This window comes from Spea bombifrons, chromosome 2, assembly GCF_027358695.1.
Source record: "Spea bombifrons isolate aSpeBom1 chromosome 2, aSpeBom1.2.pri, whole genome shotgun sequence".
Taxonomy (NCBI): Eukaryota; Metazoa; Chordata; class Amphibia; order Anura; family Pelobatidae; genus Spea; species Spea bombifrons.
Window position 1 is genome coordinate 122,156,879 of NC_071088.1, and position 113,418 is coordinate 122,270,296.

Sequence of the window (113,418 nt, forward strand, 5' to 3'; positions counted from 1 at the left end):
GTGTACTTGGAAGGCTATGTAACAAACTAATCATTTTATAGTACATTTCGTGCATATGAATTCATTAACTTCTCTGGGAAATTACATACACACTTTACAGATACCACAGCTGTGGAAACAACTAGGTTTGTCCTTAAAAAGTAAGTGTAGGAACCTCTGTGGGTAAACACTGGGGACTAAAAGACTTTCTAAAAGATGACTCCTCAAAAAATGACTTGTGGCTTGGGAGGTAAAAGCGGTTACGTGATATTATTTGTTTGGTGTATGGTGATTTTCATTATGTGCTTGTAAATACATTTGAATCCCTTTCGAATATACTATTTGAAGTGGTCCAAATGAAGAACATTTACTACTTTCTTTATCAAGCTAAATAAATCACAAAAGTCTTGTCATTTTAGTCTTTCCTCTGAATGATTAATCATTTAAAAAACATAACTCAAAGGCTCAAAAAGGTCTCTATGGCAACACCGTATGAGTGCTCGCTTTTCAGTCACATGACAATTATATTTATTCTGGCAAAAAGTATGAATAAGACACATTTTTACATGATTAAATAATTCGTTCTGGAATTGACTTGGATGTTCAATAGTACCTGGAAAGCATAATCCAAGGTTGGTTTTGACAACAGAATTTACCTTAGATTTAGAATGGGTTTGGAGAGGCCCCCTGAACATGGGCTTATCTGCTCACCAGGGCTGGACTAGGGGTAAAAAGGACAAGGCACTTGAAGGCCAGTGGCTGCCAAATGACATAAGCTCGATTTAATTTAGGATCAGTTATGGTTAATGGGGTCTTTAGGGTTAATTTAAGGGCAGTTATGGTTAATGGGGTCTGTAGGGTTAATTTAGGGGCAGTTATGGTTGATGGGGTGAGCCAATTTTTGATTCGGGAGGTGCCAGAGTTTAGTCTTGCCTAGGGCAGCACAAAACCAAAATACACCACTGGGTATCAGTAATGACAATGTTCCGTAATACAATTACTTGCACAATTTACATTGACCCTATTCAAGGGTGTACCTTTTTGGCACCTAGGGCAAATCCTGTATTTATTATTATTATTATTATTATTATTATTATTATCTTTTATTTATATCGCACCAACAATCTAAGCAGCGCTTAATACAATACGTATATTCAAGGGGTATGACAAGATGAGAATTGACAGACTAAGTCAAACCGATACATTAGGTGGGGAGAGCCCTGTTCGCAAGCTTACAATCTTACTGAACAAATATGGTACAGCATAACTCCTATCACTATATACTGAGCCAGACTACTATGATGGTGGTACTACGTAACTCACATGACTATACACTAAGCCAGACATTGACGCTGTCCCTAAAACAGCCTGTCTGTGTCAACGCTGCTCCTTTAGCAGCCTACCTGTGCCACCGCGGCCCCCGAAACAGCCTGCCTGTACCACCTCTGACCCTAAAACAGCCTGCCTGTGCCAACTCTGCCCCTAAGACACCCTGCCTGTGCCACTTCTGCACCCTTAACAGCCCGTCTGTGCCAACTCTTCCCCTGAGGCAGCCTGCCGGTGCCAACTCTTCCCCGAGGCAGCCTGCCGGTGCCAACTCTGCCCCTGAGGCAGCCTGCCTGTGCCAACTCTGCCCCTAAACCAGCCTGCCTGTGCCAACTTTGCCACTTAAGCAACCTGCCTGTGCCACTTCTGCCCCTAAACCAGCCTGCCTGTGCCACCTCTGCCCCCCTAAATACTCTGGCTGTGCCACCTCTGCCCTCCTTAACAGCATCTGGGCAGGAATAAAGAGTTTCCTGGCACAGTGTGTGAGCTCCACAGAGGTAAGCTTCGGGCCCCCCTGATGAGTGGCACCTGGAGTGGAGCGCCCCCCCTTAGGTATGCTACCGACCCTAATATCAATATTGCTATATTGTACTACAGTTATATACCACTATCATTCTAAATAATAACAAATATATCAAGCTTTGTCTTATTGTGTGAAATTACTTTATATTTTAAGTGTGCATAAATGTAGTCTATAAAATAAATGTTACCAATGGAATAAAATATTTACATGCATAGATAATTCTTATTTTATTATTAGATTTTATACACTGCCATTGTATAAAATAGCAGGTTCTGCATATATGATTATATATTTTGAGAATTTTTCATTATTTATGTTGTCATGAAAAAAATATTTGTACTTTGCTGTATGCTACCATTTCACAAAAAAACCACAAATATTAAAAAAACTGCAGTACAAAGTACAAAGCTGAGCAATGATAATTTCGTTTTTTATGTAATAAAGAGACAAAGTGCATGGTGTCAGTTATAAAAGCATTTGGTAATAAACACAACTAAGGTGATTATGAGGCTAAAAGCATCTCTTAACAGCATCCTTCCCAAATATACTAGAGCTCATCTAATGCAGTAAGATGGGTCTACTGGGACTAAACAAGGAATAACAACGATAATTACACACACTTTCTATAATTGTTCTTGTCCCTGCCACAATAATGTTAATAGTAATTTTTTATGAATTACAGTATTTTTTGTTGTTATTTTTTCAGTTCCCGTTAGTTTAGGATGTATAAATCACAAATGTTTTTGTAACGATTCTAGTATGAGAGGATCCCGGAGAGCAAAGTAGACTATTGCACCAGGAGGGCCAAAGGCTAGGGATGTAGTCAGCAATCCGGGTCAGTAACGGGGAGCCAGAACAACAGCCAAATCAGGAACCAGGAACAAGTCAAACAAGCTGTGTCGGAAACAGTAAAACAAAAACAGTCACATTAGGATCAAGGAGTGAGGTCAAGTAAGCTGGGTCAAGAACAATAAAACATGATCAAAATAGAGCAGGAGTAAATACACGATGCAACACCAACCAAGGGTAGCTAGACAATGAGGAAATGCAGGTCAGCTGGGGTCATACAAGGTCATAAACACCCATCACAGGGAAGTAGAGTGTGGACATCATTAACTGGTACCCAGGATCTCTCCTCAGGACCATAGTCCTTCCAATGCATTAGGTATTGTGAAACTCCTCATTTTTACTCATGCATGGATTCAACGGCCATGAGGCTGGTTTGGGCAGAAACAGGGGAGAACTAATTAAACACTACAGGCTTTAAGAGCGAAACATGGAAAGAGCAGGGAATGTGTAGATTTTGTTGCCAATTCATAGGTAACAGGATTGATGCATCTGCGAACTGTATAGGGCCTAATTAAACGAGGTGCCGGTTTCATTGAAGGGGCATGTAGACGAATGTGACAGGTAGATAACCAAACTTTATCTCCAGGCAAAAAAGTGGGAGCCAGTAATCTCCTATTTATCATAATAACTGTTTTGGGTCAGGGAGGCTTTATTTAGGGCAGGGCGAATGAAGGACCAAACAGAAGTTTAGTGTTGAATATGTTGTCCAGGACAGGCCTCCCAGATTCGGGCGTTTCAGCAGGACTAGAGACAGGGTGATACCCGCATACACAGTAGAGTAGTTATCCAGTACAAATTCTGCCAATGGAAGGAGGTTTTACCAGTCATTCTGGTTACCATTAACAAAGGCCTGCAAATATTGTTCCTTTGATTGGCACGTTCAGCATCTCTGTTAGTCTGTGGATGGTATGCAGTAGAAAATGACAGGATGACTATCTCTTTACAGAATGACCTCCAAAAATGAGAGATGAACTGAACATCTCCACAGACACTATTTCTTGGGGGAATCCATGAATCCGCACAACCTCTTTTATAAAGTTCTTTGGGAGTGGGTATTTTGTTTAGTGGCATAATATGAACCATCTTGGAGAAGTGATTGATGACAGTTAAGATGGTGGTAAAGTGGTGTGACAGTGGAAGATCTACAACGAAATCCATAGCTATATGATACCCAAAGTCATAGTTCTTCTACGCTGGAGCAGATTTTTTTAGAGAAGAAGATGCATGGATGTACCGGCTCATCATATGTTTTCCGCTAGGATATTACAGCCCCAACCTCAGATGCATCTATTTTCAGTACAAACGGTTGAGATAGATCAGGGTGGATCAGGACCAGTGCTGATGCAAATAATTTCTTTAGTTTACGCAATGACTGTATCTGGGGGCCAGTGGAGACAGTCGGCACCTTTTTTAATGAGGGCAGTTATATGTGCCACAACCTTGTAGGATTACCTGATGAATTGCTGATAATAGTTGGCAAAACCTAGGAATCTTTGCAGGGGTTTGAGATCGTATAGGTTGGGGCCATTGAAGAACGACTTGATGTTTGACTGGATCCATTTCAAAACCAGTCCCGCTAATGACATATCCCAAGAAGGTCACACTGGTTACAAATTCACATTTTTTTCTATTTGGTGTAGAGTCTATTTTCATGTAACCGATGTAGAAAGTTCCTAACATGTCCTCGATGGGTAAGTAAGTCAGGAAAGTGGATCAAAATGTCATTGAGGTATACGATACCATATTGATGGAGATAGTCCCAAAAGCAGTCATTCCTAAACTCTTGGAAGACAGATGGAGCATTGTATAGTCCAAACGGTATGATCAAATATACATAATGGCCACAAAAGGTAATAACAATTGGTCTTCTAGTCATTTTAGTCCAATTTAGTGAAAATCCTGGACCTTTTAAGTCCATCAATTAACTCAGAAATCAGAGGGAGAGGATACGTGTTCTTAATGGTAATAAGGTTGAGCCCCATGTAGTCTATTCAAGGTCTGAGACCACCATTCTTCTTGGCAATAAAAATGAATCTGGCATCAGCATTAGATGTGGAGTGATGAATTAATCCTTTTTTCAAATTCTCTTGAATGGTCAGAGGTGACCATCTGAGTGCGTGGGTTATATGATATACAAGATGAGCTTTACCAGGCTGTAATGTCACAGGAGGACCAGTCAATTATAGGATTATGAAGTTGAAGCCAGGAATATACAAGCCCCATAGGAGCAGATGGGGAGGAGATGAAAATAAACATCATTGTCTATTCAAGGAGGATACCCACATGGCAGCACAGAGGAACTGACTCCAGAGTCACGGTGGCTGGTTGGAGAGTACGTCCATCGATGGCCTCCACGTAGACTGGGCTAAGTAGTCATGGTCTGAAATTCAATGGCATAATCAGACAGGCTGTAGGAGCACTGATGTAATGTGAATATGTTAAAGGAGGTAGTATGACTGCAGCCTGGCATGTCAAACCCCTGTCTGAAGGTAGTAATGAAGTCATTATAATTATTCACTATGGGTATATTCCGTTCCCATAGAGGAGAAGCCCAGGCCAGCATTCTGTTGTTGAGAAGAAAGATGGAATATCCCACTCAAGCTCTATCAGATGGGAACAGATGAGGGGACATCTCAAAATGAATAGAGCCCTGGTTTAAGAAACCTGTGCAGCCAGAAGGGTTGCCTCCATACTGAGGGGAGGAGGTGAACGCATACTCTGGTTTGAAGTCTGTAGTGAGTGATGCTACAGAGGACAGTAAATCTTACCATGGTGTTTTACTTTAAACTGTCTTCAGCAACCTCACCTTAGTGAGTTTGGCTATTCCTCTTTATTCCTCCTCAACAGCTGTTTCTGTTTCAATGATTGTGTTTCAACTCACATATTACATTGATGATCATTAGCATATGTATGATATAATTGTTTAATAAAACACCTCACTGCATGCCTACAAAATCCTAGACTGTGTGGAAGTGTACCTAAAAGAATTGATGCCGCTTCGAAGGCAAAGGTTGTCATATGAAATATTGATTTGATTTAGATTTTCACTTAGCATTTTGTTAGAAAGACCTATTAAAAAGTTTATTTTTTGCAAACTTTTGCAAATCTTACTCTATAACACTTTTTCACACCTGCCTACAACTGTAGTATTGTGTGCTTGTGATATTTTATGATATTTTTTCACAGATGGTTTTGTGTCAGCAGCTAATGTGATAAGCTTTTATAGCTTTGTGTACAAATTGCATTTTGAGTTACATATTACATATTACACAATAATTATCTCATGACATTCTGCAACATTGCTGTCTCAAATATTTTCCAAAACCATCATTCGCATTTCAAGTTGCATCTACTTATTATTGAACTGTGTAAAACTGTCAGTTCTTTGTGTCAGATCTGTCACAGCTAAAAAATAGGGAGGAAGAGTGACATTTTTATAATCTCAACCATACATGGAGAAGTAGCCATACCCCAATCAAAATATATAGCAAGGTTAAAAGCATGTTATGTTATAGATGTGCAGAATAAAAAAAGGCTCTGAAATCAATCTATATCTCCTGGGTTGTAGCTAGATTTCACATTCTGTTTATCTATTATTCTTACAGCCATTCTTAGATTGACATGCACAGGAGTGATGTTCCTATCCTGCTCAGCTTTCCCGTATCCTGGTGACATGCCTTGTCTTTGGGATGGTTAATTTTCAGAGGTATATCAGGAAATGTCATAGAGATCCTTCCATGGACAGCAATAGAGAAAATATAAAAATAGCGATATTGATGATTATGGGCAATACAGTGGGGCAAAAAAGTATTTAGTCAGCCACCAATTGTGCAAGTTCTCCCACTTACAAAGATGAGAGAGGCCTGTAATTTTCACCATAGGTGCACTTCAACTATGAGAGACAGAATGGGGGGAAATAATACAGGAAATCACATTGTAGGATTTCTAATGAATTCATTGGTAAATTCTTCGGTAAAAAAAGTATTTGGTCACCTACAAACAAGCAAGATATCTGGCTCTCACAGGCCTGTAACATCCTCTTTAAGAGTCTCCTCTGTCCTCCACTTGTTACCTGTATTAATGGCACCTGTTTGAACTTATCAGTATAAAAGACACAACCTCAAACAGTCACACTCCAAACCCCACAATGGCCAAGACCAAAGAGCTGTTGAAGGACACCAAAATTGTAGACCTGCACCAGGCTGGGAAGACTGAATCTGCAATAGGCGAGCAGCTTGGTATGAAGAAATCAACTGTGGGAGCAATTATTCGAAAATGGAAGACATACAGGACCACTGATAATCTCCCTCGATCTGGGGCTCCACGCAAGATCTCACCCCGTGGTGTCAAAATGATCACAAGAACGGTGAGCAAAAATCCCAGAACCACACGGGGGACCTAGTGAATGACCTGAAGAGAGCTGGGACCAAAGTAACAAAGGCTACCATCAGTAAAACACTACGCCGCCAGGGACTCAAATCATGCAGTGCCAGACGTGTCCCCCTGCTTAAGCCAGTACATGTCTGGGCCCGTCTGAAGTTTGCTAAAGAGCATTTGGATGATCCAGAAGAGGATTGGGCGAATGTCATATGGTCAGATGAAACCAAGGTAGAACTTTTTGGTAGAAACTCAACTTGTCGTGTTTGGAGGAGAAAGAATGCTGAGTTGCATCCAAAGAACACCATACCTACGGTGAACCATGGGGGTGGAAACATCATGCTTTGGGGCTGTTTTTCTGCAAAGGGACCAGGACGACTGATCCGTGTAAAGGAAAGAATGAATGGGGCCATGTATCGTGAGATTTTGAGTGAAAACCTCCTTCCATCAGCAAGGGCATTGAAGATCAAACGTGGCTGGGTCTTTCAGCATGACAATGATCCCAAACACACCGCCCGGGCAACGAAGGAGTGGCTTCGTAAGAAGCATTTCAAGGTCCTGGAGTGGCTTAGCCAGTCTCCAGATCTCAACCCCATAGAAAACCTTTGGAGGGAATTGAAAGTCCATGTTGCCCAGCGACAGCCCCAAAACATCACTGCTCTAGAGGAGATCTGCATGGAGGAATGGTCCAAAATACCAGCAACAGTGTGTGAAAACCTTGTGAAGACTTACAGAAAACATTTGACCTATGTCTTGCCAACAAAGGGTATATAACAAAGTATTGATATGAACTTTTGTTATTGACCAAATACTTATTTTCCACCATAATTTGCAAATAAATTTTTTTAAAATCAGACAATGTGATTTATGGACTTTGTTGTCTCACTCTGTCTCTCATAGTTGAAGGAAGTGTCCCTATGGTCAAAATTACAGGCCTCTCTCATCTTTTTAAGTGGGAGAACTTGCACAATTGGTGGCTGACTAAATACTTTTTTTGCCCCACTGTATATCTGTTTTTTGTACCTTGCACTCTACGCAATTACTAACTTAGATTTATCTTCGTGATTAAATACAGCCTACTGTGCCTCCTGGGATTTGATATATATATATTGTACTTTATGAATGAAAGCTTTTGATTTTTTTTTTTTTTTTTTACTGTTTGTTGCCATTCTTGCCTGAAAAATGCTTAATTATCTTTTACTCTGATAAAAGGTAGCTTTGTTTCTTTGTTTCTGATTTTGATGCTATAAAACAATACTTTGATTACAACTATACAATAGTGTGATTGTGGATTGGGTATTTTTGTAATATTATTTTATTAATGTAGAAACTTTTCAGTGTTTGCTTTCAAGAAGACCAGAAGTACAAAATATCTAATATAGCTAATGCAAAAACCTATAACATATAATACAATAAGAAGAAACATAACATTATTGAAAACAGCCTAACATAAATGAGTAAAAACATATTCAAGAAACCTTGGCCTGGTCTTGTCCCACTGTGTGCAGATCATGTTTGTACCTTTACCCTTAATTTTCTTTATCTTTTTAATGCATGAGGTGTAAATGTGAGCAGGGATTAAAGATCACCAGGCACTCTTGTTTCTATCTTACTAGAATGTTCACATCCATACTAAAATGTTTCATTCTTTGTAACTGAATTTCTACCTAGAAACTTCTGTGAGGCGACAAGGTGATATTTTGTAGGTGTTGTATAACCCTATATGCAGGTGTTGTTGAGGTTTTATATAAACTAAGCCTAGAGCCTGGGAGAGTCATTTGTGAGTAAAGCAGGGGGAAGACGCTGCCAGACTGCCTTTAAGATATTTGCATTTGCTTGAGTTGCTTAGCACACAAGCTGCACAAGGGTAGTTAAAAAAACTACGGTGTCTAGTACGTCCTGTGAAGAGCAAGGATTTGTTTTTGTTCATTTTGTTCATCTTACCCTGTCAAGGACCATTCAAAAAAGAACAGGGATCTACTTATTAACCCAGGCATGGCTCTGAGTCCTTCTTATTCTACATAACATATTAGATGCTTGAGTGTTTTATATCCTTCTAAGCATTCCTGGGAACTCAGGCTTGACCGAAAAGGATGAAGCCCTGCTTTCCCAGATCTCAGGGCTATTTTCTTTTTTCTGTAGGCAGGGCTGTTTGGCCATGCCATCTCCCAGCCTTCATGTTTCCCATTCCCCAAGCACTAAAGGCTATCTGGGGCTATTAATGTACAGCTAGCTCCACCCCTTCACAAAGACATTGCCCCAGGAGAGGATGATCTACACATAGCCTCCCAAGTTCCCTCCCAAGTTCCCAGGTATCTTTCAAAGTGAGTTTAAGTCCTAATATCTGATGTTGTTCTATTTTCTTCTCTTCTCTAAAATGTTTTAAGTAGAAGATTCAATGAATTCTGCCATGTACATTTGCCAAAATGTTGTTTTAAATCTATTGCTGGCTATTTCTTCTTTTTGAAGTGCTTCCAAATATCTTTTATGCTTATCTGAGAAAACTAGGAATACATTATCTAGGACTGCATTCTCCCAAGAGAAATAATGGAGTAACGAGGGTTTACAGAATAGTCGAGTTATCAACATGTGATACATCATTTTATACTTTATCTAATTGCCTTTGAAATGTGTTTGTCTGAAATTGCCCATATTAAGTTACTAACGTCTAGAAAAATGTATGTGACTAACAACATGTTTTTAGGACATTACCAATTAGACAAATCATGGTAAAAGCAGAAAACAGTACATGAATATACAGTATATATACCCCAGAGCTCTGATTTTAATGTGTATAGATCACTAATGATCATGCGTTTTTGCATCACACAGAAAGAGGAATAAAAAGACAAACACAATGGTAAATTATATCCTGGCTGTCCTGATGCCGTTTTTCATAGGAAGCAATATGATTGAGCTGGGAGGGTTTGGGCAGTGATTCAGTGGAGGTGCCTTATACCCCCCTATATAACACTCTGCCTCCAGAAATGCCTTTTAACCACCTATATGCCACTCTGCCTTCAGAAATGCCTTATACCCCTATATGCCACTCTGGAAATATACTTTAACACAATAATTATGTAAATTCAAATTACCAATAAAATGGTCTAATCGGGTAATGTGAGTCTTTACCAGACAAAGGCAGAACTTAAGAAAGGGACATTTATTATGAACAAAAATTGTTCATAATAACAAATAACAAAAACATAAATACATTAAGAAATAAAAATCTTTTTGACTCCAAATCTCAGTGACTTGTAAAATATTCGCTTGTTGAGCGAGAGCTTGTATACATACTCTGGTGCACCAAAAGCCCCAAGTAGCTGGAAGATACATTGGAAAAATAATGAAATGTTAAAGATGCAGCTCATACAGAGCTTTTTCAGTGTATATACTACACAAAGGAAGGGAAACTCCACACAGCAAGAAGCTCTCTGAACAACTATGATTAGTAGAAGTCACAATGCTAAAAAGTCACACAAAAAAACTTAAACAAAAAGCAAATTTAGTACTCCCCATATTATAGAACTGCTACATAGTAGTGTAAGATTATCCTACAGAAATAAAAATGTTACTTACTCAATAACTGTTTGGGCAAGATTTTAGCATGAGTGAGCCAAGGGTAGTCTGGAGAATACCTGGGGTTTAACCCTTTCAAAGTCTATAGCAAATAAAACATCTTTAAAAAAAATATTAAAAACAAGTGTCCTGTTATGTCCGTATCAATTAACCCCCTAATGACCAACGATGGCATGTCACGGAAAAACAGTAAGTTAACAGCAAGTTTGCAAGAGGGTCTCTCTCAGCTTTCTAATTACAATTTGATTAGTTAAAAATAAAAATAAATGAAAAAATAAAAATGATTAAAAAATAAATAAAACTATTTAAAAATAATTATACAGTGATGCCACATCAGGGAAACCATCCAGTTCCAACAAAATGTAAAAAAAAGTCCAAAAATATATAAAAAAAAGTTAATTTGTATGAGCTAAAATTAGCGCTGTATCTTCCTAAAAATCCTGGCATGGACTTAGCTAAAATACTACCATTTCAAATACCCATGGGGTGTCTAGCTTAAAAAATGTACAGTTTGATGGGGTAAATTGAATTGACCAGGTTCAAAGATCTCCCAATTAAGACATGGGCGCAGACTGACCAGATGTCAAAATGAAAAGAAAAAAAAATGTGCCCCTCCCAAATGTGGGATTTTAGCTCCCAACCAACCCGACAAACTGTGGTATCACTGTACTCAGGAGATGTTGCTGAACATATATTGGGGTGTTGTTTGACCCTGACATACTGTATACCAAGGACTTACAATGTGTGTGAAAAAAGAAACACACAAATAATACCTATCACAAACTTTGACAGAAGCTGGTGGTAGAATTAGTGTATTGAAACAGTTAAAATACCACCATTCCCTGGGGTGTCTGGTTTTCAAAAATACATGGTTTGATGGGGTAAATTGGATTGACTTGGTCCAAAGATGCCGCCGATAGCATATAGAGGGGGAGGATGACCAGATTGTAAAACTTTAAAATTGAAAAATGTGAACTTCCAAAATGGTGTCTTTTGAACCCAAACAACACAACAAACCCATGGGTGGTATCACTATACTCAGATGTTGCTGAACAAATATCAGGGGGTTGTTTTGAAGTGACATATACCAGGAGCTGTAAATGTATACACAAAGTACAATATGAGCATTTGAAATACCTCTGGGTCTCTTGAGTTTAAAATATATAGTTTGATGGGGGGTAAGTTGAGCTGACCAGCTTCAAAGATGGCCCAAACAGGACATGGGGACAGGATTACCAGATTTAGAAGAAAATAAATTGCAAAAAAAGCAGAAAAAACATAAAAATATTGGGGCTCTAGTAAATGTGAGTGTGATATCATGCAGTCTACCATATATATATATATATATATATATATATATATATATATGATATACACTGTACAAATTCACACATTTGTCTATCTTTTTGTTTTTTTTACATGTTACCTTTGCTGCCTTGAGTATTATTGGAACCACCAAGTATAGTCCTCATTTTATTTATTGATTCGCTGCACAAAACTTTGTTACACTGCAGTAGCACTAACGTGGTCAGTGGCCCCATAACTAACACATGTAGTAACATGCAAACACCATACACTAACACTTACCTACTTAATCACATGAGATCACAGATGTCACATATTGTGAAGGACTTGTCCTCTGCATGACATCTATTTTACATACTTGTGATGCTTATAACACAGGTGCGTATAAAATGTGTGAATAAGTATAAGAAGATGAGGCGTTGTATGTTATGTGGAATCTTATGTCGTTTTAGATTTGCAATAAATAATGATTAGCAACGAGATTTGGATGATCTTTGGATATTAGGTGAGTGCCGCTACATACATTGTATTTTGTATGTATATTGCGATGCATGACAGACATTTACATGAAATATTCCTTAATTACATTAACCGTAATTCCGATACCACTACCATTACAATTATATTACCTTAATAATGAAAACAAAAAATATCCAAAATTAATAAGGGAGGGTGAAAAGTAAATAGACCCAGATATTAATATTTAAATGTGCATGGTCAGTCTAAGCACAATGTATTTTGGAAGTTGATTGGGTGTCTGAATAATTTGGAGTGACAGGCAGTAGCATAATATTTCTTTCCTAGATCCTAGGCAGTTCTTGGGTAGTCTTACTAGGGCAAATCGGGCTGCTGTGCTGTGGCTCTGAATGTGGACAGAACTGAGGTAAAATTGTAATCAGGCCTTTCCGATGGTCATGTGCTTCAAGCAGCCTATCAGAGTCTTCTATAGTAAACCACACTTGGTTTACACATGTTTGGAAACTCTCAATGTCTGTCAGTCTGTAGGGTTTTATACCAATCTCTTTCATATTGTACACTAATTTAATGATATCCGAGAATCCCAAATGGAAATCTCACTGGCATATGTCATTGGCATGTCTCAGCTGAATGCCCTGCATAAACACAGGTGACTTAAGGATATCCCTACCACCTGACAATTAATGCTTTACATAAGGACTGTTAATAGATATGTTTTGTTCACTATCATAGAATCTCTCTTATAGGTTAATTTAAAGATTTTGCATGTCAACAAATGTGCAAAATATAAGGTAAAAAAATAAATCACAATGCTTAGCATTGGACTTGGCAGTCACTTAAGCACTTTCATAATTTGCTGTTCATGCAGTCACTATTATAACTCATATTTGTACAAACAATGTCAAAACCAAGGCTTTAAACTCACCACTGTGGTATAGTACAGACTTCTCTGACAAGTTGTTCTGCTCAATACAATATTTTGGTCAAAATATTACTTATTATTAGAAACATATTAATCACAGAAAACACAAAAAGTTAGTTTAATTGTCAAAGTACAGATTACCTTGAAATAAATAGTAATATATAGATTTTGCCCGTATAATAAATAAATAAAATTTAAAAAAATAATAAAAAATTATATATATATATATATATATATATATATATATATATATTTATATATATATATATATATATATATACGTAAGAAGTAACCCAACGCACAGTCTCAAAAAAGTTATATATCTGGGTGCATCTTCCAGGCAAAAAATATTAAAGAGAGAACACCTAGGACACTGTCACCATAGTTACTACATTACAGTTTTTTGCAGACCTTAATTCTCCCTCATTTTCTCTTGATTCATGGTCACATGAGCTAGCAGATACAAGTTAAAAAGTGGCATAGGATGCTTCGTTTGAGATATGACATATTATAATGTTATATTCCAGCGCCTAGAACAGCACCTAGAACAGGTGTCCTATGGAGCATGTTAATATTATATATACACACTTGCATATGTGTACATTATAATTACATTATATATATATATATATATATATATATATATATATATATATATATATATATATATAAATATATATGAAGCTCATCACAACGTTGTACAGACAGGTACATTTTGGTGATGTTGTTTTCCATTAACCCCTGCAATAGATGTGTCTTCCTGTCAATGCCTGTGTAGGGAGGTTGGGTGACGGCAGTCGAGAAACGTCTTGTGAGAACTCAACAAAGTTGAACGTGACATGAAATGTATGTGTAAAAATGCTAATATTCTATGCAACCCACTGAATGGCTCGCTAGAGTCATTAATATCAATGTAACTTATTTTAGTGATGTAACAGCATATTTGAATTTAAACAGGGAGTTGAATAGAAAACCATGTATTTTCATTCAGAGTTCATACCACTTAAAGGTCATAAAATCATGCAGCCTAGTACTTTTTCCTAGATGCATCGTATGCACATTCTTAAGCATATTTCTATGTGTTGTGATAACTTCTCCGCTTTGCAGGATTTTTTCCCCCCCATGAAAAACAGAAGCCAATAAGTAATATTCAAGAGCATTTACTAGTGGCTTAGACCACAAGGAAATGTTGAAGGCAAATCATTAACATGAAGACCCATTAACAAGGGACATTTAAAATGCATTTAAAATGTATTTTCCCCTGTTAAAATTTCCATAGGAAAACATGTATTCTTGACAAAGGAATAATAATCTTGCACGGATGTTTTTGAAACTGGCATAATGTCCTTCTCTACACCCATATGCTCGTGGACGGATTTTTCTCTGCAATAATTGGTTGCTCCCTCAGTCAATTAGCATGAGTTGAGCTTTCAATTCTAAAAGACTAACCACTTTAAGGAAGCTTCTTGCAGCTCTCTAACCACAAAGCCATCTTCAGAATAATTATTCTTCAAATTATGTAAATGCAAGCCATTTACTCACACCATTTTTTGTTATTCAGAATCAATGCCTTTTCTGTCAATTATAATCATGATTTATTAATTAGATGTAATGACTGATGACTGAACCACTTTGGTTGACTGTCCTGCCTGACCATTGAAACCATTCCATATGGAGCCATTTTGGGACATTTGAAATTTGTTAATGTCATGGATCCCTGTATTTCAGACCACAGCTACCCTACTTGCACTTGATAATGTTCAGCCACCTTTGGATACATGATATGAGACCAAACACCCCAGAGAGCGCCACGTGATCAGAGTTTGCCACACATTACAGGATCTATTTGGAAAGAGATGCACACCCCTACACAAGATTGTGTCCTTTGAGTGTGACTGTCTTTTTAGACTGGGGAACATAATAAATGGAGAATGGGGGAGGTATAAATATGTATCCCATACCTGATTTCTAAAACTGCTTTAAAGATACTTAACCCCAAAGACAGCTGGAGTGGATATATCTTACCTAGGACAACCTTCTTTGGAAACAGTTACTGGGAACAGAAAACACAACGCCTATTTTTCAGCTGGAATTTTAGAGTTGTCAAGTGCTGGAAATTTTCAACAATTCCTTGTCTAGATTAAAAACCTTGATGGAAGAAAATGAACCATAGAGATAAATACCACATTTAGCTTGAAGTTCTGTTGAATCATATTTTTGTTTCACAGTTTAAAGCCCCTGGGACCTCTATGTTAGCCTTCCATTAAATGGGAGAATAGCAGAGCATGGGCACAATTGTAATTACATGATCCTTATGATGCAATGTTTTGTTTTTTCGTTACTTTCTTTGAAGTGCATCACTGCGAGAGCTACACATACTTTAACAACGTTTTATAAGAACTGTTATTACTAGGCCATACCAAGTAAAATGTTTTTTTAAGACACAGAGCAATGCTTTACAGTTAATGTCATGTTAGGTATGTATATCATTGCAGACAGGATCTTTATTTGTAAAAGTGTGTGAGTATTAAGATGAGCATAAAGGTCAGCAGACAATCTGAAGGAGACAGATATTCGGATTCCACAGATCAAGGAATGTCCTGCAGCAGTCACTTGTGCGACTCCAAGGCATAATCTGTCTGCTTGCTCCTGGCTCCATGAGTCTATTTGCATCTGCTCAACAACAAACAAAAAATCCTTTTGGCTCTCATATCCAACCATCAGAATGGATTTGTCTGTCCATGAACATAACAGGGAATCTGGCATGGTTTACCCAAAATAGGATTTAGAAATTATGAAGTTGCCAGCACTCAAACTATTTGTAGCATGATAACAAACTCCCTAATGGCCTGTTCTTTTACGTCTTTCATGTCTGTATTGTCTTATCAGTGTTTCATATCCTTATGTCTTTATTAATTAATAGCACCATTTTTGCATACTCAATGCACAAAAGACCTAGAAACTATAACTGTACTTGTTTCAGTTTGCACTTAAAAGTTTCACTTAATTGGTCATTTTGAAACTAAACATAAAATAAAACTAAGGTCTTATGAATTAAATGTTTTATTTTTGGAACATAAATACTTACTGTTTCTTGTGCTTAGACTATGGTACATTTACCAGTATGCACCATCCCTCAAATTTCTGGCTGCTGATGTACACCAATCAGCCATAACATTATGACCACATGCCTAATATTGTGTAGGACCCCCTTTTGCCACCAAAACAGCCCATCAAGGCATAGACTCTACTAGACCTCTGAATGTGTGCTGTGGTATCAGGGCCGGCCCAAGGCAAAATGCCGCTTGGGGCAAATTTTAAAATGCCGCCCCCCCTTATCTACCCTTCCTCTCCCTCCGTCCCTGCCGCCCCCCATTTTCTACCCTTCCTCTCCCTCCCTATTATCTACCCTTACCCCCCCTTGTACTTACCTTTCAGCAGGGGCATGAATGCTCTTCTCCCTCGAGATCTTCTCCTTGTCACGCGGTGACGGACAACTGCTCTGCGTGAGCCCGCCCCCTTGAGCGTCACGGCGCATCTTCAAGGGGGTGGAACGAAGAGCCGAACCAATTGGCACGGAGGCAAGCTTTTCCATAATTAAACGGCGGTGGAAGCCGCATCGGATGACAAAAAAGCGGCACTTGGGGCGGCAAAATGCCGCCCCTTCAAAAGTGCCGCCTGGGGCAATTGCCCCAGTCTGCTCCATTATAGGGCCGGCCCTGTGTGGTATCTGGCACCAGATCCTTTAAGTCCTATAAGTTGTGAGATGGAGCTTCCATGGATGCGTCCTGGTACACGGAGCAATTGTATACACAATATAATTCAAACTATTTGCCCATACATGTTCCCACAAACCTCTCTGTTCTATCATAAAATGCAACTATGACCAATAAGCAGCCATATCCTCTCTCTATTATAGCTTGTTTGAGAACCTTACCATTTGTTTCTGTAAGTCAAAATTGTTAAAAGTATCACTGTGGGATATGATGGCATTATATTAATCAATAATTAATAATAATAAGTAAATCTTCACCTATACATTTGTTAACAGAATTGCTAGCATTAATGTAAGTGCACTGGTGCATTTCATTTTTATACAAATACATATTTTAAGATAAGGTGCTGTTCAGTTTCTGTAAAGCATCTGCCATTGTGTTTATGTCAAGGCGAGCTGCGTGTTGAAACATCTCACAACATCCATTAAGCTCCAGAGACAGCACCATTCTTGGTTGAGTAAATGGTAAAATGCAATTTCCTCCCAATTTTCACTGAAAGGTTAAAAAAAATGGTTTGAAAAGGGTTGATATGAAAATATTTCCATATAAATATTCAACACCTAGTTTGGCTGTTTTGTTCCATTTCTCAGGGCAGCTGCACATAGCATCTCCCTAAAGAGTTATACTGAAAGCCTGCTGTTTAGAGGACCTATCAGCTGGAGAATACTGTAGGCAGAGAACAGAGATAACAGAATTTCTATATAATAATGATAACGTCTGCAATCATTTATGCAACAATAATAAAACACAAGATCATTAATGCTCACATTAGGTATAGATATACACTGCCATTCGAAAGTTTGGGGTTACTTAGAAATGTTCTTGTTTTTGAAAGAAAACCAAATTTTGTCCAGTAAGCTAACACAAAATGAATCAGACATATGGTGCAGACGTTGTTACTGATGTAAATTACTATTGTAGCCCTTTATCACTACCATCACTCCTGTGTTCCGATGGCTCCTTGTGTTCGTTAATCAAAGTTTAAGTTTAAAAGGCTAATTGATCATAAGAAAAACCTTTTGCAATTATGTAAGCTACAGATGTCCTTGTTTAATAGATTGAGCGAATGGCCACTGGCCCTCCAGGTCTGTCTGTATATCTATGTATTTATTGAACAACCATCATCCTTACCTTCTGTTTACAAATTGTCCAGCGCAGTAGAATATGATGGTGCTATAAAAATTATAATTTATATATATATATATATATATATATATATAAATACTCCAACAGTAATATTCATGGTTAAAAGACACTTTTATGTCTCTGACACCGTCATGTGAGTCCTTTTTTAAGAAATGAAGTATGTATATGTATAGATAGATATACACATATTGTTTATATTATGTCTACCTATGTATCTTTTTTTAACAAAATCATTTTAATTACAAGAATGAACCTCCGTTTAATCAAGTTTAACTAACATAGCCATGACCTGATAAAATGCAGACTATTTTCATCAGGTTCATTCTGTCTTCTTGTAACTCAGCAAATTGCTCCTTGAGTGACAGAAAGGGAAAACAGATCGGGCAGAGAAATAAGAGCTGGCAAATCAGAAGCCACTGATCGGTGGCCAATGGAGAGAAACAGGGGAGAGGGAGCTTCTAAACTCTGATGGTGGGAGGAAGAGAAGTACTCAGAGAGGAAAGGAGACAGGCGAGTGGGAGAGCAGAATAGATCAAAACAGCATTAAGGGGATACCCTGAGGGACTTCTACTAAGGAAGGCGTATACATCTCAGCTGGGAGACAAGCAGTCTTCATATAAGTCAATGCAAGGCAGCTGCAGGTAGAGCTTTCCATTACATGCATCTGCAACATAACTACAGAATCAAGAGATCTAGGGATTTCCTAATAAGGATTTCCTAATAACATTCTAGCTTTTTCATTGAAGCTGAACTCTGATTTCCTAAATGAAATAATATCATCAAAAGCTGTATGTTGCACCCTGATCCAGTTGGCATCCAGGAAGTTTTAGGCGCACAGATGGGATAATAAATACATCTGGACAGGATATTTGCTCTTCAGACTTAAAGAAAATTCTTCTTTTTGGATATCAACACATTTATTCATACACCACGTAAGTTTCAACTTGTTTTTTTTTTCTTCTCCTTACCTAAGATCCATTTCTTCTTCACTCTTGTTTAAGAATGCCACCAATTCCTACTGTGATGTATTCAAGTGTTTTGTATGTTTCATAAGGGAAATGTATGTCCATGAGTTCCACTGGCAGTCCACGGGTTAACCATGCGAGTGCAAAATGAATGCATAAGGCATTGAAACACAGTGATCAAAGCTGTGCATTTGGGAACCTTTCTGGTGCATTAGGGGTTAATTTCTTTTCCACATGACATGCGCTGGGCTTTATCGCATCAGTAGAGATAACAAGCCTTTAGTGTATGATAATTTTGCTAGCAAAGTCTGACACCTGCAGGATGTATCAAAGATTAAATGACAACATTATATATATATATATATATATATATATATATATATATATATATATATATATATATAATGGAGTTATAGTCATTAAACACTTATGTAAGCAATCAAATATTGATTAATTTATAGTGAATGAATAATCGAACAATCCAAACAATGGTGTACTTCAAACATTCTAAAATGGTTAATGCACCCCATTCTCAAACCCATCCCCATTTGATCTCTAAACACTTTGTTATGACACATAGCTTAAACAGACTAGTAGATTTGGGCATATGATCATGTTTTCACTGATATAGTTAAACATATAGAACAATTATGTAACTATATTTGTAAGTCATTCAAGCACAGTTTGGTTATTAAAGCTAGATGGGATAAGTAAAGTGCTCAAATTACTGATGCTAAAAGAAACAGTGTAAAAAAAATGAAAAGAAAGCGAGAACTATGTGCATTCACAAAGCCAAGATGCCAGGATGCTGTTTTGACATTTCTGTAATGTCAAATACAAATTATCAGCATCACTGATGCATCATGATGCAGCTATAGGTTGACAATGAGAGGTTCTGCAGCTGTAATCATTACTTTTGATAATGGAATGGAAGGAACCTTAACCCATGCAGTGCCAGATGATTACACTGAAGGATATGTAATATGATGTTGATGTCCATTTTAAATATGTAAACTTTCAGAAAAATCCAATTAAAAATTAAAAATAAAATGTATACTAATACATCCTATATATCTATATATATATAGATATATATAGATATATATATATATATCTATATATATATAGATATATATATATATATATATATATATATATATATATATATATATATATATATATATAAAGTAATTGAGGGATGATATAAAAAAACATGGTCCAAAAAATTTTGTTGTCAACTATTCTATACAATATTTAATTTAAAAAAAAGTTGGTACAATTTGATACAAATGCAATAGCTGGAATGAGATCCTTTGATCTTCTATTGACATTTGCTGGTTGCTTCATATTCAAGAACTAGGCGGTGTCTATTAAAACTGAATTTTTCATTGTTAGTTAGAGGAAGTGTCATGTTATTTGTATCATGTACATGGTTGGTAATCTGTATTGATTGAGTATCCACTATATATTCACTGTTTCACTGTAGCAGTTAATTATATATTATTAGGAAACAGTTGGAAACAATGACTATACAACTTTTTATTAATGTTTACTTAAAACATTTTGGCTGTTCATGAAACACTGTGGAATTATTATTTTTTTGTGAAAATTGTAAAATAAATTGCGCAAAAGGAAAATAATCCTTATAAATTAGTATATCATTGAACAGTGTGATTAGTGCTACAATGCCCATTAATAAATGTAAAATAATAAATAATTTGTGCTTTTTTATGTCTTCTGTATCGTAGTGTTGTTGTGTGTCTACAGTACATGCTTACTTTGTTATTATTTTTAATCCCTGCCACTTCTGCTAGAATGCTTACCCACTAATCCACATACTTCTTGATGAAGAAAGATATTTCCTTATATAGGCTATATACTGTATATATCATCTAATAGACTATAGCATCTTATCTTATGTTCTATTCATCTGAAACATACTGTGCTCTAGTTTATTTAACCTTTTGCTATGTTTAAAAGTTTCAACAATGCTTAAGATTGATTTGTATCAGTCTGCTGGTAAACTATAAACATATCAAAGTTTCTATATACTGTAAGAAGTGCTGCGTCATTTTAATATAAATAAAAGACAATAATAATATTGCTATATAATGCATATGTCACCTGAAGAATGATTTTAATGACAATTATCCCATCATTACAGAAGATGAATTGAAAACAATGCATATTCAAAGTAATTGTTATCATTAACAAATTTTATGTGTTGATTGGTTCCCGGGAAGGCTTACATGAAGGCTAACCACCATATGTCATGCTGGTGTTGAAATCAAAATTCTAAGGTTTGTAGCAATCTAGAATGCTTATGGTTAGTTAGTTAGGCCAGGACTAAAAACGTAAGCCTTTAGTTTGGTAATAGACAATAACTCTCAAGTTGCCAAAGATAGCCTGACAATATTGGAAGATACAGTACATTAACCACAAGGGACCTCTATAGATCATTCTGTTGTTGTTATGTCATCACGGATAACCTACATATTTCTCATCTCTCTTTTTTAAATATAACTCTCATAAGTCTCAGCCAGCCCTTCATAGAACTATTACCTTCCGTGTGCCCACTCTGGGCAGGGGTTTAATGTTGAGAGATATGGCTGGGCTTATGGTTGCTCTTAATTACGAGCTTGGCATGCTTTAGTCTTTCACTATAAAAATAATGTGCAGGAGAAAATTGTTCTGTACAGGCTTAAAGGTAACAAAAAATATCAATTGACCATTCCATGTACTATCAGGTAGTATCCCACTGAGCCCACATTTTATAGGGTTAGATTAATGTATTGAAAATTTCACTCCAGCAAATAGGTAAGCTTCAAATTCATGGCCAGAATTCAGTATGGAAGTATCTTCGAAAGGAATATGGTATACTGTTATTTTGAAATGTCACAAAACGAGCAATGTACAATACCACAATAGTACATATGTAATATGATTCAGTGTATGATCAGATCAACAATGTGTTGTAAAATGTCTACATTCTGTTTGCTAAATCTTGAAACCACATTAATAACTACAGTGATATTATGTATTGATACATTGGTGGTAAAAGACCGCAGATAACTCTGCGGTCTATCTGTATGTAAGATTTACCCAGTCATACTAGATCAGTGAGAAGTTCTTACTTACATAAGCAATGCATTAATGCAGGTCCAACTCTGCTTCTCCCTCAGGAGAGATTTACTGGGGCTTGGCCAATTCATAGTGTATTGTTAATGCAAAGTGATGAAATAAATCATAATGAAGTGAAGAATCTAATTTTTTTGCATGAATGATCTTTTTGTTGGTTGTGATTCATTCACCACTGTATGTTAAATAAAAGTATCTTTTTAGTGCAATGCTAGTGTTCTGAGTAGCACAGATGATATACATAATACACTATTTTGGGTTGATCTAACATCCCAATTAAAAATAAATAGATTTTGTGTTTTTAATATGACTAAAGGCCAGTTTCCTCTCTGTTCAGGTTTTGATTCAGTGAATTCAACAATTCACTTTAATTATAGTGGATACTAGACTTGTGCAGTCGGATTTGTACAAATTTTAATTATAATGAAAATTGTCAATTTCATTAATTCGTACAAATCTCCTAAAATATGGAGAGACCCCAACAAAACAAAAGAAAACAAAGAGCTCAGAATTTGAATTTGTATTTTGTTCTTTAATGCTTCTACTCACTATGTCACGCTCTCTCACACTCATTCTCTGGAAATCTATCTTCATCATTCTGGCCTCTCATAAGTACTTCTGCAAACGGACAGAGGTATGGAGACAACCTCTCCCCCATTCTTCCAGTTGGGGAAGAGGGAGTGCCTGAATGCTCCGCTCTTTTGCAGAAATGACCCATGATGACTGGTTAGCGAAGCAGATAGTGAGGAGAAACAGATAAAGAAAAAAGAAAGGAGACAGGGACACGGAAGCAGTCGGCATTGAAGGTATGGAGATATTGAGAGAAAGCATGAGATTCTGAACCAAAAGGTCAGGAAACAAAGTCAGTTGTCCGTTAACGAATAGACCTAAAAGGAAACAAAAAATCGGGGATACAAGACAATTTTCATCATTTTAAGGAAGACATGTATGGAGTCAATTGACATTGACTCACTGTCTCGCTTAAGTTGAATATGTTGATAAATTCAAGGAGACTCTAGGGAAACTACAACTTCTTAAGTCATCCAACTTGTACAGTGTATTACAAATGTTACTTTACTTTTGTTTTCCTACTACTCAGTATGTGATTATAAAGCTTATAAATATTACAGTAAAATCTAGTTTTCAAAAATATTCTGATTGTTTTAAAGTTTGATCAGTTTCTTAGATAATGCAGAATTGTCTGTATATTTGTGATGTGTATGTGCTCTATCTCCTTTATCACTGCCAAATCTACTATACAAACACACTGACTCCTTACCTTAATGTCCTTTGGTATACAATAGAATGCCTCAGAGTTAATCAGACAAATTAAAGTCTATAGAGGAAAGGGTTAAGCAGGACTTCATTGACATAAAGAATTATTGTTTGAGCAGAGGACGTCATCCAAAATATCATGTCTGGTAACAATGGAAGCCTCCAGGTCTACGCATGAAAAATGTTAATTGGAACTAAATGAAATAATACTATTATTAAATGCTAAACTACATTACTATATATGTCACTTTATTTAAGAGTCAAAGGAAAACTTTTTATGCTTTTTAAAATGTAAAGACGTAATGGGAACTCAATTTTTTTCTTGGTCTTTGTTTTTTTAGTAGATAATATTTTGTTACAAAATTTTCACACATTTAGGTAAAATCTGGCATGTGCAAACACTCTTTTTGTCCATTTTAATTGTTACTTACTATAAATGGTATAACATTTATACCAAAAATAAGATATTTTCATTTAGAAAAATTTCTTTGGCATACACACACACAAATACAGTCAGGGTCACGTACTTACTGTTATGCATTTCTGTTCTTTTATAATTAGGTGTTTGTAACCTGCTATTACTCTTTATTTCTCCACCTTGCTGAATCCATAGTTCATACTTATACTCCATTCAAGAGAAAAACTAGGCAAATGCTCTAGTTCTTCATAATCGTTGAAAATATTTTGTTATAGATCCGTTTTTTGTCTTTTCATATGTAAACCTTTCAGCGGATTTTGTGCAGCCCGTTATTTGTTACTGATGGACAAATTAGCACTCTTTATCAGCACTTGTTGTTAGATAATATGCAATTATCTTCTTGTACGTTAAACAATGCCTAATTATTGTGTTCTTATTTAACCATGGCATTTTACGGAGCACTTTGTTTTGAAAATGTTTCTTCTTCCAGATAAATGCAATTCTACATCTGTTTTAAAATATATCCTTTACAAAAGAAAAAAGAATACAGTGGACCTTGACCTAGACTAGATAATACATAAAATGTAATGTAGTAAGTAAAAAATCATATATGTTTACTGTATGTGTAAAATATGTTAAAAAAAGGTTTTATATTGAAAATCATACCAAATCACAGAGTATTATTTAAACATTTTCAGATTGGGATGTACCTTTGTGATGTCTTTTTGAGCAGTTGTATGTCGTCACACATGGTTGTGCATTCACAAGCCTTAGAGGAGTGTGTTCATCCATCCATTTCATCCTACCTTCGTAGCTGGGCTCAATTCTGAAGAATAATCTATGGAACACAGGCACTTGTAGGTCCCAGTGGCCATATATCTTTATGGGATTTTCTTACAGATTTTTTTTACAATTGCCTTTTCACTGTGGGCAATTTTAAAATGACGTATATTCAAATACGTTTGATTTTAACTTCTATTGCAGACAAAACCAATAGCGCAGTAGTTGTAGTTATTTCACTATATTTATCTTTATGTGTCAAAAAGGAATCCATATGTTTAAGCATGTCAAGATCTCTGTTTTTCTTTTTTTTTGCCAGTGGGAGAAAAGAATGAGACCCTTGGTATATATAATTGTAATGAAACTTTATTTCCCAAATACATTATGTAAAACATACAAGCACATGGAATAATGTATAATGCACTTTAAGATACCCTTTCCATTGACATACACTGTTCTATTTGGATAATTTTTTGATCTTGCGCAATAGTGTTTAACATCAAAACCTAGTACATATAAGACTACTACATTAAGATATGTACGAATTCCAATTTTAACAAAATTTGCTAACTTTATTGATTTGTACCAATTTCCGACAAGGAAGAGGGACCCTCAACAAAACAAAGAAAATGAAGTAGAAAGCTAAAAATTTTCGTTCGCATTTCATTTTTTTTTTAAAATTAATTCACATTCACAAGCTCATTCAGAAGGTGCGCAGAGGCTTTGCTCTTTTATGAAAGTGCACCAGGAAGCCTGGTTCATGAAGAAGCAAATGAAGAAAGAAGACACGAGGAGAAGTGGACGAAGAAAGAAGACAAAAGAACAAGAAGAGGCAAAAGAAGAACTGGAGCTGCTGGGCAACGAAACAGGAACACAGAAGTCCTCGGCAGAGAATGTAGGGAGATATTGAGAAAGAAAGTAAGAGAGAATGAATGAGTGTATGAGAGCATGAAAGAGTGAATCAGGGAGATTGACAAAAAATTAAGCTTTCCCAACAGAAAACCCCCACTGAAAACATCTGAAAAGGAATCGACCAAAAATTCAACAAAACATTTTTCCAAATTGTGCGCAAGTGTAGTACATATACATAAGTAATTTCTGTAGGACTCGCATAATGAACCTCCTAAGTCTTGACATTTGCCTTAATCAACAGCAATGTGACATGACCATGCAGCATTGTGCTAAATTTTGCTAGCAAAACATATAACATTTTTTCTATGCATTACAGTCTCAATGTGAACAATGTTTAGGCATGAAAGTCCCTTTAAAGTATCTTCTAAGAATTCTTACTTATGCTAAGATATGTTCTATTTTAAGTTTCCTTATACATTCCGGTATTTTGCTGAGATGAAATATTTTTTTTTCCCTAAGATTCGTATCCGTTAAAGTTGTAATTCATATTCACCGTTCTAGTTCATGGACGTTCAGCACAAATGATGAACATTTTTCTTTGAGAACGTTATTTTGACAGCTCAAATTACTGAAAACACATTTTATCTTTGCTTGCACAATACGAATAAGTAACATCCATCGCTATCGCTCTATATTACACATAATGCTGTCATTTTTGTGGCTTGATGATTTTAGTAAATATCCAGGTGCAGTCTAAATTGATGGATATGATTTGTATTCATTGCCAAAGGAAGCACATTGCCATAAAATAACAGTTACACAACCTAACTATATCAATAGTTTATGGCAAAGCATACCATTTTCTTTTTTTCAGTATCCTGCTAGTTTATCTTATTTAACCTCCAGGGTGCCAAATTGGTGTTCAACACACTGGAAAGCAATGTGTTACGTATCCCTTGGGAACTGAAAAAGTCTAAGATGCTTAGTGTAATTGACCTACAATAGAAATTAATTACAGCCATGTACAGACTGTATTTTTGTCAATATGTACCAAACACTCATGCCTATACTAAATAACATTAATGATCTTAAGAAATATACAAATCCAAGTCATATTGATAAAGAAAAAAAATGGACACCCTTACAGTGTCTGACTGTCCTGATTTATGTAATTCAGCATTATCATCCTTGAAGTACCAATAGCTCTTTGTCAGTTGGCAGTGCACATTTATAAAAGGGCAGGGTGGCTCTAAGGTGTACGTTTGCCAAAAAAGAAAAGACCAGGATATAAATAACTCCTTTAATCCACTTGTAGAAACCAAGGTAAGATAATATCAGCTCATCAGCTGAGGAAAAACAGATGACCAGGATGCACTAAGACTAAACAAACGAATTTTATCTGAATTGTTTTAAAAGGAAGCCTTTGTCCAACCAAACAGCGGATAGATCCAGTGGAACTCAATGTGCTGTATGACTATATGAGAGTTTTTGGTTTTATTCATTTTTGCATCAGCTATATTAAATTTAAATCGATCCATTCAGTAGGGAATTGGTTATCGGATCATATGTTCTAATCAGTTGTGATGGTTACACAAAGTGCCGATGTGTTAATAATGCCTTAAAATCTGTTGGAAGTTCATTTCTATGACTGCCTTTCTCAATTCTGCAGATTTAAGTTCTCCTTACTCCAGCCAGGCCCAACTATACACATACCCAGCACAGTTTTCAATGATTTCAATGGTGGGCCTAGCAGAACATGTTTATTGACAATGCTTCTCAATTTATTTAAACAGAAGGGAGACCTCTTGGCACTGAATCTGCAGTTACATTGCCTTCCTAATTGACTCCCACTAGATAACAACAATTTTCAGGCGATGATCATTACAAATGCATAGCACCCCATAACAGAACAGTTGTCTGATCCTGGAAGATAGCTTTTGGACATTCATATATATTTTATTAAATCACTCAGATGATATTTAGTTTTCTGAAATAACTTTGTTTAAGTATATTGGTTAAAAGTTTTTTGTTTTATTATATTGTGTTAATCTGTTTTATAGTTGCGGGATGATATATTAAGTTCCTAAAATAAGTAATAGCAAAAAGATTTACGTTCGTTTTTGGGGAATTGCATTGAAGACATTCTACTTCTTCCAGGCAACAGTTCCTACCAAATTTTCATATTTTCTAGTCATCCTTTTACAGCAAAATATTGCTGTTTTAACTTTTTTTGTCCTTGATTCTTCGGAAATGTGTGACCAACTTGCATTATAAGACCTGATTTTGGTTTTGTCAGTGTGACAGGGGATTTTTTACCTTATTTATGCGGCATAAAATCACAGATCTCTGCTGTCCAATTATCACCTGACACTAACGTGTAGAGCTAGACCAGCCAGTGTGGGCTTGTGCTATATATCTGGTTCATTAGGACAGGAAGAACATGAGCTCAAACAGATTAAATTGTTTCCTTTTCCACACTGAATGGACTACTCAACTTGCTGGGCTTTAAATGATTCTTGTCTTGCATCTGTATTGCCCATGTTCATACTTGGGAAGTTCTTAAGTTAGCTGACCCTGAGACTCTTAAAAATATTAACCCTTTAATGGTCCATTGTGAAGATTCTTTGCACTGACTCACTTAATAATATGTTAACCTAATGTTTCTAATACCAGTCCTCATGGAAATCTTGATTTGCCATTACTTAAAGATACACTTAATTGAAACACATATATTCAAGAAGGAATAACAACCATAGCATACTGGTAGCAAAAGCACCAACTGGTAGTCTTATATACAGGCAGGGCAGGCTGCTTGGGTCCTAGGATGAAATGCTGCCCTCCACAAACCCGTACTCGAGACAATCACAGCATTGTATAATAGGAAGGTGTCGGTCCCAGACTCTGTGACCCTGAGAATCTGACCCTTCAGCCTGAGCCTTGTGGTCAGATCCTGAGAGTTCCCAGGCATGCTCATTTTACACTACTGTTGGCTCACTATTTTTACTTTTTTTTTAAAAAAAAAGTATATCATAACTAGAAGTAGCTTTGGATCTTGCATAATAACTTTATGCCTTATTTGTTTTGTCCCTCCTACCCACTTGATTTGTATTACTGGCTTAACTTTATAGCTTTATTACTTTGCTAAATAAAATATTGGAACCAAGAGGAGGCGGTCTGCATGTTTGAAAAATATGAAGGCATGTACTTGTTGCCCTCACTCTACCCATATTCCCCATGGATATACTGTTAGCCACGTTTTATAGGGGTGTAATTCAGTGTAGGGAGAGGATGAGTAATTTGTGCATCTGAAAGTACAGATACCAATTTACATTGGAGACACTGGTTTAAGTGAAAAAATTATTCCTGTTTACTCCCCTTTTGTCATTGTGCATCAGAATTCCTTTTCATACAGAATCACTACTGCTCTACTTCTTCCTTCCTGCTAAGTTACTGGGATATACAGTGAAGGAAAAAAAATATTTGATCCCCTGCTGATTTTATACGTTTGCCCACTGACAAAGACATGGTCAGCCTATAATTTTAATGGTAGGTTTATTTGAAAAGTGAGAGACATAATAACAACAAAAAAATCCAGCATAACGCATTTCAAATAAGTTATAAATTGGTTTGCATTTTACTCAAGTATTTGATCCCCTATGAATCAGCAAGATGTCTGGCTCACATGTGTCTTTTATACAGGTAACGAGCTAAGATAGGGAGCTACCTGTATAAAAGACACCTGTCCACAGAAGTCAATCTATTTTTGGTATTGTATATTTCAGCTACTGTGTGTCAAGTGCCCATTTTCAGTATTATTCTAGTAATGCTGTAATGCTAAATGAGATAAGTATAGTTCAGTAAGAGATTTTTTTCGCTGAATAATAAAATCTATATTTTTGCTGAAAATATTCATTTATTTCCTGTCTTGGAATAAAACAGTTATCAAAACTCCACTTTTTACGTTGAAACAAACGTTAAAAATATGTCATATTGTAGCCAGGAAAATATAAAAGAGAATGCATGATTAGACCGCAGTGCTCTTCTCCTTCATCATGAGATGTGACAGCTATTGAAAAAAGGAAAAGTGTTTTTTTCCTTAGCTTCCTCCTTTCTATTCCGAAAGGACCTTTATATTTTTTGTGAACAAAGGCTATACATGACAGGAATGGGAAATCTCCTTTTTACATACTTACAATCTTATATATACTTTATAAATGCATTCTATGGAAACAGTCTAGTCAACAGTCTAGTCTAGAAATGATGTATAAGTTAATTAGGTGAAGTGCTGCCTATTTACTGTTGTCTCCTTTCACAGTTCCTTTACGCTAGAGATCCACATGAACTGGGTCGTGTGAATGAACCCAGTCAGTTATGAGAACTGCTTCTATGCACCACAGTATATTTTACTTTTGTGACTTGGTTTGCCGCTGAATTCTGTTCATTATGCAACCAAAATAGTTCCTAAAACTATTGGGTTTCACACATAGGTGAATCCCATTGGTACTACATAAAATGATATGATTCACAGCTATGTTTAGTTATTTGAAATATAATTACGTAAAAAGAAATGTTCAGCCTGACTGGCACAAGACAAGACACACACAAGAGCACAACACTGGCACACACATAATTACAAGAACACAATTCCCTAATGCTCCTTGCTACACTACATTTTCAAAGTTGAAAAAAAAAATAAAAAAAGAACCCATAACCAGGACCCATAATTAACCAAAGAGGACCAATATTTGTCTATCCTTTCCCAACCCTGTACTCAGTAGGTCATAGTTGAATAACCCTGGGGGATATATGCCTTTTTATACCCCATCTCCTCCACCTCCTGCTAATGGGGATGGAGAGTGCTAAAAAATGTGGCAAAAAAACAACCATACCCCCCCTTTACCCACCATCCCTTTCAGTGGGGTAAGGATTAAAGTACCAAAAATGCCAATGGACCTTCACTAATCAGCAATGTTCTGCTCTTTCTTTCTAGACCTTCCTAATATCCTTCCTAATTATTTACATAATCTAGCCTATTTTGTGAATCCTAATTTCAGCATCAGATATGTACACAGGGCTACTTAACATTTTATTGGTTACTAATAAAATAACTGCAATTTTATGCGCTGGTAGATTTTAATATGGATACATTACTGCCTTAATCAGCAGTTACATTATTAAAATGCCAGAATATATTTCCATGCAGTATTTACAGTGAACCATACCTTTTTAAATATGTATGAGAGTGCATACTTCAAGCAGAGTTAATATACAGTATCTCACAAAAGTGAGTACACCCCTCACATATTTGTAAATATTTTATCATGTCTTTTCCTGTGACAACACTGAAGAAATGACACTCTGGTATAATGTAAAGTAGTGAGTGTACAGCCTGTATAACAGTGTAAATTTGCTGTCCCCTCAAAATAACTCAACACACAGCCATTAACGTCTAAATCTTGGCAGCAAAAGTGAGTATACCCCTAAGTGGAAATGTCCAAATTGAGAAAGTGTCAATATTTTGTGTGGTCACCATTATTTTCCAGCACTGCCTTAACCCTCTTGGGCACGGAGTTCACCAGAGCTTCACAGGTTGCCACTGGGGTCCTCTTCCACTCCTCCATGACGGAGCTGGTGGATGTTAGAGACCTTGCGCTCCCCCACCTTCCATTTGAGGATGCCCCACAGATGCTCAATAGGGTTTAGGTCTGGAGACACGCTTGGTCAATCCACCACCTTTACCCTCAGCTTCTTTAGCAAGGCATCTGGGTTTTCACACAAATGGTGGTACTAAAAACATGGCAGTGGCACAATACATCACTTACGCTTCCACTGTTAGAGCTGAGTAGTTGGCTGAGAACTGCCTCACCGTGTGGCGAACCTGACAGTGGGAGGATGTGCAGCATGTGAACGGGTACCAGGTTAGAATATAACAGTACTACAGGTGATAAAAGAGCTCACGGCAATTACACAGACTTCTACCTTGCACTCAGTTATTTCTAAATATGCTCAATGGCCTGTGGGCTATTAAGGCAAGCCTAGGTCCAGGGCAGGGCCCTTTTTGGCCTAGTGTTAAAGATTATATATACATCTTCACACAATTAATATACCTTGCACACAATTCCAAACAAATATTGTAGATACCTAGATGCTGCCTTCCAACAAAACAACTGAAAAAACATCTATTTTTCATAGTTTAAAGAACTAACATAGGTATGAGAACAAACACTACCCACCAGAAGAAGCAAGGAGTATTTTTTAATATAAAATTTTCAAATTTAGTTTGTGTATATATATATATATATATATATATATATATTGCTGTTTATTTCCTTCAATATGTAATTTCCTTAAGTTTATGTTTTTTAAGGTATTCTTCTATAACTTCTATAACTAAGAACTTTTAGAGGAATAGCTCTTCATAAACTGCCTTATACCCCCTATATGCCACTCTGCCTCCAGAAATGCCTTATACCCCTATATGCCCCTATATGGCATTTAGGGGGTTAAAAGGCATATCATGGGACAGAGTGGCATATAGGGGGTATACGGCATTTCTGGAGGGAGAGTAGCATATAGGGGGTTAAAAGGCATTTCTAGAGGCAGAGTGGCATATAGGGTGTATAAGGCAGTTTATGAAGAGCTTTTCCTCTAAAAGTTCTTAGTTATAGAAGTTATGGAAGCATAATACCTTAGAAAACAAACTTAGTTTATGGCATAAAGGGGGTTAAAAGCCATATCATGGGGCACCCTGCCTCCAGAAAAGCCTTATGCCCCCATGTAACCCTTGTTTTTTTAATGGTAAAATTGATTTGCAATAAGCACTCGATAGAAGCATTTAAATATAGTTTGCAGTTGACCTGATTGATAAGACTTGATAGTATTGATTACAAACCTAGTGGCTGCACATCATCTTTTTACTAAATTTACTTCACCACAATAAATCTGACATATGTGGGTTTTCAGTAATGTAGGCGTCTAAGCCTTAATTGGCATAAATATTTTGTGATTCAACCCCCAGACTATGTCCCAAATTGCTTTAGTGAATTGCAGATTGAAACTACTGCATGACAGCAGGGATCAGTAGATCAGCTGGCAACCTGTTGGCACTCTTTTTTTAAACTTTTTTTTCTTGTTGTTTTAATTATTATTCTATTTTTTTTTTAATTTGTGAGCCTGCTGATCAGCCTTTGCTTTTACTTTACTGTGGCTCCTGATTGGCTTCACTTTACATGAAGGGAGCATCACGTTCATTCAGAACGCAATGCATCCATTTATAATGGAAGTCTCACATGATTGCGTGAGACTTCCGGATTAGGGATAATGATTGGTGTTACTGGCTACTGCACCGGGAACTGCCGGGTATTGGTGTGCACAGGAGCTTACACCGCTACTTGCTTCCTGATGGTTCATGCCATCATGATAGTTTTTGGGCCACATTTTTCATGAAGTTTTAAGGAGTAATTATTATTGACTATAATGTTTATATGTGGAATGATACTTCAGCACAAACCCTCTTGCATGCTGCTGCATTTCCCCTGCAGATTGTTTTTTGACAATATTTGTCCTTAACTGACAAAGCTTTCAGATGCTAAAAGTTGTATGATTTAACCATGGAGGTTTTTTAAAAAGGAAGCTCATCTGATTGAACATGTTGTAACAAAATGTTTTTTAGTGACAAACCCTAAAATGTAATAATCAGTGATTCTGAACGAACTGCTGTGCAACACTGATTTTGAGCCACAAGCAGAAGAGCGTGGTTCTCTAGTGGTAGAATTAGTGCATGGAAACAGTTAATATACCAACATTTGAAATACCCTGGGGTGTCAAAAATTCAAAAATATTTGGTTTCATGGGGGTAGCCAGCTTCAAAGATGTCTCAAAGAGAACATGGGGACAGGACTATCAGATTTTTTTTTAAATGGTTTTGAAATGACACTTGCGTTTCTTGCCCTATATCTTATATTTCTAAACTCAGGACAAATATTAGAATCTATGTAGCAGGTTTTTTTTCCGTTTTCATTTTCACCATACTTCATTATCTGATAGGAAATTAGATGATGTGATTAAAAAAATGGTATCTAAAGAAAACCCTTCTTGTTCTGAAATTAAACAATACATAACCTGTGTGTGTACACTAAACGAGAGAGAAGAAAATTACAGCTAAACATGAGGACACCAAAAATGCTAAAGCAGCCTCAGTCACGGAGGGTACAAAAAGAAAAAACAGCTGGGTATTAAGGGGTTAATGATTTATTGTTTTGTGTAGATGTTTTGTCTAAATAGTTTTTATATTGAACAAATAACCCTAAAAAATAAATTCTTACATAAAAATGAAACAAAACTGCTGCAGTCCCTGTCAATAATATCAATAATTACTAATACTATATACATAATCCAATCTCCAATCCACCCAAACCCAGTATGTTATCTGCACTACTTATACTACTACAACTACTACTACTACTACTACTACAATATGGTAGATGAACCTCAATCTCAGCCTCAACACTGTAACTGTTACTACCTCTAACTCCAACTCTCATCAGTCTGTCAATGCTACTGACAGGTTAAAATGGTGTCAACACACTCATACAGTACATCCAATGCTTTCCCCTTGTAAATACTGGAAAAAACAAGCTTTAGTCATTTGTTTTCATTGGTTTGGCTGGGGATCTACCTAGTTTTCGAAGATTCGTAATTCTTATTTTTTAAGGATATCTGTATACATACTTTTTTTGCATGCATTCTGGTTATTAGAATGTGGTTTGATTACAATGTATTGTTTATGTTTTGTTTTTTTAAAGATTTTTTGTTTTTACTTGAATTGGACTGTTGATACATGTTTAAACATTTCAGCCGCACGAGTATCTAAAGTGTGACTGATTTACTAAGACTGAGAGACAAAACATTTCAAATTTTGTAATTGAGTTTCTATGGTTCTTGTATCATACAAAACAAATCCAAAAACTCTCCCTTAAGGTCTAAAAATAACCTCCTCTTCACTTTAATGTGCGTGGAAACATCCATATTGGGTTAAGGAAGGGATGTTAATGTAAAAATCTCACCAGCTATAACTAGATTATAGAGTTCAAAATGCTTTGTAACATATGCAGTCTCATCAATCCAACACTATAAAAGGAAATAATATAAATATCCGTTTTTTCATAATAAAATCAAGAACAACTCAGAAGCGCTTGCCAAGAACATTATTATAAGTAATATCATAATCAACCACACGAGCACCAAGCAGTGGGAAGCACCAACACTAGTCTAAATGGTTACCCATCGTTTAGGGAGGCATTGGGCAGGGCCAGTTTGGCTTTACCTGGCCCAGATACCTGCGCCCATATCTATGGCACAAAGTCAGCACCATAAAGCAATGTGTAATGTGGTCAGTCCCAAGTGCTGCCATGCATAATATTACTATAGAGATGATGTGTTAAAGCAATAGAGGAATGTATAATGTGGTCAGCATATACATTAGACATAATTTATATGTGCATATCAATTCACACGGGAAGTCAGGCATGACGGATACATTGTTCATCTTGAGAACCCTAGGAACATTCCTGAATACGATGATAATACTGATCTCACCAGACATCACTGCACTTTCAATAATTAAAACTTCAGAGGCCTGAAAAAGTTCTATATAAAATCAATGATAAAGCTGGTTATAATGGCTCTATGTATTTAATTTACAAGAAATACGTCGAAATTTAGAGAGTAAATACATTAATAAAAGCAATTAGCTAATTAGACTGCGCCTTTAAACGTCCATTGGCTGTTCCAGATATTCTGAAAACAATAGGATAACGAGGCAGAGATGTAGGCGCTGATGTATACCGTTGTTCCAGTTTAATTATGCATTGTACTCATTTGGAAGAGACAGGCGGTAAACAGTGATATAAATAAAATACACAAATAGTTACAATAAAGGAAGTAGGAAAATGAGTTTCTGCGTGTGGCATTCAAACAGGCCATTTTAGGACACCAGGATCCTTGTAACTGGGAAACATTTCATTTGATATGTTTATCTTGTGACTTAAAATTGGCACTGCTTGCAATTTGAAATATTTGGCTCGCTGTAAAAAAACGTGGGCACATACAGGTAGCTGCATAATGCCAGCTAAACATAGTTGAAATTTGAAAAATAATTTCGTCCTATGTTATAAAACACAGACACGTTTAAAGCCTAAATATTTACTAAACAAACTTTAGAGAAATAAGAAAAGAATCTTTCTGTTTGCATAAGGCACATACCGTCGGGTGCTCGCTTTCTTCTTCTTCAAAAAAAAAGGATGCTAGGAAGAGATTTTACAAACAGTTTGATTCAGTTAACTATACTAGATATTTTAGTTGTGCATTCTGAGTATAAGCCTTGCATATTTTCGGCATTTTACTTGTCACCCTCTGTAAAAGGAATTTTAGCTGTCCATGTAGAGACTTATGTCTCTGATACAGACCAGCACATCTTTTTATTACCACATTTTGTTAAAATAAAAATTATTATATATATCATTTTTATTAGAATTATTATAATTTTTAGCCACATCATGGAGATACAAAATGCATGTAGCGAATTAACTCAGAATTCAGTTTTGCAAATAATTCATATAATAAAGCCATACAAACTGAGTTAAACAGGATGGGCATATCCACTGCCAAGAAATATGCTGATGTATCGATAAATTATGTTTATATCTTCTTGGCTCCAGGAAGGAAAGTTTTCATTGTGAGTGGGTTTTTTGGGTCTGTGTAATACATGTGGTTTGCTGTTTTCCACTTTAAGTTAATGCCTCCTCTTTGGGGGCTTATGATTTGTGAGCTCTATGTACGTTTGAGATTGTAAACAGGCCTGTACAGGACTGGTATATTAATGAATGATGATTCAGGGTGCTGTATGTATTGGACGATTTGTTGTTTCGCAAATATGTTACGCATTATTTTGCTCCTTTGGTAAGCACAGGGATGTTCTATGCATACTCTCGGGTAAAAGCAGGTCCCTGTTGCAATTTTCTGTTCTACTGGATGTATAAAAAGCCTTTAGTCATTAAATGTGTATCTGGGAGCATTTGCATAACTGAGAACTGACCCAAAGTCAGAGGAACAGTGTTTAGCCATGCCCACTTCCCACCCAATTATCGTTCTGTTCCCACTTTTGAGCTGATTTTTTGTAACAAGAACCCATGTTTTACCACCAAGCCTTTCTGTACAGACAGATTTTTGCCATCCAGTATGGTTGGATACAATGTAATTAATAGCCTGTTATCACAGTACATTTAACCACAACTTCAGCTTGTCTGTCCCCAAGGACTCTTCTTTGTTATTTTAGTCATATTGGATAATAGACCAAGCTTGGTTATAACTGGTCAAAAATGGGAATAGTATTAACCCCTTAAGGACAATGGGCGGTCCCTAAACCCATTGAAAACAATGCATTTTGAGCCCGTACATGTACGGGCTTTGTCATTAAGGGGTTAATGATCTGCCAGAATATGCCTGGATACTCTACACTAGAGTTTATTATTGGAGTTGGTGTTTGAGAGGCTCCACTGGATATCAAAAAAGAAATTCAAATTTTATTGCTGTCTGCCTGTGTCAAAGAAAAACAAAAACATTTAGCAAATGAAAACTCTTCTAACCCTACCCTTCCTAAGCATACCATATCAAATATTATGCTGCCGCCCTCTGCCATCACCAATACCACTGCAAGCTAAGTCTGCCTATATGCGGTGATTAAACAAATGTGTTGCAGCAGACACATTGTGTGAAAAAGGTGCTTGTAGATGACCTGGTAAGCAGGTTAAGAGTTTCAGAACAGCAGCTTGACAATAACCAGTGCCTGGCCACAAAGATTGTTACCCCCACCAGTAGTGCAGTAAAACAGTTGGTCACACAGCACATTGGAGAAACACTCTGAAAATGAGAAACACAGATACTGGCTGGTATCTTAAGACAGCCCACCTGTGCCTGCCTGTGCCATTTCTCCTCCTAAATAGCCCGCCTGTGCCATTTCTTCCTACAAACTGCCGTCTGTGCCAGTTTTGCCCACAAAGAGCCTGTGTGTACTATCTTTGGCCCCAAACGGCCTGCCTGTGCCATTTTTGCCAACAAACAGCCTGCTAGGGCCATTCTGTCCCCCAAAGAGCCTAACCTTGCCATATTTGCACCTCCACTTATATATCCATGTTAACAAAAACTGATAAAAATGTTTACCTTTTCAGAGCCAATCCAACAATTCACAAAACCTTGAAACTTTTTTTAGCCCAAGCACCCCCCCCTCAGGTTTATAGTGAGCCCTGGGACCACTTTCCTTTTTTACTCTTTATTTATTGTTATAATTATTTTTAATTATTATTGTATAACAGGGGTTATAAAGATTTAAATTAGGGGGGAAAGTGTGATCTATAATTGGGATAATAAAGTACATCTATTAAAAAAGGGATCCTCTATTAATCATGGGAGGGGGTCAAGGATTACCCTCTCCTCTACCGTCACACTATAGGCAATGGGGGTATTCAATAAACCTGACAGGGTATATTGCATAGGGGCAAGGATGGGTAAAATAATAGGAAAGTTGCGTGTATGACCCAAGCTATGCATCCTCCTAACCACTCCCATCATGTTCCCAGTGGGATAGGAAGGGGTAAAATTAAATATCTACCCTTTTATTTAATTATTTTTCTACTATTATTGCATAGCAGGGAGAAATGGGCTCAATCTTTCCTGTTGTTCTATTATTTAATAAGTTTAAGGTTGAATATATTAATGTCAGTACCTCATTGTACACGCCTACATTATGTAGTATTTTTATTTACGCAATATTATAGTGTATACAAAAGACTACATTAGTGTAGTCAATTTAAATTTAAATTAGGCACACTACAAATGACCTGTAAGTAGATACACTGCTCTTGTAACATTATTTCCAGTACCAAACCACCAGGGATGGTAGAAAAAAGGCAAAGCTTGTTGGAAGACCAGTCAGAAATCACATAATGGATGTTTTAATTCAGAATTCTGGAGCTTAGTGACAACTTTAACTTCTTTGTTTGGTATATAAGAAGCCTGTTTTTTTTATATTTGAATATCTAAAATGTGTCCAAATGTAATATCTCTCCAATATGTTTGTTTTTTTGCATAAAAAGCTTTTTTCTGCTTTAATTTATACAGTGCTTTATAAAATGTGATCACAGTTAGTGTTCTGAAGTCTGATTAAATGCTTCTGGACTCATCTAAATGTTCTCCGCAGACACCATCTGCTTGATTAAAAAAAAGCTGGTTTCTAATTTATTAAAGAAAGATTGAGAAAATAAAAAGCTATTACACAGATAATCTTGGATGCTGGCACGTTTACTTTGAATTTGTAGTTTCATACCATTAATAAAGGCAGACAAACCTGATTTTTTTCCTTCTGAAAAAAATGAAACGTCAGTAGTTTTTGGTTTGCTAAATAAATGCCAGAAAAATCTTTACTTTTTCCTGACATTTTTAGATGTTACTAAAGAGCTATGATTTTTTTTCAAGACATAGATATCACATGTCACTTGACCAGCACATGTGAAGTCACACATCTGCATACCATAGGGTACCACTTTACATGTGCTGGTTTACATGTGTAAAATGTATGTGTATTATAGAAAAATAGCCAATTTGGTCACCCTAACTTAACGTAGATATATCTTTTAGTTTCGCGATTCCTTATCATGCAACCGTTCTGTTTTCTGTGGCACTGGCCTGCTTTTCAGAGCTCCCCCACTCTCCCGTCTTTGCAGGCAGTAGGTATCTTGTGCCTTTTTATTTAATGTTATCTTACAAGCTATAAAGAAATTATTCAGTGTTACACTAGGTTCAACAGATTTACAAATATGTCTTTGTTGCTTGACTGCATATAGCCTCTTAGACGATCTCTTATAAAGTACTGCATTGTTCTAGATTTACTTACATAATACCAAATTAACCCCTTAATGACAAAACCCGTACATGTACGGGCTCAAAAAGCATTGTTTTCAATGGGTTTAGGGACCACCCATTGTCCTTAAGGGGTTAAATACCTGGAAAATCTTTCCTCTAGTCATTATACTACTCATGTTTTGTCAAATGAGGAGCAAAGCAGTTTTATGATCAAGGTGGTGATTAAGAAAATAATTAGTAAGATTCCGAAGTCTTTTGAAATGTTTGCACAGCATTAAGCAATTACGTGGTATACTTGCTTATGATGGTAAAACAATCTAAGCTCAACATATACTGGGAATGAAAATATAAATGCATTGTATTTGATGATATAATTTGACAGCTCTCACCTAGTCATGAAACACGTGCCAGCCCTCTTCATAGTTAGCCTGTGAACACCATTCGAGGGAGAGGACACAGGAAGCGACATAATTTTGCCCTTAGGTGAACTTCTGCCAAAATCACACCGCTTTGGGTGTTGTCCTGTCCCTGATGGTGGCACTGGTTATGTCTGTGGAGATGTGGTAGATATAGAAGAGAGAAGATAGAAAAGAGAAGATAAAACAAAGAAGATGAAAGATAGAAAACAAAGAACAAGAAAATGTGGAAGTGGAAGCAGAAGTGGTGGGCAGAGGAGGTAGGGAAACATCTAGGTGTGTGGGAGAGGGAGAATGGGAACAAGAGTGTGAGCGAGTAGGTGAGAATGCGAGAGTAAATGTAGACACCGGATCAAAAATGCCTCCACGATTTTCGTCTGAACCAAATGGACAAGAAACGTAATTTGTTGCCTGAAAATGAATGGACCAAAAAGTAACCAAAAAATTGAGGCGAATCGTTTTTGGCCCATTTGCACATGTCTAATATAACTTCTAATTACACATTGTATTGCACAGTATAATATATACACAGTAATTCTTGAGCCCCAAAGTGTGGAAAGTGTGGATAATGTACACAAGAGTGAGCTGCACATCATTAAGGGTGACTATTAGAAACCTGTAGTACCTGACCGTTTGATGCAAAAAATAAACAGTTACATAGTTCATAAGGTTGAAAAAAGTCCATCAAGTTCAACCCTTCTACCTAACCTTTCTATTCTTGATCCAAAAGAAGGCAAAAAAAACCCTAATTAAGCTACTTCGAATTCTGCCGTCAGGGGAAAAAATTCCTTCTTGACTCCAAGAGGCAATCGGATTTCTCCTTGGATCAAGAAGCTCTAAAATATTAATATTATTCTATTTATATCCCTGTATATCGTGCCTTTCTAAGAAAATATCGAGGCCCCTTTTGAAGGTATCTAATGTATTGGATAACACTACCTCCCTTGGAAGTGAATTCCATACCTTAATTGTCCTCACTGTGAAGAATCCCTTCCTTTGTCGTCTATGAAACCTGCGCTCTTCCAGTCTCAGAGGGCGACCTCTTGTTCTTTGTATATTTCTGTTAATGAACAGGTCACTGAAGAGCTCTTTATATTGGCCCTGCATATATTTGTATAATGTTATCATATCCCCTCTGAGTTGTTTTAGGTTTATGCGAAGAATCCATTGTGGATTCCATCTGTCCACTCCCAACTAACACACACAGACTTTAACACACAAACAGTAACAAACACACTTATGGAGCAAGGTGCCTCACGTATTTGATTCATGTCTAGGGCCAAGTGGAACTTAGCGGACCATGTCTAACTGCTTAAATGTCTTCTCCACCTGTTTCTGGGTGGCAGATGTAAGAAAAATGAAAACAAAATCTGTGTATGTAAATGCTGCATAATAGCTATTTTATTGTACAGCACATTGATAGTTTCTCTATTCTGTCATCTAAGTGGATTTACGTTCAGAAGAAATAAACCATTCTATAAATTTGGGCCTTTGATGGATTCCACCACCTACTGTTTGTTACAAGTTCCCGCTGTTATTGCACTCCTTGCATTATTTATACATTTATGCTGCTCATTTAATTAAAATATTTATGCTTATATGTCATGTTTTTTCATAGTAAAAATGAATTATAATATTTTTATTTCATAATAAAGTAATAATATAATATATATAATAAAGAAATAATAAAAACTAAAATACTTTGTAGTTTTCTTAGGAAGCAACAAATGTAGACACAGCTACATTTTATACCATTGTATTCAATAGGTTAGGCTTTAAATTACTTTTACTTTTAAATTTACTTTGTTATAAATTGGATTTCTGTATTTTTTAGGGATTCTGTTGACTATTCTCTATAGATGCAATCTCTCCAATCACTTTCTCCATTCTTCTTTCAATTAAGTACCAGTCAATATTTGTTTAACAATTTTCATTTTTATATTGTCAGTCTTTTATGTAGTGGTTGACATAAAATAGAAGATCGACCATATAAAAATGAAAATTGTTAAACAAATATTGACTGGTACTTATTTGAAGTTATGCACCAGCCGATATGAAAATAAATGGATTCACAAAAAAAGTCACATAACAATCGCTGTGTAGAGATGATATTTTAGTCTAATTGTTGTGAATCATGCAAGTCCTAGTCCAGATCTGTATTGTATTTTTTTGTATTGCAGGAGTTTGAGATAATAATATCATCAAGGCGCGTCTAAACACAACGCTTTTGTATCTGTCATCTGAAATAACACACAGATGTTCAATTACACAGTATGAGATTAATCATACGTTTTTTTGAATTATAGCTCTGTTAAAAATAGCTGTAATTTTTCCTATTTTGTTTCACTTGCTCAGTTTTTTGAGCTTGTGTTAAAATAGTATAGTATGTTCTTCACTATCCATTGGATATTCCTGTGTGTTATCTTACTTTATATTTTTCATTATTCAGAGAGTCTTGGATAAGTGGAATTAAAGCAGAAGTCTCAGAGGTTAGTACAGTAAGAGGATATCAAATTTTGGGGTATACAAATAAAAACTGTCTCAAAAATAAGGCCAATGGCTTAGTGAGGTTTGATGTCTTATATTTGACACCAGGTAGGAGCCAATTAGCCCATCTAGTCTGCCCACCACTTGAATTAGTGAACACAACGTGCCATTGGAACACATGATTGATGGTTTTAGGGAACGTTATATATAATCCATGCCTGGTTTGTTGTGCCTGGCTCCTGGGAATGAGGTAGTTATGCACACCTGTGGCTTTTCACTGCTGGGGTATGTGTGTGAATGCTGAAGGCAAAGCTTAAAAACAGTTTAAAAATGGTGTTTTGAAGAATCTTTGTGGTCTGTTATATGCAGCTAATGCAGCTGGAAAAACCATCCACGTTTCTGGTGATTACTTTGTGTTACCCCGAATGACTGTGCATAAAACTCTGTTAATAAAACCCTTAAAAGAATGTTAAGGTTTGAAATTGAAAAAGATTGTAACAATTGGGACTTTCTGTCACCTTACCTTATGTTTGCCGTAAGAAAAGTACCTCAACAGAATTTTTGTCTTTTGAGTTGTTGTGACATCCTCCGGTTCCTCTTGGGAACAAGAACCAGAGCGCATATGCATAAAGCCCAATAGGCACAGACGATCTGCTACAATAAAATGCGAGGGCCAGACTTTTTGACCCAGGAGAAATGACTTGTTTTGTTTTTTATTTTCAAAAGTTCCCAAAGATGTTCAATCGTCTGTTGATCAGGTCATGCAAATTATGATTGGATGGAAGTGAGAATACATTGAGTGGTCTCTAACCAATCAGGAGCCTCAATAAAGTTTAACAAAATAGAAACAAAAAAATAATAATTTAAAAAGTGGGAATGACCATTAATCCTCCAGTGACTGAAGTCACAGATACATGTAATCTGAGCAAACAATGATCAAAAAGCAATGACAATTAACTGTATGGCTCCTTTTGCCAGGGATTGGTGACCAACTGGGTGCACAAGTGTCCAAATGCTCCTAGTGAAATACTCTACAGTGGCCTTCTCTCCAAAAATGTATACTTTTGTGGGAGTATTTTGAGCTGGTGGTCTGCCATTCAGTCCCAAATGAGACGTAGGTTTCATGAAAAAGGGTATGTGTCATTTTGTGCCCTGTAACTTTCAAACCCCATGAAAACCAATGCATTTGGGGTATTTCTGTAATCTAGAGATGAAACATAAATACATCTTGGTGACGTTTACTGCAGTTAAATGTAATTTGTGCAAACACTCCTAAGAAAGATGGAAAGTTTAGTGAAAAAAAGCAATGAAAATTAGTGTTATGGCGCCCTTTGCCAGAGATTGGTGATCAACTGGTTGCATGATAAACGTCCCCATGCTCGTGGTGAAATAACCTTGGTTGTTTTCTCTCCTAAAATATATATTTTTGTTTGGTATTTTGAGCTGGTGGACTGCTAAATCGTCCCAAATGAGACATAGGCATCACAAAATAAAATCTAAAAATATCTAGTTTGGAAAAGGGAACTGGCATGTTCTATTTTGTGCTCCGTAACTTAAAAAAAAAACCATAAAAAAATGTATGTTGTTTTTTGTTTTTTTCAAATTCAGGACACTTACATTAATATACTGGTATTCTGGTCAATTAAACTGATCTGGAGACCATTTTCATAGTAGAATATCTGGAGACATTTAAAAAATATATATTTTAATATATTAGTTACACTGCATGTTGGACTGCATCTGAAAATCTGAAGGAATGCTCTATCTGTAATATTTGTGTGGTTGCGCAAAAGTTTTTTTAAAAAAATGAATCATGGTAAAAAAACAGTGTGAAATGTTGAAAATGTCTCAGGTTTTGGGCTCAAAACACACTCAGTAAGCAAGGGTTAATAATTAAAAGACAAATACACTGTACATGTATGGTAAGATGTTTTGGGAACAATATATATATAGTGTCTCAACAGTATTAAAAATGTATAAGAAAATGGTGTGTGAAGCGGACATTCATCTAAATAGCAATTTCACATACATATTTAACAAATAGATTAAAAAATGGATTTGTCTCAGTGTTAAGTAATCCTGAATAATAAGTATCAACTTACTACATTATATTACTACATTAATTAATCATTAATAAATGATCAAATAAAACAATTTGGTAAATAGTGTTCGTGTTTTGACTCTTAATGAGAATTTTCAGTGAAGGCATTAGATAGGCTTCAAGGAGTTTGTCTCACAATAATCATTAAGCTAGCTGAAATGGACCTTCGCTGACCTTTCTAGATATAATTGGAAAACCTGTAACTTATTGCATTTGTAGTATTAACTATCACTATAAATGCAGGATTTGATAAATGTATTTTGCATTTTATTATATATTTAACTCATTTGTTTCTTCATTGCAGAGACAAAAATACTATGGCATAAAACATGGCTCAGTTTTATTTTAAAAGAAGTGTATATTCTCCTTATCAAGATCGGATCCCTCTCCGTATTGTACGTGCAGAATCTGAACTCTCGCCGGCAGAGAAAGCATACTTGAGTGCAGTGGAAAAGGGCGATTACGCCAGTGTCAAGCAGGCTCTTGAAGAAGCTGAAATATATTTTAAAATCAATATTAATTGCATTGATCCATTGGGAAGAACTGCATTACTTATTGCCATTGAAAATGAGAACCTTGAGCTTATTGAACTACTGCTAAGTTTTAACGTCTACGTTGGTGATGCTTTACTGCATGCCATAAGGAAAGAGGTTGTCGGGGCAGTTGAACTGCTATTAAATCACAAGAAACCAAGTGGAGAAAAGCAGGTGAGGAGATGACTATTTATTATATTATTATATTATATTACTATTTAGTATATAATGCTTATGGGAGCATTTTTTGAGTAAAAAAAAATAAGATGAAATATGCATCATTATGAATACTTTACTTAATGTTATGTGCTTGAATTAGAATACTATTGTTTTTACTCTGATTGTTAAAATACTTCACTGCATGATAAAACATCTACTATATCTAAAATTCTCAGAATGGTCAGCCAGCTTCCAAGAAGACTGGTTCTATGCCTAGGATTATGAGCAGTGGCGTCTCCAGCTTTCATATTTAGCTGGAGGGCACATGGGGGGACAGGGACCAAAGTAGGGGGCAATTATTAAACGCTATATATATATATATATATATATATATATATATATATATATATATATATATATATATGCATGCGCTAGACATCAATTTTTAACTACATAATATGCACTTATCTCTTTGAAGGAAAGGCCTTGATTGAAATATGATTTCAAAATAACAGCTGAACTGGCAGTTATTTTTCATTCTTTAATATTAGACCCTACTGCCAATATATATATATATATATAAACATATGATAGCTAGTGGACCCTACCCAAGCATTTCCTTGGGCCCCGTTCCATGCTCCCTAGCATGTAATCACTCCCTCCGCTACGACACCAAGAAAAAACATTAATGTATGGAAACATAGCATAGCAGGTAAAGATTAACAGAATAACACAAAAAACAGCTTTGCAGGTATAGATCAATTGGAATTCACATAAAAACTCAGCATTAAAGGTATAGATAAAACCCCCTAAATTACAGGATTAGATCACAGGTTGCACACCCCAAAGCTGGCCCTGGTGTCCACACTGCCCACATAGAACCTAACCAGCACCCAAATTACACACACATAGGACGTGCCATCTTTGACCCAAAATGAGTCAACATTGTCCCCAAACAGCCGAGCATATGCCATCTTTGTCCCATAAACACACTACCTGTGCCATCTTTGTCCCATAAACACACTACCTGTGCCATCTTTTTCCCCAATGCTTAAACACCCTGCTTATACCATCTTTGCCTTTTTGACAAATCAATAATACACCTATGATTCACACAAACACTTAGTCACTCACTTTCATTCACACAATCATTTATTCTTTCACACAAATTATTTACACATATTCATTAATGCATTCTCACAAATGTATTACTTCTCTCACTCATTCACACAATGCATCCACACATTAATCCACATTAATCCTCATTTATTCACTCTCTCTCTCATAAATTCTCATTTATTTCAATATTCTTGCTAACCTCCTTTCTCACTATCTACCCCCTCTCCCTTCTCACAATATATCCCTTTTCCCTACCCCTACCAGCATGTGAAAAACCCTGGGGCGTCTAGTTTTCAAAAAATATATGGTTTGATGGGGTGAGTTTAATTGGCCGACTTCAAAGCTGTCTCAAATCAGACATGGGGCAGGATTACAACATTTAAAAAAAAAAGGTTTTGAAATAGCAAAATTCTACTAGTACATATTGCCCTGTAACTTGCAAAAAACATAAAAACATTGGGTATTTCTAAACTCAGGACAAATATTCAAATCTATTTAGCAGGCTTTTATATGAGGTTTTGTAGATGAGAAATAGATTTTTCAAATAAAAGTCATAATTTTTTGTTAATGTTTCACCATATTTTTTATAGTAAATTAGATGATATGATCAAGATAATGGTATCTATAGAAATCCCTTCATGTTGTGAAAAAAATATATATATAATATAATAATATATAAGTGGTGTAGGTATACTAAATTAGAGAGATGAAAATTTCAGCTAAACACCAGCACTGCAAAAATGTTAAAACAGTCTCGGTTACGAAGGGTACAAAAAGAAAAAAAACAGCCCAGTCCTTAAGTATTCAAATATGTAAGAACAAGGAGGTAATGTAATTATCATAACATGAAAATGAATAAAACAATTAAGGATTTAATTGGAAAAATCTACAAACTTGTATGTATGTATTTTTTGCACCTTGTTCCAGTTGTACTTTTGACAAATATTAGAAATTAAAAAAAAACAACCATTGTTCATTCATAATGAAATTATGAAACCTCAATACTTTTATCACCCCACAATTCTAGTAGTCTTGCTCTATGTCCTATTAGGCAGAGCAGGTTGTTATATTAGTTACTGCCGGACCGTTGGCGATATAAAAGACAAGAACTGAAATAAAATACAATAAAAGGATGCTTAATTACAAATGCCACACTAGACCAAAATATAACAAGATGGAAGCTGGAATGAGGCAGTTTAATACTACGCAATGCACAACATAGGAGTTAACTATTTTCAATGGCCTATATATTTTTTATTTAATATAAGCTCAGCTTTATAAAAGATTAGTCCAAAAAAAAAATACTAGAATATACAAAATAAGTATTTTGGAAAAATTACATAAAATATAAAAAATACTAATCCAATGGATAAATAATATAATTCATGTTCTTTTCATTATTTTTCATGCAGAAAACTGCAATCAGTAGCAGCATTTGCTATAATATTCCTGGAATATAGATAAAATGAAGGATACAATGTAAATTAATGTTGCATATTATATTGCTGATTCGTTGAGAAATGAAGCATTTAAGACAAATATTGACTTGCAATTTCCTCTATATCTGAGTCTTAGTCAGACCTTATAATATTAAGTATCTAACAATTAATCTTTATAGATTTCCTGTCATTGACGATAATGTACTGTTTGAATATACGGCAAACAATTATTCTTTTTACTGCAGCTTGTTATTTACAGGAACTAACAAATTTATATAATATAATTATGAAGGGAAAATGCAAGTGCTCATTACCAAGGCTAGAAGCAGATACACTAAATACGTATATGTATTTTTGTGTTTACTGTTACTGAGCAAAATAACAAAACTGAATTTCTATTCCTAATGGATATTCCTAAAGGAAAGACATCCGATCGAATATGGTTTCCATTATTGAACCCTTTTCCAAAGTGTTTCAATCAATGTTCTTATGCATCAAATTATGGCAGTTCCTTAGTAGATAAAAATAAGTAGCATTTTAAATGTGAGTCTGATTTATTCAATTGCAAACAGTAAGCAGGTGCTTGTAATAAAGGAGCAGTAATTCCCTATAAGAAGTACTTTACATACTAAAAATAGAGGTACTTTGTACCAAAAATAGAGGTTATATATTTATGCTTTCAATTGTCCCCCAAATAGCAGTTGTCTACTCCTGCCTTGGGAGAACACTTCTGTGCAGAGGTGGATAAACAAACGACCCCTTGTGGCAAGAGGCCTCACAAGCGGCTTACTTGTCGCAGTTCAATTTATGTACTTGTCTGCACAATAGACAAGAAGAATACAGTCTTGTGCTGGATGATGGAGGAAGCCGGATTGGGCCCACAAGGTGCACGAGGCCCTTCTCCTGCAGTAATTTGAAGAGGAACAAACTCTGTTATGGGCATCGCTGATGGCAGAGTAGGCTTCTTACTTCCTGTAATGTGACAGGACCAGCCAGTAAAAAGCTGTGACGGTTGCAGTCCATGAGTAGAAGCTGCATTGTTCTTTAATGAATGGGCAGGGGCTAGTATAACTGTGATAAGATGGTAATCTGCAGGAAGGAGCTGGGTTCTGGGTTTATTGTCTATTAATTTATGTGCGGATATCGTTGTATGAATGCTTGGCGTACCTCTGTATATGTGTGTACGCATGTATGTCCATATATCTTTGAGTTTCTATGTATATCAATGTAGCAACACATGGACAGAAGCAACTTCCATGACAAATGTAAACATTTATTTTCTTTATTGTCCGATCGGATTGGTGACTGGTTATGTGTGGACATTCAGTTAGCTGCAGTTTTATGGGAATAAAAACATGCTTTGCATTCCTTCAACTTTGTCTGTGGTTTCCTTCCTGACCCCTTGAAAATTATTCTGCAGAGGGCCCCTTGTTTTAGTGTGCCCCAGGGCCCCACCTGACATTTATTTATCTCTGCTTCTGTGCAAACCCGACACACATCCTTCCTTTAAAGCCTGGACTATCATAACAGATATGATGCTGGGAGGGCTATATCTGGGGGTTTGTCAAAATACCAGGGTTAGTTAGTTTGTTAGTAAGTGAGTTAGCTGCCTCTCTAATCTTTGGGGGGGGGTTAACATTATAGGGGAATAAACAAATATCACATTAAAATAACATACATCATAAAACAATATAAAAGCTATCTATAAAAATGATTCAGTTGGAAATGTTGTTTTATCACCATAGCAACCAATTGCGTGAACCAATCAGCAGGAACATTTCCTATCCATTTCCATTTACACTTTTCACCTGAGTAAAATATAACTCTTCTGTATCTTAGAGACACTTAGCTAATAAATACAATTGTACTATCCAGTCCCCATGGGTCTCAAACAGTATCCTTAGAAAGATAATTAGTGAATCTTGTTAATACGTGCTGTATGCAAAACATAAACAAAAGTGTCAGAACTGCTTTAGTGTAGTAGGTAAGATTAACATACAATTTTACATAGTTTCTGAACTGCTGACATACCTAATGCTTAGCTTTGCATTAATTAACTACTGTTTATAACATAATCTTGCTATGATGTGACAACACTAGAACGAACATTTACATAAGCAGTTTCATTAACATTCTTGTGCTAGAGAATGTGTGTCCAGAAGTAACATTTAACAGTAGGCTTTACTGATACAATGCAGTCAAGAAGTCAAACAAGGCCAGAAGAACCCAAATTAATGGCTGCCTGGATTTTGCCCATGCCAGTGCTAATCAGGCATCCAAAAGCTAACGGTGAACCCTATTCTCTGGGCTGCGACTTAAGTTTGAAAGCTTGATGGACCCATTCTTTAGCATGTAGTGAATTTTTTTGCAAATTAGTGGGGCCAAAGGTGCTGAGTGAGGAGTGTGTAACCAGAGTAGTAAGGTACAGTTACAAATAAACAAAAGCACCTTCACTTGAGAAATGTGATAAATGAAAATATATATATTTATGTATATATATACCCTACACGTTCTGCTGCTCCCGTACAACACTCCTCATAAGTGCTAAGAGAATCAGTATGTCAGAAAAAGGGGCGCATGAACATGTGGAAAAAAAATCACTATTATTTGTGTTTTGATTTTTTTCCACATGTTCATGCACCCCTTTTTCTGACATACTAGTAACGTACAGTTGAAAGGGATGAAAAATAAGAGAAAAAATACTTACTGTATGTATATTGTATATTATATACTGTAAAGAGATTTTAAATTATAGAAAGCAGGTTTAATGAAAGGAACCATGAGTCATAAAAGTAGCTGAAGAAATACTCAAATATCTTTGCCTTTTAAAGATACACATTATCAGTAGATTTCAATCACTATCTAAGAAAAATAACAGGATATTGGAATAAGGACAATTGTGGAATAATTTAGTAACTGAATGAAATCAGTCCTTTTTTAAAGCTTCATGGAAAAAGGTTAAACCATTGATTTATTACTCAAATGTAACAGAAATAGACTTTAATGCCATTTATTCTGGATTCATTTCATGCCTTCTGTCAGGACTCGGGTGATCAGGTCGGGTAGGAGCCCATGCGCTGGGGATACTTGGGGTTCAGTATGTAACCCACGGTGCATGATTATGCAAACAAAACACCACAAACAGAAATCCAGGTAATGCAGTGTATTTTATGTATATAACAGGACCAGCAAATAAGGGTAATAGTCTAAGCAAGTAACCGGACATATGGCAAAATAAAATACAGGTAATAAGTCTTTTGGCAGGGAGCCCGCTTGGAAGGGCGCGACAGAGAGAGCCCGCTTGGAAGGGCACAAAAGCAGGGAGTCCGCTTGGAAGGACACAAAAGCAGGGAGTCCGCTTGGAAGGACACAAAAGCAGGGAGTCCGCTTGGAAGGACACAAAAGCAGGGAGTCCGCTTGGAAGGACACAAAAGCAGGGAGTCCGCTTGGAAGGACACAAAAGCAGGGAGTCCGCTTGGAAGGACACAAAAGCAGGGAGTCCGCTTGGAAGGACACAAAAGCAGGGAGTCCGCTTGGAAGGACACAAAAGCAGGGAGTCCGCTTGGAAGGACACAAAAGCAGGGAGTCCGCTTGGAAGGACACAAAAGCAGGGAGTCCGCTTGGAAGGACACAAAAGCAGGGAGTCCACTTGAAAGGACACAATAGCAGGGAGTCCACTTGGAAGGACACAAAAGCAGGGAACCAGGGAACCAGGAACAGTACAGGTGCAGCGCCACAGCAGGAAGGTCCATAGACTTCAATACAAAGGCCCTCACTGAAGGGCAGGGCAGGTTCATAAAGGGAGGGTAATCCAGGTAACAAGGCCCAGCTGGATGTATTCACTAGGGCTCAACCCAGGTAACAAGGCACACCTGAGTTCTGAGTGCTCCAGAGGGCGGAGGGTGGCCACTAGTGGTAGCAGATGTAAATGGCACAGGTATGAAAAAGCCATGGTTCAGGCAGCAAAAAAGTGGTTCCTGACACCTTCTGAATAAATAAAACCAATAAACTATTGTAAAGTGCTCTTCACTTTTTATATACATTCACTTTGTTAAGAAATGTGAAACCTTCAATCAGAGAAAAAACAAACAATACAACTGCAGACTACAGCGTTAGTGTCATTTGTTGTAAGAAATTGGTATTTTAAGAATACGGAATCTTCATCAAGAATAAAAGATGGAAAAGGTAAAGATGCCTTGTCCATCCTTATGTTTTTTTGGTGAGAGAGCTCCAGACCCAGCAGATTTTGTTGCCAGCAGTATAGTCACTAATACTAGTATTCCTTAATACTAGCACAAAAAAAGATACATTTGACTTATTCCATTAAGGATGTCAAAACAATTCTGTCATTCGTGAACAGACATATGTTACCCTTTGAGACCTTTTGTATTAAAAGCAATAAAAATATTAAAAAATATCCCAGTACTGGTCCCTGGGGTAAGAGACGGGCTGGATGCTCCAAAATGTGAACCGTGTGAAAGCAGCTGTAAAAGAAAGGCTCTGGATGAGGTAAGATTGGGTAAAAGAGAGTGGAGGCATGAGATGTTCACCATTAGGAGGACAAGTATAAATCTATCGATGTGCTCTAAAACCATAAATATTTCAATAATTTGTATAGAAAAAGACAAAAAAAAGATGATGTTTTAAATTGTGTTACCCAATGAAATATCCAGTACTTTTTATAAATGCATTACTCAGGGTATCTCAGGGATGAGGGATTGGGACAAGTCAAATCTACTTTATTTACTGACCAGTTGTTAATCTTAAATATATTTTAGCTGTGATATTAATGCTATTTATTCAACAAATAATTTTAATCTGAATTCCTGTTTGGCAAAGATCAAGTTATATTTGCTGTGTCAATTACCGAATCATGATATCAACCAATTCAAAAGTTCAGAGTGGCATATAAGGAGGTATAAGGCATTTCAGGAGGCAGAGTGGCATATAGAGGGTTAAAAGGGATTTCTGGAGGCAGAGTGGCATAAAGGGGGTTAAAACGCTTATCTGGAGGCAGAGTGGCATTAAGGGGGTTAAAAGGCTTATCATAGAGCACTCTGCCTACAGAAATGCCTTATGCCCCCCACTTAACACCCCCCCAAACTTACCGGTGCTTCTGACTCCTCAAAGTTTCCATCGAGCATACACCCTCAGACTGTCAAAGAGAATTCCCCACAGTGGTGCGGGGAACTCTCCTCTCTGACAGTCGGGGAAGGTCTGTGCAATAGACGCAGACAACCCCCCTGCTAACCGCACCTCCTTCCGGCTGCAGCGGAAGTTGCCTACGCGGATCGCGTAGACGTCTACCCGCTGCCCGGACAACACACTGGGGAGTCAGAAGCACCGGTAAGTTTGGGGGGGGTTACCAGACAGGAGGATTCAGGTCCCCAGCAGCGCTGTGGGGGATCTGGATCTTAGTCTCATAGTCAGACCTATTTGAGGTCTGATTATAAGACGACCCCGATTATAAGACGAGGGGTATTTTTCAGAGCATTTGCTCTGAAAAAAACCTTGTCTTATAATCAAGCAAATACAGTTTTTTTCTTGAGAATCAAAGCAGTCTTTGAGTTACATGCTGTTAAACTAACTTTGTACCTTTTTGGTACCATTTGTTTTGCCCCAACTTTACTATTCTCATGTTCTAAACGTATATGGGATTTCGTTTTATTAGTTTAAGCCATTTTCCTTCAAATATATATAACAAAACTAAAAGAGAAATAGTGTGACGTGTAAAACAGCACGTGTCTTTACAGTGGAAAAGGTTCTACTTGAACTCAGACAAATCTTTGGGACCAGATGGAATACGCCCAAAAATTAATGGAAACCATGCTAATTATAGGATTGTTAAATAAATGGTTTGCATGCTCAGAAACAGCATGAGTTTACTACAGGAAGATCCCGTCAATCTGACTTAATTCATTCTTTTGACTTGGTAACTAAGATAATAGACCAGGGAGGAGATGTTGATATAGCCTATCTAGATTTCAGTAAGGAATTTCACACTGTCCTCCGTAGAAAACATAACAAAATTGCAGTCTTTGGGTTTGGGAAAAAAATTGTTCAATGGATAATGCAAATTTTGAGTGATAGGACGCAGAAGGTTGTAGTTAATGGAGTATGTTCAGAGGAAGGACTTGCTACTGGTGGGGTACCTCATGGGGTACCTCATGGGAGAGACATAAAGCTATCCTCACTATAGGACCTGACCAAGGACTGATAGGGGTTTAAGATCCTCACATCAGGACAAGTGGGTAGACTAGATGGCCTGAATGGTTCTTATCTGCCGCCACATTCTGTGTTTCTATTACTAAGATAATTTTGTACGGAGTCACAAAACAAGTTCCATGCTTCATCTTCAAGATGTTTTCTATTTTACTATTTTCAATTAGTTTTGTATTGATTTCCTTATGTTCTAGTAAAAATAGATTGCATTACACATATACAAGTATGATCACAGTATTTAGTACTATATATATCAATCAATGTATAACACTACAAAATGACAGGTTGAAAAAAGCATTAGATTAATGACTGTGTCAGTTTCTAGTAAGAATATAACATCCAGCCTTGTTCACTTTTTAGTAGGCTACAGTTTATTTCTGTTTGCATAGATCCAGGCCCTTGGCTAACTTTCGCTAGTTTGAAAAACATGATATATGACTTATATGGGTGCACTAAATATTAGGTAGAATAGAAATATTAAGGGAAATTGTGATGTGTGGTAAAAATGGAAAAAGCTGTGGCCAGTGGGATGTGAAAAACCCTTATGACAGAGGATTAATCCTGACTCATATGACTTATTGTCTCACTGTGTTGTATCTCCATCATATGTTTGCTGGGTTTGCACCCATAGGTAGAAAGCACCTTGGTGTTACTCATATTCAGCATGTACGAGAGCATGGCAAATAAGTCATATAATAAATGTAATAAACATTAACTGAACAAACACAGCTGCAAAATAGTTGGTTTCACACAGCATTAAACTGGATATTTTGTTTAAGTACGCTTATATAACTCCAAAGCATGATGGAAATTAATAGATTGTTTATTGTGGTTCAAGCATCTTCAAAATGTGACAGGCGCTGGTTTATATGAATAACCTGTTGTTATTTCATGAGTAAATAATTACTAAAGTGTCAACACTTCATGTGCATTCATCTGATGTTTAGTCGTGGATTTTGAAGCTCTTGCATGGGTGTAAAACCATATATGCTATTTAGTTCTAACTGTTAGCTTTACATAGCATAGCTACTTTAAAAAAAAAATAATAATAATGGTGTATTTGCAAAAAAACACTTACATTTATATACGTTTATCCCGACCTTTAGTTTCATACAAGGAGCTATTTTCATGACCACTTAGGCCTAAATCTTCAAGCAGCCGGCACACTGCCATTCCCTTTCCCTGAAATGACAACATAAAACCAGTAAACCAGTAAATGTTAATTCATGTAAACTATGTAAACTATCTTTGTTTTAATAAAAGCTATGATTGAGAAAAATATTTTGTTTTTATTTCCTTTTATTTTCCAACCTGCCCCCCCCCACTTATGCACATCTGCCCCAGAAATGCTGCCCCAGAAATGCCTTATACCCCCTAAATGCCACTGTGCCCCATGATATGCCTTTTAACCCTCTAAATGCCACTGTGCCCTGTGATATGTCTTTTAATCCTCTATATGCCACTGTGCCCCATGATATGCCTTTTAACCCTCTATATGCCACTGTGCCCCATGATATGCCTTTTGACCCCCTATATGCCACTCTGGCATTTGGGGAGTTAAAGGCATATTATGGGGCAGAGTGGCATATAGGGAGGTATAAGGCATTTCAGGAGGCAGAGGATTAACGCGATGTGGGCGTCTACGCGATTCGCATAGACAACTTACGCTGCAGCCGGAAGGAGGTGCGGTTAGCAGCGGGTGTTGTCTGCGTCCATCGCGCAGACCTACCCCGACTGTCAGAGACCGGTGCATGGAACTCTGGTCTCTGACAGCCGGGGAAGGTCTGCACGATGGATGCAGACAACCCCTGCTGCTAACCGCACCTCCTTCCGGCTGCAGCGGAAGTTTTAGACGTCTACACGCTGCCCCGGCTACATGACCGGGGAGTCAGAAGCACCGGTAAGTTTTTTTGGGGGGGGGTTAAATGGGGGGCATAAGACAGGAGCATCCAGGTCCCCTGCAGCGCTGCGGGGGATCTGGATCTTAGTCTCATAGTCAGACCTATTTGAGGTCTGATTATAAGACGACCCCGTCTTATAATCGAGCAAATACGGTAATTATAATACTTGTAAATTATATATATTTCTTGGTAGAATTAGTTTGATGATGGTGGATTGTTACATTAATAATGAATATCTTTTTTCTTTCAGGTCCCACCGATACTTCTAGATAAACAATTCTCCGAATTTACTCCAGATATCACACCAATAATTTTGGCTGCTCATACGAACAATTATGAAATTATAAAACATCTTGTGCAAAAGGGTGTCTCAATACCAAGGCCACATGAGGTTCGTTGTAATTGTGTTGAATGTGTCTCAGGATCTGATGTGGACAGTCTACGGCACTCTCGGTCAAGACTTAATATCTACAGGGCATTGGCAAGCCCATCATTAATTGCGCTGTCAAGTGAAGATCCATTTCTGACAGCCTTCCAACTGAGCTGGGAACTACAAGAGTTAAGCAAAGTGGAAAATGAGTTTAAATCAGAATACGAAGAACTGTCAAAGCAATGCAAGCAATTTGCTAAAGACCTTTTAGATCAGACAAGGAGTTCAAGAGAATTAGAAATTATTCTTAACTATAGGGATGATGGAGGACTGTTGGATGAACAGAATGGCAATGATCTCGCCCGATTAAAACTAGCAATTAAGTACCATCAAAAAGAGGTAATTGTTTTTTTTTTACAACTTGTGTTGGTTTTGTAAAAGTAATGATTACACAAATAGCTAAATTGCTGAAATGGAGTACATTTCCCTCTTTGTGTTTTACCACTTTGTTCTTTTAAAATATCCTTTTTGACATCCATTCTTTTCACTACCATCAAATATAAACTATTACTATTTATTTGTCCATCACGCTTGACCCATTTCCATGCACGCAGCACCATTATCCATTGTTTACGCTTCTTCAAAAGATATTTATAATTTTAGAAGTTCAGTGAATAAATACTATCCTCTTTTAAATAAATGATTAAGATAATGAACTAAATAATGTTAAAAATATATGCAAGTGGGGAATAATATATCTCTACAATTAATCATGCTTGGATTTTGTTGCCATGGGCTACCTGTTCAGATGGATAATGCTAATCCTAAACTGAAAAAGATATTTTTATATTTTTCTTGCTACATCGATAATTGAGGAATAAGCTTTTAAACAACCCCACAGATATTGTCTGTCTGTAATAAATATTGTATTAATTATTTGAAAAATATGAATCCAGAGTCTACTGATCCTTTACCAAGCTGCTGATCATAATGTATATAAAATAACGTTAAAGCCGAACATATTGGATTGTACAGGGTCTGAAAAAAATCACTTGCTAGGGGTCTATAGCATTCATAATAAACAATGCGGCAAAATCCATTACATGCTCTGAACCTAAGATTTAAGCGTAATGAACGTGGTGAACAATTTCCAAGAAGTGAAAAAGAAAAGCAACATATTTGTGTGTTTCAGCACGAAAAGGCTAATGCAGGTCATTAAGGAACAAAGGGGATTGCAGGATGGACAATATTTTAGAGAGCTGATTCTGGAAGCCAACCTTTTTTCTGTTTCTGAGAGACCCTAATAACACACTCAGTAAACAGTAACATTTTGGATGCCATACATCCTTTCCATTTTTCTTTGAATCATATTTTTTGTACCCTGTAATAGATTGATCCCCTAAAAAAAACATCCTTTAAATATCAGCATTCATTTTCAGGTCATTTAACCCTTTAATCACCAATGACGTGCGAGACACATCACAGAAAAACGTCAATTAACGACGAATGACATGCCTGGCATCTATGATCACTTTCTTCATTTAAACGGTGTTGTCTCGATGTCGAGGCATTCAGCAACACTGAGCACAGCAGCAGAGGCTCTGTGTGGCCCCTCCCCCAGGCGTCAAGTATACTATATATAGTATGGCGGCAGACGTCTGATTTAAAAGAGGTCAATGGTGTCGCTGAAATCCCTCTATTGCGAGTCCCCAGGACACACCGTGACTGTTCTGGGAATTGAATAACCAGAATGAGGAATCTGCACACTCCAAGAGAACCTAGGTGCTTAACAGGCCCAGGAAGGGCCGGTTCCCCAGTAAAATCCAATAGCTAAATAAAGGCTCTAGGCACTCAAGAGTTCCAACGTCAGACAGATTTATTGAGACAAAGAACAACGTTTGGACCTCACAATGAGGTCTTTTTCAACGTTGTTCTTTGTCTCAATAAATTGCATGTCGTGCGGTGATATGAGTTTGAAAGCATGTCTTTATGCTTTCTGGAGTATGAAACAGTAATGACATACAGGGCAAAGGGTTTAGGTTATGGAAGACTGGATAAGAATCCTCATTATCATTAGAAAGCACTATAATAGTGACAGCCCTCTTTGGATAATTTGCTACAATAAATTGTTGAGTCCTGACCAAAGCAGATTGTATCAACCATACAGCAGTTTAAATGTTCCTGGCTGTTTAATAGCAGTACATAGCTTATAATGTCCAAGTATACTAGCATGAATTAAATAATACTCCCGTATACTGCCAGCCCTTTGCAGGTTTTAAGTCTGGGGATAAACTAACTCAATGCTATGTGTATTTTATATCAAACAATATGCTGCAAATTGCTGGGGTAAGATTATTCTGATGCAGGATCCTGGGTCAGTAGACTGATTTATACACACTGATCCTCCATAACATTATGACTACCTACTTAATATTGTGTAGGTCCTGCTTTTGCCACCAGAACAGCCCTGACCATTAATATAATGGCTGGTGTTTTAACTACTCCTAGTACTCCAGTAAAGTTTCAAGCGCCACTAAAATGGTGAATGGTCTGCGCTTTGTATTAGCCAACAGACCATTACGATGATAAACTGCAACAAGGAAACTTAAAAAAAAGTCTTAATCCCTGTTTGAAGTAAAGTCATAATAGATTCTATTGGGCTTGCATGTCTTAAACTGTGTACAAAGCTTTGTTTCCTTCTCTTGAAAGCTGTTCAGTGGCACTGTGTAGTTCATTTGCTTTTAAATTAGAACATGTAGTCCCTTGCCTTTTATTCACTTTCTAGCATTACCTTTACATTGTGCAATATGTTGCAAAGGAGCCTTTTCCTCCATTCGATTATCAGTTCACTGCCAGTTAAAATTGCAGTGCTGTAGTAAGCACGTGGCGTACATTCTTTGCTTCCATTTGAATATTTTCTTTCCTTGTTTAACCCCTTCATGACAACTGATGTGCTAGAAATATCAATCAAAATCATCCCGTTGACAACAATTAATGTGCCTTTTCCCAAACGTTGTTGCTGTTATGCCTCAGTGTCGAGGCATTCAGGGACACCGAAATGTTGAGGCATTCAGGCATACCTCTCCACAAACCATCAACGTGCACCATATTAAATATGGTGCCGTCTGCATGTTTAAAATAAGTTAGGAGGCGATCAACTGTGTTGAAAACCTACCCTATGATGCACTGTGACCGATTCCGAGACTTTGCCTCTCGCAAGATGGCGGCGCCCATTAAAAAATAAACAACTTCTCAAGGGGGTCTCTTTAAGTCGATCAAGATGTGATTATTAAAATAAATAAAACATTTAACAAAAAAATAAGAAAAAAGTAGTTTAAAATAAATAAAAATGTGGTAACATGTAAAAATAATTCCGCACTGATGTGACCATCAGGGGAAACATCCAGTTCCAACAAAATATAAAAAAAAAGTTTTATTTTTATGAGCAAGTACTAAAATTAGCGCTATATCTTCACAAAAATCCATGCATGGAAAAAGAGTACTGGTATTTTACACAAGGTGTCTAGTTTTAAAAAATATATGATTTGATGGGGTAAATCGAATTGACCGGGTAGGGCAAGGGCACAGACTGACAGATGTCGAAATTCAGAGCCCTTGATATCAAACATTTTAATAATATGGGATATAATTGTTGTTGCTGTGGCTACTTGCAGGACTCCCCAGGGCTGGGTTCCTGGGGAGTACATATTGAACCCCAACTGTGCATGGAGGATGTGCCAGTAGCTATTAGTATTATGCCTACATCAGGAAAGTCATTTTTTTACACATTTGCCAGATTCAAGAGTCCACACTTGTAAGGGTGCAAAGGGGGTTTGTGGTCCCACGAGGTCTGGCTCCGAGTGACATTAGCCAGAAGGCTACATACAGGATTCCCCATAGGCTGGCCAGGGGAGTTTGTATCTGTTTTGCTATGTGTAGGGATCATGCCAGTAAGCACCTTCTCAACAGTTACGCCTGTGTCAGTATACCCGGGGTATACCTGTCCACCCTATTAAACTAGGATGTTCTTATATGGTTGGTACACATAATCTGGTTTGCTCCGTGACATGAATGGATGTGGCTAGGGTTTTTACAGTTGGGAGTATTCCTTGTTGTTATAATTTTGCCAGTGGAGTGGATTTCTCTGGCAGTTGTGTTGGGAGTTAGCCCTCTGAAGTAGGGCTAACTCTGGTCACAAAGTATGGAGCTTGTTATGGTTTTGCTTTTGGGTCGTGTATGATTAACCAGGGGATTACGCCCAAGGGGAGGAATTGTGAGAAACCACTGGATGTGCTCTCACTCCCTGTTCCATTCTATATGGCCAGATGGTTATACCACAGGAAGTTAAATCCTGTGGGAGCTATGGAATGCCTGTTTTTTCCTACCCATTACAGCTGGTGTTTTGCTCGTCATTTTTTTGTTTCACTGGTACTATCTTTTTTTCATTTTATTGCTGTTCATTTATTCATATGATGTGTTGGTACTTGGTTATAGGTCGTCAGCCAAAACTATACTTAATCATGTAAGTATGTCACTATATAACTAGTGTACTAATATGAATGCATCTGATACATCTACAAACTTATTGTAGCTAGAATTGATGGGGTACAGGTGGACAATGGTGTTCTTGACAAATAATTCTCTATACATTTAATTTTATTAATGGCCCCAGTGTGTACTGGTTTTAATGTAGACCTTTGCTGCACAAAGTTAACCAGTAAGTCCATTGAGGTACTGGGGTAGTATTTATTGAGTGTGCTGGTGACGGAGCCCTCCATTACTGGGGCCCAGAAGTATATCATCCCATCATTTGTTGAGGAGATTATCTCTGGCAGAGCGCCAGGATATGCAACCAGGGAGTGACTGCCACTGTTTTAGTTTAATGTCAGACCCCACCTCCCACCCCATTGTGCACTACTATGTTGTATAAGTTAGTGCCCCCCCAGGGTGTACTAATATGTTGTATATGTCAGCCCCCCTCCCCCAGTTCCACTACAAAAATTAATAACTGTGACAGTTAGAAAGTAAAATTCTGTCTTTCAGGTACAGGACACCATTTCGGACATCTAGACAAAGCCTAGACAATTGTATCCAGCTCTACACATGCTATGATTTTATTTGTGCTGCTGGCTGTTTTTCCTTACAGATAAGAGGCCCTTTACTGCCATTCAGTTAACATTTTACTAGAAAAAAGTGAGGGTAAAATTGCAGTGACATGCTCTCCCCTATTGGAGGATCGGGGGGCATCACTGCAAGTAAATGTTATATGGTACGCAGTAATTTCACAACCTTAATAAAACAAGACCCAAAAAGCTTAGAGGAGTGAGATAAGCTAAAATTATTGACAACAGAGGCTGTTCACCACAAACTGGATCAAGGCCTCCAATTCAGGAATATACCCATGGAGAGTAGTATTGAGGTTGAGGTTACCGTGGCAGCCACTCGGCAACAACAATATTACGTCTATATCAGCACTCTAAATGACCCCATATGATAGTTTGCCAGACCAGGCTACCAAATTGAAGATAAGTAATTAAATATGCAACCAAATTGTCTCGGTGTTTTTATAATGTCTGTGGCGATTATAATCCAGCATGCCTCTGTGTATTTATTATAGAAAGATTAATGACGTTTTGGCATTGCACAGTCAAGAAGAAAAATACAACTAAATGAAAAACAGCAGAAATCTCAAAACAGGCATTGTTACAAATACAAAATTTCACAGAGGAGTCAATGCAGTTATTCAACAACTGTATCTAGCATAACGATCTGCAGGATCTCGCACTAGAATGACATCCTCATGCAGCAATAACAATAGTACAGCAGTATTAATCAATAATATTGCAACCTCAATCAATACTGCAGTAAAATTGAAAGACAAATCTGATTTACATTTAGAGTATGTACGTAGATAGATAACAATATATAAGCACCACCACCTGAACATGTAAACGTAAAAGGTAATATAATAATAGTTCAGATGCTAAAGCGTGGAATTTGGAACATCATGAATATGTAGGGTATACAACAGGTTTGAGAATGTAAGTGTACTGTTTATAAGCTTCGATTTAATGAGCTGTCTTGAATCCAGATATTTCATGAAAAAGCAGATTGCCTGCTAAATGCATACTCACCAGTAAGCAAGCAGTTGGATTTTCATTGTTAGATTGTAAGAACACATTTAGCATGTACACTTTATGCAACTTGATTCAAGTTGAAAAAATATTTATTAACCTACGAGTTGCAAATGAAAGTTTTAACAAACAATATTTACTTTGCATCCCCAGGGAGATATACAATTAAGAAACATAATAAATAAGGTTAACTTCTGCTACTTGTATTTATACTATTATAGCTGGAAGAACCAGCACTGGCTTGAGCCCAATGCCTAGCTAGACCCTAAGTGGAAGAATGGAAGAAAGCTGGACCTGAGCATGTTTACATGTTTCCTCTTACATCAATAAGGATCAGCATAAATACTTTTCCTGTGTAATGTGTACATCTGCCTTGGCTCAGGCATAGCTTGATGAGTCCAGGCTTTGGCTTGTACCTTGCCATCGACCTACTTGTCCACATCTAACCGCTGTCATATTGTGCGTTTTATAAATTTATTAAGATACATTAAACAAACAAGCATATTGGTATGAACATACCTTTTCTTGGGTTGAAAAAACAAACAAAACTAAGCTGTCTTATAAAATTTCTAGGGGTAGATTGCTCTACAGGGACCGAAATCCTTACCTCCCTTTACGTACCTCCTTTCTAAAAGCTCAGAATATCTGCCAGGTTTGCCCTATGTGATATAGGCAATATATATTTTTTTTAAAATAAAACTGCAAAAAATAATAATAAATCACAAAATATGTTTATGGAGAAAAACAGCATAAACAAACACAATGGAGAGGTTTATTGTCTCAGGTGGCTTTTGGTCTAGGACTGGCCGTGCAGATGGCCTATTATGTTGGTGGAGATGTATTCCAAAAGCATACATTAAATTGCAGTGTATCTTAGCAGATACATGATGATTTCTTAAATTACCAAGAAATCCAAATTCATTTTTAACCCTAATAATTCTGAGAACATTGAACATTAAAAGGAGATAATTTTTACATAATTTCTACTTTATTTCCTTTTGCACGTCAGATATCAGTTAGTCTACCACAATAGAAGTCCAATATTAATTCAGCTCCTCCACTGTCAACCTTTTCCAACCCATTAATCTCCATTGTGTTTTTAAATGTCACTGAAAATGTATGATGCATGGCTCTTAAAGCAAGCGTAGTTCTTTATTCCACCACTGAAGCCGTCAGAAACAATCAGTGCATAAAATAATAATTTAGTAACACTTCATCCAAGGTAGAAAAGACTTAAGTCTGAAATTTTCAACCAAGCACATAGCTGGGTTTCCCAATATTATCTATTTTTGTACCTTATTTGTCAACCCAAATCAAAACATAACATTTATATTATTAAGCTATATTTTATAAAGTTATATAAATAATAATGTTAATGATACAGTATATAAATTAACATTAATTATAGGCAATGTAATATTTCAGCGTTTTGAAGTATGAAAAAAAATTCTTGCTACAAAGCAATGCTATCTTCCAATTGCAGAATATTTTTCTTGTATAGCTACAAACCAATGAATATTCCCCAGCATTAACTGAATTTCCAAATAATAAAGTTAATTTAGAATTTTTTTAATGACTTCATTCTGGCTTTTTTTTAAACACCCAACTGAAAGTGTTTTTCATTTCTTTGATTTGTTATCCAATTACATTATCTACTATTTGAGGAATAAATAGCGAGTGATATCAACTAACAGGGGTCTGGTCTGTGTGCTTTTGTAAAGACAGAATCACATAATCTTTCTAAAGATGCGGTGTCTGGAGGAAAAAGTTAATCCTCCGATGCAGCACAATTTCACAGTACATGTTTCTCGGTTATTGCCAACATTTGTTTTTTTTGTAAGCTTGGATAATTGAATTTGAGGGCTTGTTTGACTTAGGACATGCTCCTTTGAAAAACAATTGGCAATATTTGGGCAACATGGTTTTAAAGTGACTTAAGAACACAGTGCCTTTATTTAAAGAGTATATTTTTCCCCTTAAAACAATGATTGTGTTATAACTGATTATTATGGTTTATGGTATTACTTTTTGTTATTCAACTAAAATGTTATTTTCTTTTTTTTGTGGAACGCTCAGCCTTAGAACTAAATTTGCATCCTAAACAAAGAATTTTATAGCAGAACCATTTGATCTATCTAGTCTGACCATTTGTCCAGCTGTAAAATATACATACTACATACTACAAGGTATTACTATAAATATCATGGTGATAATATATCACCATGGGATCTTTAATTTTAATTTTAGTGAACTCAAGACCAAAATTATGTCTGCCTCAATAAGATTTGACACAGTATTTCCAAAAGAAAATGAAACTTAGGAAAGCTAAAAAGCTAGGGAGACATTGTAAACTTGATAAGTAAAATTAAATATTAACTGTTAAGGAATCGCCTGTATGCTTTGTGCTTAATTTTAAGAGTGATTTTTCTTCAACATTAACATTTAATCTGATTATTATTGTTAGAATTGATTTATATATTGTCACGAGATTCTACAGTACTATGCAATGGGTAAACAGACATAACAAGTAGGGCATCACATAGCATTTTGGACTTCAGATTATAAAATGTGAAAGTGCAAATGTTTTAATTGTACCAGTGATGGTAGGTGGGGGGAGGGGACTTTCACAGACTGTCATTTTACAGACTTTGTTGAAAAAGTGGGTTTTAAGGGATTTTTGAAAGACTTTAGATAAGGGGAGAGTCTGATAACCAAGAGTTATTCCGGAGTATAGGTGCATTCCTTGAGAAGTCATGAGACATTAGATAAAAGGACAGACAAAGTCCATCAGCTGAGTAGGGCGACCAGGAGGGTATGTATTTGGACATAAATGTGGAGATGTAGGTAGGGGAATTTATATGAATTGCTTTGTTGGTGAGAAGTCGGAAGAGGCCTTTCTAAGCTATTTTGAACCGGTATGAGGAGACAATAACAAGGGGTCACACAGGGCCCCCTAGAGGCACAGGCCCTGTCTGCAATTTGTATTATATTCTAAGAGGTTGGGAAGCTGGTTGAGCTTAGGCGCTTCTGTTAACTGTTGAAGGTGAAGATCACTTTCCCTACCTCCTGCACAAGTGGAAGGTTATAAAATAAACTGAGGGGTATAAGGTCCAGGAAATTCCTTCTCACCCCATTCCTGGGCCCAGGGAGGCATAGACCTCATCCAATGGCTCCCCTTCAACCCAAATCCTGTTCCCTGTAGGTTGAGAGGTTTATAAATAAATAAAATACCATTGGTGGCCTTCTATGCCCCCCCAGCCCTTTTGGGGTACATAAACACACTTTTGGGTACCAGGAAGGTGAAAAGGGAAAACTAGTTCAGCCCCCATGATAAGGGTGAGAGGTGCATGGGATGCATGCCTTACGTAGACTATTTTTAGTAACCATCACCTTCACAATCTTCTGAGCAAAAGTTGTATTCAGCAATACCCATTCCTCTGTTTCTTTTGTTATGTGTCTCTCTTTCATTTTCTGTTAAAAAAAACCCCTGATAATTATTTTGATTTGACTTGATTATGATTTAACCCTATTTACACATAGGGTATTCCTGTTATCAGGGGTTGTAGACTATACATTTTGTCTTCATTTTGTTAGTAGCATCTATCGTTTTGGAAGAGATCCTATGTAAAATCATTAAGAGTGTGTGGAAAAATAGCTGCATTATAAGTACTAGAATTACCTTTGTTAAGTCCCTATATTGTCTGATTTTTAGAATCATATACTTTTGTGGGTGGTTTTGATAATTTAGAAAATCCTTGTAATTATGAAAAATCCTAGGCATATTGTGCATTTTTTAAAGCAGGGCAAATACTTTCTCTGCCATTTGTAGTAGCTGTGTCAAAGAAAGGACTATTTTTCCTGAAATAAACAATGTATAATTTTGTGCAAGCAAATTAAACAGGAAAGAAGGAAATTACGGTTAAAACAAACAGCAAAAGTGTGTTTGTGTTTAAATTGTTTTCAAATTTAAATGTAAAAATAAAACAGCTAATATTTTCAAAAATCAAATTGTTTCCTTTGGGTATTTTAAAAAAGTTAATATGAAGAAGCAGGCTGAAAACACCAATCTAACACAAGCTATGCTTTAAAGTACTAAATGATAAACCAGCTTCTGCTCATTTTATAGGATAAACATTTTCACATTAGGGTTTTATATAATTGAAAAACCATTGAGGTATTTCACACAGAATTATATTTTTAGAATTAATAGGAAAAACAATTCTCTAGTTTTTAGAATTATAAAAAATTAATTCCATAAAAGGCAAGATTTAATTTTTGAACACTGTTTAACACTTTTGTGTCCATTCACAAGTAGAGTGGTTAATGGAATTAAAGGGTATAACAAATGGGAATTTGTGAGGTTCGGGCACAAGTATGTACTGTCCTGAAACACTAATCTCCTCTGCACGCAATACACATACATGTATACAAATAATAATAATTAAACTTGTGCGTTAGGATTTGTACATATTTCGAAGCAAAGCCAGTATAATACACAGTGGCAAGAAAAAGTAAACCCCTTGGAATTAAAGCATTTATGTATAAACGTGTCTAAAAATATGATATGCTCTTAATTTGAGTTACAATAGTGAACAAATACAATCTGTTTTAACTAATAACACAAATATTATTGTATTGTTATTGTCTATATTGAATATATCATTAAAACATTTGCAGCGTGGGTTGAAAAAAGTATGTGAACTCCTAGGCTAATCACTTCAACAAAAGCTAATTTAAGCCAGAAGTTAGCATACCTGAAGTCCAATAAATGAAATGGGATTGGAGGTGTGTTTTAGAAAATACTTTGGCATAAAAAACACTCAAATATTCATATATTTGAGTGTATTATATATATTGAATGAATATATATATATTTTGAAGTAACATCTACTGATGTGAATCATGCCTCACAAAAAGAAACCTCAAAAGAAATGTTGATTTGCATAAAGCTGAAAAGGGTTACGTTATCTCAAATAGTTTACATATTTATTTGCCCACAGTTAGACAAAATTGTTTATAAATGGAGAAAATTTAGTACTGTGTCCCTAGAAGTGGGCATCCAGCCAGGATGACTCCAAGGGCACAGAATGCTCAGTGAGTAAAAAAAGAACCCTAGAATAATAGCTAAAAGCTTCATGGAATCAATTAAACTAGTTAACATCTCTGTTCATGAGTTTACCATATGCTAAACGTAGAAAAGGCATAGAAGTCATGGCAGGACACCACATGGACTAAGGTTGAATTGTTCGTGAAAAGAACAATGATGCCAAATACCAACATAAAAACATCATCCCAACGTTGCAGTATGGTGGAGGGAATATCATGATTTGGAGCGGCTTTGCTGCCTTTGGGCCTGGACAGCATGCCATCATCGAGGGAATAATGAATTCCTCAGTTTATCAAGGTATCATACAGGATAATGTAAGGATAGCTGTGCGCTATCTGAAGTTCAGTAGAAGTTGGGTGCAACAGGACAATGCCTCTAAACATTGAAGTAAATCTTGGAGTGGCCCAGTCAGAGCTCTGACCTTAACCTGTTAGAGTAGCTATGAAATGACCTCAAGAGAGCTGTTAACACCAGGCATCCTAAGACTATGACTGAGCTTAATCAGTTCTGTAAGGATGAATGGTCTAAAATTCCTCCTGAAAGTTGTGCATGTCTGATCTGTAGCTACTGGAAGGGCTTGTTTGAGGTTATTGCTGCCAAAGGAGGTTCAGGTTCTACCAGGTATTAAATCTATGATTTACTTACCTTTTCCGCCAGGTCTTAGAATGTTTAATGGGTGTTCAATAAAGACATGAAATATTATCATTTTTGTGTGTCATTGTGTTTGTCTATACTTGTGACTTAGATGTACATCATTTACTTTATCTTGTTACTGTATTTATGTATGCAAGGGCATATGTCTGTCACAGCAACACTTGAAATGTAGTTAAAATGTCTACATAGGGTGACTTAAGATGACTTAGGGTGATTTGCCCTATAAACAACAAATTGTTTTGTGACCACTGATGTCCAAGTGGCCAGGGCCCCTCCTTTGAACGAAAAAGATCTAAGATGGATTTATGAACAATAAAAAAAGTTAGGATGTAGAGCTGAAACAACGAATCGATAAAATCGATAATAATCGATAACGGAAATCATCGATAACGATTTCCGTTATCGATTAATCGAGTGATCAATTCGTTGTTGGAGCACTCGGCTCCTTTTACTTACCTCCGCGAGCGTTCCCCGCTTCTGCTACACGCTCTGCAGTCTCCGCCTTCTAGCTACGTGACGGATGTGACGCGTTCCGGAGGTAAGTATTCTTCATGTCTATGTGCACGGATCGCACAGAGCCACTCGCACAGAGCGAATCGCTCTGTGCGAATGGAGCCACTCGCACAGAGCGGTTCGCTCTGTGCGAGTGGCTCCACTCGCACAGAGCGGTTCGCTCTGTGCGAGTGGCTCCATTCGCACAGAGCGGTTCGCTCTGTGCGAGTGGCTCCATTCGCACAGAGCGGTTCGCTCTGTGCGAGTGGCTCCATTCGCACAGAGCGGTTCGCTCTGTGCGAGTGGCTCCATTCGCACAGAGCGGTTCGCTCTGTGCGAGTGGCTCCATTCGCACAGAGCGGTTCGCTCTGTGCGAGTGGCTCCATTCGCACAGAGCGGTTCGCTCTGTGCGAGTGGCTCCATTCGCACAGAGCGGTTCGCTCTGTGCGAGTGGCTCCATTCGCACAGAGCGAACCGCTCTGTGCGAGTGGCTCCATTCGCACAGAGCGGTTCGTGAGTGTGGGTGCAGGGCAGAGTGGGGGTGGGGGTGCAGGGCAGAGTGGGGGTGCAGGGCAGAGTGGGGGTGGGGGGTGCAGGGCAGGAGACTGGGTGCAGGGCAGAGTGGGGGTGGGGATGCAGGGTGTGAGTGTGGGTGCAGAGCAGAGTGGGAGACTGGGTGCAGGGCAGAGTGGGGGTGGGGATGCAGGGCAGGGTGTGAGTGTGGGTGCAGGGCAGAGTGGGTGCAGGGCAGAGTGTGAGTGTGGGGGCAGGGCAGAATGTGGGGGCAGGGCTGGGTGCAGGGCAGAGTTAGAGACTGGGTGCAGGGGCACAGTGCAAAGTGCTGGGTGCAAAGTGCCAGTGCTGGGTGCAAAGTGCCAGGGCTGGGTGCAAAGTGCTGGGTGCAAAGTGCCAGGGCTGGGTGCAAAGTGCTGGTGCAAAGTGCTGAATGCTGGGTGCAAAGTGCTGGATGCAAAGTGCCAGGGCTGGGGCAAAGTGCTGGGTGCAAAGTGCTGGGTGCAAAGTGCCAGGGCTGGGTGCAAAGTGCTGGGTGCAAAGTGCAAAGTGCTGGGGCAAAGTTTCTTGAACAGTAATAGTCCACCTCTTTTCAGAATGTTTGGGGTTATTTTGTTTCATAAATATTGTGTTTGGGTTCTTGTACTTTGAAAATATTGTTTTTTATTACATCATAACAAAATAAGAATGTTAATGTAAATTTTAAGTTGTTTTTTAACATCCAGTTCATTAAATTCTTTTAAATAAACGAAAAATTTGCATATTGTTTTTTTTTATCCGATTAATCGATTAATCGAAAAAATAATCGGCCGATTAATCGATTATTAAAATAATCGTTAGTTGCAGCCCTATTAGGATGCATAATAAAGAAAATAAAACCAGGAATCATCCTAGTAAAACTCTTTTTGTGTAAACATGTTGCATACATGTACCTGCAAGCAGTAAAACTGGCACAGTGCCAATTATGCTAAATAATTGTTGTTTGGACACCATTGTCCATTTTAGCTATAACTGCTTCCTTCTTAACTACTAATTCAGTGCTGTCTTGGAGAAACATAGACGACATCTAAGTTGTTTAAGCATTGTTAGTATAAACATGGCACATTGTAGGACAAAAAAAAACACATAGGGAGTTATTTATGAAGGGCAATTATGTCACAAAGTTTTCAAAGTAGTCTTTTGCCCATAGCAACCAATGGAATGTTCCTGCTAATTGAACCATTCCATTGGTTGCTCTCGACCACTTTTAAAACATGTACCAGAACTGCTCTTTATAAAATAAGCTTTTTACAAGCCCTGTGGAGTAATAATATAATTCTGAAGCAAAACATTTAGCAATTTGTTTCTATGGTGATAGTAATGTATGTTAATTTAAATTTAAAGTCTTGTTTATAAATGACATATTACCTTAACTGATTAATTGTTCAAATTATATCTTAAACTTAAAATTTAAAGTTTTAAAGACCCATACTAATGTTTGTTCTTATTCTAAGTTTCAAAATAAATTAATAAACCAGTCTAATTAAGATTTACCTGTTACCTTGCAACAGGTCAGTTTGTAAAATTACTACCCTAGTAGATTTGCCCCAGTCCACTATGAGTGCTATTATTGTGAAGAGTCTATAAGTAACAACAGCTCAGCCGTAAAGTGGTAGACCATACACAATTGCATGGCATGGCCACTGAGTTCTGAAGTGAATAGCACATAAATATCCATGTCGTCTGTATCATCACTCACTATAGAGTTCCAAACTATATATATATATATATATATATATATATATATATATATATATATATATATATATATATATATATATATATATATATATGTATGTATAGGACATAGTACACATGATAATGTTCCTAAAAAACATATTCTCTCATCAGTAAGCAGTAAGACATGACCCCCAAGGAGCTTACTACTAATTTTAGTGAGTGTTGGCTCGGTGGAATGCTTTGGACTGAAACTAGATTGTAGAGAGTCAAGCAGATAGTTAGAGGAAAGAAATGAGCTAGTTAATTTTAATTTAATTATTACAGCTATTTGGATGCTAGGGGGGAGGGGAAACTGGATGGTAGTTTGATGGGGATGTGGGATCAACGTAAGATTTCTTTAGAGTGGGAAAGCATGTTTAAATGGGGATGTGGATACTCCAATGGAAAGAAAGAGGTTACAGACATTGGTTAGGGTTAAATTAAGGACACCAGAAAGATATGTGAGGGCACAGGGTCGAGGGGAGAGATGGTCAGGTTGGAGGACAAGAGAACATCAGGGGTGACTGGATTAAAGCTGTTGAGGTTGGCTGAGGGTGTTGAGGGTGGCTTGTGGCAGGAATGTGTAGCAAGGTCTTGGGGAGAGAAGTAGGAAGGTGAGGGAGGTGCCGGGGGACAGAGAAATGTGTTGAAAGTGGAAAACAGATGTTTAGGGTTGTGAGATTAATGAAACAAAATGTGTTTGGAGAAATAAAAATTTGATGTATAGGAACGGAGCATACGTTTGAAAAATGTGCCTGCCATGTCTTTCTTGTTTCAGGTATGTTCTGTTTTTTACTTATATTATATTTGATAGTTTATGGAGTTACCATACCTGGGAACTCTCTGGGATTTTTGCCAGGAGACTCCGAGTGAAGCACCGCTTCTCCGGGTCTCTGGGTTACCACGGGGAAACTCTGGGTCGCGGAAGTGGTGTTGCGGCACACCTCACTCCCCGCCCCCTTCCCCTACAAAAATGGCTTCATCTTGCGTGTGGGGCTAGCCACTGACATCAGCTGGACCACCCAGTTCCCAGGTATGCATAAAACCAGTTAAATACTGTTATATACTTCTAACTTCATTTATATTGTTAACAAAATTTTAACAAAATTCTTCTTTCTTTCTAGTTTGTTGCCCAGCCTAACTGTCAACAGCTGCTTGCGTCCCGTTGGTATGATGAATTCCCAGGCTGGAGGAGACGACATTGGGCAGTAAAGATGGTGACGTGTGTCATAATAGGATTTCTTTTTCCTGTCTTCTCTGGATGCTACCTGATAGCTCCAAAAAGTACACTGGGACTCTTTATAAGGAAGCCTTTCATCAAATTCATATGCCACTCTGCATCATACTTGACTTTTCTGTTCCTTCTTTTGCTTGCATCACAATACACGGAATATAAGATGCGAGAAGGACCCGCACCTACCGTTGTTGAGTGGATGATATTGCCATGGGTTTTGGGTAAATGCATTCCTAAAGAAAATACAATACAAAGGTTGAATGCTTTAAGTTTTGTTTCTTTGTTTTTCTTCAATATTTATTGAATGCATGCAGTCATTAGTTGCAGTTATATTAAAAAAAAAAACTAGCACTAAGTTTATGAAGAAAAAATATTCTATCAGAATTTATCTCCAAATCAATGAAAAATGTCTTATAATGCAGTCTTAACATAATAGTTTTCATAGTTTTTCTACTTCAATATTTTGAGTTTTTTCTTGCATATTTAATGGTTGAATGTTGTATATCCATTTAGAAGCTAAAAAATTCTTACGTGACACAATATACATTCTACTAAATAGAGAGAGCCATATATAAAAAGTAGTTCTTGTGACAAGTATTAAAAGTGGTTTATCACCATAGCAACCATATGCAAATGCCAAGCAACATCCCCCTGGTTGCCATGGTGAAAGAATCGCTTTTAAACTTTATACATAAGCCTCATAACTAAACATGTGCGAATGGGCCAAAAAATATTGGGACAAATTCTGTTTTTGTCCATCCATTTAGGATAAAAATCTGGGTCTGTTTTAAATTCAGATACAAAGATCGCTGCTCGACACCCACATTATCTCTCACTCACACTCTCTTATACTCTCACTCTCATTTTCTTTCACTCTCTCTCATGCTGTCTGAATCTCACCATACCTTCTCTGCCGACCACTTCCGCTTCTGTGTCTCGCATCTTCTTATTCTGCATCTTCTTGTTCTCCTTTTTCCTCTCTCCTATCTTCTTTTTATCTCTCTTGTTTCTTCGTCCGCATCTCTGCAGACATAACCTCCCAGCAAACGTCCGCCAAAATGGTGGAACTTCTGCTGTTGTCCTCTCCCCTGATCTTTCAATAAGGGGATAGGAAGTCACCAAAAGCTCCACTATTTTGGTGGAAGTTCAAACGAGGTTATCTAAGGGCAATTTGGCAGAGCTTCGAGTTACGTTCTCTCCCAGATCCTCCAATTGCTCAAAGGTCACGTCAGCGGAGATGTGGACTAAGGAAGAAGAGAGAAAAGAGAATAACAAGAAGATGAGAGACACATAAGCAGAGCTGTGAGACACAGAAGCTGACCTGTGAGACACAGTACTGGCATAGAAGGTAAGGAGACATTCACAGAGAGTGAGAGAGTGGGAGTATAAGTGGCTGTGAATTGTTTTCTTCTGTTTTGCGTGGGGTTCTGACTTTGTTTTCAGAGATCTGTATGAAATGAGGAAAAACGCAATTTGCAATTTGTATGAATTCTATTACACAAGTCTACTCATTACCATTTGTTTAATATACTCAAATGTGCCAAATTAACTTAACTGGATGGGGAGTGGAGCTGTGAGGATATGGGAGGGACAGACACATCTTCTTGTCTATATTTATTAAACAAACTTAACTGGGATCAGCCCTATGAGCTATGGGCTGATTCTTCAGCGTTGTCATGTTCGTTGAAGCTCCACGAGGTGAGATCTTGCATGGAGCCCCAGACTGATTGATATTGACAGTTATTTTGTATTTCTTCCAACTGTTGCCACCTTCTCACCGAGCTGCTTGTCAATGGTCTTGTAGCCCATTCCAGCCTTGTATAGGTCTACAATCTTGTCCCTAACATCCTTGAACGGCTCTTTGGTCTTGCCCATGGTGGAGAGTTTGGAATCTGATTGATTGCTTCTGTGGACAGGCGTGTTTTATACGGTAACAAGATCACGAAAGAACAGGCTTCTTTTAGGCCCCCGAAAGAACAGGCTTTGTCAAAGTGCTGCCTGGGTCCCACAATGCGACTCCTGTGGCACAGGATCTTCTATGAGCCTAGTAACTAGTGAATGCACATTTTTTGCCATAATGTCAGTCATTTTGGTAATATGTCCATAAATCTGCAGTCCTTAATATGTAGTTGTGATTTAGATGTTATCGAGTCTTGACAATCATAATTAAATTTTGCTTTTTTGTCTGAGATTGATGTTTGTCAGTTGCCAAGAGTTTGGGCTGTCCTGTTCTTTCATAACATAAATGTATCTAATGTTAGTGTGACTTTGAACAGAAAAGGTCACTTGCTTAGTTAATCCACAGCAAAAGTGGCCAGAAATTAATGATGTGGCACACATCCATAAACAATAAATTTAGTGCAGTTTTTTGTCAACTTACGTATTGTAGACTTCATTATGCAACAAGTAATTTGGGAGCACAGCCAACCCTCTGACTGTTGACATACGGGAGAGAGATTAGAGCATGGCTACTATAATGGTAAAAGGCTTGTATTATACACAAAGGCCGTAGACCCAATCTGAAGTTTAGTTCAGAAGTTTAAATATAATGTAAGAAGCTTTTACTGTACTGAGAGGGTAGATGATACGTAGAGCAGCCTCCCATCAAAAAGTGGTAGGGGCTTATACAGTGATGGAATATAAACCTGCATGCACTAATTAAGGTGTGAATCTCTACATCGGGAAAAATGAGCCAAAAAGTTCTTATGTCTTTGCCCATATTTTCTCTGTGTGCATAAAAATATTATTGAAAGGTTCACCCTTTGGAAGAGATATACTGTCTGCTTACTTGAAGACTGATTCCCATGTACACAAATGTACATGTATATTTAAAAAGCCTCTGCTAAAAGTGGTATGTGTGCATGTCAAGTAATCAATTGTTTTGCCTTTTCATTTTAAATTTTTTCTGCTTTTTTGTAAGAAATATTTTTGTGGTTAATTACTTTGCAGCTTAATTTTACACCTTTACAACTAAAGTAACAGCATAATCGCAAAACAATAAAAAATGAGTCTTGAAGTTTAAAATATTGTCTTTATAATGATGAGTTTGGGTATATAAAAATTAGCTCAATGCTTCTTAAAGGATGCCTGAAAATCTAAACGCCATAGAAAATGTTGGTTTGGCATTCGCAATAGGAAGTCTTCATAATAGGTTGTGTGAATTTCGCATGCTGTGCGTCTTTAAGCTGTAGTCTTCTTATTTAATGTAACGGTTTAAAGATTTGAATCAGAGTATTACAAAAATTGTGATGAATCAACAGTACCGCTATCAACCTTCACAGATCTCCTTGTTAGATGGTAATTTTAGTTTGTTGTGTTGAAAATATGTGAAAAGGCTAAAATAAACCAAGTGTTATCTCTGGCAGATTTGTTGAAATGCTAAATTGAGCATTTTGATGATTTTGTATAATATATATATATATATATATATATATATATATATATATATATATCAGCTGTATAGTCCCTGTAAAAAAAGTTTGATTGTTATCCACATTCGTATTGAATTGCGGAATAATTCACTTTCCGAACCTAGTTTGTGTAGGGCACAGGTCTGTATTTTATAAACATGTGTATTATATATTTATTTATTATTATTTTAATATAGTTTATATTTAATTGTAAATGTTTGTGTTAGACTTTTGTGTTAGGAAGGGAACATCCTTATATGAATTCTTATTGGTTAGTTCCAATTAGTGAAATATTTTTATCACATTAAAAAAACATCCTACACTCTTACTAAGGATATACTGTAAAATGTCACATATAATTATCACAATTTGACTTATTTTAGGACACTGAGTGGGTACAAGTTATATATGGCTACACTGTAGCCTTAGTTCAGAAGAAGCATGTATATTATTAACAAGTGTGTGTTATACCAGACATTTATGGTATGTAATATAGTATGGTAAAGCTTGTTTAAGTGTCCTAGACTTTGCTTTGGTACAGCTGTAGCATTCTGTATATTCCTAAATTAAATTAAGTTAACGGTTAATTGTTAACTTAGCTAGCTAGCTTTTTATAAACCCTTTGTGACATCAAACCTGATTAACCTGAATCTATTTTCAAATTTAAATTAAAGCCAAATTCCTCCCTATCGCCCATCTTATTCAACATATGCATCAAACCACTAGCAGACCTGATCAAGAGAGCTAGATTTCCACTGGTATGCAGATGACACCTAAATATGCCTTGGAGCATCAGAATAGCAAAGAACGCATCCCAACACCAATTTCTCATGCCACAGAGACATTCTTGACTGGAGGCAGCTAACATACTACAACTCAACCCAATAAAACTCAACTGATGGCACTAGACTTCAGATGTCACCCGTCAAGTATTACTTCCCAACAAGCAGCAGAACTCCCCATCTCAACAGGTCAAAACCTAGGAGCAATAATAGACAACACATTTTCAATAAAATCTTGAATCGAGGCAACTGCGAAAACTGATTTGAAACCACTACACTTGATACACAGAATAGCAACCTGCTAGATAGGATATGGAAATAATAACCACACCAATAGTCCTATCACGGCTGGACTACAACAGTGCCCTATATGAGGGCATGCTAGATTATCTATTCTCCCCCTACAGGCAATTCAGAAAAATGCAACAATCTGGAAAACTCAAATTTTATTCCATATCTGTTGGACTGAGGAAACTACCTTGACTAACGGTGAAGCAATGAGCACCATTCAAATAACTCACAATGATACTCCAGGCATTATATAAAAGTACATAATTATATTTACAGGAGACGTTTACCTTCCACTCTTCCTCAACTGCCCTTGCAACAAACAAGACATACTGTAAGGAAAAAACATGGAAGCTGTTCAGCATCTTAACTAGGTGCACGGCACTAGAACACCCTCCCTCCGCCTTTTAGGAAAACAGAAGAATTCCCTACATTCAGATGGAAGCTAAAGACTTGGCTCTTTAACAAGGCATTCCCTGATAATCTGCCCCTACTATTTTCCTTTTCTGGCCCCTTAACTACAAGGACAAATTGTCTACCCTGCTTATGCACTATATACACTCACAGATAATAAGAAAGACATGTAGATTATTCTGGAAGTAAAAATAAAAAGGGACATCTTACTACATGGTAACCTAGACCATAGGGAGCCATGCACAATTTGGTCCTATGGCACTCTTTCTATTATAGTTCTATCCATATCAATCACCTTGATATTGTCAATGGAGTTTTCTTTTTCCAACTTGCTCATTTGTTGTTCTGCTGCAACTTGACATTTGATAAATCTGACCCTATCCATTACCAACCCTCGTCCAGTTCCTCGTTCCTTCCCTCTCCTACCCCACAGGTAACGATATTGGATTTGTATTCAAACTTGCTTACCGTCTGACCCCTGAATTTGGGGTCTGTGTTTACTTCTGCCTTTTTGTCTGCCAACAGTCTCGCGCCTAGCTGCCTGCCTAGAGTCTCAAGCCTTGCCACTTGCCAAGAGTCAGCAGCATTTCTGTCGGCCAGAGACTCCTGTCTCATTTGCTATAAATTGTATTCTCTATTGGTAACTTGTGGGTGGGCAGCGCAAAGTGGTGTCTATCTATGTTAGGTTTCTACCTTATTGACCTGGTGGGTCTTAACTTGAGATGCCATTTAGTACTCTGACTTACGTTATAATAATCTTAACAAAATATGTTTTGGTATATATTCTTAATTTAAACAGCAACAAGTATTAGGTGCTATTTTCTGACATCATACTCTCTTTGGGATATTTAAACATATTTACAGTATGGTCCATCAATGCTATAAGGACCATTATTCTTTGAGCTATCAAAGAGTTAAAAAATGCAAGCTATTTTCTATAATTTGTTTTCCACTCATAACTTTGTGAAGTAGCAGTAAAAATAGAATAGAATGCAATGTGGGAGAATATTAGCAGGGGACCAGAAGGCTTACAAATGATAAAAAAACAGCTTGTTTTGTGTAGTTTTGTACATTCCCACAGCTCTATAAATAAATTCAATATATGGTTTATGTAATGTTTTCCGAACAACACTTTTTAATAATAGAGAGTGATTAACAACATGCTGCCTGGTCAAAGGAAAACTGACTTATATTTGGAGGATTTATTGATGTTTTGTGTACTTTGTTTAAAAACAGTTGGTTTTGGGTTGAGACCAGTTGAGGTAGTCCGTAGGGGCCCTCCTACATGTAGATGTATGTGCAAGTAGAATAGGCTGACACTGTTAGATACTTATTGATAGTGGATTGTGCTCAGCAGAATCCATGCTATTTAACAAAAGCTGTTTTCATGTTTTATTATTGAAGCTACTAACTGCCAAAGCCCTCATATAAAGGGATGGAAGGAACTAAATCCTAAACAGAAATTATAATATACATTGTTAACTATTGCACATTCAATATTATAGAGTAGGAGCCCCATTATTAAGGGACTCTTTGGCACTGGTTCCTTTCTCGCAAGCATTGATCCTTGCTCTAAAAATTTTTCATACATGTCCGTATTTTTATTTATAGATCCAGTAGGACCCTCCTGCCCCCAGGAATGGGCTGGTGATTAAATACTTAGGGCCAGTTGCATGATGGATACACACGGCCACACACTACACTTACATTTTTGCAGTGTGCAGCCATACCAGTCCACTAGGCATTTGCCTAGACATACCAGTACTATTTTAATGCCTAATGCATATCTGAGTCAATTTTGCATGGAGTTCTACTATACATTAAAAATATATTTTTTTACAATTTAGTAAACTAGACATACACTAATATGTGTTTTAAATTCAAAGACATTTTTGGGGGACTAGAAAGTCCCTGTAACAGATGCAGGTTTTAATTATAAGTAAGAAAACTAGCAGACACAATATACATATATAGGATATAATTAAATATTTTTCTTCTAATATGGGGAGTTATTGGATTTCTTCAGGTAATTTCATGTTCCAGCGAAACAAAAAAAAAATGAAAAATCTTAAATCAGTCCCTGACTAATCCATTGCCTTTCCTAATATTTTATTGTTTTGAAAAAAAAATCTAATACATTAATTATTGAAGTTTTGCCATGGATCATGCACAAGAAAATGCAAAAGCTCTTTAATCCCAATAGTGGCACAGTTTATGAATTATTCATGCAGTGTTGTCTAATACAATGGCTTCTGGATCCCAAAGAACCAAATTAGGTTACTAGATTACTTAGGTTATTAGACTTCTTTAAATAAATGCAATGGTGGTTACAATGGTGATTGATCTACTTGTCTTATGAAGCAACATTGTTTGCAAGAGCTGGCACTAAAATGTACACTAAGTCTGAATTTGAATGAAGTAAAGTTGGACTTGTGGTTAATAATGATGAACATGTACATCATATCTGAGTATGAGTTTAAAAAGTCTTCATAATAAAAAGTGTTGACTGTAGCTGAACACTGGCTGGTTAATGAAACTAGAGTTAGAGCGACATAGAACTGAAATGTAGGAGAACAAGTCATCTACCTAACACCATTATTGAGAAAACATGCCTTCATGCTTAAGCAACAAAGGCTTGGTTACAGCTGAACACAAAGATATTGGATGAATAGTTCTATTGGAGCAGATAAATGAAGTTCATTCCTCAAGGGGCCAGTTCAGTGAATACAGATAGTTACTCAACAGCAAAAGAAAGATATTTCATAGATATCATATTTCATAGATATGTATGTTATTGCTCATATATGTATTATTAGTGAAAATCCAAAGACCCAAGGGTTAAAGAACTCTTGGATACCAAAGATATGCCAGTTTGATTGCATCCCTTTTGCATTTTTGTACCTGTACATGTAGCTCTACTGTATTGCTATAAAAAGGTACAACAAATAGCGAGCAACACATCATAAAACGGTTAAGTGAGATGAAGTAAAGCCCATTAGACTGTGTCTGAAGAAGAATTGTTATTGATATTTGCAAGTGCAAGATATGAAAACTGGAAGGGTTCGACAAATGTGCTATTTCAGATGAAGCAACTTGTTACATGAGTGTTAAAATACCTGTGAAATAACATGGCTATTTTCCAGATCAGAATTGATGCTTATTTTGACATACTCTTTGACTTCTTTGACTGAAATGGCAGTTTACAGACTAAGATGTTCTCTGAAGATAATTAAGCAATAAATATTCTTATAGCTCTTACTAAAGTGTCAGTAAGCATTTATGGGCAATTACGTGTAGTTCTGGATGTCTATACAAACATACATATTTTAAGGCTGTGAAGATGTCTTAAATACGGTAACCGTTATATATATATTTTTGTTCTATGTCATAGAACTGCTTATAACGGACTAGCCTGGCAAAATTATATTTCAGGCAAAATAAATAATAGTTTTTCCTGCTTTTACTGTAAAGAAACTCACATGTTTTATTTCTTTAGTCAGTCTTTAATATATTTTTTAAGCATAACAAAAATAATACTTATACTACATATATACTTTATTGGACTAACATTCCAGTTTTAGGATGAGCTTTGGAGAGTATAAATCTCCCTTTGTCAAGTCAAAAGCAATACTAACCAGAGACATCTAAGTGAGGCATGGGCAGCAGAATACTGGTTTAAGATCAGGATAGAGACTGATTTAGCAGTCTCTAGTTTAGCAGTTTAAGGTGGTTGTACATAAGTTTAGCCAGTTTGAAACCAAGTTGGGCCTGTATCACGGAGACAATGCATAAATTAGAGTAAAATCACAGAAAATATCATACAAAGTACTGGTAATCTGACAGGAATCCTACCTTCAAGTGTAATCTGGTGTCCTTAGTGTTGAAATGGTTAATCATCTTTATTTCAAATGTTTTTCTGGCTTGTGTGTTCCCCTTCAGTACTTTTATCCTGAGGTTCATAATGCAGTGGTCTGTTAGAGTGGCTGACTGCGTCTGTTAACGGAGAGGTCCGTCTGGGTGAAGTGGTGACCAACCGGGGTGCAGTTATTATTTTTGTTGTGTCTGTTAATGGAGTGTCTCCGTAGGTTCATCCTTAGGTTTAGTTCTTGGCTGGTTTTTCCAACGTAACATACTGCTTCACATTTGCTGCACTGGATCATATACACAACATTAACAGATGTACATGTGTATGATCCATTGATGTTCTATGATTTGTTGTGACAGGCAGTGTTGTCATTACATACACTCACTGGCCACTTTATTAGGTACACCTGTTCAACTGCTTGTTAACACAAATAGCTAATCAGCCAATCACATGCCAGCAACTCAATGCTTGTAGGCATGTAGACGTGGTCAAGACAACTTGCTGAAGTTCAAACCGAGCATCAGAATGGGGAAGAAAGGGGATTTAAGTGACTTTGAACATGGCATGATTGTTGTGCCAGACAGGCTGGTCTGAGTATTTCGAAACTGCTGATCTACTGGGATTTTCAGGCACAACCATCTCTAGGGTTTACAGAGTGCGGCAGTTGTGTGGACGAAAATGCTTTGTTGATGTTACAGGTCAGAGGGGAATGGGCATACTGGTTTGAGATGACAGAAAGGCAACAGTAACTTAAATAACCACTTGTTACAAACAAGGTATGCAGAATACCATCTCTGAACGCACAACACATCGAACCTTGAAGCAGATGGGCTACATCAGCAGAAGACCACACCGAGTGCCACTTTTGTCAACTAAGAACATGAACCTGAGGCTACAATTTGCACAGGCTCACCAAAATTGGACAATGGAAAACTGGAATTACGTTGCCTGGTATGATGAGTCTCGATTCTAGTTGCGACATACAGATGGCAGGGTCAGGTTTTTGAAAGCATGGATCCATCCTGCCTTGTATCAACGGTTCAGGATGATGGCGGTGGTGTAATGGTGTGGGGGACATTTTCTTGGCACACTTTGGCACCCTGTCCATCCCTTTATGACCACAGTGTACCCGTCTTCTGATGGCTACTTCCAGCAGGATAATGCACCATGTCACAAAGCTCACATCATCTCAAACTGGTTTCTTGAACATGACAATGAGTTCACTGTACTCCAATGGCCTCCACAGTCACCAGATCTCAATCAAATAGAGCACCTTTGGGATTTGGTGGAACGGAAGATTCACATCATAAATGTGCAGCCGACAAATCTGCAGCAACCGCGTGATGTCATCATGTCCATATGGACCAAAATCTCTGAGTAATGTTTCCAGCACCTTGTATAAAGCATGTCACGAAGAATGAAGGCAGTTCTGAAGGCAAAAGGTGGTCCAACCTTTTGGGGGTTTAGGATGGCACTGTTAAGCTGCTTGAGGCAAAGGTGGCACTGTGAGACATGTTGCTTAGTGAAGCTTGGGGACCCCTGGGCAATTTTTGCACTAGGACCCTATGGTTTATACTTACTTACACCCCTGTAGATCAGTAAAATATTTTTCAAATAAAAGTGCTTTTTAAAATTTTTAGATTTTTTTTTATAGTAAATTAGATGATATCGTCAAGATAATAATATTTAAAGAAAGCCCTTCTTGCCCTGAACAATATATAATTTGTGTGGGTTCACTAAATAAGAGAGAAGAAAACTACAGCTAAACACGAGCACAGCAGAAATGTTAAAACAGCCATTGTCACATTGTCACATTGTGCAAAAAAGAAGTCCTCTTTCCTTAAGGGGTTAAACTGCTGTGACCTGTACCTTAATAGTCTCAATCTTGCGCCTTGACCCATATACTGCTACCCATGTCTCACTTAGATGTCTGTGATTAGTAATGTGTTTGACTTGATAAAGGGAGGTTCATACTTTGGGAACCTCGACTGTAAAATGGAATGTAAATCCAATAGAAAAGGCTCTCTCTCTCTCTCTCTGTAAATATACATTAACGATTGTTGTATTTTGCAATGTTTTCATAAGCGTTAATAAAAGCATTAAGTTATGCCTGTAGCAATTTAATATAAGTTTAACCAAGTTATATAACTTTCTCTGAAAAAAAACTCTTTTTGTTTACTAAACAGGTTTTATATGGGGAGAAATTAAACAGATGTGGGATGGAGGATTCCAAGATTATATCCATGACTGGTGGAACTTAATGGATTTTGTAATGAATTCATTATATCTGGCAACGATATCATTAAAAATTGTTGCATACGTAAAGGTATAGTAAAAGTTGTAGTTATTTAAATTATTCATAAATATTGTTGCATATTTGTATTCAGTAGAATAATAGGTTTAATTAATTTTTACTATAACATCCTGCATTATAATACTTCAAATAGTAATAATTAAAGCTGCTGTTGCACTCCAAAAAACATTTTGAAGATATGTGGATCCAAGCTATTATGTTACTTCTATAATATAACTGCTGTGATCAAAAATTACCCCTAGGAGAGATAACTTTTCAATGTTTCTTGTCTGAAAATTTAATAGATCCTATAGTCTGTGGTGAAATCCATGGGTCCTTATATTGGGTAGCATTGTTTAGGGACAAAGAGTGTGAGTATTAACTAAATGAGCATTACAAAAGCCAAAATATACTAAGTTCACCAAGTTCTGTTATACAAGAAAAATGAGACAATGTTTTACTATATCTTGTTTCACTGTTTGCATAACCATATATTGTTTTCGTGGCACTACTGCAACACATTATTCACATGAATTGTTATGACATAAATGAAAAATACAAAACTGGGATCGCTTCAGGTTTTACCCAGATTTTTTGTGTGAAGTCCTTTCTCTGGGTAGGGGAGCCCAATAAGACCATATGACTGTATGTTACGCATGGTCAGCTTCTGAGTACAATCTCAGACTACTAATAATAATTAAATATATTATGATGGGAATATTACAAAATATAATATAGTTACCAAATAGTAACACCCTTCCCCGTTGTCCACATATTATATTCTAGATTGAGAAATGCATATTATAATAGCTCTAAATATAATATAATATATGATATATAATATAATATAAAAATAAATTCAAAAGGGTATTGCATTGTGAAGTAACCTTTTATATAGCCAACTTTATTTAATTTTCAAGATGAGCTATCAATGAGCTTTCAATAAAATGTTATGCCACTAAAAATGTGTTACAATAAACCACTTTATTTAAGGCACTCAAAATAACAGGGCTGTTAACTCTTAAGATACACTCCCAAACTGTTATTTTGTATCCAGTTCCTTTAACACTAAATGCACAACAAAGCAACATATTAGTAGGGGGTGCCTTTTTAATTTCACAGCCCAAAATCAGTTGCCATTGCCATGAATTTGCTATTATTTTTTGTGTGCTTTGGTTACTATTATGTAGTTATTTGTATGTTAAGGAGTTACAAACGTTCACACACCCCTTGGCAATGAGACAGTTAATTTGTATAGATTGGCTCCAATAATGTGTGCCATTAATGTGTGCCTATTTGTTGCCATGGTGTTTATTTTTTTATCTGTGGTTTGTTTTTATGCAGATTTGCATTACACAATACACAGGGCAGTCTTATCACACCATAACAGACAAGGGGCACTTAGGTTTTCACTTTATTTACTAATAGCTTCCACTTGGCAAAGCCAGTATAATGGTATTCCAGCGGTTCATTTGAATATAGATTACCTTGTAAATTGATACTCCTCATCTATATTCATGTTATATCCCCACTAGGTTAACGCAACCTGACTTCTGTGCTTCTGGTAATTATGTTTTTTGTCAAACTAGACTCTACCCCACACAACAGAGCTGCTAATTCTCCCTGATATCTGACCCAGTAAGAAAAGGCATATTACTACTTTTTTTTACCAACATAACATTTTCATAGTACCATGGCTTGAAACGTGAAACATTTAATACGGTATGACAATGTTATTATTTTGCGTGTTAATATATATTTTCTTTCTGCAGTTCCGTGGAGAGAGGGATCGAAGTGATTGGGAAACATGGCACCCAACCTTGGTAGCAGAAGCAGTCTTTGCCATTGCCAACATATTTAGTTCTCTGCGTTTAATTTCATTGTTTACCGCCAATTCTCACCTTGGACCCTTACAAATATCTTTAGGAAGAATGCTTCTGGACATTTTGAAGTTTCTTTTTATATACTGCCTTGTGCTGTTGGCGTTTGCAAATGGCTTGAATCAGTTATACTTCTATTATGAAACAAATGAACCCCTAGATTGTAAAGGAATCAGATGTGAAAAGCAAAATAATGCCTTCTCCACGTAAGTCACTTTAACTAAGCTAGTCTCAGGCTCAAATAATACAAATGTATAATATGAGGCCTACCAAACAGTGTGAGCATGCTGCAAGAAACAGTGTATTGGCTGTACAATGTATACAAAAAACAAAATACTCTCTGCGCTTCTCACCCTAATAAAGTTGGCAACAAAGATATAAACATAATATAAATGAGAGGTTTTGGTTATATGAATTGGCCAAAGCATAATTAAGCTCACCCGCCACGTCAAGGCACACTCTCAATAGGGTGAGAATCTACTCTCACCTCCTACGTAGTGGACACACAAAGCAGTTTATACTGCTACCAAAACCTTATTAATGTGTTGGGGGAGGTGCAATTAAACCTCCTTCCTATTAACCCCTGGACAGCAAGCTGCAACCAGACTGATGAGGAGCCAACAACCTCAAATATGTGCAAACAGGGAAAAGTATAAACTGCGTTGTGTGCTCACTATGTAGGAGGTGAGAGTAGGTTCTCACCCTATTGAGAGTGTGCCTTGACGTGGCGGGTGAGCTTAATTATGCTTTGGCCAATTCATATAACCAAAACCTCTCATTTATATTATGTTTATATATTTGTTGCCAACTTTATTAGGGTGAGAAGCGCAGACAGTATTTTGTTTTTGTGTATATCATTATTCTGACCTCCAGGTCACTGCACACCTTCTCTCTCGTTCCTCTAATCGGGGGAGATGGTGCGCCCGGAGCCTCCACCAGTTTGCACAATATTAGTAGTAATGTTGATGAAGATGTAAGCCCATGAAGTTCAACGTGTTCGAGATTTTCCTTAAGGCACTGATGCAGATAATCACTAAGATGGTTTTGGGTTATTAAAATGCAGTAAAATTAATGATTTTAGTACTATGTTATTTTTTTAATTATTTAATGGAACAGAATGTTTTTATCCATTGTTTTATCCCATACTAAATTGTGACAGAAACATTAATTAATTTATTGATTGACGTATTAAGATGGTATATTACTTTTAAAAGTTATAGCTGTATTTTTTATCTTTTTTTCATGCAAATATTTTCTTTTCTTTTCAGTTTATTTGAAACTTTGCAGTCCTTATTCTGGTCTATTTTTGGACTAATCAATCTATACGTGACAAATGTAAAACCAAAGCACAAATTTACAGAATTTGTTGGTGCCACCATGTTTGGAACCTATAATGTGATTTCTTTAGTGGTTCTCTTAAACATGTTAATCGCTATGATGAACAACTCTTACCAACTGATTGCTGTAAGTATACTCCTCTATTGCATAATAGCAACACTTTTTATATTTGGAATTATTGTGGCGTGCCCAAGTACCAATAATAGACATAGAAAAGCAAATAACCACATTTGTCACTCAAATATATAAAATACATGAGAAATCATTTGGAAATTATTCGAAATATGTAATTTTTCCTAGAACATAAAATGTTTGACTATTCCTTTTAAAATTGGCAGGCACTTTAAACCTTTTATTCCATGCGTTACAATATTGTTTTAGCATTTTTATTGAATGTTGTGATTAGGATCATGCTGATATTGAATGGAAGTTCGCAAGAACAAAGTTGTGGATGAGTTACTTTGAAGAAGGAGGTACACTTCCCACTCCCTTCAATATAATTCCAAGTCCAAAGTCTTTGTGGTATTTATTTAAATGGTTGAGAAAACAAATATGCAAGAAGAACATGAGACGAAAGCCTGAAAGTTTTGGAACAATTGGGGTAAGTATAATCTAGAACAAATGTAAATGTTTTAATGGAAAGGTTATTTATAATGCAGTAGTGAATATAATAATTGTTCCAAATTTCAAACATATTGACCAATAATTGAAGCTATAATTTAAATTTCAAACATAGAACAGTAGCATTTAATGGCAGAGAAAAAAAACTGTTGGCCAATCTAGTCAACAAAGACTTGGCAGAAATAATAACTTTTCTAAAAAAAAAAAATGTCTATTTCCAACAGAGGCTAAAAATAGGGTTGCTTGGGTTTATCCAAGTTGAGTTTTCCAAGATATTTCGTCTTTGATTTATCTATATGAAAAAAAACCCTTAAGATCTTTCTAATTTAGCCTGAAATTGAGGAAAAACTCCCTTGCAACTTGACTCTGTATCCAGGGCTTTCAATAGGCCAGGTTCCTATGAAGGAGCCGCAGAGATGACAGCAGTGGCCCACAGGCATCCAGGCATTTGAGTTCATAATTAATTTAATGTAAAGCAGCAGCTTTGTTTCAAAGAAGTATTAAAAATAGATCCTGGATTTAACATGGTTTTACATCAAGTGAGAACCAGGTGTTTTTCTTGCTAATTGCTAGATCGCTACACGGTTCTTTATATCTAAACACCAAAATGACTTTAATTACTATATTTTAGGAATATGTGATGCATTTCATTATTTTCCTTATTATTTTCATTACCATTAATTTTGGAATGTTTTTATTTCTGTAGAATATTCATTATATTTATTATTTGTTTTTAAATATACTAATGTGTATGATTATATTGTATTTGTAGATAATAGTTAATTATTGGCTGTAATGATTTTTTCCTTTATTTTCCTTATAATTGTACTGCAGAGAAGAGCAGCTGATAATTTCCGAAGGCATAATCAATATCAGGTAATTAGTTATGCAGGAAACCAAATATTTTTGCACCATACCATGGGCCACATAGAAGCAAAAGGAGGCACTTTTTCCTTTGGAATTTTCCCGCAGTAGCACTGCCTTTTCTTGTCCATTTGATGTTTTGGGGGAAGCAACCAAGAGCAATTGTAAGACAATACAATTTAAGAAGTGTAGTGGCCTAACATAAAAGAGGGAGAGATTTACATTACAAGGACCCTTGGCCACATTGACCAGTTTTAAAAAGTTAAGCTTTGGATGATTGGCATTGACGTAAATTAAGAGAGGTAATCGAGTCTTGACTTACCTTGTTGACCCCATGGTGCTGTGAGTAAATGCCTAGTCTGCCTAGTAAGACATCTGTCTTTGAGAGGAATGCATTGAAAACAATTAAACGTGGCAAAACAGAAACACAATATATATGTATATATGAATGTAGATTAAAGCAAATTAAAGTGATTAATATTATTCATATTTACCTGTATGTATGTCCTATTTTAACTCGGCACATTGTATATGCCATCTTATCTTTTTTCCTTAGTTGTATAAACATGCCAAAATTATTTGAAATATACACCAATATTGTGCGGTATGCAAGCTTTTTACAACCCATCAGATGTATTATTATGTCATATATACATAAATATATAAAACATCCTTAAGGGAGAACACAAAAATAATGGTAATGTGTGCACACATTCTTCAAACGAAATTCATTGTCTGAAGACATTTGCACAAGTCTAGTAAATATTAGTATAATAAATGTATGATTAATACATATTTAGAGCTACCAGTTCAACCATGTTACAAGTAGCAGATTTGGCACTTTTCACATATCCTACATTATTGCAATTAAGTTCCCCAAATAAAAGTATTTAACATACGACTTCTTTATTTTTTACTTTGGTAGGAGGTGATGCGGAACCTTATTAAGAGATACGTTGCTGCAATGATAAGGGATGCTAAGACAGAAGAAGGGTTAACGGAAGAGAATTTTAAAGTATGTTGTATTCTACACATTTGTGAATGCCTTATTGGTTGCATGTATTTCTTTGTTATTTCTTCATTATTTAATCATTATTGTTACTGTTTTTAAAATGTCCCCTTGAATGTTCTGCATGAGCTCTTTACAATATAGATATTAGCATATGTGCCCACCATTTAAAAAGGGTAACCATCCTTCACCCCTTCCCATTTCTGTCCCTTGCCTCTACCCAAATATCTCTCCTCTGACTTTTCCCTGTTTCCCTGCTCTCTATCGCTCGTTCGGTTTTCCTCCCTCTTCTCCTTCTCTTTTTTCCTCCCCCCTTCTCTCTCTTACCCATTCACCCCTTCCCTCTTTCTATCTCTCTTTCTCCCTTTCCCTCTATCTTCCTCCCTCCTTCTCTCTCCCTTCCCTTCTCAATTTACCTATAATATCCTTATTTACATTCATTTTTGTTAATCTCACCTTTACCTCATTAATTATTTGAAAGCATTCTTTTAATTATTTTTCTCACCTCCTCCTTCTTCTCCATAACTTAATCCTGTGGAACCTGCATCAGATTCTATTGGCAGTCGTCCAACAAAGTCAATTTACTCTTGTTACATTTTATTTGTGTCATACTTCTCACTACCACACTCTGCAAATCTTATAAAATAGACGCAAACAATAAGTAAAAATGAAGTAGATAAAATAAAGTTAATTAAATCAACATCGCTGTACTTCCGCTCAGAGCAGAGGGGAGAAGATGGGTGTGAGGGGGGAGTGACAGAGCAGACTGGGAAGATTGGAGCTGGAGGTGGAAGGGAGAGGAAGGGAAAGCAGTGGGCAGCAGAGGGACAAAGGAGTCCAACAGAGGACATTTCTCCTTTTGGGAATTGAAACACTGAGCAGGACAGACACAATCAGACAGCCCTTGCTGATCCTCTTACTCCAACAACACTCTGTTGTGACCTGCCCCCTTAGGCTTCCCTCTGAGCCTTCCTGCCCCCCTGGCTCTGGCTCATTACCTCCAGTTCAAATCTTATCCTCCAAGCCCTTTACTGCCGTCTCTCTTCTGATATGCCCACTCCAGTGCCCCTCTGCTCCAACCTAAAATGTAGTTACATATGTTCAAATAAAGTTAATAAGGAGAATGGAGGGAGAAAAAGGATGGAGGGATGAAGAGAGAGAGAAAAGGGTGAGAGCAAACAGGGGAGAGCCAGAACATGGAAAAGAGGGATCTTACTTTAATCCCTGCCCAGCATGACTTGCAACTCCCACTCTAATAGGGCTATTTTATAATATACTACATATAAAACACAGTTGAACATTTATTTTGTTCATATTGAACAAAAGAAACAGACTAAAGGTAAATGCAAGGGCATGCTAAATAAATGTTTTATGCTTTTATCACACTAACATTACCATTTACAGAATTTACTGCATTCCATTCCATTTGTACTCTGTGGTTCTTGTTGTGATTCAACTTGCAATGTCTCAAAGAACTTCGAGCATGAAGAATTCCACTTCAATTATGTTCCAGTTCATTTTTGTCATGGTAGGTTTTTTAAGAATGTTCTGCATGTCATCATCTGGATTGGAAGTTGCATCTTCTATAAAAAAAGAAGATATATTGTTATTTTTATAATTAACACTTTGTGCTTTTTAGCTAATAAGGAACAACATGGGTGCTAACTTCAACCCATAGACAGCTAAAAGACATGCAATGTGTGATCAGTATACTGGATTTAGCGCAAATTTAGAATTCTGACAAATTGAGGACTGAATTTCCAAAACAAAGGGTTTCTTGCTCCTTGATTTCCAATGTTCAAAAAGGTCTGATGCATGCAGAAGAACATCTCAATATCTTAACTGTGTGGAAGGGAAAGACACTGATGGGGTTTGTTTGCATGAGTGTCTGATTAATGTATGGCTAGGTTAACATAGAATGCTGGGTTTATTTTTGTTCGTCTTTGTGAGCAATCTGTGGAATCCTAACATAATTAAGCACCAAATTAACATTTATGATGGAATGTATAAATAATGCTACTTTTTGGACAAAAGCACCTATAATTTCAAGATTGGGGTTGTTAGCAGTGATGAATCATTCTCAAAACATTGTTTTCAGACCTTGAAAACATGGGGTAGACGATGCAAAATGTATTCAACTTTTCTGTCATTGGCATTTCACTACTCTTATGTGTTACATAGTATTTGAAGTTATTTGACTTTCAAGCCTTGACTGTTGTAGCTTCGATTCTCCGGGCTAGGCTTAACTCCCCATTAAAAACCCCCCAATAATGACACCACACCATAAATATGGATGAGAAAAGGCCACAGCCAATTTTATTTATTAGAGTCATTGTCACGCCAAAACCTGAAACAATAAACATAGGTGCGTTAACAAGGACAATGACTCAAACACCAACATGTAAATATATACATTAAACACCCAAGCTTGCCAAGCAATCCAGGTACCATAACCAAATGCCACTTAAGGAAGGGACATACCGAGGTGCCCCCACCCTGACCTGAGGTTCCAGCACTGACAGCCAAGAACCTCCCACCAGATGTTACCAACCATTCACTTACCACCACATTAACCCCCTGGATACCTGGCAAGCTGCCACCCCACAGACTGTGACAAACGACACAAACCTACAAACAAAAGAAAAAAAGGGAGGGAGGGTGGGACACGCAACCAGGTAAGCTAACCACAAAAAATGGTTCCTGAGCCCGGGAAAGCAACCACTTATATAATCTTCCCCCAACCCCACCCCCAAAATTCCCGCCAAAAAGCCTACCCCTCCTCCGCACAACAGTCAAGGCCCACTATAGCCCATGCTGGCCCCCCCGTGGGCATCATTATATCAGTCTAGATTTGCCATCTAGCACAAAAGGATGATGCCTAATCAAACCCGTCCCACCCCCTTGGATGCCTTACATTGCCATGTAATGTGTTGCTGCCTGTACACAGCCACAATCTACACTTCTGTCTGTGTATGTCTAATCTATTTGAAGCTGAAGAATATTATAGAACAGGGGTGTCCAAGTTTTTTCTGCAGTGGGCCACTTCATCAGAATTGTATACGTGCGCGGGCCGCACTCATTTTTCACTGTGACAAAAAATATGGCCTTTAATAAAATATGCAGATTAAAATAAAGTAAAATGACACAAAACCTTTACTCTTCCTCTCACTGATTTCTGGGCCTAGAAAGTTTTGCGACTACAAATTCAGGATTCCCTAGATTTATTCTAGGGATGAACTAAAATGAAAATTCTGGACCAAAACATTCAGGGTTCACTTAGCCAAAACCGAAAATGACCCCCACCTTTAAAAATAATAATAAAAACTCACATTTTTAATAAAAGTAGGTAACACACAACTGGACAAAATTAGCAATATGACTTGGCAACCAGTAAATGCTGGCAACCCAAGTCAACCAGTAAATGCTGGTACCTAGGTATGATGGGACTGTGCTCGCTGTGATTGCTGTTAGCAATCACACTCCTATCATGCCAAGTCAGCCAGTACATGCTGGTACAGGGTGGCTGTAAGTGATGTGCAGACCCCATACTGCTGGCAGCATCACTACACAAGGGGGGCAGCTAGCTAGGTTTCAGCATGTACTGGCTGACTTGGCATGATAGGACTGTGATTGCTACAGCAATCACAGTCCCATCATGCCAAGGTTCCAGCACTTACACATCCATCCAGTAAATACTGGAAGCTAGGCACTATGGGACTGTGATTGCTGTTAGCAATCACACTCCTATCATGCCAAGTCAGCCAGTACATGCTGGTACAGGGTGGCTGTAAGTGCAGACCCCATACTGCTGGCAGCATCAATACACAAGGGGGCAGCTGGCCAGGTTTCAGCATGTACTGGCTGACTTGGCATGATAGGAGTGTGATTGCTAACAGCAATCACAGTCCCATCATGCCTAGGTTCCAGCACTTACACATCCATGCTATCACACACACACACACACTCATTTATTCATATAATCATTCATTCACAGATTTATTCCCTCAATCACACACACTCATTCAAACTCCCTCCCCACCCCCTTACCTGCACTGCAGCTCCTCGATGCCGCTTACAGACTTCAGCACAGGGCGCGGCCTCCCTCTGCCTTCTCTGCTAAAGCACAGAGGAAGTAGGATGTCACGTGAACTCCGCTTCCTCTGTGCAGTCCAGAAGACCCTCCCACAAGTAAGTAGCAGGGCTTGAGGTGCGGCTCGCGTAAGATCGGTTGCCCTGGCTGCCGATCTTACGCGGGCCGCACCTCGAGGTCTCGCGGGCCGCATTTGGCCCGCAGGCCGCATGTTGGACACCCCTGTTATAGAACATTCATCACTATTTCAACCCAAAACACCTTCACTAGTGTAAAATATAGCAATATACACAGTAACTATACATAACTATGTAGCAATATTTTAGCTATTTTTATTATAGCACAGTGCATGTTTTTCCACCTTCTAGTTTAAAATAGTTGTTGTCATATGGTGACTTGACACATGATAGTTAAATATTGCACTAATCTGAGCACAGATTTCACAAGTTCAGTTTCTAACACGCCACAGAACTTGAGTCCTATAAAAAGCAGCCAAAAAGTCACTCATAATTAACACTCCATTCCTTGATGCATGTTAATAATTTTAGCCTTTTTCCTTTATTATATAATGCTTCACCAAACATGAAAACTATATAATATAGTTTTCTTTCAATCAAGAATGTCATTATTCTGCCAGATGTCTTGTAATTTAGTAATTCACATCTAACCAACCAATAACAATCATGATTCATTTCACATTTAAAGACTCTTTGCTTATCATATATTGATACCATTGTTTTATAAAACATGTTTCACAGAAGAAATTTTACTATTTTGGAAATATAATTTAGGTGGGGGAATAACAATTAAATTCATGCAAATATTTCATATTTTAAGTATCACAACTAGTGTATAATCTTCCAACATTCATGAGGCTTATTATTTATTCAGACTACTGCATGACTTTACTATGAATGCAGAGATAAGCTTAAGATCACTATAATTATCCTAACAACTAGAATCAATGCAGAGCAGATACGTATTATAAATTGTAAAGGCACAGGGGGGTACAACCGGTATTGTTGCACCAGGCCCAGCTGCCCTGCTTGGCCACAGGGAAGCGAGGCCCCAGCTGGCCCTTACAACCAGCTCCCCTCGGACTGGCGTCCCGCTCTTGAGCTAACCAATATGTTAGTATTTTGTGTGTGTGAAAGTAAAGATGTTAGTCTGTGTAAGTATTAAAAGCAAAGCAAGAATTCAGCACATAGTCGGCAAATACCATTCAGGAACACATATCTAAGGCAGAGGTATTGGGTATTATTTCACACTATATGGCCAGATATTCATTAGCCTGCAACTACATTAAAGTACCCCACGTTTGGCGAGTCCTATCTAACTTTCCAAGGCTATATTGCTTACCAAGGAGCTGAATCAATGAGACTGCACTGCATTTTAACCCATTTGAGACTCTCAAGCAATGTAAGGCCTTCTCTGGACACCATTAACGAGGCACTCATTTGGCAGGACGGGGGGGCTCAACCCAAAGGTTTGGTCAGAACCTGCAAATATTCACAGCACAAAAAATACAAGTGGATGAGCTGAAAATCATAAAAAGAATATGCATACAGATTCCTGAGTTGCTGCACCAGTAATAATGACCAATAAGTACATAAAACAAGGCAAGAATTAAAAAAATACCATTCAAAAAATACCCTATCTAAAGCATGAGTATTGGGAATTCCGTCACACTATATGCCCATATATTGCTTAGCCTGTACCAAGTCTGGTGAGTCCTATATAATTTTTCATGGCTATATTGCTTAAAATGAGCTAACTCTAAAGTGCATATTTGCAGGTTCTGACTAAACCTTATGGGTTGAGCAACCCCTCCTGCCATGCAGGTGCCTCATTAATGGTGTCCAGAGAAGGCTTTAACTTGCTTGAGAGTCTCCGTTGGGTTAAAATGCAGTACAGTGTATGTTAGTGGGTGTGTGAACGTGTATGTTGTTGGATAGTATGTTCATGTATATAAGAGTGTGGTTTTAGTGTGTGTATGCATATGGTGTTGTGGTTGTCCCTGTTATATTAGGGTGGAGTGATGCGTGGAGAAATGGGTGGGAGAGTGGGATGGACATGGGGCAGGCTGATGGGAGGGCATGGGGGCCCAAGCGTTAAGCATTTATTTGGCCCCAAGATTTCTGAATATTGCCCTATAAAGGCATCTTACATTTAGCAATATAAAGTTTTGGTTTTAATTGGTTGTATACCATATTCCATTCTATCTTTTATCCATCTCTATCTATCCATTTATTTCTGCCGTGTATCAATTAACCTATATAACTTAATATGTTTGCTCATTTATGGTGATCCATATCATTCCCCCAAAATAGGTTTTATTTTTTATAGTATAGTGGTTTATAATATTATTGTTTCAAATTTCAAACTGTCACATTTCAAAATCAATTTTGTAGTGTTCTATTGAAAATGTCAAAATTATAGTTATTCGGTGTAAAAGTGAGAAATGATAATTTGGATAACAAAATGTACCCTAGGGTATCTATTGTGTTTCGCTCTCAACAAAACTTGAATTCATCCTTAGAGACACGTTTGTCAAAATAATTAGTGTCCTTGTGGCAATCTTAGCTCTATGTGCATTTATGTAGGAATATTTATACAGTTAAATATAGATATTTGATGTAATGTTGGATGTGAAAAATATATATATGTTTATAAGGTAGCTGCTGATCTATATACAGGCCAATTTTACCAAATGAATTAGACAGTGATTCTTGTGCAATGTTCAGAATTGGTTTATATCGTTAGATACTTTTATATCCTGGGTTGGGTGCACAACTAGCAAAGCATTTTATAGCAATGTAAACCAAGTAATAACAGTGTGTTTTTTTATATATATTTTAGGAACTGAAGCAAGACATTTCTAGCTTCCGCTTTGAGGTTTTGGGGTTATTAAAAGGAAACAAGGTTAATCTCCAAGCTTTAAAAATGAATAATGGTGTGGCAGATGTTTCAGACACGGAAGAATCAGGTGTAACTAAAGAGAAGAGAACCAGACCACAAAAAAAATCATTTAGCCTTTTTGACATAACTACTCTGATTCATCCCAAAACCGCAGAGATAGCGACGGAAAGACATAATAATGTAAGCAATGGGTCTGCCTTGTTGACAACTGAACCTACTAAGGAGAAACAGAGAAAAATACACTTCAGCAAAGACATTAAAAGTTTTGGGTTGTTCAATAGACATTCCAAAACCTCATATTTGCAACAGAGCTCCAACAAAATATACTCGGTCTCTGAAGAAGTTCCAAACCAGCAGATCTCTGATCCGAGCGAGAAGACCCTTCATCTAGAAGTCAAAGCTCCAGAAACAAATTGTGCGTTAGATGTAAATACACTTGAATCAACAATAACTAATGAATTGAAGGATACCTCAGTATGTCTACCTTTACAGCCTTCAAGCAGTTGCCATGGCTTGGTAGCTGAAAATGAAATGAACACAAATGCTACTAATCACAACGTGGAGCAAGATACAACTGACAATGCAGACAGCGCAAACAGTGACTCTCTTGCACAAGAAGATTCTATAACAAGACTGTGATAATCAAAATAAGCAGTAGCGTTATTTGTATATATAAAATATATATTTTACATAGCGTTTTTTTTGGAATGTTCGGATATACGTTTGAAAAACCTGAGTAACACTTTGTCTACGGTAAAATTGTTTCTGTAGAAGAATGGCAATATAACATAGGAATATTATGTTTCGCACATGCTCCCCTTACTGTATATAGTAAAGAATAGGATATCCATCTATTTTTTGCAATAACACAGACCATTGTAAATAAATAGAAACATATACACAAATACCACATTTACAAATCTAATTCTATGCAAAGTAAGCATATTACAAAATTGACATATATGTACTATATTTCTAATTTAGGATAATGGAAGCATATCACTTTGTTGCATGCAATATTCATCTAAAAAGAGAAGAACTGTTAGAATTAATATGCACACAGTATTCTGAATGCGATCCACTGCTCAGGGAAGTCAAGAAGATCCTTTTTTCTTTCACAAACTGGCTTTGACAGTACATTGTGGAAACAATTATTTAATATATAGTGCTATTTTACCAGTGGTCTTTTACTTTTTAAATCTATGTAGAGCCTCACTTAGAAAAGTTCTATTATATCCCACTATTCCAGACTAGGAATACTACGCCTAGATATGTTTGCAGTATTTTGACCACCACAGTCTGTGTAACTGTTTCTGGACTGACAAAGGTCTGTACATATCATACACACCACTGGCAGATCAATTTCTAGTTATAATTAAACAATACTTTCACTGGAAGTATTACTACATTTTATATGCATTACCATAAGCATACTAAACTACATCCCAACATTTGAGGCATGGCTTGGGGCAGTGTTTTACCAAGACTTTGTATACTTATTTGTGTCCTGTCAATATATATATATATATATATATATATATATATATATATATATATAATATGTAAATTGAGTATGGTATCTAAAAGATTAATAATGGATTTACGTTATAAATCTAGTTTCTGCTGTTTATAAACATTGTGACCTTTGGGGTTGAAGAACACTGTGATATACTCATACCCAGGAAACATTCTGAGCTCCTTCAAAAACTGACCATCAGAAAGAGGACTACAGGGATTTAGGTGCCAAAGAGGGACTATCATCCTAATATAGATAACTTTGGGAGTTATTTACTAATAAACTGTCTTTAAATCTTTGACATTTGCATTAAACAAATTCTCAGTGTGAACCAAAGTAAACAAACTGTTTTCTTGTTTTAACTTTAAATCTTGGTTTTATTTTAACATCATTAGACACAATGACAAGGTTTCAAATCCTAAGGTACATTCCATGCATCATGGTCAGTTTTGGAAATCTAGAGCATTATTCAGTAAGGCTAGATTCTAAGAATAAACTTGATGTAATAAAACGAAAGAATATTTCGCAGGCAACTTATTGGATTGACAAATTCCCTGAATTAAATTCCAGTTTGCTGAGTTTTTGGATAGGAGGGTTAAATAGTCGAATCCTTATCGATATGAAGCGGACAGATGCCACAGAGTTTTAGCTACGGTAACCCAAACTTGTAAAAACGCAAATATCAAAATCAGGCATTGACTGCACACAAATATATCACTCTACATGATCATTTTTATTTCCTCCCAAGATTTACTAAAAAAACATCCCATAATCATTTTAAGAAGCTTTTACAGTTTCTATAGCAACAACCTAGCCTACTTTTAATTCACATGACAATTACATTGTCCAGGTACAAGTATAAATGAGGCTATATTTAACACAATTAACCATTTTTCTTGAAATACATTTGACATTAAACAGTACTATTTGTTAATGCTATATTTTGTTAAATATAGCAGAGGCTCCTACATGTAATGATACTTAATTTCCAACAAGGCCATATTTTTTCTTTCCAGGCCCTGACTGGCCATCTGGCTAGCTTTACTGCTGCTTGCGTGGCAGGTCTTGTTCTTAAAAGTATGACCATAGGCTTAGATACATGCAGCTGCACATCTGTTAAAGTTCAAGGGACACCTTTCTTTCGAATCTGGCCCTGTTTGCATCTATAATACACAATCATATACCATGTCGTAAAATGGAAAAGTACAATATATATATAAGATATAACAATAAATAAACATAATAAATCTGACACAGAAAAAAGAGAAAGGCCTCATATTTTTGTCATATTGTATATTAAAAGAAAAATGCCTGATTTAATGCTCTGACTTTTTGTAAAATATTCTATATTTGAATTAGAATGAATGGATAGTGAATGCATGTTGGCACAATTCAGGTTGCAAAAGCTTTAAATTAATAGGCAGGGACTTTCTTTACTGCAATGATGTTCAGTGGCGGAACTACCGGGGTCGCAGGGGTCGCGACTGCGACCGGGCCCTGGAGTTCTGCCAGTCAGGGGGGCCCAAGGGGTGCCGAGCGGTTGCTGAAAACGACCGCTCGGCAACTCTTGGGCCCCCCTGACTGACAGAAATCCAGGACTCCTCTGCTCCCCACCACCGCCGCCGCCGCCTGCCTCAGCGCTGCCCAGAGTGCAGTGTTGGGAGCGTGAGGCATTTGTCTCGGGTGCCGGCGCTTCACGCCGAGCGCCGGCATATGACGTCATATGGGGCCCTTAACAGATTCTTGCACTGGGGCCCTGAGGTTTCTAGTTACGCCCCTGATGATGTTCATTATTTCAAAGCACTATATTAAGGAACCTCTTTCTTACTGAAGGCAATTTGAGCTTTTTGTGTTCTTTCATGTGTAACAATTATCTCAGAGATGAAAATCCATGGAGATATTTGCATCAGTCACTGATTGCCCTTTACATGATGATTAACAGCCTGCATGATTAATAGGCACACTAGCAGGAGAGCCAACCTTATGATGGGATGGGGATGGTACGACATGGCAAGATTGATAAAGAACCCATTCAGTGCATTCCATAGTCATGGCTGAAATAGTAAAAGGATCCAAACATCCTGCATGCCACACATTTATTCTTTTTCATACGGACATGCATTTTCCTTACACTGTACCTGATGATATATTATTATTATTATTATAAATATAATGTATATCCCACTTTAAAAAATATGCATATGCTTATTCACAATTATGATATAATTTACCCTATCTGTAAATGCTCATGGAATGTTACATATTTGGCTTAACAATTAGGATACAGGCATTTCAAGTGGTGTATAAATAAAAATGATGTATTAGCATATTTATTCATTTACAAAGTTAAATATATCCTTCAGATGGAGAGCTGTACCCAACATTTAAAAGAAATAAAACAAACTTTTTGTATTGTTTAATAAACACTGTTTGTGATCCAGTCGTATGTAATAAGCATTACATTTTTGCTGTGGGTTTCTGTATTATTGATAAACATCAGCGTTTCCTCTAATGTGAACAAGTCACTGTTGGCATAGACATATTAGATTCTAAAGGCAATCATAGACAATTTGTTTTTCATAAATCCTTCTGTTGTGTTTTTTTTTGCTGTGCCACTTGCCTTAGCTGGAACATTCATTCATCAACTTGGCAGCCATACCAGTGCCAGTTATATAGAAAACTGCAGATCAATATACGGACATACTTTACTGTTAATAATAGCTCCTGAAACAGCCAACAAAGAAATGAAATTAATTTTGGGCATCACTCTGACTATGGCCTTTAAACCCAATTATCAACTACTGTATGACTATAATGAGCAAAGCAATAGGTATTCCGGTCATTGATTAAAAATCTGATATCTGATTCCTTAACATTTAACAGAATGGCAGTTTTCCTTTTTAATTAGCCATCTATTACAAATTACAAAAAAAAGAGAGAACATGGCCCTATTAACAAACGGAACTTAATAATAAAAAAAACAACCTTTTAAGAAGCACTGTAGAACTGGTTACTAGTAAAATATCCATCTTTGGCCATTTTACCTGGTCTCCAGTGCATTGTGTTACACAGATTTACACAAGTGTTGCCTTCCTATTTTAATATGCTCAAGTGCATAATACTGTTATGAACACTTTGTAGTAAATATATATATATATATATATATATATATATATATATATACATATATACAGACAGTAGTATATTCTGATCACTGTTATGAGCATTGGGGTATTTGTCATTTATTTTTTATATAATTTTTTAAAATAAAATGCTTAGTAGGCTGGTCAGATCCCAGCAGATGTAATGCTATCAGTATACATAGAATATTTAAATATAAAACCCAAGGAGTCTACAGAGGGAACAACCTCAGAACAATGCCACGCACCATGTTACTATAGGTCCCAAAGTGAAAACTGCAGAGCCTTAGATTAACAATGTCACATTTTACATTAGCAGAAATTGCAGTTAGATAATATTAAAGAAGAAGGTGACGTGGAATATTTATAGAACTATACATATTGAGGCTGAACTACATCTCCCTGCTCCAAGAGTATAAGTCCGTACGAGCGGCTCTATTGGTCGTTCGTACAGACTTTTAACTCTTGGAGCGGGGAGACCAGTGGTCTCCCCCAGTGAAGTTGCGTCACCAGGATTTTAAAAGTTTGTACGAGCGACTCTATTAGTCGCCAGTGTGGCTCACCAGAGGAGGCCCTGCCGGTGACCAATAGAGTTGCTCGTATAGACCTTTAAAATCTTGGCACCAAATCTGCTGCGTAGTGTTAACCCCGTATTAACCCCTTCTACAAAAAACGAAGAAAAAAACAAACACGAAAAATGTACACAAATATACGCCCAAACCGAACACAGGAGCGGGTGAATATTCGTGGAATATGAAGATTTTTCCCCCCCACGAAGAGTTAGCCGGCGCTCAAGTCTAATTAATATAGAATCTTAAAGCATAGCTTAATAAAAGCTTGGAACATAGTACAGACTGATCCAATAGTTTATTGTATTTTCCACACAAACGGACAAGCTAGTTCACAGTATTCTTCAAGGGGAGAATATTTACTTTTCAAAAAAAGCAATCAATGTTGGGCATGTTAAGCATGTCAGTATGTCAGCGAGAGGACAAAAGGAGTTTTCACTACAGGCCACAGGGAGGATGTATAAAGTGAGTCAGGTTTCGACCTGTAAAATTTCATATGTAATTTACTTACTGAAGTGGCCATGCGGCTAGCAGTACATAGGGAACACCAATAAGAGCTTCAAACCGAGGAGAATTCACATAATATCAATAAATATTGTCGATCTATTTTAGAGAAAAACATAAACAAGTTAACAGTTTACTAAAGACTGGAGAGGTATAAGATTTAGCAGCGCAAATAAAGTAAATATTCAATCTAAATATTGTAGTGCTGTCACTTATCATTTTGCTTATATATTTCTGATACACTGAATATATTTACATCACGCTACGTGCATTCATACCAGCTAATGTGTCCTTCATTAAAATAAATGTAAATGTTTTTAATGGATAATAGTTAACTGCAGAAATAAAATAATTTATAGAATCTATTAGTACTAAATTATTACTGAATGAGATATAAAATGACTTCGATTGCATTCAGGAACAAGGCAAAAGTAGCATTCTTATGATCTCCAAATTGTTAATATATTTTATTGTTTGTAAAAAAAGAAGATTTTCTGCCAATTTGTAATTAGCATGGCAGGGGAAGAGTTAACTGTTCTAGGAAAGATATAGCAATCTCAAAACCACTTTTTATATGAAGCACATGCCTTTGAGAGAGCACTCACACAGAGAGGACGATACGGACTGAGCCATAACGCAGACATTGAATTTTATCCGTGGCTCAAGGGAACCCACGGGGGATCATAAGGAACATATGATTGATATGTGATATTTTTATTCGGTTTCATGTGAGCATTTTACACTCTTCTTAAGTTAAAATATCTTCTACAGTCTGTGCTCCTTTTTCTCTCCCTTTCTATACTGCTGCATCAAGAAAATTGCTTTTCTATAGCCTATAGTACCAGATCGACTCAAACTACCCATACCTACCTGGAGAGAAGAGGCAGGAGGTGGGAAGAACCAGCCATTTGACACCGATCAGCAGCTACGTCTGAAAGATAAAGACAATAAACAGGAAAAAGGAAAAGGTCATACTTTCCTATAGAAAATATAGAGAAATGAACAGGGTAGGGAAAGCCTAGCCATTTTTTATTACTAATAATTATACCTGGGAAATCTCCGTGTTTGACCCGGAGATTGCCGGGTGAGTGCTGCTCCTCCGGTTCTCCGGGTCAAGACCCGAATCCTCCTGGTCGTTGGAGCGGGGTCTTGACACGCCCAGATCCCCGCCCATTTTTTCCTTTAAATGGGGGTGTTTCCCGCTGCATCAGCCAGAACGCCCCTGACGCCAGCGGGAACTCCCCCGATGTCAGCGGGACCGCCCACCGACATCAGTGGTACTGCCCACCAACATTAGGGGACCGCCCACCAATGTCAGTGTGCAGTCCTGGCCGCGTCACGCAAGGGAAGGCTCCGGGTCGCCGGAGCCGAGAAGTTCCCAGGTATACTAATAATATGATTAAAAAGGTTTTTTAAACTATTCTAGCTTTAGCTTAATATAATGTTTTCATACAGCTGCAGATTAGCAATTTCTAGCTCTGTTAGCCGAGCCTACCTTGACTCAGGGTACCTTGACTCAGGGTCAGACTGTCCCTTGGGACAGAGAGACAAGGGCCCCTTGGGCTAGTGCAAAAGTCTTCAAACAAGGACTCATGGAGATAGGGCCTCTCAGTAAAATTGTGGCTGCTCATACAAGGTGCGAGGTAGAGGGTTTGATAGTGTAATGATAGCGTGTGGATATTTTACTGTGAGTGTGTATATTAGAGTGAGCATGTACGTAGGTATGTTTTAATGTGAGTGCGGAAACTGCCACAGAATATGATGGAATAAATCTATAAATGCATTTGTTAGAATGAGCGTGTGTTGCCATATTACAGGGAGTGTATGTGTGAGTGTGTAAGGATGACTGTGATGTTGTGTATATATGTGTGCATATAAGAGTGAGTATTTGTGTAAGTTAGAGTAAGTTTGTGTGTAAGTGTGTGCTAGTGTGTGTATTAAGAGGTATAGGGGCAAGGGGTTTCTTGGGTTAACTTGCCCCTCCTCCTGACCAGAAGGTGATAGCCCTCCCCTGCCCTATCTCCTTATCTTAATAACTGTGGCAAACAATAGAATGGCTCAGTCGTATTCCACAATTTGTTGTTTAAGCAAGGAAAGTAACTCAAATACCACATGACTTACCACAATGGCAGCCATCAGGTCTACAGATAAATTACGTTTATTTGAACACAAATAAAACCAGGTTTTTGGCAATGCTGATCTGTATTTATGTATACAACTCTCTGTACAATGGTTATTACCAGTGTAATATATCTTGTTCGACATTAGGGCCCATTAAACATTTTACAACATTAGCACTTGTAATGATTTCAATATATTATTTGTTGACACCCATTTAGTTTTATAGACCAGTCAACATTTTGCAACTAAGAAATGTCTACGACATAGCGGATTGTTGGCTAACTTTGTTAAGACTCTCATTACTTGAGGTTGTGTTGTGCGGCTGACTGCTGAAATTTACACTTCCTGGCTTTTGGAAGCGATACAATACAAAGGCATCAAACATCCAACAGCCTATAAAAGCTCAATTTGCACAAATTAACGTTCTCCTGCAAGAAGAGCTGAATTGTCCATGTACAATGCATAAATAAGTCGGGGGGGGTCAGTTGTGAACTATAAGAAATATCTGCATGTTATCTATAATTCATGCCTGTATCTTTTTTCCCTTCCTGCAGGATAAATTCCCTGATTTAAACAATTTACATCCCAGAGTGAAAGCATATGAGATTACAATTGGATGTTGATATGAATGGCAAATATTTTGCTAAAAGACTAAACACAATTTAAAGTAGTAATATCCATTTGAGATTTTAATAGTTCTATTTGATGAGCTCATTTCTTATGCTCTATGACACATCTTAAAGTATCAGTTTTTGTATTATTAAAATGTTCTCACAGTTATATCCTTGTTGATGACTAGGTTGTAAATACATGCTTTCATCCATAATAAGTTTCACCCAACTGATAGCAATAATAACACTCCATTAAGCTATATGGAATAAAAGAATCATGATAGGATTAGGTTACGGGGTTTATTGACTAAAGCAGAAAGTTACACTTTTATGTTACTGACTATGAAGGGTCAATGCTAATAGTTTTCTCATGGAGGAACTTCCAAGGGCAGAAGGGAGGTCTGCATCTTCTGGGTTTGTGGCTACATGGAGGGTGGAGCTAGTGTGCTGTGTGGGTGGGGCTAGTATTTAATGGGCCAGGTCAAGCCCCAACTGCATTTGATAGCAGGGAAAGTGGACATATCGGTCATTTTTCCAGGACATATTGTGTTTTACCTGTGACTGACCACGACATATAATGTTCCCCCGCATTGTGTAGGATGTATCAGCTCACAGAAGGAAAAACTTCATGACGTTTAAAATCTCTTAACGCGGTGAAGCACTTTTTAAATTGTGGTCAGCAACATGTAAAAATGAATGGTGTCCAGGAAAAAAGGCTTGTATTTCCCACCTAGATGTCCTTTATGTGCAGATAAGTGCCTGAAGTAATGTTCAGAATAAAAAGACCTTGTAGATCAATTCTTTTGTAATAAAAAAAAAGTTGCTTAAACTTTCAGGACTTCAGAGGTCTCTTTTCTCAGATAGCTATATCCATTTTCTAAACAAAAAAAAAAGATGCAGAACAAGAATCTATTGAGTGCTAGAATCAACACTACAAAAACTTTTAGGAGAGTGCCCTGAGCCAATAACCCACACCGTAATATGTATGCGTACATGCTTTATGGAGCATTTTATTGTCACATGCTTTACACTATTTATCTTTCTAGTACAAGCTGTTTATATTCTGCAGGGATACTTGGCGCCAGACATCTTTGATAGAAAAGTGTTTAGTGTCAGTTTGCTGAGTTCTATCTCTAAGACGAACAAATTGTTATAGTTTTTTGATAATAAAAGCTGTTTAAACTTTTAATAGAAGATGACTGAAGGAAAAGTATTTGTTGAAAGATAGCCATTCTTCTATTGCAAACTGCAGTGGTGTGGATCCTTCAGATAATTTAAACAAACAGTTCCAGCTATATTAAATAGAATGATATGCTTCTTTGCTTCCAATATATAATATATAAGCAGCTACAGTATATGTCTGGACGGAGTGTTATAGACACTCTATGCTCACAAACACCTTACAATAACACTATACACTTATACACACCTTTTCTGAGGAGCATGAAACCTTTTTAACCTAACACTCTAAACCAGCCACCTACAGGATCAACAGCCTTCTCCATATCATCTTCACTTCATTCAGCTCATACTATCTCACTTCCCCTTTAACCAAATACATTGTAAGATCTCAAGAGCAGGGCCCCTCTCCTCCTTCTGCACCAGTATGCATCAGTATGTGTTGTCATTTAAAATTGTCAGTTTTTTGCTACGCATTATTGTAAAAGTGCTACTGAATCTGCTGGAGCTATAAAAACAAATGTAATTTATATAGTGCCAGCAAATTGCATAAAGAGCTTGTGTCACGGCCAAGCCGCTGCACACAAGCCAAGGATCACTATGCACAATGCCAAGTGTCAGCTGGAATGGTGTGACGCACACCGCTGCTGAACTCTGGAGCAGTGGAAATGTGTTCTCTAAAGTGATGAATCGCTTTACTGGAAGTCTGATAGGAGAATCTGGTTTGGTGAATGCCAGAAAGCTACCTACTAGAATGCATTGTGCCTACTTTAACGTTTAATGGACGAAAGATAATAGCCTGGGCTTATTTTGGCCCTAGGCTAGGCCTCTTAGTTCCTGTGAAGCCTAATGTTAAAGTTACAGCATATAAAGACATTTTAGACAATTGTATGCTTCCAACTTTGTGGCACTAGATTGAGGAAGGCCCTTTCATGTTCAAGCAAGATTGTGCCTCTGTATATAAAGCAAGGTCTATAAAGCCATGGTTTGACGAGTTTGAACTTGAGTGGCCCGCATAGAGACCTAATCGTATACCCACTGAGCACCTTTGGGATGAATAAGAACAGTGATACTGAGCGAGGCGTTCACGTACAACATCAGTGCCTGACCTCACAAATGCTCTTTTGGCTGAATTGGCACATATTCCCACATACACACTCAAAAATCTAGTCACTATAGAACTGCCTACATAAACTTATTGCTCTCAGCATTCAGTGCTAGCATATTATAGCATGTTTCCTTATATGTGGTCCTGTTTCTTGGAGATTCCTTGTTGCTGACCCGGCTTCCCTCTGAACCTACTTTTCCTGTGGATTCTTCATTGTTGACCCAACTTGACTGTGACTATACTGTCATGTCATCTGCATACGGCTGCTGAAAGCTAGGGAACAAATCCCTGGAAAATAGAGGTTGCTTTGCTCAGAGTCTTGTGTGTGAATCTGCACTTGTTTCCTTAATATTAACCATAACAGGGTAAAAATGAATCTCTTGTTACATTAGACTTCTTTCTTTTCTTCTCTGATGGTCTGCATACTAACATTATCTGATCTCATGGGTGTCCACACGGTGTCGTCATCATCACTCCTGTTCTATCTTTGTTATTGTTATAACTGCCTCATTCTGTGGGAGTTTACTTTAGTGTACATTGAGCCTAGATATCTTTGTTTAAAATGCCTGATTGGTTTTCATGTGTTTAGCCTGCCATAATAACATTCTTTTTGCAACAATATACTGCAGGGCCATAGGAAGGGTAAGGCGAGTGATCTCCCTAACCAGCCCAACATTAAGGAAATCATCTAAATGCATGCCCAGGGGCCCAGCGTTCTAGGGGCCCCGTGGTGAATTACATTGCTGCCAGCAATGTGATTCACCACAAAGCCCTTAAAAAAATTGTAGCGTCTATATAGGGGAGGGGTGATCAGAGAACCCACCTCCCCTGGGGCGGTCTTCAGTGGAGTGTAGAGGCAACTGCACGATTGTGCTGTCCTCAACCAGCCCTGCTCATCGGGTGCCCCCCTGGGCATTCCGTTGGTCTGGGTATGAGGTGTCCAATGAGCAGGGCTGGTTGGGGAGAGCACAATCCCCCTCTAACCGGTCCAACATTAGGGAGTGCGAGGTCTGTGAATTCAGACCTCGGCTTCCGTGCTCCCTAACCACTACGCGCCGGCAACTGATGCAGCGCGCAGGGATATGACATCACCGCGGCGCTACGTATCGATAGCCAACGCATAGTGATGAGGGAGCACTAAAGCAGAGGCTTGGAGTAACAGACCTCACACTCCCATGACAGCATAGAAGAAAGAAGATGATGTATGATGCAGGATGATTTAAGATGATGGAAGATGAGGAAGGTAAGAGATGGGGAGAAAGGGTTGTAAGGAATGTGTATATAGATAGATAGTATGTAGATAGTGAGAAAAAGGAGGAGAGGAAGTAGATAGTAGGAAAAAGGGGGGTGCAGATAGTGAGAAAAGGGAGGAGAGGTAGCTAGAGTGAAAGGGGGTAGTAAAAAACTGAAATAAAGTGAAAGAATAAATCATTGTGTGAATGAATTATGTGAATGAAAGTGGGAAGTATGTATCATAGATGTATAAAAGATTTGTAGAAAGGCAAAGATCACACAAGCAGGGTGTTTGAGCCTTGGGGTCCAATTGGAATCACCACCATTTAAAGTAAAAATGGGCGGGGAGCAGGGCGTGTCAAGACCCCGCTCCCACGACCCGGAGGATTCGGGTCTTGACCCAGAGAACCGGAGAAGCAGTGCTCAACCGGCAATCTCCGGGTCAAACCCGGAGAGTTCCCAGGTATGCATCTAATTCTCCTCTGATTCATAAGTCTATTAGACTGCTACCACACATATATTTTACGGAATCCTCTGCCTCATTCTGTTAGACTACTTACTGTAACTTTAAATGGGCACAGAAAATCCAACCAGAAAATCATAAATCTATCCTTCTAACACCCAAACCTGCATTCTGAAAGAATTCTTTCCTCTATCATCTCCTTGCCATTGACATCACCATATGACCCATACTGCAATCGGTCACCTTCATCCCAGCAGCCCCTCACATGTTATCACATTCTCCCTCAACCTCCTAAAAGATTGTACCCATTGTACAGGGCTACTGAATTTGATGATGCTATATAAAACAATAAATAATAATAATTGTAAACTTGCAATACCAGGGCCCTCTTCTCCTTCTGTACCAGTGTGTTACTGTATTGTTCATTTTCCCTTGCCCCTTTTGTAAGAGCACTACAGAATCTGTTGATGCTCTATAATTTCAGATGTGAAGGCTTATCCTACATAATTGTAATTATCTTCACATATTTGTTATTTTCTTAATTATCTAGTGGTCTAAATCACTAGAGCAAATGAGAAAGATATATGACTTGGTTCCATAATCCTCACATAACCATCCATTTACTCAGACGTTAAAAATTAAGGTATATAAGAATAGCATCAGGAATCAATGATCGAACAGCCACAAGGGATGATGACAACTTGTGATGGATACAAGACTTCAAAGACAGTTTCTGGATATTTATGTTCTACTGAACATACACAGTCACAGTAGGATTCATTGCTAATTTAATATCTAATCTTTCAAATTGGAAGTGGGGTCTAATATTAATAAATCTGAATAAATAAAAATGAAGAAATAAAAATTAATATAGATTAATATTGGTTTAGAAGGTTTTTTGTGTGCTACTGGGACTTTTGAATCACCTGCTAGTTATTGGTCTGACATTGTAATTTCTTTTTCATAGACCTAATCTCCACAAAACACTTTCTCTGGGCAGAAAGAAGGCAATTGTCTTAAATAGTCAGTTATGATTTATTGTCATGGTTTAGTGTACAAAGCACAACATTTGGGGAAGTCATGCCAGAAAAGGAAGATAAATGTCGATTATTTTTATGTTCCCAACCCACACTCCTCTGAGTGACACACAATACTTCCAGACTAATATTAGCCTGAGTGTTCACTCTGGATGGAGTTTGTCCTAAAATATTTAGTGTGCCTCTTTTATGTTTGGTCACTAGGTGTGCATGCAACCCATTAGACATATACAGTCATGTTTCTTTTGTGTCAGGTGTGTTTCAGGAACTGGACAACAGTGAACCTGCTAGCCACATAGGGAGTCCCCTGAGGATTTCTGTGGTGGCATCAGCCTGGCATTGTAATGCAGCAGCATTGTAAGAAGCAATTTATTATGTGACAAACCCTGTAGCATGAGGGCCACACATGTCACGTTTTAGGGGTCCTAAGCACAGTCCTCTAGGGCAATCAGAGTCAGGAACAGCAGCTTTGAACAAAATAGCGCTTTATTTTTAATCGCTCAAACCCCAAAACCAAATCATAAAACGAAAACCTAGCTCCCAATTGGAGCCCTGCCTAACTGAACTATGCTGGTCCACACTGACCAGCCTAATCACCCACTATCTCAACCTCCCAACCAGACCCAGCTACGCCAGGCTCTGGAAAACCTCCCCCAGACAGCACACAAAAGAGTCCAGGCAGGTATTGCCTCACTTGGCTCAGGGATGATCTTGTTCAGGGCCTCTCCTTGCCCTGGGAGCACAGGGAACTTCCTCTTCCCCCAACAGTCTCCCTGAGTATCAGGCTCCAGGGGTTTTTAATGCCCAGCACCTGGGCCTGACGCCGGCCTCATAGAAATCCCGGACCGGATCCTGCAGATTTCTTGTCTCCTGGAATACCCGGCATGGAGTTTCCACAGAATGGGGGGATGGAGCATTGACCCACCCTGCTCTCCAATTGCTCCACCCCAGGGACCCATATGTATAATCTGCATAGCAGCTGTACCCAGATGCCATGCTAATCATCTCCCTGGGGTTCACACTGTCACAATATGTATAGTAGATAGTGAGAAAAGGGAGGAGAGGTAGCTAGAGAGAAAGGGGGTAGCAAACATACTGAAATAAATAAAGTGAGAGAAGGAATTAATGTGTGGATGAATAGTGTGAATGAGTGAAAGAATAAATTATTGGTCAGGTTCTGTGTGGGCAGCATGGACGCCAGGGCTGGCTTTGGGGTGTGCAATCTGTGAGCTATACCTGTAATTTAGGGGGTTATCTATACCTTTCATGCTAAGTTTTAATGTGAATTCCAATTTGAATCACCCCCATTTAAAGTAAAAATGGGCGAGGAGCAGGAGCATCAGCCTGGCATTATTGTAATGCAGCAGCATTGTAAGAAGCAATTTATATGTATAGTAATTAAACAATTATGTTTGAGGTCACTTAGCTGTTTCCATGGAAAAATAGAACATTATTAGTTGTGTAACATAACTGCAAAATGATTTTCTAATGATCAATTAACAATTTGAATGTAAACTTGGATTAGTTAACACAATGTGCCATTGGAACACAGGAGTGATGGGAGTGATAAAGGGGCTCTGTACACCAATGAAGATATTGCATTGAAAACCAGTTGTTCCCAGCTACAATACTCATTTACAACATTAACATCGTCTACACTGTATTTCTGATCCATTATATTTATTTTAATGGACAAAAATTACCTTTTTTTATTTTTATTTTTTAAAGGACAAAAAAAAGAGATCTCAAACTTTTGAACAGTAGTATTTTTCTCTACTATAACATTTTACAGCTGATCTTTCGCCCAAGACTGTCAATGCAGATCCTGTCCTTTAAGATGGGAATACCATCATAGTTTTTCTCAGCCTTTACCATTACTGTAGTAGCCTTCTACCATTTCTCTTTCAAACCCCCATATAGGATACTCTTCGCTGAATACGTTGAGTGGTTTAAGAGTGGACCTCTTCTGAGCTCATAAACAGTGACGCTGTTTGCACTAAAATACTGAGATCCCTTTAATGACAAAATTCATGTATTTAGTAGGTGTGAGCAAAACAATATGTGCAAACATGATTGGAACAAAAGGATGAAGCTTCATGACAGCTACAGGATTAAATATTGTAAAAGAAAAGAGGACTAGATGTCACTGTATAAACCTAGAAAGCAAGAAGCTTGAACTGTGATTACTGTAGCATAGATATCATAACATTTTTATCTAAAAACAATTTGCTTTGTGACTCAGAAACCCATGCCTTGCAATAAAGATATCAATTTACAACTGCGGCGTCAGCAGCAATTGTAATTGTGTATTCATCCATAAACGTATTATTTTAGTTTTAAAAATGCTGTTCATTTTTCAATAACTTCTTTTACATTTCTTCAAAGATGGTAAATATAAGGGGATACAAATTCAGCCTCCTACCTCGCTACAAAATGCTGTGCATGTATGAAACCATACTGCCCTCTAGTGTAAACTAAACAATAGCTTGTTTACAGTGTGAGTATATTTAAACCAAAATTTATTTTAAAATATTACAACTCAAAGTGTTGGATATGTATATTCTATTTTTATGCTCATGTAGTGTGGCGGGGAATAAATCTGGAGTATGGGGCCTGTCAGCCAGAGGCCCACCAGCCATTTGCCTGGTTTGCTAGTTTGGCAGTTCAGGCTTGTTTCTGGACATTGTAATGTGTCTAAAGTTTTTCATACATTTTTTTTAATTAATCTGATTTTAAGCCATACTTATTTGCTATGTCAATCTGGTCAGCTCATTCCTTAACTAATTAAAACAAAAATAAAAATCTTGATTTTATTTAGCTTTTTGTTGCAGTGTGAATAGCCATTTAGCTATACAAATTATCAGGGCTGGCCCTACCATGGAGCAGAGTGGGGCAATTGCTCCAGGCGGCACTTTTGAAGAGGCAGTACTTTGCTGCCCTAAGCGCCTTTTTTTTTCTAAGCGGAAGAGAGAGAGGGGTGCCGAGTGGTTTTCGCTTACCAAGTTGTCAGTACCCGCTCGGTGCCCCTCTCTCTTTCTCCTCTGCGAGCCCTCTAGCTCGGTCTCGGTGCTGGCTTGTAATGCTGAGCGCCGGCAGATGACGTCATTTCTGGCGCTCAGCAGTAAAGCAGCGCGCACCATGGCAGAGCAGGGAGACTCGCCGCAGGACTGCTGAAAGGTAAGTGAAGTACAAAGGGGGGGGGGGAATAGGGTAGATAATAGGGAGAGAGGGAGAGTAGATAATGACCCCTTGCGGGGTGGGGGGCGGCATTTTAAACTTCGTCCCAGGCGGCATCATGTCTTGGGCTGGCCCTGCAAATTATTATATCAGTAGGACTATAAAGGGTACCTTTAAATATATGAATATTTACACATACTGTATATATATATATCTATATATTGGAAGTAGCTCTCTTTATTAGCATCAGACCCTATTATGGAATGTGTTGGTGGTGGTGCGGGGGCTCAGTGGCCGGTGAAGCCACCTCCCTGAAATGATTGGGATGTCTACAGAGAAGATAATACACAGGGCACCCAAATATTACTATTTCAAATTAAGCGATCAGCACAATTCTTTTTGGACCCCATAATCTTAACACTGTGTCGTTTATTGGTGTTGGCTTGACAACAAACAGGCCACCGATTCTCTTTATCCTTACCTGAAAACAAATAATTTAATTATACTTATTTTAGATATTTCTGCTCAAGCTGGAATATCTCAGAATATCTAAGAATACATATAGACAATACCAAAATTCATGTACTTTATGCATTATGAACTACTTCATAGAAATTTGACGATCAAGTTGGAACCCAGAAGGGGTCAACTCTCAGTATTTGGGGCTAAGCGGGAGAGGACAAAACTATCATTACTTATGAGGACAGACATCAATTCAAAGTTGCCAACATTAAAAGACGCAGG

The 113,418-nt window shown here is 37.2% G+C and overlaps 1 protein-coding gene across 1 annotated transcript; it reads left to right on the top strand.

Moving 5' to 3' along the window:
* The first annotated feature begins 18,772 nt into the window (after window positions 1-18,772).
* TRPC4 (transient receptor potential cation channel subfamily C member 4) lies at window positions 18,773-97,157 on the top strand. The gene is made up of 11 exons (XM_053456339.1): window positions 18,773-19,191; window positions 44,913-45,315; window positions 56,232-56,750; window positions 72,134-72,464; window positions 83,189-83,328; window positions 85,068-85,381; window positions 86,444-86,639; window positions 86,920-87,114; window positions 87,969-88,010; window positions 88,924-89,013; window positions 95,957-97,157. The coding sequence occupies exons 2-11, from the start codon at window positions 44,938-44,940 to the stop codon at window positions 96,653-96,655; spliced, it is 2,904 nt and encodes a 967-aa protein (XP_053312314.1). The 5' UTR covers window positions 18,773-19,191; window positions 44,913-44,937; the 3' UTR covers window positions 96,656-97,157.
* Window positions 97,158-113,418: the final 16,261 nt, after the last annotated feature.

Bases quoted from the DNA above. Each gene is read 5' to 3' on its own strand.
- TRPC4 (XM_053456339.1), top strand. From the start codon at position 44,938: ATGGCTCAGTTTTATTTTAAAAGAAGTGTATATTCTCCTTATCAAGAT. The intron at 72,465-83,188 runs GTAAATGCATTC...TTTACTAAACAG, and splicing joins GATATTGCCATGGGTTTTGG to GTTTTATATGGGGAGAAATT. The intron at 85,382-86,443 runs GTAAGTCACTTT...TTTTCTTTTCAG, and splicing joins CAAAATAATGCCTTCTCCAC to TTTATTTGAAACTTTGCAGT.